This window comes from Microtus oregoni, unplaced genomic scaffold (assembly GCF_018167655.1).
Source record: "Microtus oregoni isolate MIOR12 unplaced genomic scaffold, Mior012 000003F_ref0000135, whole genome shotgun sequence".
NCBI lineage: Eukaryota > Metazoa > Chordata > Mammalia > Rodentia > Cricetidae > Microtus > Microtus oregoni.
Genome location: NW_024543062.1, coordinates 50,020,925 through 50,164,591, shown reverse-complemented (window position 1 = coordinate 50,164,591; position 143,667 = coordinate 50,020,925). Strand labels below are relative to the sequence as shown.

Sequence of the window (143,667 nt, the reverse complement as noted above, 5' to 3'; positions counted from 1 at the left end):
CAGACATCAGATTACAGCAAAAGCTGGAAACAAAACAACCAGAGAAAAGGAATTGAGAGGAAACAGATCAGACAGGGAGCAGAAGGAACCTGAACAAAAACAACCCCAGGGAGATCACAAGGAGTCAGGAAAGATAACATCTACAAGAGATACAGGATGCTGCCAATTGGGAGCATCCAGAGGACAAGAAAGAGGGCAGAGAAACAAATCTACGATTTCCAAGATAAACATTCAGTAGAAGAGTTGGAAGATAAAGGCAAGAAATGCCCGGAAAGCAGAAGCCAACAGAACCACAGGAGGCAGAGCGGGAACTTAGAATAAGGGAGACTGTACCCGTGGCTACAGAGCTTCCACAGAGAGTGAAGCCAGGGCAGAAGGGAAGGTCTAAGAGGTAACGCAGGTCCAAGGACATGGTCTGTCAGATGGCTCAGAGTTGCACCCTAAGGACCTATATGGTGGAGGAGGGGATCAACTCCTGCTAGTTGCCCTCTGTCTCTCCATACACATGTCATAACACACACACTCATGCACACACACACACACACATTAAATACATTATTAACACTAAACAAAAAAAAAAGAGAGGGAGTGAGGGAGGATAGGAGAGAGGGAGGGAGGGAGGGAGGAAGGGAGGGAAAGAAGGACAACTGTCCTATAACTGTAGCCTTGAGGAGGGTTGTATGCTCAAGGTCAACTTGAGTTAGATAGTGAGTTCCTATCTCAAAACAAAACTGCAAGAAAAAGAAATGGAGACCTGCTTCTGGAGAAGACAGGGTAATAGAATAGGGCAGGAGAGGGCAGGGGAGGGCAGGGGAGGGCAGGGGAGGATATGGGAGGACAGGGGAGAAGAGGGGAGGGCAGGGAAGGGCAGGGGAGGGAAGCTGTATCATAGTAACAGTTGTGACAGTTGAAAACACAAAAACATCTCTCATTTTTACTTAATGTTTTTGTGGTGTGGGGCCCAAGCTCAGGGCTTCCAGAATGCTAGGCAGGACTGTACCATTGAGATACATCTCTAACCCTGGCATTTTTGAAACCAGTCTTTAGACAACATCTCTCTCTAATTGCTTTTCAAAATCTTAGGTATACATTCCTGGAGAAATGAGCTCTGTCAGTAAAAATACTCCTGTACAAGCAGGCGAACCTGAGTTCATACCCCAGCACCACAGGGAACTGGAGAGATGGCTCAGCGGTTCAGAGCATTTGCTGTTCTTGCAGAGGACCTGAGTTCAGTTCCCAGCACACACACATAGTGACTCACAACTGTTTGTAACTCCAGTTCAAGAAGACCTGATACCCACCAGTTCTGATCTCTGTGGACACCGGGTATGCATATGGTTCACATACACACACAAAAGCAAACACTCATAACATACAATAGAAGCAAATATATCTTTAAAAGAACTGGACATGGTACTAGGTGTCTTAGCATGGAAGAGAAGGGAAGCAGATACGGGGGCATCCCTGGACTTCACTGTCTCTCCTGTCTAGTCAATCAGTCTGCTCTGGTTCAGGGAGAGACCTACTCAACAGATAAGCTGGAGAGTGGCAGTGGAAGACACTTGACATAAACCTTTGACTTCTGCATACATGAGTGCACGCACACACCACAGACACCAGACATACACACACACCAGAATACACACACCAGACATAACACACCAGACATACACACACACCAGACATACACACAAGTAGACACACCCTGCACACACCAGACACACACACACACACACACACACACCACAAGACATATACATGCTCAGACACACACACTACACACAAATACACACAAAATTCAGGTTGACAAAGCATGTAAGAGCTTAGGGGTTTCCTTTGTATTTAATGATTTGGAAAATAATACTGCAAGCTTTTTCAGAGGATTTGGAAGAATTAGTAAAAAATAATCTAACCAGCTACCTCCCTGCTGGTCTAATGGAGAGCCAAGACCCTAGCACATGGAGATTTAGACAAGCAGAAGAGTCAGATGAGGTAGAGACGCTTATTAAGTACACGAAGGAGGGAGAGGAGCTGGAGAGACTTAGTGGTTAAGATTACTTGCTGCTTTTTTAGAGAGTCCAGCTCCCAGCACCCAGATGGTTGGCTCACAACTGCCTGAAAGTCCCCTTCCAGGCAATCTGATGCCCTCTTCTGGCCTCCATAGGCATTATACTCAGACACACACACAGGTACATACAAATAATTAGAAAATATTTATAGGCACCAGGGGAAGCCAAATGCAGCTAGTGGTTGGGGAACATGATTCTCTCTGTAAACTCTGAGTCACTCACATCTGTATCAAACAATGATAATGTACAGATAAAATATGACTCCAGGAAAAAAGTTAAATAAATAGAAAACAAAATAATTGCATGCCACCTGGCTCAGCAGTAAACAGTATTTTCTCAGTTCTGATAATGTACACACTGAATATGTAAATGAATATGTGGGCTTGAGCGACAGCTATGAAAACTGGGAATATAAGTGTGGATGTGGAGTTTTGTATCTTTTCCATCAGAAGGCAAAAATAATATCTCAGATGGACAGATTAAGGAAGAGTGGTATGTTGTTTAGAAATGTAAGAATGGGGGTCGGGAAGATAGTTCCATTGATAAGATGCTTGCCTTGCAGGCATAGGGGCCTGAGTTCAACTCCCAGAACTTGAAAAACAGTTGTGTGAGGTGAAGCATGCTTGTAATCCCAGCACTGGGGAGGTGGAGGTGAAGCACACTTGTAATCCCAGTATTGGGAAGGTGGGGACAGGCAGAGTCCTGGAGCCTGAGCACCCGTTCACCTAGCACTTGGAAAGTTCAACACCCATCTTCCTGGTGGATGGATTCCAAGACATGATGCCTGGGTTGTCCACTGGGATGCACACACATGCCCCCTCTCAAGTGCCCCTCCTCCCACGAAGGGAGAAACATGAGAATAAATGTTAGGAGGAACCATCAACAGAACTGAAGAGCAGGGCTGGGGAGTGTGGCCCCAATGTAGAGCATCTGTGTAGTACGCAGGAGACCCTGTCCCAGTCCCGAACACTGTTACATCTCTTACTTGACTGAAGTCCTGGGGGTGACGGGGTTGGCAATCTGGTGTCAGTAACCTTTATGTTGATTTAGTGAATATAAATGGAGACACCATCTCCTGTAGCTCAGACTGGCCTTGAACTCACCGTGTGGCTAAGAGAGTGGCCTCGTATTTGTGATCCTGGGATTACAGGTGTATACCACCAACCAGGCCGATTCATGAACAGAAGGCAAGTGCTCTACCAACTGACCACACCCCCAGCCTTAATCCCTGTATTTTTGTGAGTTTGGAGCACAAAGAACAGCTTAATGTTGAGTCAATAATGGTCCTGATCTTACAGATTTCTCAAACTCTGACAGTTTAGAGCTATGGAGCTCAGTGAGCTGCCTTCCAAATCAGGGGCAGTCAAGGCAAGTCCCTGGTCCTCATGGGATTACCCGCCTATGCAGATACCTGCATGGTCCTGCAAGCCTCTGCTGGTCAAGGGTCATGGGCTAAACAGGCCGAAATTCTGGAGCAGGAGGGCACAGTGTGTTTTGCCAGCCTTCTTGCTGGTCTGATGGAGAGAAGAGACTCTAGCCTGTAGAGATTTAGACAAACAGAAACACCAGAAGAAGGCTTCCCTTGCAGGGACACTTCATAGGTAAAGGCACCAGGCAGAAACCAAATGAAACTGGGAACCACTCCCAGGAACCTTATTCGACTTAGAACCTTGAGGTTACTTATTGTGTGCTAAATCAAAATAATGAATGGGTAGATAGATAGGTGGGTGGACGGACAGATGGATGGTTAGATAGATGTATGGAGAGGTGTGTGGATGTGTGACTATGTGGATAGGTGTATTGTGTAGTATGGGAGGGTGGGTATATACTGTGTTCATAAGTAGGTAGCTGGATGGATAGACAGATAGATATTGGTGCCTAGTGACAGAGTGGATGGGTGGATGTTTGTTATTGTCTGGTAACCCTGAATCCACCCTTGTCTACAGTGTGAGTTGAGTATATACATCCCATCTCTGAGCTTAAGTCTCTGAATGACTTCTGGAGGTTGGTGAATTGATTAAGTGACCAGTGTAAAGCACCAAGCCACCACCTGGAATAAGTGTTCTAGAAATGGGAGTTATTTCCCTTGGCCAGAAAGAAGAGGAGGAAAATATGCAGTGGGGCCTTTGCACAACTGGCTGGCTGTCATGTTCTCTGTCCTAGAAACTAAATCCTTAGCATCCTTTGGAAACCAGGTGGTTTGAGTGGCCTATGGCCATGGTGCACTCAGTTCTCTTAGAGCCCTGTGGTCATCTCAGTCACATGGGTGAGAGTCATGTGACTCAACCAGAATGAACTGCAGAGCAGTTCAGAGAAGGGTGGGGCGACTGTGTGTGTGTGTGTGTGTGTGTGTGTGTGTGTGTGTGTATGTGTGTGTGCATGCGCGCAAGCAGAGGTCCCTTGTCTTTGTGTTATGGGAGCCTGGTAGTGAGAACCAGGCATCCCACAAAGCTCCTGGTGGTAACATGGAAAACAGTGTGAATAAAGCCACTGTTACAAATGGCAGTGTAATAGCAGAAGGAAAAACATTTAACGCCTGTATTCAGCTTGGTGTGAAGTTGATGGTTTATGTACTCATCAGTTATGTGAGCTGGCCTGTTCCCTTCCTGCTGAAGTTTGTCTGAGCCATGTCTCCTGAGCTCAAACATAAAGAGGACACAAGCATGAATTATCTGTGTAAGATGAGACCAGTGCTGGGCAGAATAAAATTGGAAAAAGCTCAGGATGCTCAGCATTCTGTTGACACTAAATTACAGCTCTGATTTCACATTTGGAAGGCAAAAAAAAAAACAAAAAACAAAAACAAAAAAACCCCGAGGTTAGAGGGTAACCATCCAGCAATTTGCCAAAGATTACTTAAGTTAGTTCAATGCGGGTCTGGGAGCAGACACTAAATCCCTGGTTTCTTTCTGTACATACTCTACAGGTTGGATGAATGGGTGAACAGATGAAGGAGAGGATACATGGGTTAGTGGTTGGGTAGATAGGGGGATGAATGGATGAGAAGGTAGGAGATGCATGAGTGGATGGGTGGATAGATGGATGGATGGATGGATGAGTCTGTGGATGGTGGGTGGGTGTGTGAATGGGTGGATAGATACATGAGTGGGTAGGTGGGTATGGATGTGTGGGTAGATAGATGGTGGATGGTTTGGTGAACAGATTGATGGGTGGATGAATGGAGCTGCAACTAGAAACCAAGTCCTCCTGGCTCTCAATTTAGCGTCCTTTCCTGCAAACCACACACGCACAGCACCCATGGACAGACATACCCCATCCGAGGAGCACAAAGGCCTGCAGACACTTCCTCTCTGAGAAGAAGGAGATGGCGAGGAGCGTGTGAAGGTAGAGGCCTTCCACCAGCAGCCACGCATAGTTGGCCATGATGCAGTATTGGAAGAAGATCATGACCAGCTTACAACCCACCTGGAAGAGATAGGCGCATGAGCCGGGGGTGGGTGGCTGAGCCTCCCTTGGGTAACTACTCCCAAAGAAAACAGCACTGCCTGGTAGGAGGCAGGTCTAGAGGAGTGAAACTCAAGGGGTGCAACTGTCTTCACAGGGCTCTGGAGATGCTCATGGGGTGAAGGGTTTGCTGCACAGCCATGAGGACCTGAGTTTGATTCCCAGAACCCACATTTTTAAAAGGCAGATAGTACAAGCTTGAAATCCCAACACTAGGGAGGTGGAGACAGGCAGATCCTGGGGCTCACTGGCCAGCCAAACTAGCAGACTGGGGAGCTCTGGGCTGGTAATGGACCCAGTCTCAAAGAATAAAAGAGGCAGAGGCTGCGGAAGGCTATCTGAGTTTGACCTTGCATCTCTGCATGTATGGACACACTCATGCACAAGCATGTGTACACACAGGAATGAACACACTCAAGGGTTCTCCTGAAGCTTTCCTTGGTCAGGAGACCAGGCCCACAGTGTTCTCTAGAGACTGCAAGCCCCCAGGTCCAGGGAGGATGACCTAGGATCTGCCAGAAATCAGGAAGTAGATTCCAATTATGAACTGGCCCTGATCCTTGCATTCCTTCAGAGAAAACCCCCCAGTGCTGACCAACACCTTCATTTTCCAAGAAGGACATTATCTCCTAGGGAGAGAGTGGGGTGATAAGTCAAAATTAACAAAACTACTTTCCTTCTTCTGAGTGTGCGTGTTTGCATGTGTGTGTGCGCACATGCGTGTACTTTCCGGGAGATAAATAAAAAAGCAAAATCTCTCAAAATGAAAATAAACTATTTAATCTGCAGCCTTCTTCCTTGCCCAGAATATGGACGTGAAATTTGGAGGTGCAGCACCCATATTGTAACCCTGAGGTGAAAGCCTGAGGTTGAAGGCCCACATCCGGGCAGGACAGACAGAGGGCAAAACTTTGAGTCACTAGGAGTCTTCATCAGTGAGGAGCTTATGATGAGCGGTCAGGGATGCCGGGTGACACGCAGAGAGAGTGCAGTGGCTTAAGCGGCATCTAGACAGTGGGTGGAAGAAAATCACTTAGGGAAATGATGTTTTTCTAGAAGCCTGGGTATGCAGATGTTCAGGCACTTTCCCCCTCCAGACTTTGCCATTTCGGGAGCTGGCAGGAGTCCAGGGAAGTCTGACCACAGTTCTAGTTCCCAGGGTGGCTGGCCCACTCCTGAGCACTGGGAATTAACGGGGCCTCCACTGATTCCCCACACACATGACTGACATTGTGTCTCCATGGCTGCGGAACCCTATGGAACCTTCCGGAACCTCCTGGAACCTCCATGTCCTGCAAAACACCACCTTTTCCCTGGATCATCTGTGTGATCTTAATGGATGCTTGCAGGGAGGATGACAAGCTACGGGGTTTGGTCTTCTCCAAGGTCAGTCTAGGACACTTAGGCACATTACCCTACGGGCATCACAGTAGGTGACGTCATCCGAGGGGAAGAGTACTGCATCCTTGATGAAGTTGGACAGGGCTCGCAGGATGAAGGACACAAACAGGTGCATGTGGATGTAGTTGCGGGTGCAGTGCAGCCTCCTGTCAGAGAGAATGTGGGGCTGCAAGACCATGGAGAGGGGCTGGTGTTCTGACAGGTCCACCTGCCCTGCTCCTCCCCTGGCATGAGGAAACCAAAGCCCCGCCACAGCCCTCAGGTCCTAGCGCTCTGTTAACAGAACCTGCATGAGGGCATAGGTCTCTAGGTGCCCGATGCACCCTGTACTGTACTGAAGTCACAAAGGAAAAGATAACCAGGCATAGTGGTGCATGCCTGTCAACCTAGCACTTTGGCAGTGGAAGCAGATGGATCATCTCAAGTTCTAGGCTAGTAGGGACTTCATGGTGAGACCGTGACTCAAAATAGAATAGACCAGAGCAGAACAGATAACACGATCACGAGTTTTGTAACAGCAGCCCGTCTTCGGCCCTGACCAGCCACTGCCACCAGTTTCTGAATTTTCTTCTGTGCTCTAGGGGCTGGAGGTTTGTTGCTGGTCCTCCCTGCCATTGTCTCATTTTGAGATAGGATCTTATGCACCTTGGTCTGGCTTCCCCTTACCTATGTAGTCAAGGAGGATTATGACTTTCTGATCCTCCCACCTCCAGCTGGGGTGGCCACAGGGATGTGTCACCCTGGCCAGCTGATAGAGAGCAGGGGATCCAATCCAGGGCCTTGGGTTTGCTAGGCAGGCACTTTACCAACTGAACCACACCCCTCGACCCTCAAGGAAGCTTAAACAGGGTGTGTCCAACCTTTCAGCTTCTCTGGACTGCACTGAACAAAGAATTGTCTTAGTGTGCACAGTAAATCCAGGGCTCCAACTGCAGCCTTCTGGATTGGAGGACTTACATATGTTTACATACATTCATTTTGTATGACGTTGTATCAGCGCATTGTCATCTACAAATTTGCTGCTTTTTTGAGTTGTAAAAAATACATTTTAAGTTTCTGATTTTGTGTTGAGTCACATTTATAGCTGTCCTGAGCTTCACAAGATGGCCAGGCAGCCCACCAAGACCTCCCTCTTTCCATCCCGAGTAGTTAGGAAGACTTGAAGGCTGGGGGACTCACCGGAAAGTGCATAGGATGCTGAGGGCGACCAAGAGCATGGCCAAGGAGGAGCTGTAGCCTACCGTGTACATGACCTTGAGCTTCAGCAGGTACGCATGCTGCAGAGAGAGGCACAGGTCAGCCCTACCTGCCCATCCGGCCATAGCCAGCCCTTCTGTGTCCCAGGGTACCGGCTTGAGGCAGCATTGATCCTGACAATCTTGACTGCTATTCTGATGCCTGTTAGTAGGTCCCTTTACCAGCACTATGAATGCAAGACTTTACTGGATTACTTCCAGAGACAAGCTCCTCACAACTTTTGGAGGAAGGCATTTGGCATACAACAATGCAAAATACTGGAATTTTGTTTGTTTGCTTTTTGAGACAGGGTTTCTCTGTGTAGCTTTGGTACCTATCCTAGGACTAGCTCTTGTAGACCAGGCTGGCCTCGAACTTAGAGAGATCTGCCTGCCTCTGCCTCCCAAGTGCTGGGATTACAGGCGTGCACCGCCACTGCCCATACTTGGCATAATTTTTTTTTTTTTTGAGAAAGGGTTTCATGTATCTCAGGCTAGCCTCAAACTTTCTACGAGGCCATGGATGACCTTGAACTCTGGCTGTGACTGTGGAGGGTGACTCAGGTTTTTAGAATTAACTCCTGCTGCCATGCCTGGTTTGTATGGTGCTGGGAATCAAACACATAGCTCTATGCATACAAGGCAAGCATTCTTTCAACTTAACTACACCTCCAGCTCTTGTTTTGTTCTGAGAAAGGGTCTCTCATATTCCAGGCTGGCCTTGAACACCATATAACTGAAGATGACCTTGAACTCCCGATCCTTCTGCCTATACCTTCTAAGTGCATGCATTGAAGGTGTGTGATATCAGTCCCCTCCAGAATCTTGGTCTTGTTATTGTTTTAAAAGGCAAGGTTTCTCTGTGTATTCCTGGCTGTCCTTGTCCTCAGACAAGGCTGGCCTCTAACTCAGAGATTCCCCCTCTGCCTCCTAGTGCTGGGATTAAAGGTGTGCACCACCAAACCTAGCTCCGAATCCTTTTAAGTAGCCCTGAAGGTAGCTAGCTTTTGTGGTCCACCTATTAGTCCTTCTTCCCTTCCTTCCTTCCTTCCTTCCTTCCTTCCTTCCTTTCTTTTTTTCTTTCTTTCTAGAACTACCTATTCAATTAGTCTTCTAGATGAAGGTGTTGTCTTTAGGAAAGTTGTAATTGCATGCAATGCCTTGCCAGTTTCAAATAAAACTCCTCTTCCCACCGTCCCTCTACAGCCTGCTCTGCATCCCTTGCCTATTTCTCGCCTCTTTCCACACCTGTCACCATTTCATTCACTTCATTAAAACGGCGAGGTTTGTTGCTGCTCGGTGTGCTGGAGCAGTGACTCAACGCTCAAGAGAGCTTGCTTCTCTTTAGAAGGCCCAAGTTTGGTTCCCATATCTCCGTCAAGCAGCTCACAACCACCTGTAAGTAATTCCAGTTCCTGGAGAGCAGACACACACATCTGACCTCCAGGGGCACCTACACATATGCACATATATGTGCAATACACATAAATAAAAATAAAATATCTCTAAATGGCAAAAAGAAGCACTTTACTATACAGCGCTACAAGGAAGAAGCAGAGGAGCGTCACCTCGACCTATGCCCTACACTACCAGTGGTGTGACATTTACCCAGTCACCGCCTCCTCACACTGATGCAAAAATATTGCAGTAGAAAGGAATACTGAACCAAAAAGAGGTAAGACCTGCATTTAGGTCCAGGTACAATAGTCAAGGTGGGTTGAAGAAATGTACATTAAAATGATGGTAATATTAACAACCAAAATTGAGAGATTTTAAAATTAATAATACTCTACAAAGATGAGGGTACAGTGGGAATGAAAACTGGTTCAATTTTCAAGGAAAGAATGTGGAGATACGCACTGAGGACCTTTGAGATGGGCGCTTCTTCTGGCCTCCCTTCTATCTTGTGACAGGGTCTCTCTTGTGGCTACCAAGCTGGCTTCAGACTTGCTCTGTAGTTGATGGTGACTTTGAACTACTAGATTTCTTAATGCTGCCTCCCAAGTGGTGTGTGCCCCCCTGCTAGGCTTTCACGGTGCCAGGGCTGGAAGCCAGGGCTTCCTGCACGCTAAACAAGCACTCTACCAACGGAGTCCCTGAACAACTCTCCAGGAGTTAATTCTAAAAACCTGAGTCACCCTCCACAGTCACAGGTTCTGTGTCTACATAGCCAATGAACCACAATTTTAAAATGTTGGGGATGGGGAGCTGTTTCTGGGCCGGTGAGGTGGCTTAGTGGAAAAGGGTATTTGTCATCAAGGTTGACCCTCTGAATTCTACCCCTGGGACCCCCATGGTGGAAGGAAAGAACCAGGTTGTAAGTTGTCCTCTGACCTCCACACATGTGCCATGACACATGCCCCCAACATGGGATAAATAAGTACAAAAATAAAAAACCAAGTTCTTTCTGTCCCAAGCATGTGCAGACACTGATCCTTGTTCTCATTCCCTAGAGACTCCAGTACCACTGTTCTAGAGCGCCCAGGGTACATTCCACACTAGAGGTGGATTTGAGTACATGGAAGGATGTGCATAAGTGCCATGTGGATATTATGCAATTTTATGTAAGAGATTTGAGTATCTTCAGATTTGGGTATACATAGGTTTCCCAGAACCAGTGCCATGAGGATACTGAGGCACAAAAATCCTCAGAAAAATATTTGTTTATAAAGACATTTTTAAGATTATATTTATTTTTTTCTGTGTTAACATCATCAAGCCTGGAAGAAGCCCTTTTCTCCATTGTGTTGTCCATAAAGATGTTCACTACAGAGCTACTGTGATAGAAGCTTCCAGCGCCCAACAGCAGAATGTTGTATGCTATCTTAACCTACATGTCTTTTTGTTTGGTTTTTCAAGACAGGGTTTCTCTATAGCTTTGGAGCCTGTCCTAGAACTAGCTCTTGTAGACCAGGCTGGCCTCAAACTCACTGACATCCACCTGCCTCTGCCTCCCGAGTGCTGGGATTAAAGTTGTGTGCCACCACCGCCTGGCTGACCTATGCTATCTCTAATGTTCTTCCAGGGTTAAAGTGATGCTTCCAGTGAGATTTTAAAGAAGTCAGGGCCTGTTCCCGGTGAACACAAAAACGGGAGACAGACTTGAAGCACTGTGTGATTTCAGCTATATGGACAGAAGGGTTGAATTATGATAGGTGGAAATTTTTGTGATCAGTGTGATTGGGTAGCTGGGGCTGGAGCTCGGTTTGCAGACTGCTTGTCTAGTATGGGAGAAGCCCTGGCTTCCATCCCCCACACTTCAGAAAGTGGGTTTGGGGGTGAACAAGCAGGTAGAGGTTGAGGGGTCAAAAGTTCAGGTTCTTCCTGGCCACGCAGAGATTAAAGCCATGTTTGACTACATGAAACCCTGACGGGAAAGGAATAAAGCAAGCCACTGGAATTCTCTATTTGGGCAAAACAGTTTTGTTTTTAAATTGAATATCACGTTCTGGGGGGTCTTGCCTGGGACCTGCACTTATATATCCTGTGATTAGGCCTTATAATCACTTTTTAAAAATCTATGGAGCTGTGTAACATAGTGAGTTTGAGGCTAGCCTATGGTACACAAGACCTTGTCTTGGGGGGAAAAGGTATCAGCCAATCTGTGGGGTTCAATTTCTTATCTTCATTAAAAACAAGCTTGCGGTGAGCTGGTAGGGTTGCTTGTCGAGGGAAGACACTTTCAGACAGACGGTGGAGCGAGTTCAGTGCTCAGTTCCATGTAATGGAAGGAGAGAACAGATCGCTGCAGAGCCAGCAGGTCCTCTGAGCCGGGGTACAGGAGCCAACCCCTCCCCCACAACACAAACAAAAAATGTGATCAAAATTTCCTTTAAAAAATGGTAAGGAGAGATGTGTCACATGGTAAGGAGACATGTCACGTGCCAGCAAGACCTTGGTCTCCTGGTTCTGAGCAGAGTTGTAAGTTCCTTCCGTTCTCTTCTGTGCTGGCATTTTCTACAGCTGATGAGTGCTGATTAGTAAGCGAATGAGAAGAGGAATTGCAGCTTTAAGGCACCAGATCTGTGCAGGGAGCCTTCCTGACTTAGCACATCTAGGGCTTGGGATGGGAACGGCCCACGTTCTGCAGCATCACACGGTAGACAGGAGGGAAACAAGCCGGGCTTCCAAACCCAAGAAGGCCAGCCCCTGAGCAAATGACTCAGATTCTTCATCGTCAAAGCGGAAATCAGATGTTCTCCCCTGCAGGCTTGTTGAAAATGAGAAGAAGCTACGAGATGGTCTGTGTCTACAATGCTTGGCATTCAGAAGCCCCTTGGCATGGGGTACTTCCCCCAGCGCCATCCACCCTTCAGCGTGAGTCAGCAGGGTCAGATGGTAGGAACTCTGAGGTATGAGTTAGCCTCCAAAAATAAAAATGGACTTATTTTCTCTTTCACTAATAGAATGCACTGAACAGGTGGCCATGTCATTGGGAAGTCATGAGTGCAAGCATGTTATTTTAGGAGGCAACTTAACGAATCTGGGTGCTTTGGGAAGACAACGATCGGTTGCCTCACCCGGAGTACACGGGAAAAGCCAAGTGTGTGGGGTGGTAGAGTGCTGACAGTTTAGGAGGAAAGTATCAGCATGATTGACAAGATAAAATGTAAGACTCCCTGCGTGAGCCCTAGTGCAGGAAGCTTGCGTGCGTGTAGATTTCCACTCAGAATAAACAGGGACATTTTGGCATCAGAAGACTCTCCATGTGAGGCCAACTGTGTGGGGTGGAGCCCCCCCTCCTTCAGCAACTGTCCCTGAAGTCAAAGGCCACCTCTCAGGGGTGATGAGAAGTATGAAGGCCTTAGATTAATGACCCCTAAAGTCTGGGACACCAAAGAACCCAGTAGGACTGGGACACGGCTGAGTTCCAGCCATATAAACTGGGCATGGTGCACACGTCTGTCATTCATCACAACGGAAGCAGGAGGATCAGATGTTCACAGTCACCTCAGCTACATAAGGAGTTTGAGGCCAACCTGGGTGGGGAATGGTTGTGACTGGCAACAGTTTGGGGGGCTGGAGAGGAGATGACTGGTTCAGTAGGGGTGGAGTGTCTCCTTCCTAAGATGACGGAGAGCTGATAGGATGCCTGCCTAGCAGGTTAAAAGCTGGGAGTTTGAGTCTTAGCACCACATACTTCAGGCACGGGGTAGTGAGCCTGTAATTCCAGTACTGTGGAGACCAGGGAGGAGGAAAAGGAGTTCTAGGCATTCTGGGCTATTTAGGGAGATTGAGGCCAGCCCGGACTGTCTGAGACTGCTTTTTAAAAAAATTAAGGAAAGAAAGAGATCTGTGGAATTTGACAAGTTCTTGGGTGCCTGGTGGTGTGCAATCCCAGCTCCCGAGGTTCATGCTCTTAACCACTACACCATGTTCTTCCTTCAGCCGCTACACCACGCTCTTTCCTTCAGTTTGAAACTTGGCACAGGGAGGCCCACACCACTGAGGGTGGCAGTCTGGTCTTGTGTTGCCCACACCAGTTCATGGGAGACCAAGAAGGCACATGCTGACTGTGTGAAGTGTCCTGGCAGAATAATTTCTCCTATTCAGTACTAAGTGACCTTGAGCCCTGATTTCATACGTGTGAGGTCTGACCCCAGCATGACCCTGATTCCCAGGAGTTCTCATGTGACCCTTGTTCCCTCAGCTTCTAACATCTGCAGCTGTGCCTTGGCCCTAGAGGGCTCAGAGTCCAGGAACACCCCTGCTCTCTGTCTTGGAACCTGGCAATGCCACCTGTTTGCTGTGCCCTTTACTCAGCTGACAGCAATCGTTTCCTATGAAGAGACAGTAAATAGTTTAGGGTCAAGGTGTCACACGGTCTCCCGCAACTACTCAGCCCTGTCCCTGTCACACAGAAGCAGCCTTGCGGTACTAATGAACTTGGCTCTGTACCAACAAATCTTCATTTGTGAAAGCTGCTCATGGCCCAAGGCCGCAGTCTGGCAATCTTTGTTGTGAGTAGATGCCCTAGACACTGTAGACACTTAAGGGGCATCTGTTACCTAGTCTTTCTATCAGTCTAAGCCTGACATTTGTCAATACTCTAGTAACACATGCCTGGAAAGAGGACGGGAAAAGAAAGAACGGAAGGAACGAAGGAAGGAGGGAGGGAGGGAAGGAAGGAAGAGAGGAAGGAGGGAAAGAAGGAAGAGAGGAAGGAGGGAAGGAAGGAGGGAGGGAGGGAGGGAGGGAAGGAAGAAAGGAAGGAAGGAAGAGAGGAAGGAGGGAAGGAAGGAAGAGAGGAAGGAGGGAAGGAAGGAAGGAAGGAGGGAAGAAAGGAGGGAACGAAGAGAGGGAGGGGGAAGGAAGGAAGGAAGGAAGGAAGGAAGGAAGGAAGGAGGAAAAGCCAAGCAGGACATGTCATCGTCAGCCGGAGGACAGAGGAGGGTTTTAACCAAAATAACAAAGTTTGAGCAGAGATGGGACTCAGCCCGTTGAGCGCTGCCTGCCCAGAGTGCACCAAGCCCTGGGCTCCATCCCCGCACCCTATGAACGAGATGCGACGGCACATTCTGATAATCCTGGCCTCAGGTCCTCTCTGACTTCCACGTCCTGTCTTCCTCATCCTGCATTCACCCATCTCGGGGGCCCGGGTGCCACATGACAGGCTTACCCGCTTCTCGTTAGAGGAGTCATTCATGTTGACGCCGCAGGCCAGGTCAGGCCTGGGGAAAGTTTCTGACCAGCCGTCCTGGGTGCAGTTCCTGAAGAGGGACCCTGAAGGTGACAAGTGTACGGCAGATGAGTAGGGGGGATCAGGCCATGGAACCATACAGTACAGTCTCTGGTGACATGAAAATATTACCACCATTTTACAGGTGGGCAAATTGAGGCATGCAGTAGTGACGTAACTTGCCTACATCATTATCTCAGTAAATGGAGAATCAGGGTTGGGTCTGCTCTTCACACCATGTACAGATCCCCATTCTTACTTGCACCCCAGTTCTACTGATGCAATAGAGGGGTCCTGAGACATCTGGGTGGATCGCAAGAACTCAGCTTCTGTTACAGTGAATCCTTGGGCCCTCACAGTTTTCACTGTCTGTCTGTCTCCCTCTCTGTCAGTCTCTCTCCTCCTCCCTCCCTCTGGTCTATCATCCCTCCCTCCCTCCCTCCCTTACCCCCATCTCTCTGTGAGGTCAGAGGTCAACCTTGGGTCCCATTCCTCAGATGCCATCCACCGGTGCTTTTTGAGACAGTCTCTTATGGACTTGGAATTTGCCAATTAGACTAATCCATCTGGTTAGAGAGTCCTGGGGATTCCCCTGCCTCTGCACACTGGCACTGGCATTACAAGTGCATATTTTAAAGGTTCTGCATCTTCACACTTGCCCACTGTGTCCTGCTCGTTTACCAGATGGAAACCATTAGACACCACCAAGGCAAAGTCTGTCAGGCAACCGCCCCTCGTGGAAGGAATTCCTTTGCTTGCAATTAAGGCTGCCTGTTGAGATAGTTGAAACTGTCTGTCCTCCATCCCTGCCTGGCACAACGCTGCACCCTGACTCCCCTGAACACTTGGGTAATGATTTCCTAGAATTAAGAGTGTGGCCCCGAATTCTTGGGCATCAACACTGGCTTGCTTCACAGGCAGAGTAAGGTGTGAGGTGGGCAGACCTGTGCCAAGCTCTTTTCATAGAGAACTGGGTTGAGTTTCCTTCTGCATGGGGTACACTAGGAAGGGAGAATTTCCCACTGTGGGAATACATGTGTGTGCTTGTATGTATATGCACATGTATGCTCTAGGGATTTCACCAAGACCTCCCGCGTGCTAGATACACATTCTAACACCTACCCTTTCCTGTCCCCCACCTGACTTTTCAAAGCCAGCATCCAAAGACAAAGGAAAGGAGCCACTGGCCAGGAAGGAACCACTGGCCAGGGCAGAGCCACTGGCCAGAGCGGAGTCACCAGCCAGGGAAGGCCTCCTGGAGGTTCCAGCAGACACTGCCCTCCCTGGTCTGAATGACCACCTGAATTTTCATCCCAGTCACCAAGGACCTGTGTCCTTCACAGACTGAGGGTGCCATCACCGATTCCATGGATGGGAATTCTGTCTAGTGGCCCCTTGACAATCATTGCTAGGCCTGACTTTCTCTCTCTTAGTGACCCCAGGGCCTAGATCATCATTTGCGGTTTGGGTCCAACAGGCTCTGAGCTGGAGAAACTCTGACAGCCTTTCTCAGACCAGTCCAGTTCTAAACTCTTTCTGTACAGATCCTGCTCTCATCCCACAGCCCAGTGAAGGTGCACTGGGAAGCAGTGCACAGCCAGGGTGCGTGCCAGCACTAGCTCCCTCCCGTCAGGGGCACTCCCTATCACTCCACGGTGGCCTCCAGTCTCAGAAGGCCATGTCTTTAGGGCCCTAGACATGTCCACCCTTACAAGGTTCAGGAGGCTGGAACTGCCAGCCTAGAATCGGCCGAATCACAGTTCTCTGCCCAGTGCAGTTTCTTGGTCTTAATGAGGCTTTACCCACATCACCCTCACCACAGAGTGATGTAAAGAAATGCCCAGGCTGGTGCCAGCCAGAAGCAGCCTTCCCACAAGAGGCAGGCATGAGCAGGACAGAGTCTTAGCGTTCAGGGGAGGGGTGAGAAAGTTTTGGAATGAAGTCGGGGAGTGACTGTGGCATGGGAAAGAATGGTGGTCAAATGTCCACTGACTGGATAGAAATGGCTCCAGAGCCAGAGGCTGTCCGCACAGGCTGACATGGCGGCTCTCTATGGGCCCAACCCAGCACAGCTGCCTGCCTGTCTAGGGCCCTCTATCCTCAGGGACCCAGTAGCATTCCCAAGATATCTGACTGTGACTCGGGGTTGGCTCCTGAGCCTTTCACAAGCCTATGTGGTGCCGATGGAGCATCTCTATAGAACAACAAAAGGGTGGGCTCTGTCCACCCCCTCTCTCCACTCACTTCTTCTGGGGTTCATCCCTAACAAGGACAGGGATTCCTTCCTAAGAGCCCCGAAAGCCTCAGTTTGCATGTCTGTATGCGCATGCATCGCAGTTCAGGGCAGAACTTGTTTAAAAGGCTGTATCAGCACCTGATCCAACCCAGAAACGTGTGTGTGTGTGTGTGTGTGTGTGTGTGTGTGTGTGTGTGTGATAGAGAGAGAGAGAGAGAGAGAGAGAGAGAGAGAGAGAGAGAGAGATTGTACATGTGCGGGGCTATGGGAGAAGAAAGGGAGAGAGAGATTGAGATTGAACCTAGGCCTGGGGCATGCTGGGCAAGAGCTTTCTCACTAAAATTTATCTCTAACACTTTTTTACTGTGTGTGTGTGTGTGTGTGTGTATGTGTGTGTGTGTGTGTGTGTGTGTGTACTGGGAGGTCAGATACTGACATAAAGTATCTTCCTTGACTACTCTTCGCCTTATTTTTTTGAGACAAGGTTTCTCACTGAACCTAGTCCGACCTAGTATTCTAAGCTGACTGGCCAGCCAGCTCCAGATCTTACTGCCCCTGCCTCCTCAGCACTGAGAGCACAGGCATGCCCCTCTGTGCCAAGCTTTTCCCTGGTCGGTAGGGATCAGGTCCTCGTGTTTGTGCCGCAAGCAAGCTTTACCAACTGAGCCGTCTCCCCAGCCCTTCCTTTTACTTTTTATTTTGGGACAGAGTCTCACTGAGTTGCTCAGAAAGGCCTCAAACTTGGGATCCTCTTGCCTCAGCCTCAGAAGAGGCTGGGATTACAGGCCTGGGGGATCATATCCTGCTAACTACATTTTAAACAAGAAACTTTGAAAATGCCAGTACCGTTTTCAAAGGAAAACAAATCAAAGGAATGTCTCAAGGACATTGAGACGGTCAAAGGAAGTTCTAAGGCTGGCATGAGAACTATCCGAGGCAGAAAGCAGCCTGCAGTTTTCCCAGCCACTCAGATGCCTGTCTGGGCCAGTATGGACTGCTGTGGTAAAGAACTACTTAGGAAATAACTCTAGAATGTGTTTTCCTTGTTCACAAAGAAGTTGCCCTGAATACTGACTGGTGTCCATGAGTACGTCTCTCTGGAGCTGGGGGACACACTACAGGGAACCTTCTTCTCTGGGGGGCCAGAGAGCAAATGTCTGATCAGATCCAAGATAAAGCCGTGGGAGAGAAAAATTCTTGGTGAACATCAGGCTCAGACAGGTCCTGACCCATGCTCTTGGGCCAGCCAACTCCCTGAGGCTAGGTATGAGTCCCTGGAATGAGCTGTTCCTCCCACCAACCCAGGAACCAGGCCACCACCTACAAGGCAGGGCCTCAGTATAAACCTGCGGCCCCACAGTGACACCATGTGGTAGGTAGGTGAAGCTGCAGCGTGGAAAACATTCAGAAGTCTTCCAGTTAATGGGGTGGGCTGGAATTTAAGCAGTTAACTGGGGAGGGGTGTGATCAGGCAAGCCTCTGGTCATCCTGGGTTTCTCCTAGCCACGCTGCAGAAGGATAGGTGTGCCGGCTCAGAGAAGGCTTTGAGGAGATGGTCCGTACACACAAGTCCTTTTCAACAGGAACCTGGCTGGCCACCTGGATGTTAGGGTCAGCACAGGGCTCCAAGCCAACCACAGAGGCATGAATGGCCTGAGTCCTAAGCTTCATGGACTCAAGTGCCTCATGTCAGGCACTGTGGGGTATCTGAAGCTGGTCACCGAGGAAACAGAAATATGGAGGAAGGGGAGAGGGTTCCTAAACTGGGGCCAAGGCTGCTGCCTCCACTTCCCCTCCTGCTCTTTCTCCTGTTCCTCCTCCTCTTCCTCCTATTCCTCTTCCTTTATTAAATTACTTTTTGGGACACCTGTACGGAGGTTAGAGAACAAGTTGTGGGAGTCAATTCTCTTCTTCCACTACGTGGGCCGTGGGGAGCAAACTCAGATCCACAGACTTGGCGGCAAGCCCCTGTAGCATGCTGAGCTATCTCACTGATCTCAGCATTCAGCCTTCCCTAAAGACACTGTCTCCCAGTTCCTTCCCGTGACCCTGAAAACTGCTCTCATACAGCACAGCATAGTCATGCAACAGTTCTGGTCTCCAGAGACCTCCCCTTATGGGTTCCCCCATGATGGAGGAGGGCCATCTTTCTATCTGTTGTTTCATTGGTTAAGTAATAAAGAAAATGCTTGGCCTCTGATAGGACAAAAAATTAGGTAGGCAGAGTAGACAGAACAAAATGCTGGGAGAAAGAAGCTGAGTCAAGGAGTCGCCATGATTCTCCCACCCAACACAGACGCAGGTTAAGATCTTCCCTGGTAAGCCACCTCGTGGGCTACACAGAATATTAGAAATGGGTTAGATCAATATGTAAGAGCTAGCCAATAAGAGGCTAGAACTAATGGGCCAGGCAGTGCTTAAAAGAATACAGTTTCCGTGTAATTATTTCGGGTAAAGCTAGCCGGGTGGCAGGAAGCGGCCCGCCGCCCTTATTACAACATCCCCACTGATTGTCCTCAAAGACCCCTACATTCTCATCCAGGAGCCATTGCAACCTCTGGCCAGGGCCCTTCAAGCCGCACGGTTACCATTTCTGCCCGTGAGCATCTGGAGGAACTTCGGACATTGCACTTCCACCGTCTGCGCTGGTGCTGAGGAGGGCCAGCAGCTCATGTTGTCCCACAGCCCTTCGCAGCCTGCAGAGAAGAGCCCAGCACTGGATTGGGATGGAGCATGGACCAAGGCTGCCAACCATCACCACCCTTTAAGCCCAGCTTATTATATGACTCCTTGAACTCCGCCTTTCCAGGGTTGAGATATGGATGAAAATCACAGTCTTGCATGCACTGGGCAAATGATTAACATGTGAGCCTATGAAGAACCTCTTGTAACTCCAGGGCCGGGGGTGTGGCTCAGCTGATAGAGCACTTACCCAGCATGCACAAGACCCTGGGTTTGGTCCTCGGGATCACAAAAACTAGGGATGGTAACACATGCCTATAATCCCAGTAGGGAGGAGGCAGGAGGATTAAAGGTTCTAGATAATCCTCAACTTCACAGCAAGATTGAGGCCAAATATAATTCTGTCTTAAGAAAACAAAACAAATACAATGCTATCCTTCTTCTTCTTCCAGATTCCTGCCATCCTTGTCCTGGGCTGTAGCCTGCCCTGTCCTTCACCCCACCTTCAAAGCCTCTCTCAGACCCACTGGGTGCTGGCGCTACTAACAGGGCAGAAACACACCACATGACTTACTTTCTTACATCCCCAGGCCTTTGTACCCTCTGCTGACCCTATTCATCCTGGCCAGGCCCATCCCTTGTGTACACACACACGCGCATGCACGCATACACACACACACACACACACACACACACACACACACACACTTCCTTGTGCCTCTTCATACTGGCCTCTGAGCCTGCCTGGTGTTAACCAATGTCTCAAGACAGGTCAGGGGGTTGGAGACTATGAACCGGCACCAAATGGCGAGCTAGGCAGACACATCTTCCCTCTGTGTTTCATGGCTGTGTCGACTCAGTAAACCATTCTCCCCTCTATTTCATGGCTTCTGTTTCACTGTAGTATAGGGGTTGAATCAGATGCCTTGGGTCCCCCCACAAACACCAAATCAAAGAGAGTGGAGGGCCAGGTGAAGACATGGAACTGAGAAGTTGCAGAGATGTCAAGGCCGAGCTTACAGGTAGAGGAGGCTGTGCCAGCATTGATTCATCTACTAGTTCATAGCCCATATCAAGTGCCTTTGCTATGCCAGGCCCACGAGAGGTCTAGGGACTCCCACTATAGGCAACCAGATAAGCTTCTGCTCTTGGGGACCCTCTGCTTGGTGGACAACAGTACCTGGAAGCTAAGTCAATGACTGCTTCTGTTGCTGGATGCTGGAAGCTGGGGTACTCTGTACCCACCGACCAGGGCATACCAGGGAAGACTGGAAGACTGAGCGGATTCTCCAAAGCCCTGATACACACAGAGCTGCATCTCTGGGGAGCTTATGAGAGGCCGTCTTCTGGGTCTGACCTCCCAATGGTTGAGTTAGAATTCAAAACCCACAGGTCTGTGTACTGAACATGCTTCCAGCTGCTTCTGATGTGAAGTAAGGACAGAGCTTTTATGGTGGGGCAGGTTACTATGGAAACTGTACTGAGAAACGATAATGATGCTTTGAGGACACATGACCAAAGGATGAGACATTAGTCCTTCAAGGAACCCAAGAGGTGAGCAACCCTTGAATGCTTCTGAATCTTCATCCAGAATCTCAGTGACCCCAGCAGGTAGAAAGCCCTGTGCATTTCTGGTTTGGAACTGCCACAGAGCACGGTGTCTGTCCCGTCACTCCAGAGGCTGATCTTCTGCCAGTCAGTCGTGAATGTTCGCTCCAGGCCTGAGAGGGATCTTCCTGGGTGTGAGTCAACGTTCACTGTTAACTTGATGGTATCTAGACTCACATAGGAGATAAACTTCTGGGCATGCCTGCGCAGGAGTTTCCAGATTGAGTTAACAGAGGTGGGAGGAGCCACCTTGACCGTGAGCAGCACCACTCCAAGGGCTGGGGTGAGCAGAAAAGGAGAAGATGAGCTGAGCGCCAGCCTTCACCTCTCTCTGCTTCCTGACTGTGGTGCCCTGTGAGCAGCTGCCCCATGCTCCGCTGCCAAGCCTTCCCACCGCGATGGGATGTGGGTGCAACGCCAGTTCCCTCAAGCCCCTGATGCTATGCCCGTCCTGCCATGAGGAACTGCACCCTCAGACTGTGAACCAAAGCCACTCTTCCTTTTCTTAGCTGCTTTTGTCCCAGCCATGACAAAAGGGATACAACGGTTGTGATTTGGCCCTGCCCGGATCCTTTCCTGAAGATGCTGCCCTCTCTTTCCACTACCTCGAGTCCCAGGAGGCCAAAGAGAAACCCGTGTCCCCTTCTTTAAGCACACATCTTCATGTGGCTACTGGACACAGTCTCCTTGTCTGCTCAGTGGGTCTGCAGTATTGGAGGCAGGTGACCAGAAAAAAGGAACTCAGAGCTGACTGGGGCTGACCCAGCCACCAAGCACTAGCCAAAGACTCCAGTAAATGTGGTAGATGACCTTGCCTGCCTGGCCAGACAGACTGAGGTGTCAGAGTGTCTGAGAACCTTCTGGAGGTCACGTTGGGCAGGGCCCACAGAACGGCCAACCTAGAGCTGGCTGAGGCCTGGTAAGAGTGCCTGAGGAAGGTAGGAATCCCTGCCAGCTGGCTTGGAGACACTCTTCATGCCAGCCAGGCCCTGGGCTGGGTGGAACCATGTCAGGTCTGAGCTATGTGTAGCCGGCATTCTGGAGCTGGTTATCCCAACAGCCCAGATGTAACGGGGTGTCAATTTCCCACGTTTCAAGGAAGAACAGAGGACTCTAGGGTGGTGTCAGAGTGGCAAAAGCAGAGGCACTGATAGCGTTGGGATCCCACACAGCATTCCGGTCTCCTCAGTCCAGGGAAGACTGACTTTGTCAGGACACTCCTCCACCGCAGCAGAACTGCCTCCTAACCCCACACTTGCTGAACACCCACAGATGCTTCTTCAGCCTCTGGGCAAAGAAGGCTAAGAGTAGACCTAGGAATTCCTGACAGGCAAAGAAACCACCCACACAGAGGCCCAGGCTTTTGGGTGGTACTTGTTTGAATAATTTTTATCTTACCAATTATATATTTTTATTATCTCTTCAAAAGATGAAAGAAGAATAACAGGGTGACAGGGGGGCTTTAGCTCTGGGGTTGGGGGAGGTGCTTGCCTGTCATGCACACAGCCCTGAATTCCAGCCTCAGCACCACATAAACCAAGCATAATGGTACAGACCTGTAATCTCAGCACTCAACAAGCAGATGCAGGAGGATCAGAAGTTCAAGGTCATCTTTTATCACCTAGTGAGTTTGAGGCCAGACTAGGCTACATGAGACCCAAGAAAGAAAGAAAGAAAGAAAGAAAGAAAGAAAGAAAGGAGGGAGGGAGGGAGGGAGGGAGGGAGGGAGGGAGGATGCGGAAGAAAGAGGAAAGGAGGGAAATAAAGAAGGGAGGGAGGGCCGGGCAGTGGTGGCGCACGCCTTTAATCCCAGCACTTGGGAGGCAGAGGCAGGCGGATCTCTGTGAGTTTGAGACCAGCCTGGTCTACAAGAGCTAGTTCCAGGACAGGCTCCAAAACCACAGAGAAACCCTGTCTCAAAAACCCAAAAAAAAAAAAAAAAAAAAGGGAGGGAGGGAGGGAGAAAGAGAGGGAGGGAGGGAGAAAGAGAGAGAGGGAGGGGAAGGGAAGGACGAAAGGGGGAGGGAGGGAGGGAGGGAAGGCACAAGACAAGCCATATAATTGAGTGGCAGATGGTTCAGAGGAGAATGGCTATGGAGATGAGACCACAGAGCCTTGCAGAGCGCACTTCCCGCCATGTGCAGAACAGCCCTGTGGCCAGGGCAGGGATCTGTTAGCTAAGGCCCACACAGAACAAAGTTTGAGGTGTTTCTCAGAAACACCAAGGCTTAAGAGTCAGCTTCACCAGGAGAATGGAGTTAAAATAAAAGCCACAATGAATAGATGAGGGTCTGTTGCCACCCTGGGAGGGGTACAGGCTTCTCTAGACTTGGGAAGATCCCCAAGGCAGACACCTAGTACCATGTGTGCCTGTGTCTTGCCTAGACACACCCCCAGAGGCAGGTATAGGATGAAGCTGGATGGTGAAAGAGGGAAGGCTGAGCTAGAGGGCAGAATGGGCCTTGGGTATGTATCTTCAGGGCCCCAGCCAGCTGGATTATAGCCAGCCAGCCCTCTGCCAACTTTCACTTTTTCCCGTGCTGACCCGCGAGGCCATCCTCGGGCCCTGGCTTATTTATAAATCAGCACAGATGGCCTGACGATAACCCGGGGCTATTTCTGGAGCATCTGACAGAGGACTTGGAGCAGTCCTGCTCAGGGCCCTGTACCTGCTGATGGAGGTCAGCAGGGAGCCCACAGTTCCTCCTTGCCTGATGAGAGCATTTTAGAACTTGATGCAAGTGGTTGCATAGTATGACCAATGGTAGAGGATTGTAAACCTCCAAGGGAATAATTTAATACAAATTTCATCTTGGCAGAAAAGTCCAAAGGTACCAGGCAGTGGTGGTGCACACCTTTAATCCCAGCACTCGGGAGGCAGAGGCACTCAGGTCTCAGTGAATTGGAGGCCAGCCTGGTCTACAGAGTGAGTTCCAGGACAGCCAAAGCTGTTAGACAGAGAAATCCTATCTCAAAAAAACAAAACCAAACAAACAAAAAAGTGCTTTCCCATTCATGCTGTGGGGAGATCACCCTGCCAGTGGAGACTAGAAGAAAGTGCTAGCATGCTCCCCTTGACAGAGAGGGCAGGGCACCAAGGTCCAGAGAGGTCACACAGGGGTCACACAGGCCTATGTGACAAAGCCGGATGGATGCCCACATCTGTTATGACGACAGAACCTGCAAATATCTGGCCACCATATTATTCTTCTGGAACACTCTTCTTGGAGAGAGAGCCAGAAACACCTCCCAGCCCACCCTGAGAGGGTGATGGCTTCTGTAAACCAAGAAATAAACATCCCAGGAGTGCGACAAGGGGCATGACCCTGAGACATTCCCACGGAGTGGACTTGGTCACCTAGCTCAGAAGAGCTGGAGAGTTAATTGTTTATTTGTGGTGAATGTGCCAGGCTTGGTGACACCTCCCCAGTGGCATTTCCTGTCATTTGTCTAGCTTTAAATATTAACCTCTACTCGGGAGAATCAACAGCTTAACCATTAACCCCGGCCCCCAGCAGAGTCCCCTGACTGCTCCCAAGAGCATGAGCCAAGACAGAACCTTGGGAGTGAAGCACAGGCTCACAGGGCAGGATGAGGAGCACCCCTCAGCCCCTCCCACCCAGGTCCTGCATCAGTCTCAGAGCACATGACACCTGCCTGGTTCTAAGGATAATCCTCAACGTGTGTGTGTGTGTGCAAATGCACACATGTGTGTATGTTCCTGTGGATTGTGTGTGCTTCTATGTATTCATGTAGAGTGTTTGTGTGTTCCTGTATATTCATGTGTATGATCCTGTGTACTTGTGTGTGCATGTGTATGTTCCAATGTATTCATGTGTGTGCATGTGTGTGCGTATGTGTATTTGTGTGTGTGAAAGTGTGTTCCTGTGTATTTGTGTGTGCATATGTGTATTATTGTGTATTTGTGTGTGTATTCATGTGAATGTGTATGTGTTCCTGTGTATTCATGTGGGGTATTTGTGTGTGTGTGTCTGCTCCAGTGTATTCATGTGTGTCTGTGTTCCTGTGTATTCATGTGTGTCTGTGTTCCTGTGTATTCATGTGTATGTGTTCCTGTGTATTCATGTGTGTGCATGTATGTGTGTGTTTTTGTGTATTCATGTGTGTGTGGGTTCATGTGGAAGTCAGAAGACAACCTGAATACCATCATCCTGTTTGTTGAGTCAGTGTCTCTCATTGGTCTGGAACTCGCCAACATGGCTAGTCTGGCTGTTCAGTGAGCCCCAAGAACCTGGTGCATGTCCCTCCAGTCCATCACGGGGATTGCAAGTATATGCCACATGCCTGGCTTTTTAAAATTGGGTCCTTGGGATCTGACTTAGGCCCTCGTGTCTCCAAGGCAAACACTTAACTGACTTAACCATCTCCCCAACCGCAGGTTCTTTTCTTAATGATACCCTCTTAGATGATAGACAGCAAAGAAGAGGATGGGAATACAATTAATACTCAAATACAAAACTTATATTAGTGGTGATTGATAATAATGGGAAGTATGTATTTACTGACTGGTAGATGGCCATGGTGCTATGGATTGAAAGGAGTGTTTTGCCTTGTGCCCACTTTACCACACTTATCATTATAACTCTGAAGCTGACATGGTTATCTCCATTCTAGAGAGCAGGAAACTGGGCCTCAGAAGGTTAAATAATTTGCTACAGTCCCACAACCAGTGAGTGCCGGTCAGCGCTCTCTAAACAAGGATGTGGGGGTGATTAGTGGTACCCTCTTTAGAAGCTGGGTGAAGAGGGTGCTATACACAGCCATATTTGCTAAGATGCTCCCTGGCAGGGCTGGAGAGATGACTCCGTGGGTATGAGACTTACTGACCCAGCAGAGGAGCCCAGTCAAGAACCAGCACCCAGACAGTGGCTCACAGCCCTCTGTAGCCTCTGCTCCGGGGATCCGATGTTGCTTTCCTCCCTCCTCAGGCCCCAGAAATGCATGGGTACACAAACTTGTGAGCAAAATCTCATACATGTAAAATAAAATAAATATTTCAAAATTTTTAAGAAGTTTAAAGATGCTTCTAAGCCCATATAGGGCTTCCAGAGAGGAATCATCAGGAGACATCCAGCAACCGGGGACACGTGTTTCTGTGTTGAGTGAAATCTCAGCACAGTGCTCCTAGCAGACTTCTGAGCGTCTGGCTCTGCACCGTCAACAGCAGATGTGTCCCCCCGCCCCCACTTCAGCCATTCTGACACCACCCTGCCCCTTCCGCCCTGCTCCTCAGCATCTCAAGGGTATGGATGAGAGAATTATGACCCCGTGAAACACTTCCCACCAAACCTCCGCTTTGGGTCGGGGAGGTGACTGAACAGCAAAAGTGATTGTTGTTACAAACATGAGGATCTGAGTTCAGAGTTCTAGACTTTACATAAAGCCAGGTGTAAAATCATACATACGTAATCCCAGCATTCCTGTGGGAGTAAGAACCAGAAAAGACCCTGGAAGCTCTCCAGTCAGCTAGCTAGCCTAGCACAGGCAGCAGTGTTGAGGCCTTGTCTCAAACAAGTACCATTTCTCCTCTGACACCTATGCTCTGGCATGTGTCCCCCCCCCCCCCCCGCCCAAACACAGAGGAGTACAAGTATCATACACACACTCCATACATGTGCACACACTCAAAGATTTATAAACTAGCAAAAAACAACAACAACAACGAAAAACTCACCTTGATAAACTGCGTGTGCAGAAGCAGATGGCGAGAAAGCGCTGGCTGTCCAGAGAAAGGAAGTATGAGGCTTCCAAGTCCACTGAGACCATGTACCCAATCTGACAGCAGATGGAGTGGACAAACCTGGACCTACCCTGGAAAGCCCACTTGGTCCTGAGGACAAGCCATTCCCCCAGACGACAGGATAGGACCCCGCTGTGGAGTGCCCCTGGAGTGAGGGAGGCCTCCTACCTGACACTGTCTCCAGGCCCAAATCTCCTGGCTTCTCTTTGGAGAGTTCCTGCACACACTGGGCCCGTTCCTCTTGCAGGACGCGCAGCACGTCACACAACCGGGGCAGAGCTCCGACCTGCAAGTGGGAACCCAAAGAGTACGCGGTTGATGGTGCTATTGATGGACCCTGCTTTCCTCAGGAAAGGGCAGGCAGACAAATGATGTGAGGGTGGGAGCTTCAGCCTCCACATCGTCTCCAATATCAGCTCCAACATTTCAGTGGGAATGAGCTCATTATCACCAGGACCCCCCCCCCCACCGCCTCCTATGACCATTACTCTGTCAGGAAGGGAACCCTTGCTACTTCTACGATGGTGTCAAAGTCATCTCTGTGGATGCCAGTCCTCCACCGTGGGGCTCAATTCCCCTCTTCACAGGTACATCTACGAGGACCAGGAGACCTCCCACCTGGTCCCCACTTAAAACCTCCACCGTCTCCCAACCGCACCAAGCTTGGGTAGTTCTTCAACACATGAAATCTGGGGAACATTCCAGATTCAATTTTTAGAAAAAAATAAATTTTTAAGTGTGATTCTAGCAAACATGCACAAACTTGTGAGATAAGAAGTATATGGTGTTGGCAGCTATGTCTGGGGACAGATGTGAGCGCAAGTGCCCATGGGCCTAAAGAGGGCACCAGACCCCTGGAGCTGGAGGTGCAGGCACTTATGGAGCCCCCTGGCTCTTTCTGAGAACCAAACTGTGCAGGAGTGTGGTACTCCTTCTTAGCCCCAACTCTCTAGCTCCAGCTCTCCAATGCTTAAACCAACACTACTCTTCTTGGATTATTGGGATATCCCAAACTTCCTATTAAGGAAGCTAACGATTTAGATGTTTTAAATTCTCCCTAGAAATATTTCTCGCCCCTGGATTCCGTACACTCCGTTCACATCACTTTCAGTGAAAGCAATGCTCAATGTTTATAATGGCCTCTCTCAACAATGAAACATTGTTAGCTGTTGAAGCCAGTTCCCATGAGGATTATGTGTCCTTGGGCATTTTGTCCCGTCCTTCTCCCCCAGGTCAATAATCGCTGGGTTTTTCGGTTCGATTACTTTCTGTGTACCTGTACCGACTTTCCCTTTCTCTCTCCCTGTTTTCCTAGAATCCCTGCTAGTTGGATGATGGCCATCGGAACCAACCCTCTAGCCTTTCATCTTTCTGAACTTTTTTCTACCATTTCCTCTTCGCAGTCGTCCTGTGAAAAAGTTTCTTTTTTTTTTTTTTTCCAAGGCAGATCCTTTATTAGCCAATGACCTTCCTCCATCATTTCCCCTTTTTTGGTTTAAACAAACAAACAAAAAAAAAAAGGCTTTTTTTTTTAAACAAAAAAAAAAAGGTTTTTTTTTAAACAAACAAAAAAGGCTTTGAAAAAGTTTCTTGGTGTTGTTTGCCGAAGCTCTGTGTTGTTCTCTTGTGAGAACACATATGCCAGGCTGGCCTTGAACTTCTGATCCTCCGGTCTCCATCCCACTCTACCCCCATGCCCAGTGCAAACAGCCTCTGGGGCTCGAACCCAGGCTGTTGTGCATGCTAGGCAAGCATTGCACCAACTGAACCACATACTTGGCTTTTTATTTTTTAATCTTATATATTTTAATCCAGTTTTGGAATCGTCAGGGTAACCCTGTACTAATGTCCTTTTTAAAAAAGATTTGTGTATTTTTATTTATATATATACACGGTGTGCATGCAGTTCCCGTAGAGGCCAGAGGAGGACTCTGATTCCATGAAACTGGAGTTAACAGGCAATTGTAAGCCCCATGTGGAAATTAAACCTGTGTCCTCTGAAAGACATTTTTAACCACTGAGCCATCTCTCCAGTTTCAGTGATTTCCTTTTTAAAGAACCTGTACTTGACTTGTTGTCTGTGTGAGTCTTTTCACATCCAACTGTGCCTTTGTGGAGAATGCCACCCTCTGTCTTAACACTTAATTATATTGGGCATGCTATTACACACAGCTCACACTTGCTGCTAAGTGGTCCTTTGGGCAAGCTATTACACACAAACGCGCACTTGCTGCTAAGCAGTCCTTTGACATCCACCATCTCTGTCTTAGGGATGTTTTCCAAACGGAAGACATGTTTTACGAACTCTTCTTCATCTGAGACCAAAAACTGTCCCCTGGGAGCAGCTCTGCAGCTCTGTGTTTGTTGTTGTGTGTCCCCATCTCACTGATTAACTCAAAGGAGAAAAAACTAAAACAAACAAACAAGCAAAACCCCACACAGTTTCCGACAATCTGCTCTTGGATCCATGGCCCTGCAATGGCGTGTCCTGTCAGTCTACCCGGTTCATCAAGATGATGGACTTGAAGCTCTGGGAAGCCATAGTCTGTCCTTGAGAAAGAATGGAAGAATCCAGTCCAGCATGGAGGTTGGAGTGGGGAGAGAGTAAAGCGAATATCAACAAAAGGAAAGAAAGATACAGTTATGTTAGCTGCTGTGAGTTTAATTCCAGACTCTCATATCTGAGGAGATAAAATGTAAGATGGCAGAATTTAAAACTATAAATTCTTGGAGGCATATAAGAGGACTTGATTGGTGAAACACCGTGCAAGCTTGAGGCCATGGGCTTGGACCCCCAGAACCCATGTAAAAAGCCGGGCATGATGGTTTGCTGTGGTAATCCCAAGGTTGATGAGGTGGAGACACAAGGATTGTCTTGCTTGCCAGCCAACCTCGCCGAATCGGCAAGCCCCTGCTGTCTTAAAAAACAAGGTGAGGGACTGTGGAGGTAACTCAGGAGACAAATGCTTGTTCCGCAACCATGAGGACCAACTGTGGGCTGACCACACCCCAGAACCCATGTGAATGCCTGGTAGGCTTGGTGGCCTGCCAGTAAACCCAGCACCCAGAAAGTGGTGGTAAAGGATCCCCAGGGCAAGCCATCTAGGTGAATAATGGTCAGGCTCTGGGTTGAGTGAGAGATCGCCTCAGATAGTAACACTACAGGGCTGCAAAGATGGCGTAGCAGTTAGGAGCAATGCCACTCCAGCAGCGGACCCAAGGCCAGTGACTAGTACCCATGTTGGGTAGCTAACAATCACTTTTAACTCCAGCTCCAGGGGACCCAACACCCTCTTCTGGCCTCCCCAGGAAGCTGCACTCATGTGATAAGGCTCCTATGTAGAAATGAATGCATACACATAAACAAAAATAAAATAAAATTTTAAAAAGAAAAAATTGTGGAGAGTGATTAAGGAAAATACCCAACATCAACCTCAGGCCTCTTTCCACACACACATACAAGGTATGCACTCACACACATATGAGCACACAGAAACACATGTGTTCACACTACATGCACATGCAAAGAAAAGAAATGAAAATAAGGTAGAGAGCTACTGAAGAGGGCACTCAGTGGAGAACTCTGGCTTCTACATGCACCATACTTGTATACACACACACGCACACACACACGCACACACACACGTGCACACACACGCAAACACATGCTCACACACACGTCTAAATGCAAAAGGCAGTGAAAAGATTCAGCATCATCCTACTCTTCACATCCCATAATGCCATTACCTGCCTGACAACCTGAGTGTGCAAATGAGTACTTTTGGTAGCAGGGCAATCATTTAGTGCATACAGTGAAAAACAAGAAGGAAACCCACTGTCATTTGATATGGGGTTACACTCTGTATGCTGTTTTACTGCCATTGGTTGATAAAGAAGCTGCTTTGGGCCAATGGCTTAACAGAATACAGCCAGACTGGAAAAGATATAGAGAGAGAGTAGACAGAGTCAATGAGAAGCCATGTAGCTGCTGCAGGAGACAGATGCCAGATGCTGGATGAAACCTTACCAGCAGGCCATAACCACACGATAATACGCAGATTAATAGAAATGGGTTAATTTAAGACATAAGAGCTAGTCAATAAGAAGCGTGAGCTAATGGGCCATGCAATGTTGTAATACTACAGTTTCTGTGTGATTATTTTAGGTCTGGGCCGCTGGGAAAAGAACAAGTGGCCTATGCCTACAGTCATTTGATGAGTTCAGAACATGGAACGTCATCGTCAAACATTGGTTGGCATGTCTATATGCCCAGCAGTCTGCTTACCTCTGAGGACACAAAGGGGAATGGGATATGACTTCCACTCTTGGGGTTCTTGGTCTTCAGTGGGTACAGAAAGGTCAGTGGCCAGAGTGTGTAGTATGTATGGGCTTTGAGGGAGGAGGTGCTGGATGGAGGATGGGGGTGGGCATGGGACAGCAGGAAAGGACAAGGCTTAACCTGAGTGCTGAGGCAAGAGTAGTGTGTCCAGATGGAGAGGTGCTCATTGTGCAGGGCCTCCAGGTGGGGACCACAGCTTGAGTGGGATGCTCTAAGTACATAGAGGTGAGGTGGATGGACAGATGGACGGGCAGACAGAGGGATGGATGGATGGATGGATGGATGGGTAGATGGATAACTGCAGCTGAAGCTCATTTGGTAACATCAACAAAGCAAGGGGACAAAGACGACTGGAATCTGTGATATGAAGGATCCTACAAGGCTGAGAAGATGCAGCATGAAGGAGCACGCAGAGGCAGATGGGAGGCAGGAGGATGGGAGCAGCAGAAGCTATGGGGCCAGAGTCAGGATGGAGCCCAAGCAGCACCGCATGCTTGCAGGAAGCTGTGCTCCTGTGTCCTCTGCCCAGATCAGCAGGGTGTGAGCCTCCTGACTTCATTTCTACATGGCTGTGTCCTTTCTCTCTCTCAGATGGTACGCTGTCAGGACTTGAATGGGTCACCAAGGTTCTCATGTTGGAAACTCAACTCAGTTCCCAGTGTAATCATGTTAAAAGGGGGAGCTCTGGACAGGAGATGAAGGTAATAGGGTAGCACCCATAAATGGATGAATGCTATTATCAAGATATATATTAATACAATTGTTATATAATAATATCATCATATAATATAATTATTATATTACACAATGTATGATTATATATAAATTAAATATATAATAGAACAAAATAATATATTAATATAATATAACTAACTCACAAGATATTTTATAGATATATATATGTATATATCTTGTGGCTTTATTATCCTTGGAGTAGACTATAAATAAAGGGATACTTGATCTCTCACACATGCACATACACACACATGCATACACACACATGCATACACACATGCATACACACACATGCATACACACACATGCATACACACACATGCATACACACATGCAAGCACACAGAGAGTCTCTTGTCCTTCTGCCTTCTATGATGACATGATGATGTTGCTTGAAGGCCCTAGTTAGAAACGTCTCCTCAGTATTGGATTTTTCATTATCTGAAACTGTACTAAATAACTCTGAGCTGGAGAGATCACTCCACTGGTAAAGTGCTTGCCACCCAGGCCTGAGGACCAGAGTTTGATTGCAAGAACCTGTGTTAAAAAACCAGACATGGCCATATGCTCTTGTGATTTCAGCCCTGGAGAAAACGACACGGGTGGACGCCAGGGTCTCACTGGCCCACCACCAAACCGAATCAGCAATTACAAGGCCAGATGAGAGACTTTGTCTTATAGAAACAAGGCAGGTAGCACTTGATGAATGACACCTAAAGTTAGCATCTGCCTCCATACACACACGAATCTCCGTATACATAAGCATACACACGCACACAGAGAAATCCCAGCCATGACTGACAGTGCACTTGAACTTTAAGGATATTATAAGCCAATCATAGAATAAAAAATTCTGTATAATCTCACTTCTATAGAATCAAAACAAGTCAGATGTGTAGAAAACACTTGCCTGGGATGAGTGAGGCTCTGAGTCAATTCCCAGCACACACACACTCCAAAAGATAAACAGATAAAATCCAGAAAAAAATGGTGATTACATGAAGCCAGGAGATGGAGGACAGGGGGAGAGATACTAAGAGAGATGATTTCAAGAGTTCTTCACACTCACACACATACACTCACACACTCACACACACACACACACACACATATACTCACACACTCACACACATACACTCATACACTCACACACATACACTCACACACTCACACACATACACTCACACACTCACACACATACACTCACACACTCACACACATACACTCACACACACACATACACTCACACACTCACACACACATAAACACACACACACAGGGGGTGGGAGCTCTATGAAAAGACTGACATAAATTTGCTTAACTTTGGCAATCATTTTATAATGTACATCAGCGCATTGAGTCCCCTTAAACACACGTGACTTTTAGTTGTGTGTGCATGTGTATGTATGTTCATGTATGTACAAGTGCGTGCACACATGAAAGTCAGAGGATAACTTCCGGTGTCATGCTCAAGAATACCGACTACCTCCTTTATACAAGGTCTCTCATTGGCTTGAGACTCACTAATTAGACTAGACTCTTGGGCCAGCAAGACCCAGGGGTTCTCCCGTCTCCGTCCCCCTAGTGCTGAGTTTATAATCATGGGTGGACCACCATGCTTGGTGCTTTGACATGGTTATAGAGATGGAACTCAGGTTCTCATAATTTCCAGGCAACATTTACCAACTAAGCCATTCCATCCTGAGCCAAAAACACATACAATTTTAAATATATTTTTTCAAAAATGTCTGGCAATTGTGGCTAAATGGAGGCCGCTGATAAGCCCGATTCTGTGGGCGTTGAGGAGTCAGGCTGCAGCATGAGAAGAGTGGAGAGCATAAGCCCAGACACAGCTTCCAAGAAGCTGGCCACCAGGGGGCAGAGATGGGACCGGGACTGAAGAGTCAAGACTCTTTACCAGCCCTCAAGGGACTGACCAAGGGGGCAGCTAAAGATAGGGAAATGCTCCAAGTGACCTCAGTTCTCAGTGGATGCTGAAGAAACCAGACATAGAAGCAGGGCTGGGACAGACCTCAGTGGTGGGTCACACAAGATTTTGTCACCCCAGGAAGGAAGTTCCTGAGGTGTGAGATGGTGCTGGGTTCGGATCTAGAATATTCCCCAAAGGCCTGTGTGTTAGAGGCTGTTCCTATCTTGGTGCTATTTGGCAGGAACTAGTAAAAGATAGGCCAGTGGGGGTTGTCTTAGTTTTGCTTCTGTTGCTATAATAAAATACTATGACAAAAACAAATTCAGGGAGAAAGGGATAATTCTAGCTCACGGTTCCATGAGACCGTCAGTCACGGCAGCAAGATTTTGAGAGAGCTGGTCACATGACATTCATGTCTAGTGAAAACACCAATGAACGCGTGCAACTAACGCCTTGCTTCTTTCTCTAGTCCCATACTGGGAGAAGGGCGACTCCCTCAACATCCTTCCACCTTAATTGACAAAATCCGAATAATCTCCAGAGATAGGCCGATAGCCAACTCAATCTAGACCACAAAATGGTACTCCATCTCCAGAGATGCAAAGCTAACCGTCCCAAGGTGTACCTTCGCAGGGGATTGTGGGATCCCAGTCCCTTCCTGTCTTATTTTGCTCTTTGTGAACTTGCGCCCTGATGCTGGCCTCATCGCAGTTCAGAGCAATAGGCTAATTCACAGTGCACTGAATCTCTGAAACTGAGCCCAAATCAGCCTTTCTCTTCAGAAGCTGATCGTCCCGTGTATTTGTTTTAGTGACAAAAAGCTGAACAACACAGGTAGGCAAGGTATATAAACTAGGCATGACAAGAGGCGGTACCCCTACCCCTCCTCAAATAGTGGCGTGAATTGAATGTTTATGTCTCCCCCAAATTCCCACACTGAAGCCCTCACACCCAGCATGAGTGTTTGGAGACGGAGCTGTCCAGAATGTAAGGGACGGCAGTAAGGTGGCGAGGGTAGAGGCTGGATGCTAAAGGATCCATGTTCTTGTAAGAGACAATATCCACCGGGCATGCTCCCTGGAAAGGTCACGTGAGGACAGAGTAGCCACCTAGAAGCCAGGAAGACTGCGGCTCCAGAACTGGGGAAAGGGAAAGGAAGCCTTCGTTGTTTGTGCTGGTCAGTCTGCAGAGTCTGTAAGTGTGTGTGTGTGTGTGTGTGTGTGTGTGTACCAGAGATCAACCTGCTGTATTACAAGTCTTCACATGCTGTCTACATTTTTTTGTTTTGTTTTGTTTTTCTTTATTTCTTTCGTTTTGTTTTGTTTTGAGACAGGGTCTCTCACTGGCTTGAAACTTAACAAGCAGGCTAGGCTGACTGTCCAGGGAGCCCTAAGGGACTCCAGTCTCCACCTTTCCACAGCTGGGATCATAAGAAGGAGTCATTACATCTGACTTTTTAAAACACGGGGATCTGGGAGTCAAACTCAGGCAAGCACTTCCCCACCAGAACCACCTCCCAGCTCTAGTATAGGGGTTTTGTTAGGGCAATGTGGCTGACCTAGATGAATAGCACAGAAGGGCGCAGAAGGTTCACTGTAGATACACCCTCCAGGAAGCTACAGCTCAGAGGAAGTCTGTGGAGGTAGTCTTGATTCTCTGGAAATGACAGGAGAATGCATCAGCTAGAAGGGAGAGTGTAAATCAGGAGGCCAAGAATTCAAAGAGATCACATGAGAGTGCCTCTGAGGGCTGTGGGTGGGGGCTCCAGATAGAGTCCTTGGGGTTAACTGAGGTTATGGGGCTAGGATCTGATGCTCACAGACTCATGTTCCTATAAGGGGCAGAGCAGGATGGTCTGGGCTGCAGGCACGGTTGAGCAGGTCTGTCTGTTCCCCTTGGAGTTCATCTGTCAGAGTGGTCTGTTGAGGCCAGCAGCCCCAGGATATTCTCATTTTTTCACGTCCTCCCAATGCTACACAGTCTTGTATTTATTATAAGCAAGGAGATAGGATCTGAGTGTTGTGGGTTTACCTGGGGCTGCCAGGTACCCTGGAGTCTGGTGAAGGTCAGTGTCCTTGACAGAAGAGAGACTGGGTCCAGGTAAGAGACACGGAAAGGGATCACCACGTCATCAGAACTCTAGCCCTGGAAAGTCACCTTTCAGACCAGCAGGGATGCTAGGAAGACAGTACAACTTCCTCTGTCAAGATCCAAAGTTGGAGAATTTCCATTTTGGAGCCATCAACTGAGAAGGGGGTGGGCAAGAAGGAGAAGATGCAGACGCAGGACAGTGAAGACAAAGAACGCATTCTCTGCAGTCTTTATCTGGCTTGGGACTAGGTTTTGATTATGTATTAGTTAGCATTCCACTGCTATGACGAAGAAGTACCAGACAAAATCAACTAAGGAGGCTACATTTATTTTATTGACTTGGAGTTCCACCTGGGCCCAGTTGTTTTGGGCCTGTGGCAGCAGAGTGAATCATGGGGACAGCATGTGGGAGAGGACCCTGCTCACTTCAGGGTAGCCAGGGAACAGAGAGAGGTAGAGGAAGGGCCAGGGTCGCAATATCTCCTAACTTCCTCTTATCAGTCTCTAAATTGTTCTGTGGACTGGGCATCGAGGCTTCCACACACCTTTGGAGAGTATGCAAGGTCTAAACTCTAGGGCTGGGGAGATGGCTCAGTTGGTAAAGTGACGGCATTCTAAGCACAACGATCTGAGTTCAGTTCCCCAGAACCCAGATAGGGCCAATGGGACCGAATAGAAGATTAATCCACACACCCATGAACGCCTGATTTTTGACAAAAAAAGCAAAAACATATAAAATGGAAAAAAGAAAGCGTATTTAATAAATGGTGCTGGCATAACTTGATATCAACATGTAAAAGAATTAAATAATCCATATCTATCACCATGCACAAAACTCAAGTCCAAATGGATCAAAGGCCTCAACATAAAGCCAGCCACACTGAACCTCATAGAAGAGAAAGTGGGAAGTACACTTCAACGCATTGGCACAGGAGACCACTTCCTAAATATAACCCCAGTAACACAGATACTGAGAGAAACAATTAATAAATGGAACTTCCTGAAACTGAAAAGCTTCTGTAAAGCAAAGGACATGGTCCACAAGACAAAATGACAGCCTACAGAATAGAAAAAGTTCTTCACCAACCCCACATCAGACAGAGGTCTGATCTTCAAAATATACAAAGAATTCAAGAAATTGGTCACCTAAAGAACAAATAACCCAATAAAATAATGGAGTACAGACCTAAACAGAGAACTCTCAACAGAGGAATCTAAAATGACTGAAAGACACCTAAGGAAATATTCAATATCCTTAGTCATCAGAGAAATGCAAATCAAAACAATTCTGAGATTACATCTGACACCTATAAGAATGGCCAAGATCAAAAACACTGATGACAACTTATGTTGGAGAGGTTGTGGGGTAAAGGAAACACTCCTGCATTGCTGGTGGGAGTGCAAACTGGTACAGCTCCTTTTGATGTCAGTGTGGCCATTTCTCAGAAAATTAGGAAAGGACCTTCCTCAAGACCCATCAATACCACTTTTGGGTATATATCCAAAGGATGCTCAATCATGCCACAAGTACATGTGCTCAACTATGTTCATAGCAGCATTGTTTGTCATAGCCAGAACCTGGAAACAACCTAAATGCCCCTCGACTGAAAAATGGATAAGGAAAATGTGGTACGTTTACACAATGGAGTACTACACAGCCGAAAAAAATAATGACATCTTGAAATTTGCAGTCAAATAGATGGATCTAGAAAACATCATTTTGAGTGAGGTAACCCAGACACAGAAAGACAATTATCACATGTACTCACTCATAGGTGGTTTTTAAACATAAAGCAAACAAAACCAGCTTACAAATCACAATTCCAGAGACCCTAGACAACAATGAGGACCCTTAGAGAAATATACTTGAATCTAATCTACATGGGAAGTAGTAAAAAACAAGATCTCCTGAGTAAACTGGAAGCATGGGGACTATGGGAGAGGGTTGGAGGGGAGGGGAGAGGATGGGAGGGGAGCAAAGAAAAATGTAGAGCTCAATAAAATCAATTAAAAAAAGCCAGGCACGGTGACACAGACTTAAACTTTCAGGGCTTGAAAAGAGAGACAGGTGGGTCCCTGGGGGTTTTGAGCCACTCAGTCTAGCCAAACCAGCAAGTTCGAAAACCCAGTGAGAGACCGTGTTCCCCAAAACCAAGATAGACAGGGTCCTGAGGAAGGACAGCTAAGGTTGCCCTGGCCTCCACACAAATTCACACACAGACAAGATCCAAAACCTAACAGCTTGTTTCCACCACTGCACTCAGTTTCTCTATCTTCAGTCTCAGCGCCTCCAACCCAACACGCAGCAAACACTCACTCTTAGTCCTGTTGATGCTCCCCTCGGAAACACAGCAGCCCTAAGACAGTAGCTGTCCCAGAAACACAGCAGCCCTAAGACTACAGCTGTCACACAGAGGCAACTTCCCTCCTTGCAGTCCTGCAGCACTTGGTGTCTGCAGACAGTCTGTTGTTGCAGTTTTGTTGAGGTTTCCCCTCTAGATGCTGCTGGAACTCATACAATACACAGAGCTGCTACGTCTGGTCCACATGTCAAAAAGTCGACGTTGGCCTGGGGATGTGGCTCAGCTGATAGAGTGCTTCCTGGTATGCCCAATGGAAGCCCTGGGTTCTAATCCCCCCTCCCCCAGCCCCTGCACACCATAAATGGCGGCACACATCTGTACTCAGTATATAGAGGCGGAGGATCAGAAGTTCAAGATCATCCTTAATTACATAGCTGGAAGCCATCCAGGACCACATGGGAATTGTCTCAGAAGGAAATTGTGTCAAAGCTCAGAAATCCTGCTTCAATCATGAAACACAAAGCTCGCAAAAGCCAGAAGTTACAGAAGCCTGCCATAAGGCAGTGTTTCCCGACATGCCAGGGCATTCGTGCACATGAATGCACGGGAACTGCAGCTGCCTAGACAAAGCGAGCCAGGCAATACATCAGCATAGACGAGGAGGGAACTGGAGACGCCACCTCTAGCTGAGGAGCTACTGGCAGTCAACTCTGATATGGGGCTAGGGATCAGGGATGTGGACCCCGGCAGGTTCCACAATCCCCTTGGATTGCCTCATACACATGAGTATCTGCACAGCACAAATCGGGGGGGGGGGGCGTAAATTTGGGAAGGGGTAGGGATGGATTTGGGAGGAGTTAAGAGAATAAGTAGGGGTGAATCAGGTCAAAATACACTGATAAAATATTACAATAAGAAAAAACAGAACTAGTACAAAGAGCACAATAATTTAAAAAAGTTCTTTTTAACATGTATGGGTATTTTGTCTGAATGTACGTCTGTGCACCAGGTGCATGCCTGGTGATTCTAATCTGTGGCAGGTTCACATTAAAACCAACCAAGCTAACCAGTACTAGGAAGCGGAGACAGGAACATCCCTGGGGCTCACTGACCAGTCAGCCTAACTTACTGGGTGAATCCTAGGCCAGTGAGAGACCTTGCCTCAAAAAACAAGGAGGACAGCACGTGAGGAATAAAAGACCAAAGTTTTCCTCTGGCTTCCACGTCCACACACATGCACCCCCCCCCCACACACACACACAAGCTACACACAAAAGATACTCTCCTGTGGATGCTGAAGTCATTTCCATCCACAGACATGACCACTGAATTCCCTCTTACACTATGTAGCAGGTCTTAAGGATAAAGGTGATGAAGCCAAGGTGTTCAAGGTACAACATGTGTCTGGTGGAACAGTGTGTGTGTGTGTGGGGGGTGTTATTGCAGGAGCTGTATGGAGCAAGGTAGTATAGACAAGGCCCTGTGCTCAGTGCCTTTTTATGGGAAAAGCAAAATAAAATGCGGTCCACTTCAGAGGTCATTACTTTTCAGCTTCTGCTTGCAAAGGACACTTCTGACACCTCCCCTGAAGGAAGGGGCAGAGGAGGGAGGCAGGAGCAAGTACTTCAGCCTCAGTGGTCTTTTCAGAAGGGGCCTATGATGTCCCTTTGAGAGAAATCCAAAAGGAAGAAAGAAATTTAAGATCCAGCATCTGACCACCCGGAGTCCAACAAGCAAAAGGAAAAAGTTGCAGAAGCTGGGAAACTGTCCAAATAAAGTAGGTCAATTCCACCCTCATTTATTAAAGGCATTTGCCGCTGCAAACCCTCAGAGATAGAACCACAGGTCAGGATAAGCCCATACAGTAGCCAGGAGCCCAGGTGAAGCCTTCTCCTAGAGATACACGTGCATACACACGGCCATGTGCATATGTAAATGACAAGCAAATACAAGGGGCGCAAGGGACAGAGCAAACCTCAGACTGGTGGTACCCTTCCTCCAGAAGTCAGGAATCTGGAGACCTGGGCGCTAGTCCCAGCCCTGCTCCCGACACGCTGATATGAAGCAAATCCCTCTCTGAGGGCTTTAGATTGTGTAAAATGAAAGGCTTGAACAGACTACGCAAAGCAACCTCCCAAGGTTCAGTGAAGATTTGAACCAAGCAAAGCCTCTGTTTCTCCATCTGTTTAACTCTGAGATAACCCGGAGCATTCCTTCCAGAACCCTCCCCCCCAAAAAAGTAAGCTACTCCTGTTCGTTCTTCACAGATGCCTCAGGAAACGGGAAACTAAGTCACTGACCTAGAAGAGAGTCTCAGGAGCTATGATTCCCTGTGGTTTCTTAGGATGCAGATCTTGGGGGAGGGGTGACATTTTGCCGAGCTTGTTGGGAGGAGTAACTCCGGAGTCCTTAACCCAGCAGCCTTGAACTTCTTCCCAGTTCTTTCCACCCTGCCAGTCTCAACCCAGCCTGTCTCTCCTGCAGATATCCCAGGGGAAGCCGCCCAAAGTTCCCAGGAGTTTCTATGGGAAAGAGTGGCAAACCATCCCTTGGCTTCTCTCTGCTCCAACTTTCTCCTTCTCCTGCCCCGAGTTTGTTGTGACCCGCGTTGCTCCCAGGAGCCCACAGGCACAGACTTTTGAAAAGCCAGTCCCTCCAGGCGGAGAGGGGGCGGAAGACACAACACTCGGGATTAAGAATGGTCCCGCCACGGACACTAAATCTCTTCGCACAACTTTCTCAATTTCCCATCTGCAACTGCTAGCTAGCCCGAAGAACTGGAGTTCTAACTCTTTTCCTGACGTGGGTCAAGCCTCTCCCGCCCCTTTTCTGAGCCTTGGTCTCCTTGCTTTTAAAGCCTGAGATCCCCGGGTCTAAAAGGGGAAGAGGGGGTTCTGATGAAGCGCTAGAAAGTGTCTAGCATATTTGATATCCTGGGGCTGCTGCAGAATCGTCTCCTGGAAAGAAGCTACTCAGTGGGCGGGAGCGGATGAATGAAGGGCAAGGGGACCGAGCCTAGATCTGCCTCAACTCGGACGCAGGGTTCAGGAAGGTTTTGTCTTTGGAGAAGGGAACTCCGAAGGGGGACGCCTAAGGGCACTCCGACAGAGTAAACGATATTATTGCTGCGGGAAGGGAGATCGGCTGCTCCCCATAATTTCTAAGACCCAGCAGAGCAAAGAGGGCTGGTCCCTCTGGTCGGCGTCCTGGAGAAGCGCGGTACTCACAGTGTAAGCTGCTCTGGCTAGCAGCAGCAGCAGAATCAGTGACCGTGGTCCCCACGATGACAGCCGGGACCTCATAGTTCTTGACATGCTCCCCCGATTATTTTTCCTCCTTTGCTTTCTGGCCACTCGGGAGCTCGGTGTCTATTTCGGTGACCCCCCCCCCCCCCCTCAGCGTCCAACACGGCGTCCAGGACCATGGGCGACCAAGAAGCCCAGAGAAACCATAGCTGAGTCTGTCCAATCTGATCAGATCCACAGGCAGGCTAGGGACTGCTGCTCCCTGAAGGAGGGTAGCTAACCTGCCGGTGCCTATTGATAAGGACTGGACACTGCTCACTGCTCGCGACTCCACCCGCTGGGAATAGTAGGGAGGGGATGGGGAAGCATGGGGCTGGCAGAGAGGAGAGAAGGGGAGGGACCCCAGTCACTAGCCCGGAGGCAGCTACCACCTCCGGCCTTCCCCTCCAATTCAGAAAGTACTCTCTCTGGAGTCTAAGGATCTAAGTCTTGTGTCTTGAGCAGTGACAAGGTAGACAAGACAACACTTTTTTTTTTTGAATCCTCTATTGAGGATTGAGACCTGGTCTCACTATACAGCCCAGGCTGGCTTTGAACTCACAAACCTCCTGCCTCAGTTTCCCCAGTACAGGGATTACAGATGTGGGTCAGCATACCTGGTCTAGGTCATCAGCTAATACTTCTCAGGTTGACATTTAAACAAACTGAGTCAATGTCTACTGCGTCCCAAAGGACAATTTGAAGTGGCATAAAATCTCTAGTTATTCAGCATCCACTACTGCAACAAATCAAGCAACTAATCCACACATAAAGAGAAAAAGGTTGATTTGCTCATAATCTGGAGGGTTCTGGTCCGTGACTGGCTGCCCCATGGCTTTGAGCCTGTGCCGGAGCAGCCCCCCACGCTCAGAGTGTTGAGAGGGCACAGTGGAGCTAAACTTCCTGGCTGAGGAGCCCTGGGGACAGAGAGAAAGAGGTCAGGGTCCAGTAGTCTCCTCTGAGATCCCATCCATTAGGACTAAAGACCTTTCACTATGTCCCACCTCCTAGAAGCCATCACCTTCCATAGTTCTACCCCAGGGACAAAAGCTTTAACCCAGGGCCCCTTGGGCAACATTTGACAACCCAAACTGTTAAAGATATTTTTTTTGAGGTAGAATCTCAGGTCCATCCTGGCCCCAAACTCATTAAGTAGCTGAAAATGACCTTGAACTTCTGACCACCCTGTCTCTACCTCCTGAATCCTAGGACTATGACCGCATGTCACTCAGTGACACCCACACACCCAGTGTATGTGGTACTGGATCGAAGTCTGGCTTCTAGAACGCTAGGAAAGCATCCTTGGTGTGAGCGTGGGGCGGTAGATTGATGGAGGAAGGTCATTGGTTAATTATAATAAAGAAACTGCTTGGCCCTCATAGGTTAAAACATAGGTGGGAGGAGTAAACAGAACAGAATGCTGGGAGGAAGAGGAAGTGAGCTCAGAGGCCATGCTCCCCTCTCCCGGCCAGACACGATGCAGCAAGCCGCCAGGTCAGACATGCTGAATCTTTCCCGGTAAGACTGGTGCTACACAGATTACTAAAAATGGGGTAGGCAAAATATGAGAATTAGCCCGTAAGAGGCTAGAGCTAGTGGGCCAAGCAGTGTTTAAAAGAATACAATTTGTGTGTTGTTATTTCTGGTGTAAAGCTAGCCGTGCGGGAGCCAGGCGGGACGAAAAGCAGGCCCGTAGCTCCTACTACAGTAGATACTGCAATGGCCACCATGGGGACATAAAGAACTGTGTATTCTCCAAACTCCAATGTCACCCTCCCTGAGAAAGAGAAGAACCATTCTTTTATGTCAACAGCCTCTTAATTCTTAGTTCTAACCCAGTTCCCCGGGTACGTTGTACCATAAAGAGGCTCATCTAAACCAAAGTCCCAACCGTCAGAACCCTGGAAATTCAATGTCCTCCCCACAGAGTCTTAGAGGTTACCCTGAGGACAGGAGAGTCTGTTCTTGATTTCAGGGTAAGATCTACAGATACTTCCAGTGTGTGTGTGTGTGCCTGTGCGGAGGTTTGTGTAGATGTGGGTGTCATCCTCAGTCACTCTCCCCTGACTTTTTGAGGCAGGGTCTCTCTCTCCGTGAACCTGAAGCTCATTATTTGGTTACACTGCTGGTCACTGAGCCCCAAGAGCCCCTGTCTGTACCTCCCCATTGTTGGATAGCAAGTGAATTCCATCGTCCCCGACTTTTTATAGGGTCTCAAGCTTGCATGGCAAGCACCTTGCAGATTGAGCTATCTCCCAAGCCCATTTGCAGGCACACCTAGAAACTCATGGAGGTAGGTTGTCAAGGTAAACGCAATCCTCGGGAAATGAAAATTTCCAAGAAAAATTTACCTAGTGCCAAAAGGGAAAGAAATCTTTCCTCTCCCCCCTTTCCTTCAGCATGTCCTGGAGTGATGTTTCATTTGCATTTTAGTAAATAAAGCTTGCCTGAAGTTCAGAGAGTAAACCTGTCACATTGATCAGCTTTACAGACCAGGCAGTGGTGACACACACCTTTAATCCCAGTAGCCACACTAGTTTGCAATTGAAACCGGGCGGTAGTGGCACACACCTTTAATCCCAGCACTAGAAAGGAATATAAGAGGGGAGGAGACAGCTCTCACACACAGTCTCATTCTGAGATTCCTGGGGGCAGGATCTCCATTTGGGACTAAGGTAGAGGTTAAGAGCCGGTGACTGACTGTTTTACTTTTCTGACCTTCAGGTTGAGCACCAATTTTTGTCTCTGGGTTTTTATTAATTGTGCCACAATTAATAAGGATACATTCTGTTTCTCCACTGTTTATACAAATCCTTAAAAATCTAAACAAAACTCTCGACAGTTCTGAATTGCAGCACCCCCTCCAACTCCTAACACTTGCTTTTTTGAGAGAGTGTCTCTAGCCCAGATTTACCTTTAATTCCCTATGATCCAGCTGAGGATGCCCTTGAGGTCTGGTCCTCCTACCTCCACCTCCCGAGTGCTGGGATTGCAGACCGGATCCACCACCCCTAGTTTTCCACAGTGCTGGGGCCCAACCCAGGGCTTTGTGAGTGTTAGGTCAGCATTCTGCCAGAGCTCAACTACTGCTTGGAGCTCTCAACTTGTCCAAACAGGTTGGGGAGTTTCCTCTTTTGTTCAACTAAACACAATCCTGTGGGCATAAGTGAAAATCCTTCCTGACCATCTCAAAGAGTGAGGCTTGTGTTGCTTTTGTAGAGAACCGGTCACAGCACATTCAGCCTGGCTCGATGCTGACTGAGTGCATCGGTCAGTCTTTTTGTTGCTGTGATAAAATACCTCGACAAGAGCAACTTGGGCTGAAAGGGTTTAGCTTGGCTCCTGGTTTGAGGGCACAGTCCGTCCTGATAGAGAAGGCATGGAGGCAGGAGCAGGACGCAGGAGCAGGAGGCAGCGGGTCACATCGCATCCACACTCCAGGAAGTGGAAAGAGATGGATGCTGGAGCTCAGCTCAGCTTCTCCTTCTTATTCAGTCCAGGACCCTGGCCCAAGGGATGGTGCTGCCCACCTTCAGGGTGGGTCTTTCCTTCTCTTTTAACCTAGTTTCCCTCACAGATATGCCCAGAGGTTTGTCTCCATGGTGATTTTAGAGCCTGCCCAACTGATTGCATTAACCATCACACTGAATTAGAAAAATTATCTTATTTTCTTTACTTTGTAAAGAGGATTCGCCGAACTGGCTGGAGGACCCTCCCTTTTTAAAAAAAAAATTATTTCAGCCGGGCGATGGTGGCGCACGCCTTTAATCCCAGCACTCAGGAGGCAGAGGCAGGCGGATCTCTGTGAGTTCGAGCCCAGCCTGGTCTACAAGAGCTAGTTCCAGGACAGGCTCCAAAGACACAGAGAAACCCTGTCTCGAAAAACCAAAAAAAAAAAATTATTTCTCCATTATGTCTTATATTGTTTTTCACCTCATAGCAAGGAAAAGACATGGTAGAGAATTAACATCATTGACAGATATTTACTGAGCCCCTGTCCTGCTCCAGGTGCTTTATGAGGGTGATGGGGACTGGGAAAATTGCCTTTGCCAACCTTGGTCCCATGTAGAGAGACAAACATGTTCTGGCCACAGCCATTCCAGGAGGCTAAAAAAGACAACTGAGGCTGCCATCTGTTTAAGAGTCCTGAGTCACCCCAAAATGAATAAGCTTCTTGGTTAGCAGTCATAAGCAACCGTAGGATCAATGGGTTTTTCCAGACTGCTGTAAATACTATGCACAGTATACAGCAACACAATAAAGATGGTTGGTTCTCTTGGTAAAGAAATTGTAGGATAAACATCAAAACCTGAGTTTGATCCCAGCACCCACATAAAAAGCCAGGCTTGGTGGTATATACCTGTAATCCTAGTTCAGAGGAGGTGGAGATGGGCAGATGGGGGTAGATTCTTGCTGGTCAGCCAAACTAGCTTTGTATGTGAGCCTTGAGTATCAGTAAGAGATCATGTTTCGAAAGAAGGAAGGAAAGAAAGAAAGAAAGAAAGAAAGGAAGGAAGAAAAGAAAGGGCATGCTGCCTGAAGATTCCTAAGACTGACTTCGGACCTTCACATATATAGTGTACACACACATACACACGCACACATGCATGCGCACACATACAACATATAGGAAGGTATCAGACAACCAAACCTAGTGAAATTGTACATCAACTAAGCCCTACCTGTCACCAGTCTCATAGGCCAAGCACATTTGAATATCCATATTTCATAAGGCCCAAGTCTGCAGTCGTGTATAGCTTTTCCTGGCACCCTCCACTCTTCTTTTTATTTATACAAACTTTTCTTGTCCACTTGCAGACCATGGACCTTGCTGGGCTTTCAGGAAGAGTAAGTAGCTCAAGTGTTATCACATGTCCCAAAAGAGAAGCGGCTTCTGCACTCATCAATCAAGTAACAGTGATTGGTTCTGAGACAGGCATGGGATTCATTCTGAGCAAGAGAAGTGATATCAACACATTCAATATGTGGGCACCATGATCAGACGAACAACAAGATGGCAGTCTTTTCCAGAGCATGGGACATCTTTGTTGAGAACGGAACCAGTTATAATGGAAGAGCCAGTGATGGAGAGAAGAGTGTCCTAGCATCTGTCATGTTGGGGCAGCCATCACTGAAGTCCTAGCTTGCTCTTCTTGGTTGTCAACTTGGCCACATCTGGAGTTAACTAAAACTCAAGCAGCTGTATACATCTGTGAGGGGTTTTTTTCTCCTTAATTAAATCATTTGAAGTGGGAAGACCCACTTCTAATCCGGATCTTGAGGTGCAAAGATCTACCCTTAATCTGGACCATACTTTTGGCAGCCTATACACAAAGGACCAGGAAGAAGGAAGCTTGCTCTCTTTGCCATCTTACTGTTGCTCTCACCCAGAAGTCCGTTCCTTCACTGGCATTAGAGTCTACTTCTTTGTGATTCAGTGTATATTATAGGCCAGTTGAGACATCCAGCCTTGGAAACTGAAAAACTAATGGTTTCTTGGACCTTCTATTGGTAGACAGACATCATTGTACCAGCTGGACCACAGCCTGTAAGCCATTCTAATAAGTCTCCTACTTAGAAAGAAAGAAAGGAAGAAAGAAAGAAAGAAAGAAAGAAAAGAAGGAAGTAAGAAAGGGAGGGAGGGAAGGAGGGAGGGAGGGAGGAAGGAAGGAAAGAAGGAAGGAAGGAAAGAAGGAAGACAGAATCATTCTGCTTCTCTAGAGAAACTTAACTAATACACTTGCCCTCCAGCAAGGCTTCCCTGAGGAAATAAGATTTGAGATTCAGTGGTCTGGAGGTTCTGCGAGGAGATAAAGAAGAAAAGAGGAAGAAATTGACTACTTCAGGTGTCTGAGTCCAAGGTCTCCACCAAATGTCTGCACCAGTTCAAAGAGAGCCATTGGAGGCAGGGAATCAGCCACATGGAGAGACCTGTGCCCTGAAGGGCGCTTTACTGACAGCAGAGCTAATGTTTTATCGATGAGCCGTAAATAATTGGACGAGAGTGGTTTCCTACTGAGCGCTGCACTACACAGTTTAACATCCCCATTCTAATGAGGTTTTCATGTCCAGCTCGGTGTTTGCTCTCTAGAAACACAGACTGCCGTTCCGGGGAAGCAGTCACTTCTTTGCCTTTTGTATTTTCCTCCACCACATGTCAGCATTCTTTTGAATTTTTATATGAAATATGAGATTTGAAGCAGATCAAATAAAAGAACAAATAAAGCCACATCTGAAAGAGTGTGGTCAGTGCTTTCAAGACTTTATCTTCCCTGGGTGGAAGGTCAGGAGCACCCAACCCTCCCAGAGAAACCCACAGGACAGCTGGTAAGAAAAACAGAACATCTGTGGGCTCGTGAGATGGCTCAGCAGGTAGAGGTGCTCACCCCCAAGTCTGATGCTCTGAGGTCAATCCCTGAATCCTATACCATGGGAGGAGAAAACTTACTTTCCTAAGTTGTTCTCTGACCTCCTTACATGCACTGCGGCGCGCATACATGCGTGCACACACACACCAAATGTATAAATAAATATTATTAATACGTTAAAAATTGGCAACAACCAAACATGGATTCAAATCCTGACTTAATCATCAATTAATACTAGGACCTTCTGGATACTGATAACGCACGCCTTTAATCCCAGCACTTGGGAGGCAGAGACAGGCAGATTGTGTCTGTGAGTTTGAGGCCAGCCTGGTCTACAGAGCAAGTTCCATGACAGGCTCCAAAGCTAAAGAGAAAGTCTGTCTCAAAAAACAAAAAGCAACAAACAAACAAACAAATAAAAAATACTAGGACCTTTGGCAAGTTGAATCTTGGCAACTTGGGTTTCTTCATCTATACAGGAAGGGGTAAATGCCCATCTTTTGGCATCACCATGTGGTAAAGGGTCTTTGTCTTCAGCCCTGGACCCCAGTGGGTAGCTCCAAAGCCCTGGTTAACTCAGCTAGTAATGAAACAAAAAGACAGAGGTGAGAGATGAGGGTTTTCAGGGAGGGAGACTAACCAGCTCCCAGGGTGGGGTTCAGAGAGAAACACATTATATATGAACTTATAAAATATGTAGTGAGTATATCCAGTGAGCTAGCTTAGCAAGTAAAGATACTCACCCCAGCCTGACCACCTATATTTAACCCTCAGGCTCCAGCGTGTAGGAGAGAACTGACCTCGTTGGTACCCTCTGGCTTCCACATGTGTGCATGACACACACTCACAAAACAAGTAAGATATAAAAAGAGGAGAATGTACCATATGCATGTATGAGGTTATCAAAGAATACATTTAGTAGGCTTTTCTTTTGCTTGTTTGGCTTTTGGTTTTGTCCTTTAAGAAAGAACAGAGTTGAGTGCTTGTAAACAGTTGACTGAAACAGGGTATCCAGGAAGAGTCCTGTTGGGGGACGGACCCAGCGCTGATGGTGGAGCAGAGACCAGCGGCCTCAAACCAGGCATTTGATTCTCTGTGATGAATGCCTGCAAGTAAAGATCTATGGGTGGAGGGGTTTACTGTGTGACACACTGTGTCACACTGCAGCTTCCAGGGTGAGATTTCCCTTCCTTCCTTCCTTCCTTCCTTCCTTCCTTCCTTCTTTTCTTCCTTTTTCTTCTTTAATTTTATTTTGTTTTATTTGGGGGGAATTTTCAGAGGCAGGGTGGATGCAAGGGTACAAGACATGGGTGGGATTGGGAGGCATGATGTGAAAGACACAGAGAATAAATAAAAAGAAAGTTAAAAAAAGAGAAAAATAGCTGTCTGAGAGCTTCGTTTAGATTCTCAGAAGCCAATATCAGTGTCCACCACCAAATGATGACATCGAAGGTCTGCCTCCAAGACTCCTGGCTTCAAACTGAAACTCTAACATCAGGGAGGAGTGACAAGCTTTCTCTACTGTGTCTTGCTTTATATATGTTTTGCTTTAGTGTTTGTATGTGTACCACATGCATGCCTGGAGCCTGTAGAAGTCAAACGAAGGCTTCAGATCCTTGGGAACTGAAGCTCCAGAAGGTGGTGAACCCCCATGTGGGGACTGGGAATTGAACCCAGGTTCTGTGCATGGGCAGCGTTTCTCCAGTCCCCTGCACGGTCCTATCTGAGTTCTTGTTTCAGGAAAACCATGGGAACAAGAATGAGAGAAATATCATAAAGGATTATAGAAGTTTGGAAGGATCATTTAAAAAAAGTCTTCAAGATAGTGGAACAGGGGTGGCACATGCCTTTAATTTTAGCACTTGGGAGGCAGAGGCAGGTGGATCTCTGTGAGTTCAAGGCCAGCCTGATCTACAGAGCAAGGTCCAGTACAGCTAGGGCTGTTATATAAAGAAACACTTTATGTAACAAAAAACAAAACAGAAAAAAAATCTTCAAAACAAGAGAGATTTCTAAGAGGTTAAAAGCACTGGCTGTTCTTCCAGAGGTTCTGAGTTCAATTCCCAGCAAGCACATGGTGGCTCAGAACCATCCATAATGAGATCTGGCGCCGTCTTCTGGTGTGCAGCCAGAACACTCACACATAATAAATAACGAAGTCTTAAAAAAAATCTTCAAAACAAAAATCATTAACAGTAAATTCGAACATCAAGTATGCCGATGAATAGTAATTGTCAACTTGACAGGATCTAGAATCACCTTGGAGACAAGCCTCAGGCACGCCTGTCAAAGATCATCCAGGTTAGGTTAGTCTCTAGAAATGACTAAGGAAATTATCTTGATCAGACTAACTGAGGTGATGCCACGGTGGGTGACACCATTCCCTGGCTGGTCCAGGACTGTATAAATGGAGCGGGCTAGGAGTTGATTAGGAGTCGATCATTTCCCATTTGAGTTTCAGTGTGAACATCTATCCCAAACCTCGTGTCTTGAAATAACCGCCATGCAATTCTATCTCACAAACTTTGGGATCTTAAATTCAAGTGGGGCTCAACTGGGCAGTGAAAACAGTCACAGATTTAAGATCCAAGAGGAGAGGACAGGGGCCAGCTTTTCGCGGGAGTAGAGTGGAGCAGTAGCCAGTTTAAGCCACCACATCTGGGCCACCACATCTGGAGTGGGAGATGGGCAAACAGAGCAGGTAGGAACTGGGTAGCAGCTGAGTCCTACCTATCCCTGAAAACATGTTTCAGGGATATTTTGAGTTTATTCCACATACAGTGTGAAGGCACCAGAGAGATTTAGACAAGGAAATCAATGGCTCTTCCTGTTTCATGGGAACTTGCGACAAGCTTCTCTGCCTGTTGTCATGCTCATCTCTCTTACTCTCCTGGGGCCTGGGGCACCTCGCTGTCTGGTCATTGTAAATGCTAACTGCAGCATGCATGTGAGCAGAGGAAGCAATTGACCGTCTAGAGCAGCCTTAATTGTAGGGCATCCACGGGATCCAGAATTCTAAACTTTAATGAGTTTACAGATATCCTGGTGGAATTTTATTAGAATGCAGTTTCTGATTCAGGAGGTCTCAGATAGCCTGACATTCTACATTCTTACCAAGCTCCATTGCCACAGCTTATGCAGATTGAACATCCAGGGTTCAGAAATCAGGTTGGGAGTGTGGCTCGGGGATATCTCAGTCAGTAAAGTGTTTGCCTCGCAAGCATCAGGACCTGAGCTTTTGATCCTCACAGCCTACATTTAAAAAACCAGGCATGGTTCCACCAGTTTGCAACCCTTCTCCTTGCTAGGGAAAGAGGGACAGGAAGATGCCTGGGACTTATTGATCACCCATCTGAACTGGTTTAGTTCCAGACCAGTGAGAGACTGTCTCAAAAAACAAGGTGAATGATAATTGAGGAATGACACCATAGATTGTGTTCTGGTCTTTACATGTACACATGCACGCACTTGCACACACGTGAATTCATGCACACGCACGCACATACACACACACGCACGCGCGCACCACTAGAAACCATTGTATGTCATGCATTTGAAGCAGTAAGAATAAGCTCATGGGCTGTAGGCACTCAACAAGCTGAGGTGAGATGGTGCAGGTTCTTCTCTCTGGTCTCCTATCCTCGTCATCCATTCCACTAAACACCCAGGTCCCTCGTGACTTCTAATGGCTGCTGCAGCTTCAGAAATTATTCTTGACACTGCAAAGCTCAGAAAGAGAAAGATACGGCAATGACTCAGATGGACGATTAGTCTAACAGTGTCTAGATTTACCCTGGAGCCAAATCTCTAGGCTTGTCGGCAAGGGAGTTTTCAGACTGGCTACACTGGGGTGGAAATACCCACCCTGAACGTGGGCAGCACCACACCATGGCCTGGGGTCCTAGACTGAAAAAAAAAAGGACCAGCATCTATTTCTCTCTGCTTCCCACTGAGGAATGTGACCAGCCTCCTCACGCTGCTATTGGGATGCTGCCCCCATGGCGGACTAAACTCTGGAACTAAGGCAGAATGAATCCATCGTCCTCACGTGGCTTTTCTCAGGCATTTTGTCACAGCTATGAGAAAAGTAACTAACGCAACATTGATATGCCCTTAGTGAACAGGACCCTGTGGTGCAGAGAGAAGTCTTTGTAGAGAGAAAGCCTCCTACAGACTTCTCCCAGAAGCTAGAGTCTCATAGCTAGAATTAGATGATGTGCCCAGCCCTAAATCGATCAGACATCCATGCTTGACCTGGATGCAGCAGGTTCTGCAGCTGGAACCTAGCCGCTGTGAGACAGTGGACAGTGACCACAGACCTGACCACATATGACAACAGGCACTGCGGCTTATGTGACCACATGCGTACTTTTTATATAGACTAGGAAATACGTTTTTACTGAAAAATGATAAACTTGCCTTTAAAATGGAGCACAATAGGCATTTACATATGTAAGTGTGTGGAAATACACATGCTGGGGTGTGTGGAAATACACATGCTGGGGTGTGTGGCGGGGGTGTGTGGAAATACACATGCTGGGGTGTGTGGCGGGGGTATGTGGAAATACACATGCTGGGGTGTGTGGCGGGGTGTGTGGAAATACACATGCTGGGGTGTGTGGCGGGGTGTGTGGAAATACACATGCTGGGGTGTGTGGCGGGGGTGTGTGGAAATACACATGCTGGGGTGTGTGGCGGGGGTGTGTGGAAATACACATGCTGGGGTGTGTGGCGGGGTTGCGGACTTGAGAGTACTAGAAGCTGGGACCCTGCCCGCTCCCCTGAAATCTTGTCCTGTTGGGGCCCAAAGCATAAAGAGCTACAGCAACCTGCTAGATCACCCAATGACGATTTTTGCTCTCTTGGCCAACAGTAACTGAGTAATCACTGTGGACAAAGAACTGTGTCAGGGGCTGTGGGAGATGGGAAGATTAGACACCAGGGCCTTCCCCTATGAACTCTGCTGTTTGAGACGTACACACACAGAGCTGGGAGCACAGCCCAGTTGACACAGTGCTGGCCTAGCATGCACGAAGCCCTCCAACCTCCTAGCCCCCGAAACACTGCACCTGGGCTGTACAGAGTGTGGTACACATTTGCAGTTCTAGCAAGGGAGGCAGAAGCAGGAGAGTCAGGAGTTCAAGGCCAACCTTGGCTACACAGCAAGTTTGAAGTCAGCCCAAGATGCACGACTCTGTCTCAAAACCAAAATTAAGGCACATGCATGACTAATGATGGGTGTAACACATAGAGAGAGAAAGAGGTCGAAACCCAGGTGGGTATGGTGGCACGCATCTGCAATCCCGACACAGAAGAGGAGAGGCAGGAGGATCAGGAGTGCAAAGTCATCAAATAGAGAATTCAGGCCATTCTAAATTAGATGAGACCTGGACTCGAGAAGGTGTGGGGAAAAGGTCTCTGAAAACCCAGAGAAGAAAAACAGTATCACTGGCGAGGAAAGTCATGTGGTGGCTGAAAGTGAACCTTACCTAGTGCCAATGTTGAAAGATATTATTTTAATTCTCTCCCCCCCCCCCTCTCTCTCTCTCTGTGTGTGTGTGTGTGTGTGTGTGTGTGTGTGTGTGTGTATGTGTGAGAGAGAGAGAGAGTGTGTGTATTTGCATGCACTCATGCCACAAAACACCTGTGCAGTTCAGAAGAGGACACTTGCAGGAGTCCCTTCTCCCCTTTCATCATATAGGTTTAAGGATCAGACTTAGGTCGTTTTGCTTGGAAGCAAGCAACCACTGAGCAATCCATCCAGTCCCAAGATGAGGTTTTTAATAGCTAGTAATGATGGTAAGGAGAGAGGGAAAAGTGGAACCAACAAACCAACAGACCTTCCCAGGTGGGGAAGGGCTGCATCCAACACAGCAGCTGCAGGAAGTAGACAGTACAGAGGAGTTAGTCTTCCGGAGCCTTTCTGCATATGGCTGTGAAGGCATCAAGTCATGCAGGGAGGGAGACCAGAGAGCGCATGGGAAGTGGGACTCCTGAGTGACCGGTTTAAACTTCCAGTGTTTTAGGATTAGGTTTGAAGCCTTCTCCACAAGTAGGAATTCAGGCCTGGTACTTGTCAGAAACTCGTGGCTGGTGAGGTCCCTGCTCTGTGGGAGAACCTACTGCTGTTTTGCTAAGTCAATTGTTGCCAAACTGCCTTCTAAATATTTTTTGCCTATTCCCACAGATTAGTGCAGCTCCCAGTCTTGGCCAGAGAAGCTGCCCTCTGCAGTGGGTGGTATTTCATGCAGAGATTCATAACTGGTCAGAGTGCTGACAATTACTGTCTGTTGAGTGTTCCACCTTACAGAACATCTCTGTCAACCCAACTTCTGATTCAATGCTCAAGGAAAATCACAGGAGGGTAGGGAGCATGTAAGAGCCGGAGGACGGGAGGAAGGCTGTGAATGCTGCCTTCTGGATAGGACGTGGCCATTGCACCCACCAACTCCCTGCAGCTGTGGCTATCTGCTCCAGACCTGCACAAGGTCAAGTCAACAAGATCAGTCAGCAGTCCAGCAGTCGGCACTAATTGAAGGCAGTGGTTAATAAACGAGGAAGTGGAGAGGGGAGCGGATGTATTGAGGGCTCTTAGTCCGGGCTGGGGGTGCATATGATCAAGATACATTGTTTGCTTGTATAAAATTGTCAACGAATAAATAAAAGATAAAGTGTTTGTAAAGAGTATGGATACAAAGGCATGTGGGAATTTCTTCAAAATAATAGAAAGTACGGACGAAATTTGATTGGCAGAGACTTGGTCATGATTGCAGTGGGGGAAACAGAACTTCTTTTTAGCTGTCTAAAAACTCTGCTAATGTATAAAGTTTCCATTAACGAAAGTGTGAAGCTGGGGCGGGGAGCGGGGAAGGGAGCAGAAGGTACAGTAGGAGGTCCCGCCCACTGGGCTGGGAAGCCCGGCCCCCATTTGTTCCTTCAGACTCCGTGGAGTCGCCAAACTTTCTCAGCTCCTCTAGGGAATCCATTGGTTTTCCACGTAGTAAGTGGCGCTCTCTAGCCTTTCTCGGGCTCTATACTCTGCTTAGAGCCCAAGAAATTCGCCCTTGCCCCAGAACAAAAGCCGCCAAGCTTCCCCCGTGTTTGGGGACTGTTTGGACGCGTCCCTTAGCGTATCCTGGGAGTGCGTCCACGTTGTCATGGCGACGCTCTGAGTAGGTTCCTGCACGCTGCCGAATCCCGCCCCGGAACTATCATCTGCAGGGTAAGAGGCCTCGGACCCGGGGCCCGAGTGTTCCTAGGTTCCCGCTGAGCTGCTAAAAGGGAGAGCTCCAGGTGGCTGTCCAAAAGGTGTTCATCTTGGGACTGGATCGGGGGAGGATTTGGGGGTCTAAAGAAATGATGGGAGGGAGAGTCTGCGTTCCACCCAACACTTAGCATGGGCTGGGGTTTAAGGAAGAGGGGATTAGGCAGGGTGAGGCCCTGCTCAACTTGAAAAAAAAAAAATGAATGTAGTGTCTGCCCTGGCAATGCTGAAGCATGCATGGTCAGCCCGTATATGGCGGTTCTGCTGAACTTGTCCATGTTGGGTTTCATGGTCTAAGTTGATGACCCACGAGGTTTCTTCCTCAAGAGGGCACCAGATCTCATTACAGATGGTTGTGAGCCACCACGTGGTTGCTGGGAATTGAACTCAAGACCTTTGGAAGAGCGGGAAGTGCTCTTAGCTGCTCAGTCATCTCTCTGCTCAGCTTGATCCTACCTGAAATACCGTGTAGGGCCAAGAGCAGGAGGGGTTGGAGGGTGAACTAGGGGCCCAGCATTGGAAGATGTGCAGGAGGAGGGTTGAAGTCGGTCCCATGGCTGTGCTGAGGAGCAAGCCGCCTTTGCTCCTGAAAGGGGTTGCAGGCAAGAGGTTAGACTAGCTAACTTATTTTTTAAATGACTGTTGGGCAGCTACTGTGTGCCTCACTGTATTCTGTGTTCTCTGGGGTCTTCTCCAATGCTGTGCGACTTCTCCAAGAAAGACGAAAGCAAAACTCATAAACATGCATTCTTGATTTTACATTCAATTTCAGGGGCTCCTCTGAGCGGCCCCATGGCCTCTGGTTAAGAGCTGTGTCTGACTGAGAAAATGTGGTGTTTGCGGCCAGTGAGATAGCTCAGTAGATAAATGTACTTGCTCTGCAAGCCCGATGACCTGAGTTCAAGCCCCAGAACACACATAAAAGTGGAAGAGAGAACCAATTCAGGTTTATCCTCTGATCGCCACATGAACATTGCTGCTACCCACCATGTATACACATAAAAGAATAATATTTTCAAAAATGTGGAGTTTCTAAAGTTCTGTTTCAAGGAAATACATTGTTAATGCCAAATGACTTATAAACTAGTAATTGAGAAAGGATGTTAGCAGGGGTTGGGAATCTGTGTTTATGAGGGAAGTAGAATTGCCGATGACTGTCAAGGACAGTAGGGACCCACAGAGTTCCCAGGCATGACAAGGTCTCTGAGACCTGGCCACCTGTGGGCTTCATTACCTCTCTGTCACCTCCTGTTAGCAGAGGGGGAAGGTGATTTAGGAATGCCTGTATCTTTTGAGTGGGAAATATTGAAGGGACCCTTGTTCACATATCTCTGTGGATGTGATGTGGAGACAGGAAGAAGAATTTTAATTATCAACTTGACACAGTATAGAATCATCTGTAAAGAGAATCTTAATAAGGAATTATCTAGATTAGATTTGCCTCTGGGTATCTTTGGATTGATTGTTAACTAATGTGAGAAGACTCAGCCCGTTGTGGGCAGCGCTATGCCCTAGGAAGGAGACTCAGTCCATTGTGGGCAGCACTGTGCCCTAGGCTAGGAGACTCAGCCCATTGTGGGCAGCACTGTGCCCTAGGCTAGAAGACTAAGCGTGTTGTGGGCAGCACTATGCCCTAGGCTAGGCCCTGCACTGTGTAAGAGTGAAGAAAGCTGGGAAGCAGCTAACGTGAGCGGATTCATTTCTTTCTGCTTTTGACTGTGGATGTTAATGTGACTATTTGTTTGAGTTCCTGCCTCAACTTCCCCTTGATGATCTGGAGTTGTAAGGCAAAATAAACCCTTTCCTCCCCTGCATTGCTTTTTATCAGAATGTCTTGTCATAGCAACAGAAAGGAAACTAGGAACTTTCCAAACTTATGAGGCTTTGAGACACCCCCCTCCTTGTGCCTGAGAGGCATCCCAGAAGCACCCTTCAGACAAGCCCTGAAGAGTCATGGGAGAGTTTGGAGCCCGTTGCCATATTGGGTTATGGTGTGTGAGTCAAGTGATTAATGAGACAGCAGTGTGTGGGAATGCAGCGTCCAGCAGATGAGAGCAGGGGGGCCAGAGCCGCAGCACACCACGCCGGGACAAGGGGTACATTTGTCAAAAGCTAAGAAGAAACATGTGTGTGCTTCCTCACGATGAGTCTACCACTCCCGTTTTTCTCCCCAGGAAATGACCTTTGACTCTAGAAGGACAACTCCAGTTTTCACGAGAAGATGGCAGTCGTGAAACCGGCCATGCAGGAACTAAAGAATGCAGAAGAGCCCATTGAAAAAGTGTCACCCATCCTCTTGAAGAGCCTGGTGGAGGAGCCCAAGAAAAGAGCAGAAGTGCCCAACCATCTCCTGGAGTCCAGTGAGTGCGCAGCCGCCACTTGTCTATGAATTATGTCTCCAGGGATCCAAAGTCCAGGAAGCTGGGACTGGGGGTGCTGGTTTAACTGTATCATCTTATAGGCTCATAATAGTTCTTCTTATTAAGAATGGTAGTTCTGTTTAAATCAAGCTGCTTAAATGGTAGATTTTAAAAAATTATTTTTATTTTCATTTATATACTTGTTTGCATGTGTGTGGGTGCCCACGGAGCCTCTAAGAGGGCACCAGGTCTCCTGGAGCTGCAGTCACAGGCAGTTGTGAGCCATCCACTGTGGAAGCTAGGAACCAAACTCAGCTTCCCTGGAAGAGCTGAAAGTGCTCTCAGCCACTGAGCAGTTTCTCCTGCCTCCCAACGATAGACTTCTGTGGTGTGAGTCAGTCACCAAGTTCACGTGCTGGAGCGTGAGGGGAGTGGGGTGAGGAGCAAGGCAAGGTTAGAACACGAGGCTGGGGAGAAAGTTTGGGGACTCAAGTGCCTGTCTTACAATCACGAGGACGTGAGTGGTGTGTGCTCATGACCCCAGCAGCACTGAGGAGGACCCCCGAGGACTGGGGGATCCCCAAGGCTCCCTGGCTGGCCATCCTAGCCTACACGGCTATTTCTGGACCAGTAAGAGACCCTCCCTTACAAAACAATGTGGACAGTGAACACTAATGTTGTCTTACAGCACACACACACACACACACACACACACACACACACACACGGTTAACATATGAATAAAAACCAATGTCAGAGAAAGCCTGGAATACTCTCCCACCAAGGCTGATGTGTAGTATAACATTTGCAGAACACATGAACGCTATGCAGATGTGCTGAAAGCCCGCCACACTGAGACGTGAGAATCCTGATATAGACCATCCACCATGGAACTCTGGCCTTCCTCCAGCCCTGTTCTACTTCGATTTCCTGAAGTGTTTTTCTTTCAATAAACTATTTCTGTTTCACCACCACTCCCATGTCCCTGATGCATGATGCAATTTCTTGCTCTGGGATGCAAGAACCTGGAATCCTCTAGAAGCACCCTCCAGTGTCTAATGTCTGCCTGGAGCACCACAGACAGCCACCATCCTCAGCAGGTCTTGGGACCACCTCACCCCTCACCTCAGACTCCTCCCTTTGACTTCCGTTCTAGAACCCCGAACACCCATCTCTATCCTGCTTGAATCCTCAAGGCTCTTAGTACACTGAATAAAGCGACAGTTCTTCTGCTCCGCATGAGGGGACAGACGGTCAACTGTCGCAGCCCAAGGAGTTCCCCTAATCTTTTTGGGACTGCACTCGAGCCAAGCCAGGATTCAGGATTCATTTCTTTGACACGGAAAAAAAAAAATACAGAACTAAGCAGTTTAGGAAGCAGAGTTGGGTTTTTTAGATATATTTTAACAAAAGCCTAATTCGGTGTAAGAGAAAAAGAGTTACTCAGCGACAGATGGGAAGATGCTGATGTGGGCTTCTCCGAGAAAATAGCCGGAAGTAACCCATACCCAAGTGTGGTGCAGGCTCCTGGAGCTGCTGTAACAAATGGCTTTCTTTTTAGACATATAGACCATCTTGGTGCCTCTCGGGTTACATTTCAAAAGATTGCTAAGAACCTCATTTCATTTCTTTCTCTCTTTCTCTCTCGATGAGATTTCAGGGCAACTCTGGCAATAACTCCGGAGTTAAAATCTAATAACGTAAGACAAGAAATCACTAGGTTTGCACAAGGGGTTTGCCACAGTCCCTTCCCTGTAAGGGGGGTTCTCTGATGGGGTTCTTAAAAGCATCCAGGCTTACAGCTGGGAGAAGAAAGGCCATAAGTAGCTGTTAATTGTGCTGGATTTTTGCTTGCCTGCTGGTGGGTGGCTTCAGCTGAATTCCCGGGTGAGGGGCTCCGCTCCTGTCTCATATCTCCCCAGTTTTCCCTGTCTCTCTCTCCCACCTCACCCTGAGCTGTTTGACCTGATACCTCGACCTGCAGGAGTGTCACCTGATGGCCGTACAACAACTTCCGGAAAACATCCTAGTTCTGCTTCCCTGCTGGAGCAGCCGGCATGTGGGGAAGTCCCCGGGGTTTACTGGAAGTGGACACCTTGTGAGGGAGGAGGTGACATTCAGCTGGTGAGGAGCCACACAGCTCTGCATCTCCACGTTTACTAACCCTATCTCGGTGTCACTTCCAAGGCTGTGGTGAAGTACCCTGACTAAGGCCACTTACAGGAGAAAGGGTCTAGTTCACAGTTCCAGGTCACAGTCCATCACAGCAAGGAATACAAGACATGAATTTGAAGCAGCTACTTACATCCACCCAAAGTCAAGAGCAGAGAGAGATAAATGTATGCTTGTCCTGTCTGATACAGTCCAGGACCCCTAAATCAGTGAATGGTGCCGACAGTTTTAGGCTGGGTCTTCCCACATCAAGACAGTCTCCCATAGACATGCCCACAGGCCAACTTGATCTCAAGTCTAGCTTCTAGACAGCTCTTCATTGAGACCCTCTTCCTAGGTGATTGTAGGTTGTGTCAAGTTGACAATTAAAACTGACCACACCCTCAGCCTGTATAAGCCTCACCTTAAACCTTAGAAATGCATTTGCTCCCTAAGACTCTGTTGTCACCTTAAGACTGTCACGTGCACGTTGGTGTACTTAACCATTTCTGGGCAGGAGCACAGCATGCTGCTTTGGGACCCCAAACTAAAAAAGTTTTAGCATTAAAAAAAAATTGCCGAAATGGATGAGCCCTGCCTAAGATGCATGAGGCCCTGACTTTCATCTCCAGCACCACATAAAGGAATGTGATTGGGCATGTCTGTAACTCCACACTCAGGAGGAACTGTCCAAGGGCATGTCTGACACGTGCTTGTGATCCCAGCATTAGGAGACAGAATCAGGCAGCTTCCTGGGGCTTGCTGGCCAGTCGGCCACTACTATCTAAGTTCCAGGCCTGAGCAATGTCTTGTTCCAAAAATCAAAAATGAACAAAAGTGGACAACACCCAAAGAATGACCCCGGAAGTTGTTCTTTGACCTCCACAAATACACACACATATGCATGCATGACCTACTTGGAGGGCAAATCAATAAATAGTAAGCATGTATGAGCAAAGATGAAGCGGGGGCTGGAGACAAGGCCAGTCCGTCAAGGGCCCTGGCTGCCCTGAAGGCCTAAGTTCGGTTCCCACCACTCATATCAAGCTCTAAGCCTGGAACTCCAGTTCTAAGGGGATCTGAGATCTTCTGGCTTCTACAAGCAGGTGCACGCAAACACACACACAGAAAGAGAGAGAGATACACACATTTACTCGTACACACATATACACACAAATAAAATAAAAATAAGTCTTTTTTTAAAAATAGAAAAGCAGACACAGTCCAGTTTATTTGGGACTCATAATCCATCTTGTTGACAGCTGTATCCATTGTCTGGACATTGCCTGTGCTTACAGTGCCCTAAACTAAAGACTGCCCACACCAAGAAGAGCATCTTCAATGTAGTATTCTTTATAGCTCACGATGGACTTGTCTTTCTTTTGTAGAGGTTTATGCCAAGCTTCTGAACAATAAGGCCATCCAGGCCAGACCAGGCATAGTCCATTTTGGAGGCTATGAGATAGAGAAGCAGCACCAACAGATCCTGGTACGTACATTTTTGTTCCTAATTCAGATAGAGAGCAGGGGCCAGGGAGATGGCTCAAGGGAATAGTGCTTGTTACACCAGCATGGGCACCTTGTCACAAAGCTGGGTTTGTTGGCGTGGTCTGGTGAGCGAGATGCAGATCACAGGGCTTATGGCCAACAAGACTAGATGAATTGAGCGCCAGGTAAAAGTGAGAGTCGTTGTTTCAAACATGGTGGTGGTATGCAGTAAAATGACTCTGTGGGCAAAGGCGCTTACCAACAGGCTTCACAACCAAAGTTCAAGCCGTGGACACCACACGGTAGAGGGAGGAAATTAGCTCCTACAACTTTTCCTCTGACCTCTGTAAGCATCTATGACACACACCACCGCCCATAAGGAAATAAACACAATAAAAATTTGAAGGTAGGGCCCAACAAGATAGATCAGCCAGTTAAAGGGCTTGGTGCCAACCCTGACAGCCTGAGTTCGAGCCCCAGGATCCCCACGGCAGAGTGAGGGAAGTCGTCTGACTCCATCCGTGTGTCATGGCAACGCTCACCCTCCAAATAAATAAAATTGACGAGATAATGACTAAGAAAGTCACCCAACATTGTCCTCTGGCCTCCACACACACATGCACACGTGTGTACAGGTGCTTGGACACACACAAATACACACAGAGAAAGAGAAGGGGCAAGGGGAGAGGGAGGGACTGGCTTAGTCAAAAAGGCGGTTCCTTGAAGAGAAACTAGAAAGGAGCATCACTGTCCTGGAACATACTAACATCACTCTCTCCAAAATATGTCCCTCCTATGCCATGTGGGGACCAGCGTCTGGACTTCCCAGTAGCCCTGTGTACGGGCATCTAGAGAAACACAGTTCCCAAAGTGGAAACTCCTCTTTCCAGTACACAGGATACTGAGTGAGGGGCACGGAACTGCATTCTGCACTGTCTTCCTCCAGACCAGTGTGGAGGGAGGAGGATGCAGACAGGGCTGCCTCTGACCTGCTCTGGCCAGGTGCCAGGCCTGCCCAGAGAAGATGCCTAGGTCTGGGAGGAGGTGGTGGTCACTCCAGCGCATGTGTTCTCTCTGCCAGAATGACTGAGTGAGGCGTGGCACCTCTTTGCTGTCCCTTTTCACCCTGTGGGTGGGGATTCAGATATTAACATGAGCAACATGAGTGGGCAGGAGCGATGACTTAACAGTTAAACAAGCATACTACTTGTTTTGTTGTTGTTGTTTTGTTTTTTACAAAAAATTATTTCCAATCTAACCAATTTTCCCAAACATTAAGAACAAGTTAGTTATTAAAAATATGTTAATCATTAAGAACACGTGGTTAAGGATGATGGAGCCAAACGCACCCAAGCGTCAGTCCCTTCTCCTCTGCGGTACTCTGAACTAGCTGCTTAATCTATTCCACACCCATAAACTATGTCAATATCTATTAGATTAAGCTAGTGCATACTACTTGTAGGAGGACCTGACTTTGGTTCCCAGCACCCATGTTGGGCAGTTCACAACTACCTGTAACTCCAGCTCCCCGCCTTCACAGGCCAACATGTACGTGTACAAACACAAAGGCATCCATGTCTGCATAATTAAAGATAAGCTCTGAAGTCTCAACTGTGCTTCACCCTGTCGGAGGGCAGCCACACACCTGTCTCTTTTCATAATGCGACTTCCTCAGAGCCCAGCACATGCTTGACACACAGAAGATACCCAATAAACACTTGGAAAGGAAAGACTCGGAGTTGGGAGTTCACGCACGTGGTAAGGACAGTGTTGTGTAAAACATCACATTGATTTTATCAGACATTAAAACAAACAAGAAGATAAAAGGACAGCGTTGTGTAAAACATCACATTGATTTTATCAGACATTAAAACAAACAAGAAGATAAAAGTACAACATGATTTCATCTTAATAGCATTCAGAGAGACCCTGGGAAAGCCAACTTCCTGTTCCTGTCAGTAAAACTAAACTGAAGCCCAAAGCAATTACCTTAAGATTCTTATCAAAAGCATTCAGACCTGTTAGAAGTGCTGGGAATAGTGCCTGTCTGGGCTCAGTCGCAGAAAAGACGTCTACTCGGACCTGCTTCCTCACCCACAATGCTCAGGGAATTAATGAAGGGAGGACAGGGAGAATGTAAGAGCCAGACGACAGGAAGAGTGCCGTGAAATGCAGCCTTCTGGACACTACCTGGCTGTGCACAGGAGCTACGCACCTACGGCTGCCTGCACAAAACCTGCACAAGAACCAGCCGGGCAAAGTGCCAGCAAGACTTGGGGAAAGACTACTGAGGTCCACCCCTAGCTGATGAGCTATTGGCAATTGATGGCCACCATTGGGGGGGGGGGGTCATTTTCTTCTGCGGTGTGTTAACTGCAGGGTGCTTATGCCCAGTGGGGGGGGGTGGTCATTTTCTTCTGCGGTGTGTTAACTGCAGGGTGCTTATGCCCAGTTGGGGGGGGGGTCATTTTCTTCTACGCTGTGTTAACTGCAGGGTGCTGATGCCCAGTGCGGGGGGAGGGGGAGCCAGTTTCTTCTGCGCTGTGTTAACTGCAGGGTGCTGATGCCCAGTGGGCCTCATACTCATACACATATGGGCCGCCCTAATTTCAAAAAGATTCTTGCCAAACAAGGGAAGAGTTCTTAACTGTCTGTCTTACTGGGGTTTCCTCTCTAACCCCAAATCAACAGAAGTCTTTTATCATGCCAAAAAAAAAAAATGATACTAAATCATTCTCATGTTCCGGGACTCTACAGTGGGGAACCTAAAGTCGCCATCATCAGCCTCCTGCATGGTTTCTTTTTCAGAAACACAGACAGCATCTAAAACCTTTCTCACACCCTTGCTTGTGACTGCCGTGGCTTGCTGAGTCCAAGCAGCTGAGCTCAAAACAAGTGTGGTATCAAGTCCTTCAAGGATTAACTCTGGGCTTGATGTCCTGAACTTGCAATAGCTGTGCTGTCCCAAACCCTGCAGTTCAACCCTGGACACTTTGTTCTGATTGATGATGTTGGTGGGGACGGAGGCACCAGCTTGGACACACTCAGAACTCTTCTTGAAATGGAAGCAGGGTCTAACAGCCTTGGACTTGTTCTGGGCCAAGCTACAGATGGTTCAGGTAGTAGCCAGCTCCTGTTGGTTTCCTGTCCTGTTCAACTGCGGTCTCCTTTGCTTTCCAAGGAGAGTGAGCCCCACCTTGACACCATTGACATCTCTCAGGATGGTTCACAGTAATTGCACCTTCTCAGAGTGAGGTAGACATTTCCTGGAACGTGGGTCATCTGAGATGGTCTTCATTCTTGTAGTAGGTGGGACAAAGGCTTGATTAGGTTTTGGCACAGGAAACTATGCAAATTGCCCACAGGTGGAATGACTAGGTGTCCGCTCATTTGCACTGAGGTCACGTGACTCTAAAGGGTTTGAAGCCTTCTGTTTGCATGCATATTAATATCAGTGCTTCAGTCTACGGGGAAATTTTAAACAATGATCTTTGTTTGGTTTTAATTTTTCAAAACCCAAGACCCCTTACATTTTTTTTCTTGTTTAGGGAAACACAAATTATATTTATTAATAAATAAGCCCTCACTTCTCCTAAGAGATAGCCAGTGTGGTTGTGGGCCCAGACCTGTACGAAGCAATGCCCTCTGACTTTCTGTAACAGCTACTGAGGAAGGACTGTACCCTTCTAAGATGTTGATTCTCAAAGTTTAGGGCCAGGACTAGCAATGTCTTCTCTTCAGGACTTAGGGATGTGGAACCTTAACACCACAGTGTGGGCGCAGTGCATCCTACCCAAGCATTAGCGTGGTTTATTTATTCACTATAGTCATCAGTGGGTCGTGAATTCAGGAATTAGGTAAAAATCAACAAAATCATTTGATTGTCTATTTTATTCATATATATGAAAATGGTCTATGTGCATGTATGACACATACGTGTGGGTTCCCTCAGGAAGCCAGAAGAGGGCTTGGTAGGCTCTGGAGCTGCAGTTACAGGCTACACCGTACATGTGTGTTGTGTGCGTGCATGTGAGTGCTAGTGCCTGTGGAGTCTGCTGGATCTGGGCTTAGAGGTGTTGTAAGCCTCCTGGTGTGAGTGCTGGCAACTGAAACCCTCTCTAAGAGCAGAAGGCACCCTTAACTGCAGAGTTCTCTCTGCAGTCCTAACAAAACCATTTTGTGGTAATCAGTTGACAATTTAGAACTTGAAATTAAAAGCATCACATGTCTTTTTTAAGTTGTGTGCTATTGATCATATAAACATTATATTACATATAAACATATGTACATAAATGCACATATACTTATAACACATGTACTAAGAAGAAAGGAAAAACCAATTGTTTTCTAATTCTTATTCTCTGTTTTCTCTCTCTCATTCTTTCTCCTCTGTGTTTGCATGCATATGTGTGTACGTGTGTGTGTGTATTAATATGTGTATGTGAGTGCATGTATCCTTATGTGTGCATCATGCGCACAAGGAAACCAGAAGAGGGCATGGGTGTCTTCTTCAACCACTTTCTATCATATTTTTTGAGACAGAGTCTCTTCCTGAACCTGAGCTAATCCTTCCTTCCAGACTTGCTGGTCAAGGAGCCCTAAGGAGTCTCCCTCCATCTCCTCCCTAGCATTGAGGTTCACTGATAAAAACTGCTGTCGCCATACCCAGATTTTTACATGGGCTTCTGGGGATCTAAACTCAGTTCCTCATAGTTGCCCAGCAAGAAAATCACTGGCTGAGTCATCTCCTATCCCATATCTCATGTCTTTAAAAAACTTAATATAATGTGCCCTCGAATCTTCTTTGTAATAAAGATAAGGTATAAGCAATGAAAAATAATGACTATGTAAATAATCAAATTCAAACTCACCTTTTTCTCCCCCAGTACATTGCCAATATTTCCGATGAAGACACACACCTTCATATCTTACCACCACAGACCAAGTACTTCAGGATCGCATATGAGAAGAAGGTACTGTCCCTGGGTCCCCTTCCCTGCTGAGGAGCTGTGGGATGAGCTGTGGCTTCTGCCCCAGGCCTGCTAGGACACGAGTGTGCGCATCCTTCATCCCACCCCACTATAGTGCTGCTGTCTGCCAGCTCTGGGGCCAGCTCCAACCCAGCCTACCTGCCTTCCAGGAGCATCGCCTCATCCCGGGCTTGTCCCTCATGGTCACGGTTACGTTTTCTCCCGACGAGTGGCGTTACTATTACGACTGCATCCGCATTCACTGTAAGGTGAGTTTCTGGAAGGACTGGGGATGTGGGGCATGTGTGAAGAAAGATATAGGGGGTACTTCATATCCTGAAGGAAGATGAAGGAGAGCAAGAAGAACCTGTAGTTTCTCAGTGTTGTAGGAACTAGATGGCTCACAGTTGTAGCTTCTGCCCTGCTGGGAAAGGATTTGGACAGGGCAAGCCTTGGCAGGCTCCCGAAACATCCTGCTGGTCTCTGCTAGTGTCTGATACTTAACACATCATAGTCTGGAAAGAACTCTCTGAGTGGTGGGTGAGGTTGTAGGCTCAGGGCCTCAGACGTTAGGCCTCAGAGAACCTGGGAAAATTCCCTGGACACTGCACTGCCGTTCTCCAATGCCCGGGCCAAACCATTTATCCTGTGCTGCTTGGGCTCTGGGGAAGCTGTGTCCAGTAACATTTATGTGCTCCTTTAAGCTCCTATATATATACACAATAAAACTAAAAAACAAGGAAATAAATGCATAAAAGCTGAATATTCTAGCATAATACAATCTAAAGAAACAAATTTGATACATACCAAGGAGAAAAAAGAAGACGGCATCAGTGGCAAGAAGAAAGAGAATAAAAACAAAGTCTGCATTTTCCATAATTAAAGCATTATGTCCCTATAAGAACAGAATTATTTCACATGTACAACTCAAAAACTTGACAAATAATAGCATGCAGTAGTCTTAAATCTGAGCCAAAGTGTCTCAGTCACTGTTGACTGTCATCGTTCAAGCTCACAGCATGCGTGATGCAAGTGTACATGTGAGGTCACACTCAGTATGCATGATGCAAGTGTACATGTGAGCTCACAGCATGCATGATGCAAGTGTACATGTGAGCTCACAGCATGCATGATGCAACTGTACATGTGAGGTCAAAGAATGCATGATGCAAGTGTACACGTGAGCTCACAGCATGCATGATGCAAGTGTACATGTGAGGTCACACTCAGTATGCATGATGCAAGTGTACATGTGAGCTCACAGCATGGGTGGTGCAAGTGCACATGTCCCGCATTCAGAACCAAGGCTACAGTGACATCAAGCAATGAACCATGGGTGAGTATCACTAGAAACATCTCAGATTCATCATGCATTTGATTTTTAAATTAATTTTTGTCATTGCACATTTAGAAGCCTTTAATATTACCAAATATCTTTAAACTCCTTATTGAGTTATGTGACCTCGGACAGAGTCAAGAAGCTGGGGTGTAGAGGCCAAGAGCACAATTCATAAGGCAAATAAAGACATTCCATGTTGATGTGGTAATTTTTACATCTAAAACTGTAGCTGACTTTGATTTTTAAATATATCCTCCTCAAGGGCAAGTATGACTATATCTACTTTGTTTAGGACCAAACGAACCTGGAGAAATCAAAGGCCTTGTTCAAGATCACCACCAAACTAGAATGAACTAGAACTGGTCTTTGTGCTCTCTTCCCGCTGAATGACTTTCCACTCTGCCTTGCAATTCTCCTGGCCCCCTAAATAATATCTTCCCTTAGAACTTCTCCAGGTGGAAGCAGATAGCACAGCATCTTTGTATTTACTTGGGGGTGATTAGTAGTTTTAGCTTTCACGGGTAACAGAAAGCATCGTTCCAGTAAGGTAGACTGAAGCGTCTTTTGTGTTTTGTTTCTGGTTTAAAAATGTAAGTTTTCAGCATTGAGAGATGGCTCAGTCAGTAAAGGACCTACCATGCAAGCATGAGGACCTGAGCTTGATCCATAGAACACACTTTTTGAAAATGCTAGCCTTGGTGGTATGGGCTTGTCATCTCATTGCAGGGGTGGGGTACAGACAAGAGGATTCCTGGGCTCTCTTGCTAGCTATCCTAGAATATTTGGTTAAGTTCCAGGCCAGCAAGAGACCTTGTCTACATAATAAAAGGTGGATGTCACCTAAACAGCGATATCCAAAGTTTTGGCTTCTGTATGCATGCACACACCCATGCAAATGCGTCTACAGACATGGCCACACACATATACTCCCAAAAGAAACCCAGTATTTCTAATGTTTTCCTGAAAGTGATGAGGTCTCCTAAGAAAATTCTTTGACGATTAAAAATGTTTTTCTTTCAAAATGATAGTTTTCCAAACGCTAAATTTAACCCCTTTCCCAATTTCAGGGAGATGACACCTTGCTTGTTCCCATTCATGCCTACCCTGTCTTGAATAACCTGGACTTCCCCACGTTCATAAATCTATCCGATGTCCTCCTTGGAGAGAGGTAAGTTCCCAGCGTGACCCAGTAAAACGTCACAGGATGTGAAAGATTAAGAAACCGGGGACTGGTGGATGGCTCAGCAGTTGAGAACACTTTCTGCTCTTGCAGAGAACCAGAGTTCAGTTCCCAGCACCCATGTCAAGTGGCTTACAACCACCTTAACTCCAGCTGCAGGGGATCTGACCCCATCTTTTCACCCCTGCAGGTACCCATGCACAAACACACATAGACATGCTGCACACAAGCACAGAAAGTTTTTTAAATTAAGAAACTTACAAATAGGGCAGGGGAGATGGCTAAGGGAGTAAGAGTGATTGACACACAATCATGAGGATCTGATTGGGATCAAATCCCAAGTGTATAAAAAGATAGCTAGGTGTGGTGTGGTAGTTTGAATGTAGTTGGCCCCATAATCTCATAGGGAGTGGCACTGTTAGGAGGTGTGGCTTTGTCGAAGTGTGTGTGGCCTTGTTGGAGGAAGTGTGTCACTGTGGGATGTCATAGCAACATTCCTATGCTCAGAATACTGCCTAGTGTGTTAGCCAACTTCCTTTTGCCGGCAAGATATAGGACTCTCAGTTCCAGCACCACTCCGCCTGCCCACAACCATGCTCGCTGCCATGGTAATAATGGACTGAACCTCTGAAACTGTAAGCCGCCACCCTAACTGACTGTTTTCCTCGTGTGAGTTGCCATGGTTGTGGTGTCTCTTCTCAGCAGTAACACTAAGACATGCGGTCACATGCACTTGTAACGCAAGTATTGGAGTTGGTGGAGACAAAGAGAATCACAGGGTCTTCCCGGCTAGCCAGCCTAGCAGAAAAATGACAAGCTTGAGGTTGCTGGTGGGTTTTGTTGTTGTTGTTGTCAACTTGATACAAGCTATCTGGGAAGTAGGACCAGCAGTTGAGAAAACACCTCCATCAGACTGGCTTGTAGGCAAGCCTGGGGGCATTTTCTTGATTAATGATGGATGTGGGAGGGCCCAGCCCACTGTGGGTCATGTCACCCTAGACAGATAGTCCTGGATTGTCTAGGAAAGCAAGCTGAGGAAACATGGAGAGCGAGGCAGGAAACATTCTTCCATCCAGGCTCCTGCCTTGGCTTCCCTCAGTGATCTACTGTAAGATGTAAGCTGAAATAAACCCTTTCCTTCCCAAGTTGCTTTGGGCATGGTATTTATCACAGGAAGAAAACCAGGACACTCAAGGCTCAGTGAGATGCTGTCTGCAGGAATAAGGTGACAGGTGACAGGAAAAGTCCCCTGGCATGCTTCTCTGGCTTCCACACAGAAGCACATGGGGGGCAGTGTGTGTGCCTCTACACACACACACACACAACACACACACACAAACACCTTCACAGGAGAAAATGGAGACTTGTGGTTTTTCTTTAGGTCCAGTTAATTTTTGCACCTCAGTTAGACAGGGTTTATAGCAGCGGAAGACAAAACAACATGGTTCAAACAATCCAACCAAACCAGGTCAGAATGCCATTAAGAAAGAAGGGGGATGTATTGGCTTACTTGAACTCTCCTGGTAGGGCTGGATCCAGAATCAGATGGAACACCCTGGTTCTTCCCATGTCCTCTTTCTGCTGCCTGAGCTGTCCTTCATAGAACCCTCTCACAGCAGGCAAGACAGTGGCCCACGATAGCCTGGAATAGAGGTGACAGGAGGGGCTCAAGAAGTAGGCCAGAACTTATGACTGTGTCTATAGGACCAGCTTGGATCGTATGATTTTTTTCATCACCCGGTCTTGTTTAGAAGAAAGGAAAGCAAATGAGACCAGATCTCAGAGTCTGTTCTTCCTGTTGAGCAAATGGCTACTTATTCCAATTGTGGTTCAGTTTATATCTCATCCTCGTGTATGTATGTGTGTGTCTGTCTGTCTGTGTCTGTATGTCTGTGTCTGTGTGTGTGTCTGTGTGTCTGTCTATGTGTCTGTGTAAGTTTGTATCTGTGGTGGGTGCCGGAAGGTAACCTCAGATGTTGCTCCTCAGGTGCCAAATCACTTTTTGTTTATGTTTATTGACTCTTTTGAGACAGGGCCTTTCATTGGTTTGGAACTTGCCCAGTAGTCTAGACTACCTGGCCCATGAGCCCCAAGGATCTGCCTGTCTCCACCTCCCCGGCACTGGGATTACAAGTGCACACACTACGGTGCCCGGCTTTCTCATACGTGGGTTCTGGGGATCAGACTTAGGTCCCCATACTTTTACCAACCTATCTCCCAACCCTGCGTATCTCACTCTTCCAGCAAATACTAAATGCCTACCAGCAGGCACAGTGCCATCTGCCCCAGAGATGTCAAGGAGATGCTAATGGACTGCTTGCTGTACATACAGAGAGGCCATGTTGGCTCTTCAGAGCTTGAAATACTGAGCTTAGGTTACATAGAGAACTGGTCTCTAAACAAAAAGTATTGAAATCCTTTTTCCAATCAGAGAGATGACTCAGTGGGAAGATGCACTTGCTTCTGAGCCAGACAACCTGAGTTCAGTTCCTGGAAGGAACCCACATGGTCAAAGGAGAGAGCCCACTCCTACAGGTTATCTTATGACCAGGACACACATGTGTGACACTCTCAATGAATGATAAAAATTGGTTTTTTCAAAACAGGGTTTCTCTGTGTAGCCCTGGCTGTGCTGGAACTCCCTCTGTAGACCAGGCTGCCTCAAATTCAGGCATCTGCCTGCCTCTGCCTCTTAAGTGCTGGGATTAAAGGCATGCACCTTTTATTTTATTTTATTTCTTTGTTTGGATAAATCTGTCCACTCTTAGGAAATCCCTATTGCCCTGAATTCCATGTCCCCAGCACAGGTGCCCGGCCCTCCCCTGGCCACCTCCCCTCTCCAGTTCTGATCAAATACCCTGACAAAAATGGCTGAAAGCGGAACAGGGTTACGTTGAACTACAGTTGAGAGAAATAGAGTCCTCAAGGTGGGGAAGACATGACTCCAGGCAGGAAGGGGTGGCCATAGGAGCAGGAAGCTGGCTGGTCACATTTTCATCCATACACAGAAGAGAGAGAACTGCCAGTGGGGTGAGGCCTGAAGCCTCCCCCATCCCCTGGGACTTCCGGCCTCCAGCAAGGCCCCTACCTCCTAAGGGCTCTGCAGCCCTCCCGGATCTCAGCAGCAGCAAATGTTCCAGCATCTGCACCAACAGGGGAGGCTTCACGTTCAAACCCCAGCACCCCCCGAGCATCCCCCAGCACCCGGCTTGTCCGTTTTTGGCCCCATGCCTTCCTCCCCCTTTCTCCAAAACCATTCTGACTGAACTACGTACCAGTACCTCTCCTTCTCCGTCATCTCAAGCTCTAAATGTCAACTGGCTGCACTTGGGAAGTAAGTAGCTGATCCCTGTAGGTGGGCAACGTGGACATTTTATCAAAGCCGGTGCGCCAGGGAGCAGGAACTCCCTGAGTCTCAAGTTCCTCTTGCCGTCTGGAAACCGCCTCTTATTTGGGCCACAAACAAGGCTATGGGCTGAGGGGGAAACGGAGTAAAAAAGTGGTGCAAACAGCAAGGCCTTGTACTGTGGTCATCAGTCACAGGCCCAGGAAGCAGATGTCCACCCTCCCAGGGCCTCCCCCAAGCTATTTTCCACATAATGTGCCTCATTTGTATTCAGAATGAAAAATTCAGCTAAACAATTTACTTAATTGAGTTACTGTTTATAATGGTATAATATATTTTTTAAAAATCTCTTAAAAGATAAACACGCTATTTTTCTCCTGCAGACATCCTGGCAGCAGGCAGTACCTTCCCAAGTCTCTGGCTCTCAGTCCTTTTCGCGGCATTTGGCCACCCAGACCCTTCCTTGCTTCATTTGGTCCAAGCCGTGCCCTAGCAGAATGATGTATCTGAACAGGCATTTCCCGAAAGCGTTCCGTATGAACCCCCGGCCACCTTAGTGGTCCAGTGCATCGTTTGGATGGGTTCTTTATCCAGCATCCATTCCATTCATTCATTCATCTCTCAAATGCCTGATGTGTTAGGTACGGTCCCAGTCCACTGTTTGTTGCTATAATAAAATACCTGAGACTCGGTGAGTTATAAAGAAGAGCACAATTCAGCTCTTCGTTTTGGAGGCCGGGAAGAGCATGGTGCAGCACCCTCAGCTTCTAGGCAGAACCTAAAGGAGATAAAGCAGGTAAAAGAGACAAGACGGGGCCCTTTATCAGTTACATCACTGCCGTGACAGTGAGGAAGGGAGGGAAGGTGGGTTGTGGCTCACAGCTGGAGAATGCAGTCCATCTCAGCAGGAGAGTGAGGCAGGCATGTGACGACAGTCAGGACACAGAAAGAGGTGAACGAAACTTGTGCCCTGCTTCCTTTTCTTTTTAGTGAGTCTAGGACCCCAGCCCATGAGATAGCGCTGCCCACATTCAGGGCAGGTCGTCTTTTCTTCTCTCTCTCTCTCTCTCTCTCTCTCTCTCTCTCTCTCTTTCTCTCTCTCTCTCTCTCTCTTTGGTTTTTCAAGACAGGGTTTCTCTGTAGCTTTAGAGCCTCTCCTGGAACTAGCTCTTGTAGACCAGGGAGGCCTCGAACTCACAGAGATCCGCCTGCCTCTGCCTCCCAAGTGCTGGGATTAAAGGCATGCGCCACCACCGCCCGGCTTCTTCTCTTTCTTATGTGAATTGTTGGTATTAGAGTCTGGTCCTCACACTTGGAGGCAAGCACTTTACCAACTGAGCCATCTCCCCAGGGCCGTATGTGTTTTCTTAAAATGTCTCAGTAAGAAAACCATTTCTTCTACCAAAGAAGAACCCCTGGGCATTATGAAGTGGAAAAGCAGAAGGATCTAAATCCATCGATGGGCAGGGATCTGGTTTCGTTCTCTTTCTGTGGCAAATACTCTGATCGGAAGCACCTTAGGGGAAGGGTTTCTATTGGCTTAGGAGTCCAGTCATAACCGATCACTGAAGGAAGTCAAGGCAGGAACTTGGAGGCAGGGACTGTTTGCTTCTTATGTGTAGCATTTCCTCCAGATAAGGAGCTCGCCTCACAGCCAAGAAGTCCAGCAGGAACCCTGTAGGGTGCTGGGTGCTGGACTGGCTCAAAGGCTGGCTTATGCTTAGCTAGCTTTCCTATCCAGTCCAGGACCACCTTCCTAGGAATGGTGCCACCCACAGTGGGCTGGGCCTCTCGTATCTGTTAACAATGAAAACAGCCACCAACAGATATGCCGGTCAGCCAACCTGATCCAGACAGTTGCCACATTGAGGTGTCTCCTCTCTGATGACTTTAGGCTATGTCAAGCTGGCGGCCAAAGCCATGAGTCTATGACAGGACACATGGACTCAAGATGTCTGTTCTGCCCTTCGCACACAAAAGAATGTGGATGAAATTGTCAGAAGTTGAGGACTTGTGTTGAAGTCACTCGTGTGGCTTTCTTTGTGTGGGGTGCTTTCTTACTGTGGATTGCTTTTTTACCGTGGGGTACTTCTGGGGAGGAGCAACCCCAACCTGACCAAAGCTGCTCTGAAATCTGGGCCGTGTCTCCATCCATCTTCCTCTAGTTGCGAATTGGCCTTGTTCACATTCATCATCTACATTTTTTGGTGGCTGGATCTGACCATTGTTAAGTTTCCCTTTCCGAGATAAAATGCCACGGGGATGCTTGCCAGCTAGCCATAAATAACTTTGGTGGCTTAAGATCTTCTGAAATGCTTCCTGACAGCCTCTGTAAATAGGAACGGTGCGTTCCAGTGTCCTTCCAGCTTCCCTAAACCAAACAGTGTCGCTGGGTGCAGAGGAACCGCGGTTCTCTGTCCTTCCACAGGCTCACTTTATCATTTGCAACTAGATAAATTCAACTGTGCATGGGGCTGGAGGAGTGGCTCTGTGTGCAAGAGCTAGCCGCACAAGCATGAGGGTCTGAGTGTGGATGCCAGCACACAGAAAAGCCAGGTGTGTACCTGTGTCCCTGACACCAGGCAAGTGAAGATGAGGGGGTCCCTGGAGCGTACTGGCTGGCCAGTTAGCCAAACCAGTGAACTCCAGGCTCAGTAAGAGACGCTCAGAAAAGAAAGTGGCGAACAATAGAGGAAGACACCCAATGTCGACCCCTAGGCTCCATACACGTGTTTGTACACACGCACGTCCACAAGAACACATGCTTCCCCCACACACAATTTGAAGATCACTTGACATCTCTGAGGATATTGTAGTTACAATGGAATCTTATTCTCCCTATATACAAAATAAATAGCATGCGTGTGTTAGATACAGACTTTATAGCGTTCAGCTCTCCCGGTTCTGAGAGGGCTTGCGCCAGCTCATCTTCCTCTGCAGTTTTCGCAGCACCGTGTTTCTGCCTGGCTGTAATGACGTACACCTGGACTCCACACTCAGCAGACAGAGGCAGAGAGATCAAGTTTAAGGTCGTCCTCAGCGGCACAGTGAACTGAAGGTCAGCCTGGGCTCCTAGAGACTGTCTCAAAAAAAAAAAACAAGTGTCTCTCTGGTACCTCATAGCCAGCTAGAGCTGGAGCCACTCCACAGACCTTGTTCTCCCATCATTCCTTCTTCCTGGCACCAAGCAACCATGGACGGCCAACCAGCTACTGAGTTATAAATAACTTCTGACGGTTCATCTTGATTGTCAACCGATAAGACTTAGAATCACCGTATAACACCTCTGGGCGTGTCTGTTAGGGAATTTCTAGATTTGGATAACTGAGGTAGCAAGTCCCACCTGGAACGTGGGCCACACCATCCCACAGGCTGGGGTCCTGGGCTGAGCACCAGCATCCATCTCTGCTTCCCGACTGTGGATGCCATGTGAGCATCAGCATCCATCTCTGCTTCCCGACTGTGGATGCCATGTGAGCATCAGCATCCATCTCTGCTTCCCGACTGTGGATGCCATGTGAGCATCAGCATCCATCTCTGCTTCTTGACTGTGGATGCCGTGTGAGCATCAGCATCCCTCTCTGCTTCCCGACTGTGGATGTCATGTGAGCATCAGCATCCATCTCTGCTTCTTGACTGTGGATGCCGTGGGACCAGCTGATTCCAGCTTCTGTCATCATGCCTTCCCTGCCATAATGACCTTGTCCTCAAACCATGAGGTGAAGCAAACCATTTCTTACGGTGGTTTTGTCACAACAATGACACAAGTAACTAATACAGGTGTTGGGCCTCTTGGCTCATTTCTGTGTGGGAATGGCCAAAGTCAGAATGGTATGTTCTGCCCCTGGCTTTTAAAGCCTCCGGGCTGCATGGGAATGTGTATTCTTCAACCAGCGCTGACAGGAAAGATTGATGACACAGACAACAGCAAAACCCGGCTTGCTCTGTGTGGACTCTGAGGCCTTGTGGGAGGCTCTGAGGAGCAGCTGCAGCAGGTCACAGCAAACACACTGGGAGAAGGGAAAAGATCCATCTTCAGAAGAGATTTGAAGAAGAGAAAAATTATTCTTCATCATAATCAGGACTCTGTGAATGTGTCTCAGGCTCAACATAGAGTTAAAGAAATAGTGTTTTAGTAAAGTGTCCACATGTTGGCAAAGGTAACAGCATATTGAAGTCTAAAGAAAAAGAAGCAGTTTTTAATGTACAATTTTGCAGGAAGAGTTGCCAGCATAGAGACAAGGCAAAATGACTGGCACACCGATTTGATACAGCACAGTGGTTTTCTCATACAAAAACAGACAATAGCAAAATGGATGATGACTTGACCTTGGAGAAATGCTTCTTTATTTCAGCTTCTACCTGGGTCTCCGGGACAGCAGCTAGTGTACATCTCAAAATCAGTATTTGGGTGAAAGCATAGGCCGTGGGCTGAAGAGATGGCGCCACTTTAAACCGCCTGCCTCACAAGAATGAGAACTGAGTCCAGTCCCTAGAAGCCACGTAAAAAAGTTGGCTTGGTTTTGGTGGACTGAATGGGAATGACCCCCATGGGCTCACATGTTTCAGTACTTGGTTCCAGATGGGATATCTGTTTGGGAAGGTTTAGGAGGTGTGGCCTTGTTGGAAGAGGTGTGTCATTGGGGGAGGGCTCTGACATTTCAAAAGACTGTTAAGCATCCCCAGGGTGCCGCTCTCTGCCTCCTGCTTATACATCAAGATGTGAGCTCTCCCTTGTTCGTGCCACCGTGTCTTTGCTCCACCACCATGGCTCTACGGCTCTGCAACTATGCACCCAGTAGTTACACACTTTTTTTATTTTTATTTTTTTTATAATTTGGTCTTTTCGAGACAGGGTTTCTCTGTAGTTTTGGAGCCTGTCCTGGAACTAGCTCTTGTAGACCAGGCTGGTCTCGAACTCACAGAGATCCGCCTGCCTCTGCCTCCCAAGTGCTGGATTTAAAAGATGCGCCACTGCCGCCCAGCTACATACTTTCTTTTACAAGTTGCTTTGGTCATGGTGTTTTGTCACAGAAACAGAAAGGAAACAAATACAGTAGTGTGCTCTTAAATTCTCAGTGCTGGGCAGGTAGAGACAGGAGAATCTCTGGGGCTCTCTGGACAACCAGCCTACCCTATGGGTGAGCTCCAGGCCAGTGAGAGACCCTGTCTCAAAACACAAGGAGGGTGAAGAGCAATAGCCAGGGTTGACCTCTAGCTGCTACTCCCGTGTTTGTTCTCTCTCTCTCTCTCTCTCTCTCTCTCTCTCTCTCTCTCTCTCCCTCTCTCCCCCTCCCCCGCCACTTGACAAGCACCTGTGTTTTTGTTATCTGAACATTTTTCTCTTCTGTAGTTAGAATTTCTTTGATTTAAAGTGCTCTGACTGTACACTTATCTATCTAGCTGTTCTTGGGCCAGTCTCCTTTTCTGACTCTCAGGAGGAAAGAAAACCTTTCCCACTCTGAACTCTAGGGATCTCTCTGACCAATAAAGCAAGTACTGAAGAGCTGCCTCTTCACTCAGCAGAAGTGGATGCCAACTTCAGGTGCCAACAGAGGGGACTTCCACTGGAGGACCTGAGTTAACAATTATTTTTAATCTTTCTCCAACATTCTGGACGTCGGGATCTGGGAGAAAGCAAAGGAAAACCTAGCTTTAAGACTCTAACCCGCTCTTCTCCCATAGCCTTGCGCTTACCGTCCAGGTGGTTTGTGTGGTGGGTAAAGTAACCTAAACCTATGATAGGCTCCAAAGGCAAACAGATGTGTGCATGGGGAGCAGTTAAAGGTAGAATAGTCATCCAGTCTACAATTCATGCGTTCAGTACCCATGCATAAACAGCCAAGCTAGCATCGCATACTAAGTCCTGACGATCATTACTGTCAGAGAAAGTCTTCAGGATGTCTGCAGAGGTGGCTCAGTCCAGTGAGTACTTGCCAGGAAGCATGAGGACCTGAGTTCAGATCCCCAAAATCTGGGCATGGTAGCAATACATGCTTATGATCCCAGCAATGGGAAAGTGGAGACAGGGAGATCCTTAGGGCTTGCACACATGTGTGCATGTGTGCGCATACACACACATACACACAGAGGCACTGATACATACAAAGTATTCTTGGATAAATTGCTGTGCCTAACATTTAAGAATATAACATAAAGAATGGCAGCGTCTACCTAAAGTGCATCCTTCATGGAGCGAAGGGAACTATGGATGGGCTCCAGGGCTTGAGCATCAGTGCCCTGACCTTCAGAGTGTCTGGATACACCCCTTCCTATTTGGTTCATGTGGCTGCTGTTCCCTACACGAACTCCAGCAGTCAGTTACATCCCAGATCTATAGTACTGCATATATGACATGCCATACATGTACACAGGCCCACATGAATGCACATAAACACACATGTGCATGCGTTAAATGTGCTTTTTACAATATGATGAGTGTTTGTCAGACAGTCAGGATTCCATCCTTTCCTCTTTCTGTCCTTTTTTCTTTGTCACCATGTAGCCCAGGCTAGCTTCAAGCTCCCTATCCAGCCCTGAGATTACAGATGTGTGCCTCCATGCCTGCTTTGTATGTGTCAAGTGAGCTACATCCCAGCCACAGCTGTAATTTCATGAACAGCTGTCTTCTCTGAGACATGGCCCCGATATCTGAGCCCAGTTCTTAGACACAGCAGCATCAAAACCAGAAGTATCTGAGTTTCATTTGTTTTATTTTAAAAGGAATCAATTTCCTTTCCCTAGGGCAAGAGCACACCAGCTGATGGCCCAAAACCAACTGGTCAGCCCTGAAGACATACAGACCCATAACCTCACACAATCTGAGCAGGTTGTGTCTGTGTATTTATGAACACACACACAGCAGCAGCAGCAACAATTAAAGAAAAGAGGCCCTGGATTTGAAAGAGAGTCGGAGGTGGGGTGTATGAAGGGTTTGGAAAGAGGACAGGGAAAAATGATGTCATTATATTATACTCCCAAAATGTCATTATATTATAATTATAAAATTATAATATTATAAAAAGAAATTCTATTTTAAATAAATGAAAGAAACACATTACTTATTCCAACAAAGAATGACCCTTTCTTTTTGATAGCTGCAGGTAGATAGGCCACCAGGACAAGCAGGCTGACAGAGGGTGCCCTGCTGGTAATGTCAGTCAAACACTATTTATAGGCTCTTTGGCTGGGAGGAACTGGTTTGAATAAAGTCAGCATGTGGTCATGGTCGCTTCTACCCCTTAGTCTAAAGGAAGCGGCTCTTCACAGGTTTAAGTGCCTCTTCATGTCTTCCTGATAACGCGAAAGCCAGTGCCTGCAGGAGGCCGTTCATTTTCCTTCTACCCAGCTGGTCCTCCCCCTGTAACCCTCAGCCCCCTTCCTGGATGCAGTCGCCAGCTCTCCCTCTTCTCTAGGCTCCAGACATAGACCCAGCTTCCTCCCAGGGAGTCACCCTGAATTTCACTCTTTATCCCCCACTAGCCCGTGTTACCTATACCTGTGGGAACTGCAAAGCCCTGTTTGCTATCGAATATGTCGTTTCCATTAAGAATTATGTGTTGAGTGAATTTAGCATTTAGTTTTCTCGTGTGTGTGTTTAGCTGTGTGTTTGTGTTCATATACTGGAAGGGGGTGTCTGATACACATTTGCACATGCTTGTGGAGCCGGAAGGCAACCTTGGTGTCATTCCCTGTAGCAAGTTATCTTGTTTCTAAGACAGGTTCTGTCACTGGGGACCTGCGGTTCCGTGGTTCCACAAGGCTGGTTGGTCAGCAAGCCTCAGCAAAATGCCTGCTTCTGCCTCTTCAGCATCAGCATTAAAACTGCAAAACCCACTACAGCCAACTTTTTACATGGGTGTGGGATCTGAACGCAAGTCCCTAAGCTTGTATAACTAGTGGTTTACCACTGAGCTAGCTCCCAGCCCCCTTTATGTGCAGTTTGTAAAGGCATTTTATTCTGTAAGGCTCTAGTCATATGAAGAACCTACGGTCATTACATTCCTGGGGACGGAGCTAGCTGTAGCTGCCAGCGGCTGGCGATGGTGAAATGTGAATTAGTGCATAATGGGGACGGGTTTACATAAAGAGAAAGGGTCCTGTGTGTGCCTGAAGGTGGCATGGCAGTGTGGTGTGTTTAATGCCACCGAATGGCATGCTTAAAATGTTTAAATAGTAAATGTTATCACCACATTTTTTTTAAAGAGTGGGGTTTGGGGTTTGGTGCTGGGATTTGAATCCAGAACCTCATGCATGCTAAGCAGGTGCTCTACCATTGAGCTGTAGCCCATATCTGAAGGTGTTTACAAAATGTGAATAAGCTGTATAGTATCCCTATAGGTGACAGACACATGTCTCCTTTGTCTTTTCTGTATGTAGTGTGTGTAGGCACACACACACACACACATGCACGTTCATGTGTGCTAAAGGTTGATATTAAGAGATTTTCCTCTCCTACTCTTTACCTTAATCTTTTAGACGGTGTTTCTCTGGATCTGAAGGCTGCTGTAATCCCAGATGGGCTTGTCTCCACTCTCCCACAGCTGGGGTTCCAGCTACACCCAGCCATACCTGGCTTCCACTGATCCTGGGAATCAGAACCTAAGTCCTTATGCTTGTCCAGCAAGACTACATACTGAGCCATCCCCCCAGCCCCTGGCCCCTTCTTTTTCTAAATTCAATTCAATTAATGTCCCCAAAAAAGAGCATTTTTTATCAAGTCTGGAGCGACAAGCTCACTGAATCCAGTCTGCTCCCTGGTGTCTTAAACTGATGGTCATAATTGCACACGTGGGTTGTAAAAGCTTTGGCAACAGAAAAAGACTTCCAAATGTACATCAACCAACAATTTATTCAAAGTCAAATGTGTTATGAATCTCAGGTGTTTGGGCTGCGCTTGCCTCTGTTGCACAGACACCATGTGTGCTCACTGAAGCCTCTGGACATAGAGCATGTGCATTTTGCACGCGGTCATACAGCATGACCCTGCTCAGATCAGAGACTGTTGTATTCTATCAATGGAGCATACCAAGTGCTTCGCTCTAATAGAAACATAATAGACTCTGCCATAGAGGAATCGTATCCTGTGTGTATTGCTGCTTCATTCACTGTAGCAGAGTCCTGGTCACCCAGCTGTCCATCAACAGATGAATGGATAGTGCAAAAAAAAAAACCCACATACACACATACATATGAGCATACACACACACACACACACACACACATATATATGAATACTATTCAGCTTTGAAAATGAATTTTAAATTTTTCCGGAAATGAATAGATTTAGGAAGTATAATACTAAGCAAGGTCACATAATCTCAAAAATGAAAACGTCTCCATGTTCCCTTTCACACGTGGAATCTAGTCAATAACATATGTGCACATGTGAGCAATTGCACAAGTGGCTGGAGATTAACACGAAGAAGCTAGAGCAAGAAAGGCCAAGTGTGAGAGGATCGGGGACTGAGTGCAGGCAGCAGACACACATGGAAGAGGAGATAAAGCTGGTTGTTTTTCTAGTTGGAATTCCGCCGTGGATTTTCTGGTGTGGGCACTAATTTTAACTGTAGAGAAGTTCACTGAGTTGTGTAGATTTTGGGACTGCCCAATTTTGGTGTGTGATATTTTTATTTATTTGCAAGTTTTTCTGTAATAAAGTTTGTAAAATTAAAAAATCAATGATTTACTTATAGAAAATCAAGACTTTAATATTAAATATTAACATTAATATTTTAATATCTTCCTAATTTAAGCATGTAAGCGTGAAGTCAGTATCTTTGGATATAACAACATTTCTCACAGTTCTGGGGCCCAAGCTCATGGCGCCAGTGCGATCCGGTTGTAGTGAAGGTTCTCTTGTGCATTTCCATTTGAAAGTGCATTAGTTCTACATGCCCAAGGTCCAGTGTGCAAGATGGAGGTGGGATCTATGTACTAGGTGTACGTAAGGTCATGTAAGTAGACCCCCAATTCGGGCAGTGTATGTGTGTGTGCAGGCATGTATGTGTGCATGTGTGTGTAGTGTGCATTCTTATGTGTGTACATGTGTGTGGTATGCATTCCTCTGTGTATGTGTATGTGTGTGTGGTGTGTATTCTTCTCTGTGTGTGTACATTCATGTGTGTGGTGTGCATTCCTGTATATGGGGTGTGTGTGTGCAAGCGTGTGGTGGGTGTGTGTGCAAGCGTGTGGTGGGTGTGTGTGCATGCGTGTGTGGTGTGTGTATGTGTGCATGTGTGTGGGGTATGTGTGCATGAGTATGTGTGGTATGCATTCCTCTGTGTGTGTGTACGTGTGTGGTATGTATTCCTCTGTGTGTGTGCACATGCGTATGTGTGGTATGCATTCCTCTGTGTGTGTGTGCATCCATGTTGTGGTGTGTGTGTGCATGTGTGTGTGGTATGCATTTCCGCATGTGGGATTGTGTGTGCCTACCTGTGTATGCATTCTTGCTCTGCCCAGCTTTTATGTGGGTTGTGAGATCTAACTGAGGCTCTCACACTTGGAAGGCAGGTCCCTTGCCAGCTCCATTTCCACAGGCCTTGCCCTAAAGTTTTATAAAACATAATAACTAACAGTTAGATTGGCATGGCTGCCGAGTCCAGCCACCGTGGAACAGCACACATCTGTCATGCTTATTGTCCCTTGCCCTTCATTCTCTAGCAAAGGAGACAAATCCTATTATGGTAAAGTGTTCAGGACTCTCTCCAGACACCCAGAGTTTTAAGTAGTTTATTTGATTTTAAGTCATCTCCAATAAGTTCACTCTTATTGAAAGCAGAGATGGGATGAGAGAACTTTGAATTTATTCTCTGTCTCTGTCTCTCTCTCCTTTCTTTTCATCATCCCCTTTCCCTTCCTCCCTCTTTCTCTTCCTTCCAACAGGGTCCCACATAGCCCAGGCTAACCTCAAACTCACAGTGTAGCTGAGGACGGCCTTGATCTTTCTGCCTTACCCTGCGGAATGCTAGGATCACAGGCCTGCACCACCACGCTGGGTTTCTGGTGCTGTGGAGGAACCCAGGGCTTCAGGCTCTCTAGGCGGGCACTCTGCCGATGGAGCCACTCCCCCAGGCTCCCCTCTCTCTCATATTCACTTTCTATAAGTTAAATTTTGTGCTCTCTTCTGAGGATGATGAAATTTTCACAGAATACAAATGCTTAGTATTTAAAGGGTTTATGTTGCAATTTGTTTTAAAACATTAAGTGATTCTTTTATTCTTTTAAAGTATTTAGTGTGCTTTTGTATGCAGTCCTAACAAGGTTGATGAAATGATTAAATAATAAAGCAAGGGCGTGAAGGTGAAGGTCTCCTCCCGGAGCAGTGGCTCCCATCTGCTTTTCTGTTTTTAGTTTCCCAATATTTGTGAACCAAAGAACTCTGCTTTAAGGTTCTGTTTGCTTCTGAGAAACAACAAGAGCGAAGTACTTTTCTTCACTGTAGGTCAGTTTTAGTGGATTTATCAATAGGGATTTCGCTTGGAGTTGTGTGTGTTGATGTGTGTGTGTGTGTGTGTGTGTGTGTTTGTGTGTGTTGCTGAGTATGTGTGCACACGCTCAGGCAGAAGCCAAAGGAGACTATCAGGTTTCCAGCTCTACCGTTTAACGCCTCATTTCCCTGAGTCTGGGTCTCTCCCTGACCCTGCAACTCGGCTGGCGGCCGGCAAGCCCCAGCACCCTTGGGCCCCTCTTCACTCTCGCAGCACAGGGTTGTAGGTATGCTGAGGCCTCGTGTTTGAGCTCAGGCCATCATGCTTGCTCAGGAAACACCCTTCCCTACCTAAACCATGTCTCCAGTGCTGAGAAGGTTTATTCGTTTATTTGAGGTGCTGTCTCAAGAAAGTTGTCAGGCTGGCTTTGAACTTCTGACCCTCCTGCACCTGCCTCCCAAATGCTGGGCTTACAGACTTGCATGGCCATGCTCAGCGAGCCCCAAACAATGTCAGTCTGCTTTTTTCTAGTGCTGGGTTTGAACCCAGGACCTCACACCTATTAAGTGTCTTGGATCCCTTTCCTGTCGCTGTTACAAAGCGCCCTAATCAAAGCGACTTAAGGGGAAAGGGGCTTAGTTGGCTCACAGCTCCAAGTGCTCGGCTTGCTTTCTCCATGTTTGTTTGCTTCTTTTCTGCTCAGAATCCCACTCACCCACCCTCACCCTCTGCCAAGGGAACCTTCTGACGCCTTCCTTCCTTAATTAGTATAAATAAAATAATCCCACCCAGCAGGGGCATTGTGGTGAATTGTACCACTGTGGTGGCAAAGGCAGGCCTATCTGTGAGTTCAAGGCCAGCCTCTGAGGTGATTCTAGAGCGTGTCACTTTGGCAATTAAAGTTAACTGTCACATAGGGAGTGGAAAGATGGCTCATTGATTAAGAGTGCACACAGTAGAGGACCTGAGTTCATTTTCCAGCACCCACATCTGTCCGCTCCCCTGTAACTCCATCTCCACACACACACACACACACACACACACACACACACACACACACACGAGGCTGGAGGGCTAGCTCAGAGGTTAGGAGCATTTGCTGCTATTGCAGAAAAGCAAGGCTCAGTTCCAGCATCCATATGGTGCACATACACACATGCGGGGCTTTAACACATACACAAATGCGCGAACTCCACTGCAACCTGGGTGGCTTGCATCAGTCACGCGCCTTCTGAGTCACAGGGACTGGAATTTTGTTCCCTTAAGGAACTGTTTATTTTTCCAGGTTGGCAAGTGCATGAGGAACCTGGCTCCTGGTAATCATCGCTAAACAAATACCTCAACACCTTTTCTGAGAATTGTCAGAGCTTAGGCGTTCATTGAAAATGGGCCATTTATCACCAATGGGAAGAACCCATGAGAGTTTGGGGGAACTGTTTCATTCTGAAACATTTAGCCATGTGGCATTTGTCAGAAGAGCCTTGAACATCAGACAGGGCCTTGCTGGGGCATCTCTGAGCTGACACCTGCAGGTGCCCATGGGAGTCATAGCTCCCTGCCTTATCCCCAGAAATCGCGTGTGGACTATACACCATTGCCTACAGCCTGCTCCCGTCTTTGTGAGTGGATTTCAGCCCCCGATGCTGTAACAAAGGCTGTCAGTCAGTCTGACCATTTTGGGTGGAGTGGCTGACACCACGCAGTGCCGAGTGCCTGCTAGGCTCACGGGGCTTGTGTATTAGATAAGACCGGAGCCTGCGGGGTGGGATGGCCTCAGGTGGCCCTGCGGTCTCAGGACTTTTCTAGATGCTGTGACAAACCAACAACAAAACTGACAAAAGCAACTGAAAAAGTGGTTCATTTGGGTTCAGAGTTCTGGGGTTCAGTCCGTCATGGCTGTGTGGGTGGGAGGCAGCTGGTCACGTGACATCTGTACATACATACATACATACATACACACACACAGGAGGTGCATGCTGCTGCTCAGCTCCCTTCCTCCTTTCACTCAGTCGAGGATCCCAGCCTGTGGGATGGTGCTATCCACACTTAGGTAGGTCTTCCCACCCCAGCCAATCCAACCTAGGAAGTTCCTCACAGACCTGCCCCGAAGTCTCTGTTCATGGAAACTCTAATTCCCATCAGGTAGATGGCCTAGATTGACCATCACAGCTTGGAGTGCACCCACCATTGCTTACTGGTCTTCAGAGTTCTGGTTGGCTGTACGCCTCTAGTGGAAGCTGAGGTGGAATAGGATGTATAGGTTGGGCAGAAAATCCTGTAAACCGGGATGAAGAAAGGAGCCCATGTGACCATTACTCAGGATTTATGGGGCAGCCTTGTCTTCTGTGGGGACTCAAGTGTTTCCAGTATACCTACCCTAGTATTACAGACCATCACAGCGAAGGAAGAACATTTAAAACAGCTGTTTCATGGGAGCCCCTGTGTGACAGCTAATCTTTTCTTATTCTTAGAGAATTTCATTCATGAATATGATACATCCCCAATCCTCCTTCCAGCTCCTCCCGTGCACCCCCATCCAGGCTCTCCTTGCCTCTTCATGTCCTGTCTTAGTTCCTAAATATATACCCTACTGGGTCCATGGTATTGCCTGTGTGCACACGGGTGTAGAGCCGGCTCCTAGAGCATGGGCCACCTACCCAGGGCCGTGTCCCTGAAGAAAACTGGCGGTCTTTCCCAGCAGCGCCTGACCAGGAGTGGACTTTGTCCGCCCTTCTTCTATCCATGCTGGAATCAACTGGTTTCCCTTCTGCAGCTCTCGGGACGGTAGCCACAACGGTTGGGAGCGCTTGAGTGCATCGGGAATTTGACTTTTTGAAGCCACCTAGAAAACACACACTGGTGTGCCTGTCAGGGTATTTCCAAAGAAATTTAACTGAGCTGGGAAGACACACCCTGCATGTGGGTGGTGCCATACTATCAGGTAGTGTTCCAGATTAATAAAAAGGAGAGAGCACGCTGAAGAGCAGCGCTCGTCACTGTCTGCCTCCCTGACTGTAGACACGATGTGACCAGCCACCTCCTCCTTCTGCGTCACTGTCTGCCTCCCTGACTCTAGACATGATGTGACCAGCCACCTCCTCCTCCTGCGTCACTGTCTGCCTCCCTGACTGGAGGCGTGATGCGACCAGCCACCTACTCCTCCTGCGTCACTGTCTGCCTCCCTGACTGACTGTTGATGTGATGTTACCAGCCACCTCCTTCTCCTCCTGCGTCACTGTAGCTGTGATGTGACCAGCCACCTCCTCCTCCTGCGTCACTGTAGCTGTGATGTGACCAGCCACCTCCTCCTCCTGCAGCCACTTTCCCAAGCATATGCTGTGATGTTATTAAACATGTAGAAATTTTAAACAGAAGATCCCCAATAAGGGTCACCCCCACAAAGGAGGAAGTAGCAGAGATAGACAAGGACTGTCAATCGGTGGTGCTTTGTTTCTCTGGAAACAGTTTATAGTTCTTAGGAAGGAATAGAGAAATCTTAATTGTTCAAAATTACTATTCCAGATATTCCACAGATTTTTAAAAGAAAATTAATTTCAAAAAGGCTTGGATATGCTTTTAAAAGCCACATTTATAGTTTCTTAAATAGTTACTGGAAACCAAATATTTATTGAACAGTGTGTGAGTGTGTGTGTGTGTGTGTGTGTGTGTGTGTGTGTGTGTGTGTGAATCTGGGATAGCACTGAGATTCTTGCACACATGACTCCACCTTATAGGCCTTCAAATCCAGGGAAGCCTTGCTGGCAGGTAAGGCCCATGTGTTGTGGGGATCTCCACAGGTGAGTAGGTCAGGTGGGTACTTCCCAAGAAAGCAGATCTCCCCAACCTGGCAGCTGCACTCACAGTGAGTGCAATGGAGCTCTCCCAAGAGTGTAAACAAGGGATGGAGCTCAGCTGGTAGTGTGTTTGCCCACTGTGCGCCCAAAGCCCCGGGTTCTAACCTCAGCACTGTGTGTTTAGCCCATGGTGGAGCACGCCTGTAATCCCAGCACTATGAGCTAGAGAAAAGAGGACCAGAAACTCAACATCATCCTTGGTGACAGTCTAGAGACACCAGAGAAGAGGCTCTCAGTGAGGATTATCTAGATCACGTTGCCCTGTGGGTATGTCTATAAGGAATTGTCTTGATTACATTAACCGATATGAGAAGACCTGTTCACTATGGGGGGCATCATTCCTTAGGCATGGGATCCTGAACTATGTAAAAAGGAGCAAGTGAGCCGAGCACAAGCAAGCACGCGTGACTTCACTGCTCTCTGTCTTTGACTATGGGTGTAGCTGCTTCAAGATCCTGCTGCCTCAGTTTCTCTACAATGATGCCAGGCTGTAACCTGGCATTGAGAGATGCACAAACCCATTCTCCCTTAAGTTGCTTCTGTCAGGGTATTTTCTGGAAGCAGAACCCAGACACTTGGCTACGTAGCAGGTTTGATGCTAGCCTAGGCTACATGAGAGCCTATTTCAAAAATAAATCTTTTTGTCAGTGTGGGACAGGAAGTGCCAGTTGATGTTGGGTGTCACTTCCTGCTGCTTGATGTGCTTCCCGAGTCTCTGCTCCTCTCTAGGTTAGTTAGAAGAAAGCCGGAGAGAAAAATGATGTGCTCCGTTTCCTTCTGTGCTTGTTTTGCAGCAAAAGTTGTGTGATCCCCTTGCAGTGCAGCTGCCCCGTGGATTTCGAGTTCCATATCACTTTGCTGCGGTCTCATCAGGCCTTCACTATTGAGCCAAAGTCAGGTGAGGACGGTGTGACGTCACACACTCAGTCGTCCCGGCATCTCAGGTCAGAGGCAGGGCTTGAAATATCGGTCGCTTTCCTTGTTGCTGTGGCAAAAACAGTGTGAGGAAGGAAGGGTTTGTCTGTCCCAGAATCTAAAGGGATGGTCCACCATGGTGGGGAAGGCATGGCAGCAGGAGCATGAGGAAGCTGGTCACGTGGCATCCACAGTCAAGAAGCAGAGAGAGAGGAACGCTGGTGCTCAACCCGCATTCTTTTCATTCAGTCCAGAATCCAAGCTCACGCGGCGGTGCTGAGCACATCCAGGACAGGTCTTCTTACCCCGGCTAGACATTTCTAGAAGCATACTCATGGACACTCAGAGCCATGTTTACATGATGCCTCTAAGTCCAGTCCAGATGGCAATAAACATTAGCCAGCATGCTTGGGGAACACATACATACAAACACGCATACACATAAATGCATGCCACGGACACATTCGCTCTTCCAAATAGCTTGGTAGTAACTGAGCCCAACATAAGTAACCACTTGCTTGTGTGGCCTGAAGACTGGAAAGTTCAGTCTGCGGATGGATGTTATGCACTGGCGCTTATCCCAGACCCACAGATCAGTGCATCCTTGTCCCATTTTACAGAAGAGAAAACCAAGCCTCAGTTAAGGTATTCAAGCTGAGTTGCAGAGTTTCTGAGTGACCAAAGAGAATTGTGATGGAGGCCCAGTGATCCTTGGGGCCGTTCTATTATCCCAGGCTATGGGCAATAGCAGTGGTCCATGACTAGCCTCTGCTAGGCAGAGGAGGGCCCTGCCTTCTCGGTGCCTTCCCCCACAGCGCCAGTGCGAGAACTTATCGTCAGTTTGTCCGTAGATGACCTTTATACCATGCATCTGTTAACTGAGTCTTACAGAGGTTAGCTTACCTCAAACCCCACAGGCAGTGGGACCCTAAATCTTAGAAGGTTAAAGCATAAGAAGACTCCAAGCATGAGACTTAGATAGCTCTATGACAATTCCTGGGGAATAATCTGTATTTCTGAGCTGCTGGGAGGAAATTTAAAGCTTATGATATTGCAGCTGGTCTCATTTACATGTGTGGAATCTCAAAATTCTGGTCTCATAGGTCGTAACTTAGTTGGCAGAGTGCTTGCCTGGCACGCAAGGGGCTGTGGGCTCCACCCTCAGCCCAGCGTAACTGTAACCTGCAATTCCAGTGCTTGAGAGAGAGAACCAGGGTGACCCATGGTCATCTTCAGCACAGAAACGGAAGGCCTGGGACACAGAAGACCCCGTCTCCATTTCTTATTTTGGACCAGGTGTGCTGATGCATGTCTCTAATCCCAGCACTCGGGAGGGAGATGAAGGTGGATCTCTGTAAGTTCCTGGCCAGCCTGGTCTACATAGGGAGCTTCAGGAGGGAGATGAAGGTGAATCTCTGTAAGTTCCAGGCCAGCCTGGTCTACATACAGAGCTTCAGGACAGCCAGAACCACACAGAGACAAACAAACAAACATTTTTTGAAAATTGTTTCATGGAAACAGAGACTAGACCAGTCGTTACCAAAGGCTGGGGCCAAGAGGTGCAGCAGGTTCCCGTTAACAGGAGTAAATGTGCAGTAGAGAAACCGAGGCCGATAACAGAGTTCAGAAGGACGCAGAGCAGGGCTGAAGAGAGGCCAGACAGTGAAGTGCTTGTCACAATGGACAACTTCAGACTGCAGCACCCACGTAAAAGTCAGGCGTGAAGGTGCTTGCCTACAATCCCAGCACTAGGGATACAGTGGCTGGAGCCCTGGCACTTGCTGGCTGGATAACATCCAACCAGTGAGCTCTGTGTTCAATGAGAGGCCGTGTCTCCAAGTGCAAGGTGGCTGTGGTGGCTGGAATCCGAATGCCCCCATAGACTCCTGTGCGTGAATGCTGGGCCACAGGAAGTGTGCCACTGTTAGCGTGTGTGGCTTTGTTGAAGTAGGCATGTCCCTGTGGAGGTGGGCATTGAGATCTCATATGTTCAGGCTATGCCCAGCATCCAGCTTGCCTGTGGACCAAGATCACTCCTTTTCCATCACCAAGTCTGCCTGCACACCACCATGTCCCACTAAGATGATAGAGGACTGAACCTCTGAGCTGTAAGCCACCCAATTAAGTGTTTTTCTTTCTGAGAGCATCCATGGCCATGGTGTCTCTTCACAGCAATAGAAACACTAATTAAGACAGTATGGATGATTTTTAGAAGTTTTCCCTGTCTGGGCCTTACTGCCCTAAAAAATAATGCACTTTTGGTTTTTTCATCTTCTTTTAGTTACTGCCCATGCGTCTTATATTTTCTATTAGTTTATTTATACACTTAATATGTCCCTGTATATGTTTGTATTACTTTATTTACATATTTAAGTACACCCTTGTTTGCTTTATATTAGTGTCACCTAGGAAATGACACAGCATTGTTTCCTGACGGTGACTTCACTGTTAAGTGTTGTTGTGTGTTCTTCATAACCCTTACACTGATAAACTACGGCCTTCTTTATATTTTTATTTGGGTGTGTGTCTGTGTGTATGTATGCCACCTGCATGTGGTATTTATGGAGGTCGGAAGCTGGCATTAGATCCCCTGCAGCTGCCTGATGTTGGTGCTGGAAACCAAACCCAAGCCATCAACCAAAGCAGCAAATGCTCTTAACCACTGAGCCATCTTTGCAGCCAGGACTTTCTTGGCTTTGAACTTTCTGCTGTTGCTATTATTCGTTTCTGTTTGCTATTGTTTGTCTTGCTGGGTAGCGCAGAGCAGCCTGGACCTGGAGATGCTTCTATGATGATCTCCGGAGCCCTGGGATACATCACCCAGCTTCCTGCCCTGTGATTTAACATTATTCCTGGTTGTGCTGAAGGTAGTGATCTGTAACTGACCCAAGAATAGTGGTCTGGGCTTTACGTTTCTTGTTACCTCTTCGTGTATTTCTTTCATGTACTTGTGTGTGCATGTGTTTGTATTGTGAGCAGAGGACAGCTTTATAGTTTGTTCTTTCCTTCAACCATGAGGGTCTGGGGGTCAAGCTCAGGTTGTCAGGCTTGGCAGCACTCACCTTTACTTCACTGCCTGCTGCACAGACACGCTTGTTTGCAGGGTGGCCTAGAAGTCACGATGTAGCCAAGGATAACCTTGAACTTCTGATTTTGCTGCCTCTACTCCTGAGTGTTGGCACCACTAACACTGTTTTGTGTGGGACTGGGGATCTTCGTACATGCAGGACAAGCACCCTACAGACCGAGCCATGCCCCCAGCCCCGAGGTAGACTTTTTCAAATGAGGTTAAATATTAAGAATAGCTTTCTCACTTATAAAACATAGGGCACCACCTCTCCTTTGTGCCACCGTAAATTTTGGCCAAGCAGTAGCTGTCAAAACTTGGCACATATTCTACAACTGTCAACATTGCACAGCCTGCCACCACTGTGTTCAAGTGACAGAGCTGCACTAACAGAAAAACAAAACAAAACAAAAAGCAGCTTACTGTGGTTGCCTGGGCTACATCTCCACAGCGGGCTTTATGTATTGTCTAGGCGGGGAGCACTTAAAAAAATAAATCTCCCAGGTCAAGGTAAGCATTATTCCTCACCCCAGAGCTTATCCTTGTGTTTTTAAGTTAACAAGCTGGAGTAGAGCAGTGGGATGCTCCGGACTTCAAATCCCGGATAATCTGCAGGTCCCACAGAGTGATGCTCTGACCAAGTGGCAGTCAAGGTACTAAAGTCTCTTCTTCTGGGATTTCTACCCAAATGACCTGTTGTTGGCTTGCAGACCCATTGTATCTGGTGACTCTTTCTACCTGGCCCTGGGCTTAAGATGCAATAGTGGCTATCACTTAACAATTTTGACCTCCATCCATGCTCAGGAAATTAACAAATGTGCACATTCTGTGTGTGTGCATATGTGCGTGTGTGTGCTGCATGCATGCATTTCCTCTGTGGGTGTACGCATGCACACACACATTGAGATGTCTACCTTAAGGGTCTCTCGCTGTCTCTGCTAGGCTGGCCTGTGGGCTCCAGGCATCCACCTGTCTCCACTCCTCCCAGTGCTAGGGTTACAGATGAGTTTGCTTTGTCAGGTTTTCCACGGGTGCTGGGGACCCCAGCTCAGATCCTACACTTGTGCAGCAAGCACTTTGCTCACTGAGCCACCTCCCCAGTCTTCCATGTTATTTATGTGATATCATGGCTTGTGACGGTGTTTTCACACATGTATGTAATGCGTTTTGGTCACATTCACCCCCACTACGCTCCTCTGTCCCCCCACCTTTCCCATTGATCTTGCTCTTCCCAGCTACTTCCATGTCTGTGTGTCCCAGTGCGTTTCACAAGGGTTCTTACAGGAGCATGGACACCTTGCCAGGGGCTCCACCACTAGGAAGACTGTCTCCCCCTCTCTTAGAAACTATTAACTGACTATAGGAAGCGTTCAGGTAGATAAAATAGCTGGGAGCTGGTGTCCGTCTTGGGAGTTTACAATTTCCCTGGAAGGTAACAAACAGGTAAGACCCACACAACCTGTCAGGTCATCTTTCAGGGATCCTGGCATAATGATGGGTCAGTGATGGACAGAACCAAACTTTGGCCAGGACAGCTTAGCTATGCACACACCTCTGGCCTTCTGTTTAAATCTGAACCTCGTGTGAGGACCCCATGGGTGGACTTGGGGGTCATTGGACCTCTTGATTCTCCTTCCCAATGTAGACACACTGGCTGAATCTCTTCCTTCTGTTTTTCACTATTAGCTTGTCTCTTTAATGACTTATTGAGGATGAATGGTACAGCCTGACTGGTTAGAATGTGAAGGCCCAGGCTGTGACCCTGACAACCCCAGGACATATAGTGGTCTAAGCCCAATTGGCACCAGGGATACAAAGAAGTAAGATGGCAAGGTGTGCTGTTTGACAGTAGAAGGAATACCAGTTCATCTGAAAGATTTGAAAGGAGGAGGTTTGGGGTGTAGTTTTGTGGTAGAGCACTTGCCAAGCCTGGATAAGGCCTTGGGCTCCAGCCCCAACACTAAAGAAAGGGAGGGAAGGAGGGAGGGAGGGAAGAATAAAGCTACAGGAAAACACAGAGAACTGAACGATCTGAACCAAAACCCCTAGGTATGTGTTCCTAGTTTTCCATGTTGCTTACTGCATTGACACTGCACGCTGCTCACTTGCTCTAGGGTTAATATTCTGGGAATTTACATTTGAGCCACTAATGCAGATGGATGTGACCATATCTGTGTAACTACACAATCAGATAACTGTTGGAAAGGATTTGTGTCGTCACTGGTAAACAAGGTCTGAGCCAGCACTCAGAAGCTGAGTTGTGTGCACCTAATGAAGAGCCCATAGAGCGAGCAGAGGCACAGCTATGCTGCGCTGGGAAGGTGGGGCTGGTGTTGCCTCTGCAGCTTACTTGGTGAGCAGAGCAGATACCTCTGTGATGGTTGATCTTGCCTGGCAATGCTGGCGGGAGGGAGGGACTTCTGGGCAGGGCATGGGTGGATCCATCAAAGTGGGCAGCCGCATTCCACTGGCTGGGGTCTCAGGCAGAATAAAAAGGAGAAAGGGAACTGAGCACAGTGCTCATCTCTCTGCGTCCTGACTGTGGGTGCCATGTGACCAGGTGTCTCATGCTCCTGCCACTGTGCCTTTCCACCATGATGGACTGTACCCTCAAACTCTGAGTCAAAATCAACCCCTCCTATGGAGGTTTACTTTGGGGCTAAGCCTATTAAACCTCTCAGGGTCCAGAAAGATTCACTATGGCAGCTGAAAACCTGGCTAATTGGATCTGAGGGTAAACGAAATAAATTAACTCATGTGTGTTACCACTACGTGGTCTTTATCCCTGGAAACGAAGAAGCGAAGCAGCCGCATAAGGGGCCATCTCCACACAGCTTTCTGTTTATGCGGGCATAAAGACCAGTCAGCAATCCCATAAGCGCTAGCAATAGTATCAAGTGTGCTTTTTACAGAGTCACGAAAGCTGGTGGGTCTGGCAAGAGGGGGCGTGGCTGTGGAAGCTCCCTGGCAGCTGGGAACACCTTGTTGTAGCTATACTAACCTGCAGGCTTGATTTGATCAGTGGCTAGCTGGTTGAGTTAAAAGGAATCTCTTCTGGGGAGCTTGATTGCTTTTGACTCCAGCAGGGTGCCCAAGTGAGAATTTTTCTCTCTGAAGATAGTTTTAGCGACTCGGGCCTTTTTCCTGTATAGACAGTTAATTCCCTAGGCTGTGACCTTATGTTAGTTGAAACCAAGGTGAGGAGTGAACCCAGAGTATTAGTAGCTTGTTAGGTGAGATCAGGGGCCAGTAGATGGCACCTTCCAGAGTCTGCTGTTAGAGCAGACATATCGCCTCCTCTATCGGGCGCCTGTCTTACCAGCGAGTGCTGGCAATAGAGTCTGAGGGAGCAGAGTTTGGCTGTGGGAACAAAGGTTTGACTGAGGGAATCCTTTTCACACCATGGTTTCATGCTGTCAGGGGAGGGGGTGGGGGGTGAGGGGTAGGGGGTATCCGGTTGCCCTTACAGGAGAAGTCAGCTTTATTCTGCTGAGAGAAATGCCATGATTTCACAGGATTTCTACAGACTTGACAGTGACTTAGCCAAAAGCCAGGTGTCCCCGTAGTTCTGCAAAAACGGGTTACTCCGAGTGGGTGTGTACGTGTACCCTTCCTGTGGACTGGTCCCCCCGATATCAGCTGCACCTTTGCTGTGTAATTCTGTGGGCTCACCACACCCCCCACCCTAAACTGCGTCTGTTGCATATTTCCTCAGCAATAAGGAAAGTAGTAACCGACACAATTCCTCCCTCCACCCTCTCTCCCTCTCTCTCCCTCCCCCTCTCTCTCTCCTCACAGGAATAATCCCTGCTAACGGGAAGGCGAAGGTAACCGTGAAGTTCACGCCCATCCAGTACGGGATGGCGCAAATAAAAATTCAGCTCTGGATCTCGCAGTTCAACTCGCAGCCATACGAGTGTGTCTTCACTGGAAGCTGCCACCCCAACATGGCCTTACCGTACGGCTTCTCCATCATGTTTCTGTCTACTCATATAGCCCAGGCTGACCCCAGACACGCTAAGGAACCAAGATAACTCTGCCATTCTGCCTGCCTCCACCTCCGGAGCTGGGGTTACAGACATGCACCCCACACCCAGTGCGTATGGTGCTAGGGATAGGATCCAGGGCTCCGGGCATTCTAGACAAGCACTCTACCGACTGAGTTGTAGCCACAGCCCAGATGTTGTTTTTCCTTCACACTCGCTTCATGAAAACTCCAATCCAATGCAGTTATGGGCATTGCGGTGCACACTTGGGATTCCATCACTGACGAGGCTGAGGCAGGAAGAGCATGAGGTCAAAGTGCGGCTGAACTACATAGCAAGAACCTGCCTTTGAAAAAATAAGAAAAGTCCAAATTCTCTCTTTCCTTGTAACCCCCTCAGAAATTTGTTTTGAAAGCTGGGCGTGCAGGTCAGTCATTGGCTCCTTGCCTGGCAATTGTGCAGCCCCAGGTTCAACCCAGCACCACAAGCTTATATTTATATTTACATTTATAACATTTATATTACAAGATGAGTCTACATAAAAGGCTTTAAAGCGTAGGGGCGGGTGTTCTGCTGACCCAGCTAGAGCCCCACCCTGTTTTTTTTTTTTTCTGCTTTCAAAGAGCGTGATTGTTCATTCACTAGGAAGGTAAGTCACGATTTCTAAAGTAATCAGCCTTAGCTGTTGAAGAGCTACAAGCTAGGAAGATTCTGCTAGACCACCAGAGCATCCCCTAGCCTGCTGTGTTTCCACTTCCCATACTCATGAGGAGTGCAAAGGGGCGATGGCTCAGCAGGGAAGGGACGGTGCTTGCTGCCAGTGCTCACGGCTCGAGCTCCTTCCCTGGGACCTACATGGCAGAAGAGTATGTTGTCCTCTGACCTCCGCATTCATGCCATGGCGTGTGCACGCACACATGTACACACACATACACACGTGCACACACACATGTACACAAACGTATTTTTTAAGAATGGGAGGGAAGGCAACCACTGCTGTTTGTATGTGTGCATACATAAGTAAATACACATATGTATGCTGTTATATGTCAATATACTGATATGAAATTTGTTTCCAAAGAGTCCTTTTGACACACACACTTACTTTTAATTTAGCTATAATATTGATCCACAGGTGATAGTTTCATCAGAAAGAACACAAAAACAAACACTTTGAGCTGGGGTGGTGCAGGGATGGGTTAAGAGTGGTTAAGAATACCGGCTGCTCTTTCAGAGGACCCAGGGGTTGGGTTCCCAGCACCCACATGGCTGCTCACAACCGTCTGTAACTCCAGTTCCATGAAATCAGGTGTAGTCTTTTTGATCTGATCAAGTACACAGGCAACAATCATGAACTAAAAATAATTCAATAAAACAAACCCCAAACTGTTGGATTATACACTAATTTATCATGTTTTAAACTCCAGATTAGAAGAGTTCCAAAGATTAAATACTCATTCTAAGAAAGTAAATGTTCCTCCAGAAAAAACAGCGTATATACAATTTTACCCAACTCCTACAAATGCAAGGCCTCAGAAGATGAAGGTAAGTGGGTGGGGTCACCCCCCCCCCCAGTGGAATGAAAAGGCAGGGAGAAAAGAACTCATTGTCCTCCGATTTGGTCCTCAGGAAATCGAATACCAAGACCTGCGGTTTCCAACAGATCTGTCGAATCCATTCGCCGTGGCAACTGTCCTCAACCAAGAAGCGGGAAAGTTGAAGATTAAGGAATTAAAACAAGGTGACAGCTATTGGTCTGCCATAAACCAGTCCCTGGGGCAAAATAAGAAAGAAATGTGTCCAGTCGCATTTATTATTTATGACCAAAACTCAGTTACATGTCTGTTAGGTGGCATGGTTAGAAACTTGTGTTTGTCTGGGGAATGACTGATCTGATTACGGCCTTGGTCTCTGCCCATTCCTGCCTCCAGTCCTGGACCAGGGTGATGAAGTCTCCAAAACCAGACAGATGAAGGAGGCACTCTTCGAACAGAAAGTCAGACAGAACGTCCTGGAGGAGAGCGAGAACCATCTTAAGTGGTAAATATTGAGGGATAATGTGCACCAGGTGACAGAGTGGCTGCTTTTAGGGGATGGCCTTTGACGCAGGGGACACAACAACTTGCAATTATTGATAAACTCCCTTGGTGAATTCAATTATGCCGTCTCCTCAGCCGGTGTTTCTAGCTCAGAATGGGTGGCTATTAGAAATAAATTATTGTAATTAAGACATGTTGTTTCCCACACATAGCCAACAGGGCAGGACAGCAGTGGACTGTGCCGGGCTTGGCCCCTCCTCCCTGCCAGCTGGGGCTGCCTGCCACCCAGCTCCTATTTCCAGACTGACCTGGGGTGAGCTCCATGCAGTGGGAGCGGCTGGGGACAGTCCTGGCAGAAGTCTTCTTGTGCTTCTTGGAGCAAATGGACTTTTCTGTTTGCGTTACTTTAAACTAGAGAACCCCAGGAGCCAGGCTTCGTGTTCAGTTTCTGTAAGAGCCAGTTCAAATGCACACGCTCCATTGTTTTTTCCTAGACACACATTTGATTTCTTAAATCATGCAGTTAAACTTAAACATTTGTTTGTTCGTTTACTGTGGGCGTGGACCGTACATACTGTGGGACGCCATGGAGGCCAGAGGACGACTGGAAGAGTTGCTTTTCTCCTTTCACCATGTGGGTTCCGGAGATTGAACTCGGGGTGTCAGGCTTGGTGGCAAGCCCCTCTGCCTGCCAAGCCGTCTCACCTGTCATATTTAATCTTTAATCTCCTCTAATTTACAGTTTGAAATAGATATTAAATTAATGCACTAGCCAACGGTGCAAGGTTTAGTCACAGGCTTCTGTCACTCAACACATTTTTATGGTTTGTCCGCATCTCAGCATTTACGGCTAGTTCGCCTTCTGTAACTGTGTGATATTCCACTGTGCAGTCCACCACGTGTCAGCCAGAGGCTGTTTTACACCCTCATCAGCAACACTGGGGAGTTGCGGGTCTTCTACCTCTGCAACACCTGCCGATTTGTATGGCTTAGATCTGCATCTCCCTGACCACTAGTGATGCTGAACATTTGGGGTACACGTGAGAGAAAGTGACCATGTGTGAGTGTGAGAGAGTGAGTGTGTAAGTGTATTTGTGTGTGAGACCGATGTGTGTGTGATAGTGTGTGAGTGTGTGTCCATGTGATAATGTGAGTGAATTGTGTGTGTGTACACGTGACAGTGTGAGTGAATTGTGTGTGTGCACGTGACAGAGTGTGAGTGAATTGTGTGTGTGCACGTGACAGAGTGTGAGTGAATTGTGTGAGTGTGTGTGTGCACGTGACAGAGTGTGAGTGAATTGTGTGAGTGTGTGTACACGTGACAGAGTGTGAGCGAATTGTGTGAGTGTGTGTGCACGTGACAGAGTGTGAGTGAATTGTGTGAGTGTGTGTGCACGTGACAGATTGTGAGTGAATTGTGTGAATGTGTGTGCACGTGACAGAGTGTGAGCGAATTGTGCGAGTTTTGTGTGAATGTAAGTGTGAGAGAAAGAGTATGCGAGTGTGTGAGTGTGTTTGTGTGAGAGACAGAATGTGTATTAGGTTGTGTGAACGTGTGTAAGAAGGAGAGGGAGAGTGAAGGAGTGTGCTTGTGGAAGCTGGAAGTCGACCACTGGTGTGGCTCCTCAGGTGTCATCCACCTTATATTGTTTATTTTAAAGATTTGTTTATTTTAGGTCGGGGGTGGTGGTACAGAGGCAGGTGGATCTCAGTGGGTTTGAGGCCAACTTGATCGCCAGGACAGCCAGAGCTACATAGAGAAACTCTGTCTTGAAAAACCAAAACCAAAAAGAAGGAGGAGGAGGAGAAGAAATGAAGCTTATCTTCTAGTGATTCTTGCTGAAGTATCTATAAATTAACACAACAGTGGTGTGAGAGACGGTTCATTCAGTGAAGTGTTTGCTTTCAAGCGTGAGGACCTGAGTTCAACCGTAGGACCCTTGGACAAAAAGCAGGAGTGGTGGTATGCTTGTTATCTCAGTACTGTGGAGGTGCACATAGCCCCAGGACAGCCGGTCTGCTTGGTGAGCTTCAGGCTAACCAGAACTTTGTAAACCAGGCTGGCCTTGAACTCAGAGATCTGCCTGCCTCTGCTGCCCAAGTGCTGGGATTAAAGGCCTGTGCCACCACCGCCCTGTGATAAGCTTCATCTCCTGAGACATGTTGTTCACCCCGGAGCTGGCTCCTTCCAGTTTTTCCCCATTCCTCCTTGGTTATAAAATAGGGCTAAAACACATATTTGCTAATGGCTTCTAGAAGTAGGTTTTTTCTTTTGCAGGCAGGTGCACCTTGGCAAAGATCACACATCTTTTAGGTATAGAAAGGAGCACTGTGAGGAGCAGCAGAAAGCACACGAGCAGTACAAGGTCAGAATGGCTGCTTATTCCATATCATTCATTTCACTATGTCTTTTAAACTCCTATTGTAAGCAAGACGCAGAATCAGGAGCAAGAAATGCATACAGAACCGAGAGTCTCACTGGGTGTCAGAGCACCTCCCTGCAGGTGTGAGGCCCTGGGCTCGAGAGAGTGCGAGAGAGAGAGAGAGAGAGAGAGAGAGAGAGAGAGAGAGAGAGAAGGGGAGGAGAGAAGATGAGAGGAGGGAAGGGGAGGGGAGGAGGAAAGGGGAGGGGAGGAGAGGAGAGGAGAGGAGAGGAGAGGAGAGGAGAGGAGAGGAGAGGAGAGGAGAGGAGAGGAGAGGAGAGGAGAGGAGAGGGAGAAAGGCAGGGCTGATCATTCACACACTGCTAATTATAAATCAAGGGTGTCTATAGATGATACCAGAGACCTCTTCTGGGTCTGCTGGGCACAGTCCCAAGCCGGAGCAAGACAGAAAGTTCTATCTAAAAAGAAAGCAAGAATTATCTGAGAGAACAAAGACCTTCAGACAGAGGAGATGACCCAGACTCAGGCCGTGGTCTGGATGTAAGGCACCTGTCCTGTGGTCTGCAGAACATGAAGATGAGAGTCCCCAAACCGCTGTCAGGAGCCACCCCAGAGTTGGATGCCAAGTATAGTCATGTGCTAAGGTGCTAGGGGTGGAGGCAATGGCATGACCTATGGGGGATCCAGTTCACCCCCCCCCAAAAAAAAAAACCCAGCAAAGCTTAGTGTGAACTTCAGGGTCTCAGCGAATAGGAAGGAGAGGCATGGTCAATTATTATTTTAAAAAACATATTTTATTTCTAATTATATGTACATTTGTGTGTGAGTATGCACCTACGAGTGGGATGCCGGTAGGGTCGGAAGAGGGCACCTGCTCCCCTGGAGTTGGAGTTCTAGGCAGTTGTGAGCCACTCCACACAATGGTAGGCTCCTCTGAGAGCCCAGTAGCCACTCTTAACTATTAAGCCACCTCTCCAGGCCCTGTGGCCAGCCTTTAGGGCATTACAAACTTTTAGACATTACCGCATCTTAGGCATTACCACCTTCTGGGCATCCCCGCCTTTTGGGCATTACCACCTTTCGGGCATCACTGTCTTTCGGGCATCACTGTCTTTTGGGCATTACCCCATTACCGCCTTTTGGGCATCATTGCCTTTCGGACATTACTGTATGCTGTCATAAACAGAGTTCATACAGGAGGACCTGCAATCAAGTTACCAAAAAAGAAAAAAGTCCCATGTTTTGTGAGGGCCTGATTCCTAGCTAGGGGGGAGGGGGATGCTCTGTGAAGTAGAGGCAGGAAGAAAGAAGTTGAGGTCATCCTCAGAGACCGTCACTTGTTCCTATTAAAGCTCCCATGTCTGAACTGTAAGAACAGTGAACACTTTAACTTGCCAGCTCTCCATGGCACGGCATAGGGGACCCAGTGCACAGCAGGTTTCTACAAGCTTTATTTTTTTGTTTTTGTTTTGTTTTTTGTTTGGTTGTTTTGGGTTGCGTGTGTATGTGTGGGAGGGGTAGTTTTGGGTTTAGGGTTTTTTCTTTCTTTCTTTTTTCTTTCTTTTTTTTGATTTTGTTTGTTTTTCAAGATATGGTTTTTCTTTTCTCTGTGTATCCCTGGCTGTCTGGAACTCACTCTGTTGACCAGGCTGGCCCTGAACTCACAGAGATCCTCCTGCCTCTGCCTCCCAAGTGCTGGGATTAAAGAGGTACACCACCACCACCTGGCTTTCTACAAGCCTTAAAGATAAAATGTTACGTATTTGTCTTTGACTTTAATATGTCTCCTCATATAAAACTCTAGCAAACCCGGGGTGACCCTGTGATAGAGGAAGAGCTTCAACGAATCCAGACTGAACGGTTCAACAAGCGGATCGTCCGTGACCTGGAGGATGTAAGCAACTCTCTTCCCTTGGGATCTAATCAAGCCGGTTCATCTCTAAAGACACCAATGAGTTTTATAGAGATCCCTTCACCAGGAGGGAACAATTGTTTTTAGTGTGCTTATATTTCCAGGACACAGGGTGCAGTCATCCTGTGTGTCTTGGTTTCCCTTTTGGCCAAGAGTAACTTAAGGAGCCTAGAGAGGTGGCTGTGTGGGCCAGAGGGCAATGCTGTGCTCTCCAAGGACCCGAGTTCGGTTCACAACATTCATGTCAGGCGGCTCAAAACCTCCTGGAACTCCAGCTCTAGTGGATCTGGCACCCCCTTCTGGACTCCACTGGTACCTCACACACAGGAGCACAGGCACATAATTTAAAATAGAATAAAGTTTTATACCAAAAAACAACTTAGGGGAGCAAAGGTTTATTTGGCTCAGAACTGTGAATCACAGTCTATTGTTGAGAGCACTCAAGCAGGAGCTCCCAGGCAGGCCTGCGTGGTGCTCCAGAAACTTACTTCACAGACAAAGAAGTACCCAGAACCTATGGAGGACACTTGCTAAGCTGGCTCACACGCAGGCTTACACTCAACTTTTTTAAATAATTCAGGACCACCTACTCAGGCATTGTGCTGCCTAGGGTGGGCTGGGCCCTCGTACCACTTAACAATCAAAACAAGCCCCGGGACCCCCCAACACCACCCCTAACCTGCCCACGGGGCAGTCGGATCCAGGTGACTCCTCCACCAGCCTCTCTCAGATGTCTCTAGACAATGACAGGCTAAAGAGAACTAGGGTACCGTGACATATTTGCAACTAAAATGTTCAAACTTACGATTATGGTCTGGGGAGATGACCAGTTGGTAAAATGTGTGCCACACAAGCTTGAAGACCTGAGTTCAATCCCAGCACCCACACAGAAAGCCAGATACGGTTACGTGTGCCTGTAACCCCGCACTGGGGTACAGAGCCAATCTGTTCAAATTAGTGAGCTCCACTTTCAGCAAGAGACTCCATCGAAAGAAAGAAAGAAAGAAAGAAAGAAAGAAAGAAAGAAAGAAAGAGGTGGCTGGAGAGATGGCTCAGTGGTAAGAGCGCTGGCTGTTCTCCAGAAGACCAAGGTTGAATTCCCAGCACCAACATGGCAGTTCCGGAGATTGAGGATTGAGCTCAGGTCATCAGGCTTGGTGGCAAGCACCTGTAGTCTCTGAGCCGCCTTGCTGCCCCCTGTTTCTGCTTGTTCTGCTAAGTAGGCCAGACTCGCCTCCAATCCACGATGCTCCTGCCTCAGCCTCCTGAATCCTGGCATTCCAGGCATGTAGTATCACACCCAGCCAGAGATCACACTCTAAAACGTTTATTAAATGCTCACGCCGAAGAGTTTATGTTTGAATGTAAGATGTTCCTATGCTTTTGTCTTCACAGAAAGTCCAGAAATTCCATCCTAAATTTGATCCACTGGTTAACAACATGTGGCTCATGAGATTCCGGGCACAAAGACGGTTCCAGCAAATAGCGCGCAAGGTAACTATCAGCTCTGGATTGCCATCTTCAGGTTTTGATTTGTCTAGTTGTCAGCAGGGGAATCGAAGGACAGCCTCTTAGGAATAACACGTTAGAGATGCAGTTCTCGCGGTATAAACGTCGTCACCTCTCAAAGTGTCCCACTGAGACGCATCCCACCTCCCTTTTTGTTGCTGCCATACAGCTCTCTCGCCAAAAGCAAGTTGGAAGAGGAAGGGGTTGATTTGGCGGACACCTCCAGGCCACAGTCCATCCTGAAGGGAGTCAGGGCAGGAACCGAAAGCAGAAGCCACAGATCAACGCTGTGTGCCGACCTGCTGAGGCTCGCACTTGGTCGCGGGCTGGGTCCTCATCAGTTAACCACCAACACAGTCTTCCACAAATGGTCTGATCTGGGAAATCCCGACGATTCCCTTCTCAGCTAGGACGGAGTTAAAGCTAACCAGGAGAGGAAGGTTTTAGTGTGGTCACATGTTCAGACGGTCATCATTGCTGTGTGATAGTTACTTCTTTGTTTATTTGATCAGGGTTTATGCCCCAGGGGAACCTTGAACTCACTAGTAGCCAAGGACCTCCTTCCTGATCCTCCTGTCTCCCTTCCCTGACTGTTGGGATTACAAGTGTTTGCCACCACACCAGGTTTATGCTACAGATGGAACCGGGGGCCTTGTGCAGTCCAGGCAAGCCCTCTGCAGACCGAGCTACCCCCCCTGCCCGCTACACTGTTTCAGAATATTTTTATTACCCAGAAAGGAGCAGTCCCTACCGGTTCCCTTCTTCCCCAGGCTCCTGGCAGCCACTAAATTTACATTCTCTCCCCATGGACTTGGCTTTTCTGGACATTTCGGGTAAACGCAATCACACAGTATGGCTTTTTGTGGCTGCCTCCTTTCACATCTGTCTTCAGTGGTGTCGTAATGGGCACGTCACTCTTTTTTGTCACTGTGTAATATCCCACTGTTGGGGTAGACCAGGTTTCCTTTATCTGCCCATGCGCTATGGGCATCCCAGCAGTTCTCACCACTTGGTACTCTGAGCGATGCTGCTGTAAACGTTCACACCCAAGCTAGAGGACGCGGGGTTTTTCACTCTCCAAGGTATACACACCTAGGAGACTAATTGCTGGAGTTATACAATGACCCTAAAGCAATGGTTGGGCTAACTGTTTCAGTGGAGATTGGGGAATTTCAGAGGTGTCACTGGGCTCACTGCTTGCTGCTCAGAGACACCTGTGGTAGCTCCCTTCAGGCTATCTTCCACCAAGCGCATGAGCGGGCTCCAGGACTTCCTGCTGTCGGGATGAATGAAGCATCTGGTGGGGCTGGCGGATGGTTCAGCCAGAAAATCACTTAGCATGTAAGCATGAGGACCAGAATCCTCCTTAGCCACTGTGTAAAAAGCCGAACATGGTGGCCCATGCCTGCAATCCTGAGATTAGGGCTGCTGAGACAGGACTTCACTGGCCTAGTCAAATCGGAGAGATCTGGGTTCTGTGAAAGACCCTTCTCAAAAATAAGGTGGAGACACAATTGAGGATATTACCCAGTACTCTGGCCTCCATAAACACATGTATTGCACACATATGTACATACACACATTCATGGACACACACATACACCACACCATGAAAAACAGGACAGTGGGACAGAAGAATAAAAGCTTCTGGAGCTCTATACAGTGCAGGTGTGAGGAGCCGTGTCTGGCTGCGTCCACACCTCTGCCCTTCACACTACCCCCATCCTCTCAAGAATACCATCCCCTGCTGTGGACCTGTGTTTCCAGTCCCCCTCTCTGAAACACTTCCCTGCCTCCCTCCTCTCACCCCTGTCCTTTGAACCAACTGGTCTACCTGGCCTCAAAAGGGCAGTCCTACTGGTCTTTGACACACAGGATGTGCTGAGCCTCTCTGGCATCTTATGCTGTCTGCAGACTTCTTGTCTCTTCCTCTTGAGTGTGGCTAGGGGACAAAGCTATCCTCGAGCAAGGGGGCACAACGATTAAGATGTGGTGTGTTATTCAGCTTTATGCTAACAAATGCCTGAAGTAATCAATGTATAACAAAAGAAGGCATGTGTTGGCTCCATTCCGGAGGTTCCATTCCATTGCACTGGGGCCTGCGGCAGGGCAGAGCATCATAGTGGAGCATGTCTGCTGGGTTCGCCTCGTAACAGCCAAGAGAAGCATGTATCAGCTCCTAACGTGAAGTCATTCTTTCCGATTCCAGGTCATGCGCGAACTAAGGTTGTCCACTATGCTGGGGGCTATCCGTGAAATGGACAAAGAAGACATAATGAGAAAGATTGTCAAGATCAAGGGGACACTGATACAAGGTAGGAGAACTGAGTGATGCTGAGAATCATGGCCTTTTAAAGGTCTCGTCTCAGTGAACTCGACTCTGTCAGGGCCAAATCTCATCATAAATCCTATTCGCCAGTTTCCATCTGCCTCTAAAATAAACCGACACCGACTTTGTGGCTTAAAATTACACAGATTCAGAGATGGGGCGATGACAGTGTCAGGACCTGAGTTTGACCCCTGCAAACTACATAAATGGCGGGTCTGATCATCCTAGTGGCAGTGAGTTGGGAGGCAGGGACAACAAGGTCCCTAAGCTCCCTGGCCACCTAGTGAACCTTCAGTGAAGTTCCAGGTCCACAAACAAAAGGTAGAAAGCAGCTGAGGACTGACAGTCATGGGCGTCCTCCAACCTCCACACAGTGTGCACAAACATACACGTGTTTGCACACACACGAACACGCAAATATCACAGCTTCTGGAGAAGTAACAATTAAATCTTTTAAAAATAAAACTAAATTTTAAGAGAACTGTAACTAAGTAAGCAAAAAAAAAAAAAATAGACCCTAAAACTAACATGAGCCGGATGTGGCACACACCTTTAATGCCAGCACTCCGGGGACAGAGACAGGTGAATGCCTGAGTTCAAGGCCAGCCTGGTCTACAGAGTGAGTTCCAGGACAGCCCAGGGCCTCACAGAGAAACTCTGTCTCAAAGCATCAGAAACAAACAAACAAATGAAAAGGGAACAAGGACTGCGAATGTTGCTCAGTTAGTAGAGCATAGGCCTAACATCATTCAGTTCATTCCTAGCACCCCATAAATATAGCTTGGTGACACACACCTGTAATCCCAGCCTGTAGGAGGTGGAGACAGGAGGATCAAAAGTTCAAGGTCATCCCTAGCTACGTAGTAAAAGGCCAGGTGGGGCTGTAGGAGACCCTGTCTCCAAATGAGAGGGAAAGAGAATGAATACAAGGAAATTAACAATGTACATATGTATTATACGTGTATGTATGCAGACTTGCTTGAGTGTACATAAATCTGAATATTCCTTCTAAAGTCTATAAAGCATTTATTATTTATCCAAAAAATGTTCAGTATGATATTTTATGCATGTATATGTCTTTTAATCATTTTCTCCCCATAGCCATATTTTTCTCCTTTCTCCCCCACTCCTGTAGATCTCCTCCTTTCTAACTAATCCCTCTTCTGCCTTTGTGTGTGTGTGTATGTCTGTGTGTACATGTGTGTATGTATGTATGTGTTTGTATGCTGTGTGTTTATGTGTGAGAGTGGTATGTGCTGTGTGTGGTATGTATTTTATGTATTGTGTGTGCTGTGAGTGGTATGTGTTTTAAGTATTGTGTGTGTTCATGTATCACTGTGGGGAGTATTGTACATGTATGTATGTGTATGTGTGCTGTGTATGTTGTGTGTAGGGTGTGTATGTTGTTTGCCTATGTCTATGTGTGTATGGTATGTGTGTTGTGTGTGTGTTGCGTGTGGTGGGTGGGTGTGTCTGCATGTATGTGTGTGTATATGTGGGTGTGCTGTGTTTGAAAGGATACATCAGTATTGTATGTGTATGTGTGTGGCATGTGTTGTGTATGTTGTATGTGTATATGATATATTGTGTGTCTATGTTATCTGTGTATGTGTTGGTATATGTTGTGTGTGTTGCGTATGTTATGAGGGGTGTGTGTGTGTGTGTGTGTGTGTGTGTGTGTGTTTGGTGACCCAATACATTTAACTAGAACTGTTTACAGAAGCATGGCATGTCAGTCGCCATACCACTGAAGAAAATAAACACGAATGCTCTGTTGCAAATGGTACTTGGTAGGTGCACAGCTAAAGATGCTCGTTTCACGTGGAAATCCCTTCTTCCAGAACCCCCCTAAAGACGTCTGACTTTCCCTAGGTGAGAACCCCTACCGATCCCTGAGGGCCCTAATGAGTCAGGATGAGTACTCCTGGCGCTACTCTCTGCACCCTGAGGATGTGCTGCCCTTCGCCTTCCCGTCGGACTCTCAGAGCTACAATGAGCTGGTGGGTGTCTTTCCTTTGTGGGGGAGCAGACAGCATCACATGGTGTGGGTAGGTCGCCAGACAAGCCAGCACTCAGTCCCTCCACCTCCCTCTGAGAGGCTATGAAGGAGACCTGTGCCTCAGGAATTATAGGCAGTAGGAAATGAGGGAATATCCACTGTCATCTGCCCCATGCCTACTATACCCATGGGTACCATTTGCACCATGCCTACTATATCCATGGGTACCATCATCTCCCATGCCTACTATATCCATGGTGCCATCTGCCCTATGCCTACTGTACCCATGGGTACCATCATCTCCCATGCCTACTGTATCCATGGTGCTATCTGCACCATGCCTACTGTATCCATGGTGCCATCTGCCCCATGCCTACTGTATCCATGGTGCCATCAGCCCCATGCCTACTGTACCCATGGGTACCATCTGCCCCATGCCTACTGTATCCATGGTGCCATCAGCCTCATGCCTACTGTACCCATGGGTACCATCTGCCCATGCCTACTGTATCCATGGTGTCATCTGCACCATGCCTACTGTATCCATGGATACCATCTGCACCATGTCTATTGTATCCATGGGTACCATCTCCCCATGCCTACTGTATCCATGGTGCCATCAGCCCCATGCCTACTGTGCCCATGGGTACCATCATCTCTTCATGCCTACTGTATCCATGGATACCATCTGCACCATGTCTATTGTATCCATGGGTACCATCTACCCCATGCCTACTGTATCCATGGGTATCATCTGCCCATGCCTACTGTATTCGTGGGTACCATCTACCCCTGCCTACTGTATCCATGGGTACCATCTGCCCCACGCCTACTGTGCCCATGGGTACCATCATCTTCCTATGCCTACTGTATCCATGGGTACCATCTGCCCCATGCCCACTATATCAGTGGGTACCATCTGCCCCGTGCCTACTGTATCAGTGGGTACCATCTGCCCCATGCCTACTGTATCCGTGGGTACCATCTGCCCCATGCCAACTGTAACCATGGGTACCTGGAGGAGCTTCCTGACTTGAACTAATTTCCAGTCTTGAAGCCCAGCATGGGCAGAAGGCATCGGCCTGCTTCTCTGGGAACTGGGCCTGAGAGCCGATGTGAAGATAGAAGCAGAATGCCTACCTGGCCTGTGCTCAAATGAGTCTCCTGGCCTGGCAAATGGAAGGCCAAGAAAACAAAGGCTCTTAGCTTAGGTCCCAATCTGCTAAGGACAACATGTGGCCCCAGAATCAGACAATCTAACCAATGAGACTGGAATCCCACATCTCCACCCCATCTCTCTCGGGGTTTGATACCCTCCTCCTCTTCCTTTATGGTCATGGTTGTTCATTATAAAAAAAAAATGTAGTTAATTAGTCTGGTAACATACCTCAGTTAAACACAAAGTTGGTCTCCAGAACTCAGGTTTTAAAAAACTCAAGCATGGTAGCATGTGTGATCGCAGTGTTGATCATGGAGAGGCAGATCCTGGTGCTCACTGCTCAGCCAGTGCAGCTGATCATGGAGAGGCAGATCCTGGGGCTCACTGCTCAGCCAGTGCAGCTGAATGGTGAGTCCAGGTGAAGGGAAAGACCTTGTGTCAAAAAACAAAGCAGAGGGTGGAGAGATGTCTCAGCAGTAAAGAGCACTAGCTGCCCTTCCAGAGGATCCTGGTTGGTTCCCAGCACCCAAGCACGGTAGCTCACAACTGCCTTTAACTCCAGTTCTGAGGAATCCAGTGTCCTCCTGGGGACTCAGAGAGCACACACACACATGTTACACACTCACGCAGGCACACAGTAAAATTAAAAATAAACCTTTTGAGAAGCATAAACTGGTTTTGAGGAACCATCCAGGCAAGGCAGTTTTTCTGTTCTTCACAGGCATGTGTACACAAATACACATGTACCTGCACATCCATGAACCTGCACACGTATAGGCACACACATACACACATAATAATAATAATAAGTAATAGTAATAATAATAACAGTTAACCCTTACATGTCTTAAGGGCTTTGGCTACCAGACTTCATCAATCCTAACATGCCCATTTTTTAAAAAAAGATTCAGCAAGTTTAAAATTGAGACATCTCTTTAAATGATGGCACATTAGCAATCCACCACATTAGGGTCATGCTGGGCCTAGCTGGGCAAGGTAGAGAATGGCATCTGACATTTGCCTGGTGCTGGAAGGCACCCAGGGATCCTGGGTGCCCGAAGCAAATGGCTGTGCAGGAAGCTCTCTAGGGACCAGCACCTTTAGAAGGCCAGCAAGGAGGTGGGGCCTGACCAGCGAAGTGGGACCACAGTGCTTCTTGGCAAAGGACTCAGCTGAGCCCATGAGGAGCTCTCCCACAGGTTGAAAAGAGATAACCTTTGAATGTTGACTTCAAACTGTCCTAAGAGGTAGACCAGAAGGTTGTGAGGTACTCCCTCAGACAAAGCGACCCCTGAGGAGGGCTAACTTCACCAGTTGCTAACTCCCAAGAGCTCATGAGCTAAGTCCTTCAAGCCTGAGGGAATGATGGATCTGATAGAATGAATATAAACTGAGAGAATATTTATTAGATTTATCTACACAATATGAGCCGGTAGTCTAACAGTGGCTATCTTATACTAGAGGGGCTGAGAACCTGGTACTGCCTGATCCACAGGTTTATGTGGCAGCAGTCCCAACCTGTCCCAGAAGAGTAGAGGATTCCTGGAGAGCCACTGGTTCCCAATCCACAGTGGAAACTCCAAGAATCGGAGTTCTGATCTCAGTAAAGGAATATAGCAGCAGCAGCAACAGAGTAGATGAACTTACTGGTGAGATGGTCAGACAATGAGGCAAAACTCAAAGCTTTTCCCTCAGACCACCTTCTGCTTGGCTGACATTGAATGGAGCCACCCACATTTAGGGAAGGATTCCCCACTCCACATAACCTGATGGAGCAAAGCCCTCACAGATGTGTCCAATAGCTTCTCTCTTAGTCAGTTCCAGACCCAGTCAAGCTGACAGCCAGGATTAGCCGCCACAGAAGGACCTGTTGCAGCCTCCATGAGAGCCCATAAGATTCACACACAAAGAGACATGCGGGAGGAGTTGCCTTTGTGCCCACAGCTCAGATAGCAACTATGGCCACAGGAAGAGCAGTTTGAAGCATAGAATTATTCGGGTAATATTACAAAACAAGATGGAAAACACACACAGCTGTTTATGCTCACAGATGTTTACCTATCCTTCTATGTTTTTCTTTTCATTTTCCCATGTAGGCTATTGATAGCCTTGGACCAGTCCCAATTAAAAATTCAGAAGTTCAAATCAAGCACAATTATTCCTACTTCACTTTAAAGGTGAGAGCTACGCATGACATAAATTATTCTGGTTGCTTATGGCTGTCTTCTATCACCTATCTGCCTGTCCGTCTATCACGTATCTGTCATTGGGAAGGCACACATGCCACAGTGCCTGTATGAAAGTCAGGGAACAACTTTTGGGGGTTACTTCTGTCCTAGAAATTGAATCTGGTCATCAATCCTGATGACAAGTACCTTAACACACCGAGCCATCTAGCTGGCCCTCAGGTTCCTTACAAAGAGAGCAAATATGCTTAAATTTGAATTACACTATTTTGTTAGTATTACTCAGTTCTAGCTTATATATAATGGCACATTGTATTTGCTCTCTTATTTGAAGGTGTGTTGAGCACACCTCAGGTTCTTTTTTCTAATGTGAATATGTACATTCTTGTGGGGACAGTATATATTGTGCATGTAGGAAACAGTGGCTCAGCAGCTGTTAGAAACCATAGGAGGCAAGTTAGTCAGCCTTTCTTTTCCTTTTTTTTTTCTTTTCTTTCTTTTGTGGTCTTAAGACAGGATTTCTCTGTGTCGCCCTGGCTGCCCTTTAACTCACTTTGTAAAACAGGCTGGCCTTGAACTCGGAAATCCACCCGCCTCTGGCTCCCAAGAGCTGGGATTTATGGCATGAGCCACCACAGCCTGGCTAGTCAGCCTTCCTTGAAGTCTAAGACCACTGGTGCTTTTGAAAGTAAACATACGTTTATGTATGTCACCAATGAAGTTATTTGTCATGAGAAAATAAATGCTGACTTGTGCTAGGACTCAGAACGAGGCTCAGGACTGGTCCTGTTAGGCAACAATCATTAAGACATTAATCCTACCAAACAGCAATGGGTTCTTGTGGGAACTACCAATGTCTGTTCACCCTAGATAAGGCACTGATGTCAGACCAAAGAAATTATTTCCCCAGTCTAGTTTAATGATCCAGAATGTTTATTGGAATTGCTTACAGGTGCATAGGTGAGGGGATCCACATAGGAACATGGATGATTCAAAGCCAGCTGCATCACTGAAACCCCACAATGTCATGGGTGAGGATTCACTAAAGTTGCATCTCTGAAGCACCCTGGACAATTTGCAGGCAGCTCAGTTAATCAGAGAGTCTCCTATCCCCAGTAACTGTTCACCTTGGAGAGGAGATTTTTGTGAATCTTGTAAGTTTCAGGGACTTCTTGAGACTTGTGAGTTTCATTTACTACCTGAACCTCAGTGAGACTTCCTCCAGGATAGCTATACAAAGCAGGCTTTTAAGTGTCACCAATTTGTTGTCTTCTTTCATTTTCAGGTTCCTCAGATATACAAAGTCAAGGGATATGAACCATTTTCTGTCAACAAGTCCTCAACAAATTACAGAATTCAGAAACTTGCTCGACCTCTGAAACAAGGTGCTGAGGTAATGCATTGGCAACTTCACGAACTCCTCTCACGACTCATGTCCTACCATTAAGAATGACAGGTCATTGAATTGGAGGGATGACTAAGTAGTTAAGAGCAGTTTTTGCTCTTGAAGAGAACTCAGGTTCAATTTTCACCACTGAGCCATCTATAATCCCAGTTCCATAGGATCTAACAGGCATGCACATGGCGCGTGTACACCAGGCAAACATTCATGCACATAAAGCAAAATAAGTACTCTTTAAGAAGGAAGTAAGACTAGCAAGCCACTCTTGGTCTTTACACAGGATGAAGTTACCACCATCATCACTCTACCCAAGCAGGACACCACACTGCTCTCAGCCAAGCCTTCCATCTTGAGTATGAAGGCTCCAGAGGGCTTAGCCATGTCTGTGGAATACGACCCGCTGTATATTTTTGTAAGTACCAGTTGGCAGACGCCTGTGCTCTGCGTCCCTTATTTCAGCAATTGCCCTACATGAAAACGGAACCATGACTTGAAAATATGGTCTTTTTTGTTTTAGTTTTTGTATGTAGATGGAGCGGCAGGCCGCTTCCTGCCACCCAGCTCCTGGCCGCCTGGTTAGCTTATGCCCTGAAATAACAACACACAAACTGTATTCATTTAAACACTGCCTGGCCCATTAGTTCTAGCCTTTTATTGGCTAATTCTCACATCTTGATTAACCCGTTTCTAATAATCTGTGTAGCACCACGAAGATTCAGCATGTCTGACCTGGCGGCTGGCTCCATTACATCTGACCCAGAGAGGAGAGGCATGGTGATTGCCTCACTTCCTCCCAGCATTCTGTTCTGTCTACTCCACCCACCTAAGGGCTGGCCTATCAAATGGGCCAAGGCAGTTTCTTTATTAACCAATGAAAGTAACTCCTCCATCATTTGTAATTAAATTTTTCTTTACTAAATATTTATGTTTACTTTTTTATTTATCTGTATGTGTGCCAGGGGGTGGGGAAAAGAGAGAGTATCAGATTCCTTGGACCTGGAGTTCCAGTGATTGTGAGTCATCAAACATGGATGCTGGGATTTGAACTCCAGTCTTCATGATAAAGCAAGAAGCACTCTTAACCCCTGAGTCTTTTCTCAAGCCCCATTTCTTTTTTTTGGGGGGGGGGGGGCTCTTGGGTTTTTTTCTTTCTTCTTTATTTTATTGATTTTTATTGAGTTCTACATTTTTCTCTGCTCTCCTTCCTGCCTCTCCCCTCCCCTTCAACCCTCTCCCAAGGCCCCATGCTCCCAGTTTACTCAGGAGATCTTGTCTTATTCTACTTCCCATGTAGATTAGATCTATGTATGTTACCCAGACACAGAAAGACAATTATCACATGTACTCACTCATACGTGGTTTCTAAACACAAAGCAAAGAAATCCAGCCCCATTTTTTAAAAACAGTGTCTCCTAGCCCAGGACGGTGTCAAACTCACTATGCAGCCAAGAATGACCTTGAATTTGTAACTCTCCTGCCTCTACTGGTACTAGGATTGCTGGTACACTATACCGCATCCATTTTTATGTGGTGCTGGGGATTGAACCAAGCAAGTCCTGGGCTAACAGCTACATCCCCAGCCCTGGGATGCTTTCTCTTCGGCATTTCAGGTTAGTGGAGCATTCCCCACCCTCTGCCTTCTGATTCTGGATGCTATGACAGCAACTGCTTGAGCCCCCTCCATGCCAGCTTCCCCACCATGGCAGACTGGGAGCCAGAACCCTCTCTTACCTAAGCTGCTTTGCCGGAGTATTTTATCACAGGAGGAAAAGAAACTGAGGCAGACTCAGAAATGGATTTGCTCTTTAAACCCAGTTTGCTTATTTAATAACCCCTCATTGATCGTGACTAGAAGCAGTTCCAAACTGTGATTCCAGTGACATTTTCTTCCTCATGAAGTCAGCAGATCTAAATGGCATCTAATGAAGCCTTTAAGGTAGAAAATGCATACATGAAGATGGGGATGTTGGAAAGATGGGCCAACCTGAGGCTCTGCCCCTGTGCCCAGTTTGCTAGAAGAGCTGACATGCATCCCCATTGTTAGTGCTAATGGGAGCCACAGAGAGCGCTGCTGACGCCTATCCCAAGCCTGATATGGAAGCACCATTAATCTGGTCTCCTTCTCGTCCACAGAATCCCAGCCCAGGAATGTTTTCCGTGAAGCATCCTCTGACCTATGCAGAAACGCTGATAGATTACCATCTGTGCTCTCACCCCAAGTACAAGTTCACCCATGAGTCCCACAGAGGGTCCAGCATTCCTCTCACTCAAAAGCAGTTTCTCCATCATACGGTAATGTCAGCCTCGGCAGAGCTGGCCTTGGACTGTGGGGACGGGCAGGGGCCAGGGAGAGTGGGCACAGTGGGAACTGAGAGAAAGAAGACTGGGCTTTGAGTGAGTAAAGGTGCCTGCTACCAAGTCTGAGGATCTGAGTTCAAACCCTGGGACCCACATGGTAGAAAGAGACCAAGGAGAGTGCTGACTTGTGCATGTAGCCCTCTGACAACTTGTGTGCACACACGAAAGCACACACACAGATATACAGGCACAGAACACAAACATGCACATGCATACACAAGCACACGCACACGCACACTCACACATTCATGCACACACATGCAAATAAACACGTGTACCCATGTGCACACGCATACACATATGTATGTACACAAATGTTCAAAATAAATAGATGCAATTTAAACAAGGAAAAGAAAGCTTATAGCCTTAGCCATGGACCAAGAATGGAGACCACAGTCCTCACACTCTAACTGTGGAGGAGACAGGCCTATTCTCAGTTCTGCCATTGTCCCTCTCCATCCGCCTTCTGCTGTCTGCTGCCCTTTTGCCAACACCTCACTCATTTTGACTTAGAGAGGGAAATGATCACTTGTTAATATTTTGGCCATAAGAAAATAGTTGTGTGGTACTATGGCTCCAGGCTCTGGTCTCCTCTTAAGTCTGGACCCCCAAGTCTATAAATGTCAACCACTTGCCCTTTTGTTCCAGGCACAGAACTCACACAGTCCTTGATCTCCCAACTCAGAAACGTCCCCTTATGCCACCAGCCTCATTCTTCCCCTCCTATTCCTGCCGTGATTCACTACTGCCACAGCCTCCAGGATGCCACAGAAAATTCCGATCCAACTTGGAACACCTCAGTAGGTCAGGGAGCTATGGAGATGGCTAAGCCTCATGAGCATGAGGACCTGAGTTCAAATCTCCAGCACCCACATAAATCCTGGCATAATGCCACAGACATGTAATCCCCACGCCAGGGATATGAAAGCAGGCGACCCCTGGAGATTATTGGCTAGCCAGTCTTGCAGAAACTGCAAGCTCCAGGTTCCATGAGCAATGCTGTCTCTTGATTGAGGAAGACAGGGACATTGGCCTCGGGCATCACGCATGCACACATGCACACACACACACATCCTCAGTGTGTATCCATTACCCACAGAGCGGCTCCACTTAGCTGAACTACTGGTGACCTAATGGTTCCATTATATTGCATTCCGCTGCACTGTTCTCCCTGCCAGAGTGCTACCCATCCTCCTTGAATGTTGCTTTAGCATCACTTCTGGCCATCCAGACGGACTGGAAGACCCCATCTGCCCTCGGCCACCATCACACACCCTGTAACTGCAGCAGCTGTCTTGGCTTTAGGGGAAGTCAGTCGGGCTTAATGAAATGATACACTGGACCTAACTTGTGGAACTTAGAAACGGTCAGCTGAATGAATGGAGGCTCTCTAAGACATCTTCCCACTATGTTACTATGCTTTCTTGGTCCTCTAACAAAAGGTGGCAAAAGCAACTCAATGAAGGGAGGCTTGGTGGCAGGAGATGAGGCAGCTGGTTCCCATGGCACCACAGCCAGGAAGCAGAGAGATGACGCTGTGCTCAGCTCACTTTCTCCTTTTTGTTCAGTCTGGGACTCCAGCCCATGGGATGGTGTCGCCCACAGTCAGCATGGGCTAATGCAGTGTTTAAAAATCCTCAGAGACTAGTCGGGCAGTGGTGGCACACGCCTTTAATCCCAGCACTCAGGAGGCAGAGGCAGGCATATTTCTGTGAGTCTGGTCTACAAGAGCTAGTTTCCAGGACAAGCTTCAAAGCTACCGAGAAACCCTGTCTTGAAAAATCAAAAAAAAAAAAAAAATCCTCAGAGACAGTGGCAGAGGTTTGTCTCTTCAGTGACTCTAGATGCTGTCAAGTCAACAGCTGGCATCAACTCTCCCAGCCACCTAACCTTTTCTCTTCATGCCCTGCCCCTGTGCCAACTTTCATCACAGGATATAATTCCTGGAATCATGAACTGGAAGAGGTTCCAGCCCCTGGTGTTCTCCTCCTTGTCTGACTCTTCGAGGACTGAAAACACTCAAAAGTAAGCTGGGGACTGCTGGCCTCCCTGGGGTTTGCACTGCAGATCCCAGAGGCTGGGGGACTGCTGGCCTCTCAGGGGGAAGGGGGTACACTGCAGATTCCAGAGGCTGGGGGACTGCTGGCCTCCCGGGGATTTGCACTGCAGATCCCAGAGGCTGGGGACTGCTGGCCTCCCAGCGGGGAGGGGTACACTTCAGATTCCAGAGGCTGGGAGACTGCTGGCCTCCTGAGGGTTTGCACTTTCAAGTTGTACTTTCAAAACACGACGGAGGGCTTGCCTGTCATGGAGCTATGATGATGGACAGCTGGTTTTCAGAGTTTGACTTTATCTTAATCAAGACACACTTTGTAGCTGGGCAGTGGTGGCACATGCCCTTGATCCCAGCACTCAGGAGGCAGAGGCAGGTGGATCTCTGTGAGTTCGAGGCCAGCCTGGTCTATAGAGCAAGTTCCAGGACAGCCAGGGATACATAGAGAAACCCTGTCTTGGAAAAAACAAAACAAAACCAAAACCACACACTTTTTAAAAGCAATGCAGTCTAGCTAATCAGCGGTGTTTCAGCACAGGAGAACTAACTGATCATATAATTCTGCTGAAATAGTCATGGTCTGTTTTTTTCTTTTTGAAGAATCTTTCTTTTTGAAATATTCATGGTGCATGAGAGCATGTGCAAGTGTGTGTGCATGTGCGCGTGCATGCGTGCATGTAAGTGTGTGTATGTGTGTACCTGTGTGCAGGTACACACGTCCATGTGTGCACATGCTTATGGAGGCCAGAAGACAATCTTGAGTGTTCTTCATCAGAAACTCCAAGGTTTTTCTTTCATTAGCACTGGAGATAGCTGATATCACTAAGCTAGCCAGCCATGAGGCCGAGGGAGCCTCCTGTGTCTGCTTCTTCCTCTTGGGATTACAGGTGTTCCCACCAAACCCAGCTTTCTTTAGTGTGTTCTGGGCTAGAACTCAGGTTTGGGGATCAAATTTGGGTCCATAAACTTTCTCAGCAAGCACTTTGAGTCATCCCTCCCCCAGCCCTGATGTAGCATCTTCCTCAGGGACCATGACGACAGCGTCACTGGGCTGTTGAAATGGTTGTATGAGGAAGTATTTAGAATCTGTCTGGTAGCTGGGCGGTGGTGGCACACGCCTTTAATCCCAGCACTTGGGAGGCAGAGGCAGGCGGATCTCTGTGAGTTCGAAACCAAAAAAAAAGAATCTGTCTGGTGCTTGCTTTTGGTAACTTCTTTCTACCAGGTTCATAAAACTGCAATCAACTCTCACCACTAGATGGCAGCATCAGCCGCCACCGGCCCCCCCCCCCCCCCCAACTCATTTTGCAGGAAGACTGGGAATTTTCAAATTGACCCATTGTTTTGGTTTCATTCCTGTTGCTGTGATAGAATACCCCAACAAAATGCAGCGTAGAGAAGAAAGGGTTTGTTTGGCTCACAGTCCCAGCTTGTAGTCTGTCATCACAGGGAAGTCATGGCAGACACTTGAGCGTCAATCACTTCTGCAGCAACAGAATCCCCGCTTGCCTGTTCTCAGCTAGCTTTCTCCTCTGACACAGTTCAGTACCTGCTGCCCGTGGAATGGTGCTACCCCCAAGGGGCTGGGTCTTCCTACATCAGTCAACAACCAAGTACTCCTCCCATGCACGCCCAGGAAGGGCTGACAAACCTCGTTCAGTAGCTGGGACATAACTCAGGAGTAAAGTTCTTGCCCGGCACCTCGCTCCTACCGTGGGGGAAAATGGCACATGAGATCAGTAAAAGAGACTCTGCTGGGCCTGGGTTGTGTTCGGACTCCAGCGCACCCACTTTTAACGCGCATAGACTCCAAGTGTTAAAAATTAGCCAGTTCATTTTTCCAAAGTGACGTCCTTGGAAACATCGCCCAGGGCTGTTCTGTTAGTGGAAAGTCAGGAGGGGTTGTCTTGGTCCCGAATAGCCATGCAGTAAACATAAAGGCTATATCAATGAAAACCTCCCGCCATGACTTTTTGCCTTCAGTTTCTGTGTCTCAATGCTCTGTCGGGCAAGTTTGTTCCAACGCAAACAGCCACTGCCTAACAGCTCAAAACCCAGGAGCAGAGCTGAGCGGGGTGCACCGCACCGGTGGAGTACAGGTGTAACCACACAAAGCCTTGGGCTCCGTCCCCAGCAGTGTAGAAACCGGACCAGGTGGTGCACCTCTGTAATCTCAGCACCGGGAAGTGGAAGCAGGAGAATCAGGAGTTCTACATCATTCTCAGCTACACAGGCCTGGGCTACCTGAGAACCTGTCTCAAAAGAAAAAAAAAAAATCTTTATTTTCCTATTTCGGGTTTATACCAGTTGTTGGATTGAAGATCAGGCTGTTGTTTCTGAAAGCAGTTACAAATAATAACGGTAATTCTCTTCTGTATTAACCTGCTCAGGGGGCTACAGCTAAAGGCTATAAACAGTGTGCATATTTCTCCTAAGTCAAGGCACCATGCAGATTGTGTGTCTAGTAGGGATGACTTTCTGGTTCACAGACAGGGTCTTCTTCTTTATTTTATGTACATGTGTGTGTGAGTACGGGTGCATTCAGGCCATGTCTGTTCTCTCTTCCCGCCATGCGGGTCCCAGGAACCAAGCTTATGACATCAGGCTTAGTGGCAGAGCCGTCTTGCTTGCCTGTGTCCACATGTGGATGGAGGCGCAAGCTGGCACTCCTTTCCTTTGCCTGATCCTAGTGAGGCTTTGCTCTTCTTTGTCTTTCTTTCCTTTTCTTTCCTTTCCCTTTCTTTCCTTTTTTTTAAGACAGGGTCTCTCTGTGTAGCTCTGACTGTCCTGGAACTTGCTCTTGTAGACCAGGCTGGCCTCAAACTCACAGAGATCCGCCTGCCTCTGCCTCCAGAGTGCTCGGATTAAAGGCATGAGCCACCACCACCCGGCCTGGATTTTACATTTTTATTCCATGAAAGTCTCTTGTTTGCTACCATTTCATCATCTCAGACCAGTGTAGATGCTGGAAAGTGGTCCAGTTCCCACATCTCCATCCCTTTCTGGACAAGAATCGCTCTGATTACACAGGTTCTACTGTTTGGGTGGAATTTTCCACTTGGCTTGGAGGTTAAGGGCCGGATCTGCTCTTCCAGAGGACACGAGTTCGGTTCCCAACATCTATGCCACTAACTCCAGCTCCAGGAGTTCCATGCTGCCTTCTAGTCTCCATGGATGCTGTACTCGTGTGCACACACACACTCACACAAAAAGTAAAAATAGCCACCCCCACAGGAAAGGACCTGGGATCTTTGTCAGAAGCCGGTAGCAGGATTAACCTCTGGGAGGAGGAGGCCAGCGTGTCTCAAGTGGGGGAGGGGTGTGCAAGTGTACAAATGGCTGCTGTAGAGGAGGTGGTATCAGAAACTATCAAACAGACAAAGCTGCAGAACACACGAAACATGCTTGCTGTATGAAGATACACATAGGCACATAGAAACACACCTGAGTTGGTGTATAGATCTTAGAAGTAACAACTTCACTCCGATGCTTTGCGATCCCAGTCCACAAGTTATGCTTGCTCTCTGCCCTTTCATATTTTGTGTGTTTGTGTTCACATGTGTGCATGTGCCTGTGGACATCAAAGGTTGACGTCTCCTGTCTTCCTCAATCTATCTCCACGTATATTTTAAGATAGGGTGCCTCACTGAACTTGGAATTCCCTGACTGGACTACATTGGCTGGCTTGTGAGCCCCCAGGGTTCTTTTTTCTCCATGGGTCTACAGGCTCATGTCCAGGTTTTTAGGTGGGTACTGGGAATCCGAACTCGGGTCCTCATGCTTACATGATAAACACTTTACTGGCCGAATAATTGCTTCAACTACTAAAGAAACTTTTTAGCAATTTGACTGTGTATGTGTGGAGAGAGAGAGAGAGAGAGAGAGAGAGAGAGAGAGAGAGGAAGAAGGAGAAGAAGAAGAAGAAGAAGAAGAAGAAGAAGAAGAAGAAGAAGAGGAGGAGGAGGAGGAAGAGGAAGAGGAGGAGGAGGAAAAGGAGGAGGAGGAAAAGGAGGAGGAGGAGGAGTTGGGTACTTTTCTGTTGCTATGACCAAAAGTAATCTAGAAGAGAACAGCACACCTGAACGGTCTCAGAACTGCCTCGTGCATAAGCATGCTGATGCTGATGAGCAAAGAATAAAGCCAGAGGCACTTGGAGTTTCCTATTGCTCTCACCCCGCCCAAGTCTGTGCTGTGTGGGCAGCGTCACACTCCACGTGCCCTACTGGTGGGCAGCGTCACACGCCACGTGCATTACTGGGTTGTTTTGTTGTCTTTCTCTCCCCTTCTCCCCACTTCTTTTTTTTAAAAAAAGATTTGTTTTGTTTGATTATATGTACATGTGCTTGTCTGTGTGGGGAATGTGCCTACAGTATCCAGAAGAGGGTGTCAGATTCCCTGGAACTGGAGCTATAGGCAGTTGTGAGTCACCCATCTTGGGTGCTGGGATCTGAATTCAGGTCCTCTGGAAGGACTCTTAACCACTAATCTCTCTGCAGTCCTTCTTTTTCTTCCTCCCTCTCTACTGTGATTATGAAATTAACTGTTTCAGTTTCATAATTTCCCTTTCTTACTGACTTAATGTTATTTTCAATATGCAGATTACCCATGTGTATTCCAAACTCAAAACCTTTTTAAATTCTCCTTTTCACAACTATTTTAACATCCTCCATACTCAAGGCCTTTTAAATAATGTTATTTTTCTAGAGGCTGGGAAGATGGCTCACGGGGTAAGGTGTTTGTCATGCAAATATCAGGACAAGAGTTCAGATCTCCAGCACCCATGAAAATGCTCAGCAAGATAGTGTGTGCCTGTAATCCCAGCAACTTGGGAGGCTGAGGCAGGGATTCCCCCAAGGAAACTGGCTAGCTAGGCTAGTCAGATCAGTGAGCGCTGGGTTCAGTGAGATCCTGCCTGAGTCTATAAGGTAGAGGGTGGCAAAAGATGGCACAGAAATCAACCCCTGGGCTCCACATGCATGCAGATCCACACCCACGCATGCAAACATGCATATACATATGCAGACACTGCACACCATGATATATAACACACATAATATGAATATATATAAATTCTAGGGGCTGGGGATGTGGCTCAGTTGGTCGAGTGCTTGCCTAACATGCACAAATCCCTGGCCTCCATCCCCAACACAGCATAAACCAGGCATAGTACCACGCCACACACCTGTAATCCCAGAACTGGAGAGGTAGAGGCAAAAGTTCATCAGGTCAAGGTCGCCCTCAGCTAAGTGGCAAGTCTGAGAGCCTGTGTCACACAAAGCCCGTGGGAGCTGATGCGTCTGTAGTGCTCACTGTTTGTGTCCTCTCCCACAGGAGTGACTGGTACGGCACCGGGATGCTGCCTATCAATGTCCCTGCCCCACTGGATGGCTTGCCAGAGGAAGACAGACTGGAAACCACGGAGAGGTATCTTCCAGCTTTATCTTCGGGGCTTTGGGTGAGGTGTTGTATTCCATGTGAGGTGCCGTGAGGGATTGTGGAAACACACATGGCCCTGAGGGTCTCCCCTAAAGGATCAGGTAAGGCTGGTGCCCAACTGTGCCACTGGGGAGCGTGACACTTGGCTCAGAGTGCAGAAGAGCCCACCCTGAATGCCTAAAGATGTGAGGAGTGGGGAAGGTGCTAGCTAGCCATGTACTCGCCACCCACGCGTAAAGACCAACTTCAGATCCTCAGCACACACACAAAGCCAGACGTGGGGCTGGAGCGGTAACTCCGAGGTTAAGGGCACTGGTTGCTCTTGCAGGTTTGATTCCCAGCACCCGCATGGCAACTCTCAACCTTCCCCTGGCCTCTGTGGGCACCACACACACACAGTGCACATCGGACACACAAGCAAATACTCTTAACTTAAAAAAAAAAATTAAGCCAGCTGTGGGCTTAATTAGCACACACCTGTAACCCCAGGCTGAGGCTGAGGTCAAGGAGGCAGGTAGATCCTTGATACTTACAGGGCAGGCAGTCAGCTGAATCAGGGCGCTCCAGGTTCAGTGAAGGAGCCTGTCTCAAAAGAGACAGAGAGAGAGAGAGAGAGAGAGAGAGAGAGAGAGAGAGAGAGAGAGAAATGGAGGAAAACTTCAGGCAGTGACCTCTGAGCTCCGTACATACACACAGACACATCTACACGTGGATACATATATCACATGCACACACACTCACATGCATACAAGAAATATAAGCTAGAAGCAAGGCACTTGCATTTCCTTTTATTAATTGGCATCTAACATGTGTCCTTAAGTTGAGCTAGAGAGCCAGCAGCAAACGTGAGAACAGGAGATGTGAACGAGGCAGGGCCCAGGCTAAGGCCCAGAGCATCTTCTGTGACGCCCAAATACTTGGAGCATGTGTGCTTCAGCCATTCCACCTGCCACTGCCCACTCTGTCATCACTGTCTCCACATACTTGCATGTGTGCATGCTTACATGCATGCATGTGTCTGCACACGCATGTGGAGGCCAGAGGTCAACCTCTGATGTTGGCTGTTGTTGGAAACAGAATCTCTCACTGGCCTGGCGCTGACCAACTGTGCCAGGCTGGCTGGCCAGCAAGCCCAAGAGCCTGCCTGACTCTGTCTCCCCAGAGCCAGCATCATAATCGTTCACTACTCCACCCTGGTTTCTGGGGATCAAACTCAGGTCCTCCTGCTTATGCAGTGAGCTCTTTATCCACTGAGTCATCTCCCCAGCCCCCATGTTCATTCTTAAAACTTTCCTGTTCTGATTTATACCATAAGCTAGGATGAAGCAAAGAAATCCTGATAACCCCAGCACTGATGACCATCCATGAGCGCCATAGACCAGGGCCCATGCCAGCCTGTGTGCAGAGCAGAAGGAATGGTTTGTCCTTGCAGGAGCAGGATCTCATACCCAGTACACACTCAGAAATAATTACCTGTGACAAACCCGATTTCTTTCTCTTATCAACAACACGATATTGATAGTTTCGGCACATTTCCATGCAAAATAATCAACTAGTGAAATCCTAGATGTCCGAGGTGGGTGGCTAGTTCCTCTGATACCTGCCCACGTGCTCTGAAAGTTGAGATCCTTGGGCATGCATGCTTGGAAGCAAGATCTGCACGGAAGATTAAAAAATTTACCCGGAGCACTATGCAAGGCCCTTTCTTTTTAATTTTTTGAAATAGTATTTGTTTGTTTAATAGTGTGTGTGTGTGTGTGTGTGTGTGTGTGTGTGTGTGTATGTGTGTGTGTGTGTGTGTGTGTGTGTGTGTGTGTAGCCTCACACTTGCCCCAGGTGGTCATGAGGCAGTCAGAGGACAACTTGCAGGAGTCAGTTCTCTCCTTCCACCACGTGGGTCCCAGGGATCAAATGCACCTTTACCTGCTGAGCCATCTCTCCAGCCCTCTCTTGAGAGTGATGCAGGCATGGTGGGATGCTTCCTATCTGCTTCAGGCCCCGCCCACTCACGGAGGTGGCAAACCGGAGCAGAAACACCCCCTCCTTTGCTCATCACTGCTGCGATGCAGTTTCCTTGTCTCTGCATTGGTACCCACGTAGTGGGAGTAGAGGAACTAAAGGAGACAATGTGATGCTGGGGAGGAAGCCAGCAATAATCAGAAGATAACGTTTTCCGGGTGTTAAATGCACACCAGGCAGTGCTTGGCAAGAGGCATCAAACATGGCCAACACTGATGTCTCATTGTTATGCGCCACGTGGTGAGGAGGAAGATGACGATGACGATGATGATAACAATAATAATAATAGTAGTAAAAGTGCCAATGTTTGCAGAATCACCAGGTAGTAAATGCTTATTCCCAACTACATGGGACTACAGCAGCTTTTTGCAGTTTTCAAGGATATTTTGTGGGGGAAGGGTGGCATGTTCACATGTCAGGAATAGACAAGAGTACATAGGTATATGTGCGGAGACCAGAGGTCAGCCTGAAGTGTGGTTCCTGGATCTGTATCTACCTGGTTTTTTCAGACAGGGTCTCTCACTTAAACTGGAACTCCCAAGCAGACTAGGCTAGCTGGCCAGCTAGGTCCAACGATCCTCCTGCCTCTGCCTCCCCAGCACAGGTGCAGAGGATGGAACTCGAGTCCCCATGTTTTCCTGGCAAGTACTTTCTCAACTCCACCATCTCCCCAGTCCTCAAAGCCACTCCCTCTGCCAGGCGCCTCTCTTTGTGTGTGGTGGCTGGGTAAGCTGTTCCTATTGAAGGTCCAAGGCTTGACGCTGTCGTTGCCTGTACTGCCCTTGGAGGCATTTCTCTTTGATGTGGTAGAAATGACTGTTTCCCAACATGTCATTTGCCTCTTCTCCTACACTGAGTATTTGAAACCAGAGGCAAATTTCCCAGCCTCCTTTGCAGTCATGTCCCGTACTTGACGAGGCCTTTCCAAATGGAATGTCAGCAGGTAATGTGTGGGCCACTCATGCAGCTGAAACACAAGCAGTCAGTGGCCCGGTTTAACCAGCCAACAAGAGGTCACAGGTCAGCCAGCAACAGCCCATGTACAAACCTGGCCTGCACCTGTGTGTAAATAAAGCTTTGCTGAAACCAACCACACCTCTTCATTCACACATTTCACAAGGCTTCCTAAGATGGTTAGCCTTGGCTTTAAACTTAGAGAACCTGGAATTATAAAAGAGCCAAACCTCTGGGCACAGCTGTCTGGGATTTTTCCAGACTGTTGATTGAGGTAGAACCCTAACTATGGATGGCATCTTCCAATGGCCTGGAGTCCCCGGCCGAATGAAAGGAAAGAGCAAGCTGAGCATGCCAGTTCACTTCTCCCCGCATCCTGAGTGCAGATGCCACGTGACCGGATGTGACTGCCACCTCAAGCTCCTCCCACTGCCACTACACCACCGCGCTGAACTGTGTCCTTGAACTGTGCACCGAAACAAACCCTGCCTGCCGCAGTTGCTTTTGTCAGGTATTTTGCTGTAGCGGTGCTTTAGTTCCTAGTAAAGTCCTTGCGTGCCGCGTGGCAACGCTGAGTAGAGACCCCAGACCCACAAAGCCCTCAGTGAAAACATCTGCCGCTCTCACGGTACTCAGTCTCCCCGTGCTGTAGCAAAACACCCAGCAGGAGCACCTTCAAAGACATAGGGTTGGCTCAACTCGCGGCTTCGGAGGTCCATGGTTGGTTGGCTGGATTCCTTTCTCTGTGCCTGAGACAAGACAGAAACCTCATTGAGGCAGGAGCCTGAGGCTCAGAGGCCAGAAAGACGAGAGAGGAGAAACAGGAAGTGTCTGGGGGTTGTACATCCTTTATAGGTCTGCCACCTGTGATCAGCTTCATCTAGCCAGCTCCCACCACCCGTGAATACTGTCCAAACAGGAATCATCAAGGGATTAACCCACTGATTAGGTCAGAGCCCCTTATGAAGCAACACTTCAAAAAGCCCACCTCTCGATTCCACTGCACGGGAACCAAACCCTCAGCACGAGCCCTTTGGGGAGACACTTCATAGCTGAGCATTAACCCGAACTATAACAAAAGCAGTTGAAAGATACTTTCTTTTCACCTAGTCCCCTTCCATAAACTGGGTCAGACTGGGGCAAGAGCCCCATAGGTAAGCGATTGCCGCACAGCATGATGGTCTGAGTCCAGGTCCCCCAGACGCTGGGCGCAGGAGTACATGTCTGAAATTGTAGCATCCCTGACATGTGACATGCCACCCCTCCCACTCGAAATACCCTTGAAAACTGCAAAAAGCTGCTATAGTCCCGTGTAGTTGGGAGTGAGCATTTACTACACCGGTGATTCTGCTGACATTGGCCTCTATTATCAACTCCCTTATCTCCAATGTGCAGGGTGGAGACAGGAAAATCACTGGACTCTCATTGGCCAACTAGCCTGGGGTGCACAGCAGAAAACAGCAAGAGACCTGCCTCAGACAACATAGAAGGCAAGGTTGTGACCTTCACATACATCCAATGACACTCACATCACACACACACACAAGCACACTCGTGTGCGCATACACACACACCCACACACAGAAAGAGAGAGACTAAGTAATAAATAAAATAGATCCTTCAAATTTCTTTCACGAAAGGCTATTTAGAAATAGACTGTTCACAAGGTGACCCAAACTCAGAAAGATAAAAATGTTTCCTGTCGCATTCAGGTCCTAACCTAGAGGGTACACATATGTACGTGTAAGCAGCTGTGAGTGGGCAAAGCCTGAGAATCTAGGGAGGAGACGGAGAGGGTGATAATAGGGGATGAGGAAGGAGGGGGAACAGGTGGAAAGACACATGGGACATGGAAGAGTGGGGAGGCTATCAGGGTGACAGGGGTGGCAGGAGGTGGGGGAGACAGGGAAAGAGAGTCACAAAAGCACCCTTTGCTCTAAAATGTCATAATTGAACTTAACGCATTATATGTTGATTTTTAAAAATAAAATTTTCAAAAGAAATATGCTGTTTGATTTCACAGCAGCTGTGAACTTCCTAGTTATCCGTAGCTTTGGTTCTATTTTAATCCCATTGTGTCCTGAGTACATCATCGAATAGATCTAATCTCTTGAAATCCTTTGGGCTTCATTACAGTGGTGACATGGGCCCTCTGATAAATGTTCCAGGTGCACTTGAAAGGGGCCTGAAACCTGTGACCCCCTTTTGAAAAACAGCTTTTTATTCCTTGGTTATAAATATCTCCCCCAGCACCGTTGGCTGGCGGAGGCAGTGTGTCTGTCTGTCCTCTGCTTCTCTGCAGCACTGTGAGCTGGAGGAGGCAGTGTGTCTGTCTGTCCTCTGCTTCTCTGTAACACTGTGGGCTGGAGGAGGCAGTGTGTCTGTCTGTCCTCTGCTTCTCTGCAGCACTGTGGGCTGGCGAGGCAGTATGTCTGTCCTCTGCTTCTCTGCAGCACTGTGGGCTGGAGGAGGCAGTATGTCTGTCCTCTGCTTCTCTGTAACACTGTGGACTGGAGGAGGCAGTGTGTCTGTCTGTCCTCTGCTTCTCTGCAGCACTGTGGGCTGGAGGAGGCAGTATGTCTGTCCTCTGCTTCTCTGTAACACTGTGGGCTGGCGGAGGCAGTGTGTCTGTCTGTCCTCTGCTTCCCTGCACGTGAACTCAGCAGAAGTAGCTGCAACTAACACTGGAAAGCGCCGGCACAGCAAAGCTCCCAAATACTCTGCCTTCCATCCTATGTTTATGCTGAGAAGAAAGAACTGTTCCCACTCAATGTCTTATTCCTTTCCAGAGACCTCTGTGAGCAGAGCATAGAAATCATGCTGACTCCAGAAATGATCCAAGTGGAATTCCCCATGCTCAACCACAAGGAAGCCAAGAAGGAGAAGTAAGTGGGTGTCTTTACCTGGAATAAGATTCATCCTAGGTGAAGGCCAGAGCTGTCATAATGTCTGAATCTCAGTATCGCAAGCATTGAAAGGGGCGTATCTCCAATGTTTCAAATATTTAAATGTGTCAGCATGTATACACTATCATCTCCTTCAAATGCTTTAGCAAGAAGCCTTTAAAAATTGAATCCATGGGGCTAGAGAGATGATTAAGTGATTAAGACTGCATACTGCTCACCCAGAGGACCTGAGCTCAATCCCCAGCACTCACATCAGCTCAGACCTGCCTGTAACTCCAGCTCCTGGAGAGCCAGTTCCCTCTTCCAGCCCTTTGGGCACCGTATGCATGTGCACAAACCCACACGCATACATATACACATAATTCTTTAAAATAACAATAAAATGTTGTTAAAACTTGAATCCAGACATGGGGAGGATCAGTCTGTAAGTGTGTGCTCAGCCAGCGTGAGAACCTGAATTCGATCCCCTAAAACCTGTGGTTTGGTTTGTTCTTTAAAGAGGCAAATTGGACGAGGTGGAACATGACTTTAATCCCAGCACTTGAGAGGTAGAGGATCTCTGTGAGTTCAAGGCCACCCTGATCTACTTAGTGAATATCAGACCAGCCAGGGCTACATAGAAAGACCCTGTCTCGGAAAAAAAAAAAAAAGATATGATAGTTGATAGTGTATGCCTGTGATCTCAGCACAGGGAAGACAGAGACAGAAAGATTGCTGGGGCTGGTTGGCTAGCTTAGTGAGCTCCAAGTTCAGTGAGAGACCCTGTCTCAAAATAAAGCAAAGAACCCCAAGGAAGATACCCAACGCGTTCTTTTACGTTCAGTGCAATTGCTGCACCTAAGCAACGGCTGTCCCAACCAGCAATTGCAACCCTGCTGCTACCACAGCTGCACAGACTGCAGCCAGGTGGGAAGTGTTCCTCTGCTATCACTGCCGCTAAGGGAAACTTTATCTAAATCTCTATCCTTCTACAGAACTCAGGATTCAAAGGTTGAGAGGAAATCCTGTTCACTCAGAGAGGCTGAGTAGCAAGCAGCTAACCTCCCCTGGCTTGCGTCTCCCCAAAAAGGGGGTGTCCTTCTGCTCAGCCCCCACATAAAAACCCCAGCTACACTTAGTTCCTCCCTAGCACTTCCTGTCAGCTACTTGCTGACTCAGCCTCCTGACCCAGGTTAGTTTTATTTAATCAATTAAATGTAACACGCCTCTGTATCATTAACAAAAACAGCAGAAAAAGAATGTTACACACCTTTACAAAGTTAAAATAATTTTCCACAACACCAATGTGAGCCTCTGGCCTACACACACACACACACACACACACACACACACACACACACACACGCACACATGTCTGCACTCACATATCCAAGGATGCAAACCCAGCTATTGCTATCTGAGCATTGAGATCCTGTAGCATCTGTATGACTGGTTTCTCATTTCACCTTCACGGTGGTCAGAGTGACAGGGGTGAGCAGAATGGGAGGTGGAAACCATAAGAAACTATGTAGCTGAGACCCAAATCCAGTTAGAGGCACTTGGGGGCTGAAGGTTCTTACTGGTTACTAAATTACTGCCAAATATAATCTAAACCTTCTTTCTGTATTAAAGCAGAACTTCCAAATCTTCATGGGACATCAGGATAATTCACATGGTTTTTTGAAGTTTGTTTACTTGGTATATGTGTATGTATGTTGTGTGTGTGTGTTCTCTCCTTCCATGATGTGGGTCCAGGGAATCAGACTCATGTCTCAAGACAGGGCAGCAAGTACCTTTACCCCACTTCTAAATTCTTTTAAATAACATTTATTGATTGAATTTATATATTCTCATGTGAATATATATGTATATATGAATATATGTATGGGCCTGTATGGGCCATGGTAAGCACACAGTGGAGGCCAGAGGACACTTGTCTCTCTCCTTCTACTCTGTGCGTCTCAAGGATGGATCTCAGGTCATCAGCCTTGGGGCCGTTGCCTTTACTAAGGAGCCATCTGGTCTGCTTGACTTGCATGTTTTAATAAGTGGTTTAGTGTATCTTTGTTGTGTTTCCGATATTCAGGGATGCCAAAGACTCAGCCCAGCCTCCAGAGAAGGTGGGAGAGAAGGTGCTGGAGGAAATGAAGAATCTCCGGACCAAAGCTCTCAACACATACTTGATTCTAGACTAAGCATCACCGTTGTGTCTATTACCCCTCTTTGCCCTCGAAAGCCACTGAGGTCCTCTGAGTTCATTTACATTCAAGCCATTTTTAGAATTAAAGTTTCTAGAGGCAGGAATTGAAATGTGGATGCCTTGGTTTTAAACTATATTTTTTCTTGCTGGAAATAAAAATGTCATTGCTATGATGGCAACGCTGAGAGACTCTTGGTACAAGACTAAGCTGGACAAAGGCGAGAGTCACCATGACAAGGGACTAAGGGCCAGGGGCCGGGAGAGGGGTCACTCAGTAAAGTGCTTGTCTCAAGCATGAAGACCTGAATTTTATCCCAAGAACCCATGTAAAATGCTGCGTACAAAGGTACACGCTTCTAATCCCAATGATGGTGAACAAGAGGTTGGGGATGGGAGAAGATCCCTGGGACTCAAAGGCCAGCCTGTCTAGCCTGCTTGGCGAATTCTGGGCTAGTAAGAGACCCTGGACTTTTTTGTTTATTTTTTGTTTTTTTTTTGTTGTTGTTGTTGTTTTGTTTTGTTTTTTTCAAGACAGGGTTTCTCTGTGTAACAGCTCTGGTTGTCCTGGAACTCCCTTTGTATACCAGGCTGACCTTGTGCTGGGATTAAAGGAGTGTACCACCACAGTCCTGCAAAAGAGACCCTGCTTTAAAAATCAATGTGGAAAACATCCTGAGGAATTGTGTCTGGGGTTGACCTCTGGTCTCCACACACACATTCACATGCACCCAGACTTGTCTCACACACACACACACACACACACACACACACACACACATGCCAAGAGACTAAGAGCCAGGCACTCCTACAGCTGTTTCTGGGAGTTGTTTGTGGCAGTTCGAGGACCTGGGAGGGATCTGACTTCCCACCTCTACTGGGAACCTCTCAAGGACCTTGACCTTAGTGGCCACTCCCAAGAACATCATGAGGGCAGGAACACTGGCCCTGGAGTAGCTGTGCTGGGGGCAGAGCTTGGCTAGGACTGGCTCTGGGGTGGACATAGTGAGACAATTAGAATTTGCACTCACTTGGGAATTGGACAGCACCCCTCTGGGAACTCCCAGAAGCACCTGGGGCAGGAAGTCAATGCAAAATGCCAGGAATTCTGGTAACCAGTTCTTTTAATTGTGTTTGTCGACAGGGCTCCATTCACAGGCACAGGCCAGGAAGGTTGATGGTGTCTGGGTTCCATCACACTCATAATTATCCAAGTGCGTTTGGAAGTATGTTCCCTTCTCTGTTCCTGTATGTATGTATATGTGTATGTATGTGTGTGTATTATGCATGTATGTATGTGTGTATATTATGAGTGTGTGTATGTATGTATGCATGTGTGTATATGTATGTATGTATATGTGTGTATGTGTCTATGTATGTATGTAATTACTTGTCTTGTCGATGCAACAAAATATCCAACAAAAGTGACTTAATGAAAGGTTTTATTCTGGCCCATGGTTCCAAGGAATAAAGCCTATCATGGCAGGAAAGTCAAACCATCAGGTGAGGAAGGCACCATGGCAGGAGCTCGAGACAGCTGGTCACATGGTATTCACAGCCAGGAAGTACTCAGCTCACTTCCCCTTTTTCCTCAGTCTGGGACCCCAGACCATGGACAGTGATGTCCACATGTAAGATGGGTCTCTCCAACTCCACCTAACCCAGATAATCCCTGTATAAAGAACCAGGTATAACAGACATCGCAGAGATTTATTTCCAAGGTGATTCTAGATCCCAAATTAATGATCAAGATTAGCAATCAACAGTATATAATCTTAAATTGTCAGAACCTGACTCTCTTTCTCACATACACACACACACACACACACACACACACAGAGAGAGAGAGAGAGAGAGAGAGAGAGAGAGAGAGAGAGAGAGAGAGAGACTCCAGTACTCACCCTTTGGACAGGACAGCAGCTGACTGCCAGGAACCCACCAGAGACCACTGGCGCTCAGGAGCCCTTTGGCTACCCATCATTCGCAGGGCAACCCCTCATTTCTCAGTCCGTGGGTCAGCGGCCTATTCATCTGAGTCTGCTCGGGAGAGAACATTGGCTTCTGCTGTGTTGAGGATGTGGCTCGGCTGCTGGAGAGTTTGTTGAGAATGTGTGAAGTCCAAGTTCCAACCCCAGCTCTGTGCAAGCTGGGCCCTGCACTGAATACGTCTGCTTGGCCTCTGGCACCACACAGACAAGTCCAGACTGTGCTTCTGTAGGACCTGATTCCTCCAAGTTCAGGTTTGGCACTCATCTGCTTCACCCCACAGCTCCAGCCATCGGTTCCTAAGCCTCTGGCTGGTTCTCCTCCTCGCCCCCTTCCTTCCAGGTACTCAACATTGCGTTCATAACTGCATTAGTCATTTTTTCATTGCTGTGACAAAAGAAACTTAGGGACAAGTTTGTTGTGGGTTATGGTCCCAGGATACTGTCATCACGGAGGCAGGAGTGTGCAGCTGCCGCTTGTGTTGCATCCACGGTGAGGAAGCAGAGAGAGACGGATGCTGGTGCTCAGTCCAACCCGGGATCTCAGCCCATGGAGCTGTGTCAGTCACAGTCATGGGGGTCTTTCCACCTCTGTTAGCCTGGCCTGGAAATTCCCTTACAGACATGGATCCCGTCAAGTGGAACCTCAAGATTAACCTCACAGTGACTCTCTGGCTCAGGCTTTGTTCTACGAACTTGAATCTGTTCACATATCAGTGTATGTTTGTGTCTGCCTCAGTTTACCCACCTATAAGTAAGCACCAATTTCCCAGCTTTTCTGACCTAAAGCTTAAAGCGGTAGGAATGGTTGCATTTAGCTGTGTGAGGGTTTCTGTGCCCTCTAGCGGATGTTACAAGAAATACATCTCTTGAATGTTCTAACCTCAGTTCCTAGGTGAACCAGATCACCTTTCAGATGGTTCAAAGAGCTTTTCCCCTCCTTCAGATCTCCTGTGGATGAAAAGAGGTAGGGAAACGTCACATGTGTTATCCTGAAATCCATACAATGGTAAAAGTTCCTTCAGGGCACTCATTGTGGTGTTCAGAGTTCTCCAGGATCCGTCGGCCAGTTTTGTGGGGACAGTGGGTAGAACAAGATTGGTATCATAACTGAATGACTGGGAATCTCGGGTGCAACACTTGCTTCCGGAGATCTGGCGGCTCTCTTTCTCTTGCGCTTACTAACATTATCACACCTTTCCTGTTAGATTTAAACTAGGGGCTAATCAGGCCACACTAACCCGTACGGTAGGGAGAGTCTGTTTGTGAATCTGTACCGGGCAGCCAGTGTCCAGTACCAGGACTCCAGAGAAGAAAAGCTAAGTTCCAGACCAGATGTTGTTCAAGTTAAGCACATCTGGAGCCTCCTGTGCCCATGCCCATCCTCATAGTTGATTCAGGATCCCTGCTGCTACAGAGAGATACAGCCACCCTTCTCAGAGCCTGTGAGTCTGTAGACAGACTCCTCAGGTGCCAAGAGTCCTGAGAACGACAGGCACCCAGGAGACTCACAGAGCTCAGGTTGCCAGACTCAGGCATGAGGGAGGCTAGATGTTAAGGAAGAGCATCCATCCTCCATATCTCCCCATCACCTAGTTACACATTAGCAAGAGTACTTCCTTCTCATGAGACACTCCTTGCCCTTTCCCCCAAAGCCTAGATAGACTCCTTGACTCCCTGGGCAGTCCAAAATCCTTTGCTCACTGTCTCTTGTGACCTCAAGAGATAAACACCATCGGTGTGTGCTGTTGAACTCGGGACCTTATAGTTTTCTAAGACTCGGTGTAATGGTAAAAATAAAATGGTGCTGTTCCATGAGTGGCAGCAGTGGCAGCAGCGGGCAGCGGGTCATCAGGGGCAGCAGTGGCAGCAGCGGGCAGCGGGCCATCAGGGGCAGCAGTGGCAGCAGCGGGCAGCGGGCCATCAGGGGCAGCAGTGGCAGCAGCGGGCAGCAGGCCATGAATGGCAGCAGTGGCAGCAGCGGGCAGCGGGCCATCAGGGGCAGCAGGTCCCCACATGGCAGGTGAGAGACAGAGACAGATAGGCACACTATGCAGAGAAAGTGGATATTTATTTAGTGGGTTATGGAGGGGAAAGGGGAAAGGGAGAAGGGGAAGAGCAGAGAGAGGCAGAGATAGAAAGAGAGAGAAACAGAGAGAGAGAGAGAGAGAGAGAGAGAGAGGAGAGGGAAAGAGGAGAGGAGAAGCTACCTCTTCAGGAGAGAAATGGAAAGGGAAGAGCTCAGGCTGAAAGAAGAAGGAAGATCTGCTTGCCTTGGCAGACCAGGGAGGGGGTGGGCAGGGCATGTCTCTTAAAGGGACAGGACAGACCATTACACTCAGGAGCTAGAGAACTGAAGATCTCAAGAGTAACCTCTCTCCTTTCAGTTTAGTTATAGCTCAAGGACTTTTAGTTGGTGAAGTATTTTTTACAAAACTTTGCAAAACTTGGGGATCACTGCCTGTGCCCCCACGAACCAGGTCTGGCCACTATCAACAGAACATCAGCTCTCTCATCAAAGTAATAAAACTATTATGTCCAGATCACAGAGTCCCCCCAAAACCAACTAGGAGACCAAGTCCTGTATGTAAAAGCAAAGAGCCTTTATTCTCACACAAGTTTGCAAACTTGGAATCTCCATGTGTCCATCATATTGCAGTGGTCGGAGAGTTCCAAGCTCAGTTAGGGTTGAGTTTTTATAGAGGCAAAGGTGGAGGTGAGGAATTTCTAAGGTTCAGGACCCCTGATTGGCTGACATTTGTCTAGGGGTGTCCTGTGGAAAAAAGATGGGTGTGTTCTGGCAGGAGATCCTATTAACAATGGTTGGAACCTTAGGAATTTCCCCTGGGTGATACCTGGGTGGTCTCAGTTTGTGGTCTTTCTTGGAACTAGGTAATTCCTTAGGGTAAACTACTGAGACTCAGGCCTCTATTGAGCTTGTCAGGGCTGGGTCCTACAAAAACACAGATTATTCTGGAGCCAAAAACATGTGTCTATGGCCTGGAAACACAAATATAGATCTCCCACATATCACATCATATGAGTCTATTCTTTCAAATAAAGTCTTTGAAGGGTCTTCCTCCCCTAACTTAGGGTTAGTGGCTGATTGGTACACAATAGCTATCTAAACATACTCTGATCTGCTTTGAACTTCTTGAAGGAGCAGGTGAGTCCAACTAGTTGGGGGGGGGGGGGGCATATAATGGTGAAAACAAAACGCTGCAGTTCCCTGAGGGGTGCAGTGGCAGAAACGCTGCAGGTTCCCAAGTGGCAGCAGCAGGCAGTGGGCCACAAGACCACAGTGGGCCATGAAGGCAGCCAGGTCCCAGGCAGGAAGCTGTGCAGCAGATGAGAGACAGAAACCTGTCCCACGAGGACCCGTGGTAGGTGAGAGACCTAGACAGATAGGCACACCATGCAGAATGAGGTTGGATATTTATTTAGTGGGTTATGAAGGGCAAAGAGAAAGGAAAGGGTAGGAGGGAGAAGAGCAGAGAGGGAGGCAGAGAGAGAGAGAAACAGAGAGAAGAGGGAAGGGGAGAAGTGGGGAGAAAGGAGAGAAACAGAAGCTGCCCCTTTGGGAGAGGAAAGGAAAGAAATGGATTCAGGCTGTAAGCAGAAGGAAGATCTGCCTGCCTTGGTGGTGGACAGGGGAGGGAGTAGTCAGGGCTTGTCTGTTAAAGGGACAGAGCATACCATTACATTCCCATCTCTTTTTTTATAATAAAAAGGTGGGAGGCCAGACACATCAGGTTAAAGGAATTAGAGCTGCAGATTCTCAAGACTGCTCCCTGCTTATTTGTGGGCATTGTCTGGGAGGAGAAACCTGAGAAAGCTGGGTGCTGGTCACATCCTGGAGTAGCTGGACTCTTTGTTCCTGCCCAGTGTTTGTAGTATAGAAATGTCTGGTGTCTCTTACACCTGTTTAAGGTATTGGCAAAACAGAGAACAAAGTTAAGTTCAGGAAAAATGTTTTTAGGACCAGAGAGTTGAGAGGGGTGTATCTGATCTGTTTAAGGTGGATTATTCAATTCAGCTCCCTGGAACTCACAAAAATTTTTGATTTTATTAAAACATAAGTTTTAAACATATGCATTTTATAAACAGTAGCAACTTATGTCAGAATGACTGTGACAGATATTTTGCATAATGGAAGTATTTTTAAGATTATGAAAGGCAGCATGAGAGAAAAATTTGATAGCATGAACTTGTCCTCACACCTTTATAAATTGCAGGTACACACCTTAATAACTTGTATTTGTATTTTGCTGAAATTTCTTTGGTGATGTTATCCTTTTAAACTAACAAAACCTCTCAGGTGTCAAACTGCATCAGAGATCTCTGAGAAGAATAAATTTTTACTTGAGTTTTTGATTTAAAAAGACAGAGAACTTGGTTGGCACCTAGAGCTACTCCTCAGGGTCCTCCATGGTGGCTGAGGGTCATATTTGCCTTTTGCTGTTTAGCACAGGGCCTGCCAGGCTCCAGATCCTGTGGGCTAAGAAATCGGTAGGAAGACAAGCCTGCCTTGACCTGAGCATCTAGGCTGTGGATTCCAGCGATTCTGTCCACATCTGGAGATCTTCAGTTTAGATGAAAGGCAGTTTTGCCCAGTGGTCAGCATTTGGTAGTTGAAACAAATTGCAGATGGATGTTGTTCTGTGCCCATTTGTCTTCCATGACAGGTACAAAGAAGGCTTTTCAAAACAAACTGGCTTGCTAGAGCACCCGACTGGTAAACTCTAGATTCGGTAGCAGACCTTGCCTCAGTAAATAATGTAGGGAGTGACTGAGGAAGACACATGACATCAGCCTTAATCCTCGACATGCCTGTATGCACACATACACATACACATGCACATCTACACACATAAACATGCATATACACGTGTGCACACCACACACGTACAAAAATCTTAAAAATCAAACCTTGAGATGCATATGGAAAGTAGTCAGAGGATCCTACCCCCAGTAACCAACATTGTACACCTTACACAGAGTGATGGACCACACTGCCTCCATCTTAGGCTTGAAAGCTCTCCTAGAGTAAAGACAAACTAGGCTTATTCCTGTTTATGATTAAATCTGTTTCTCAAAGATAGGGCTATGCCCCAACTGTAACCTTCACTACAAATGGTTCTGTACTGCCTGTTCCAGGAAATGGAAGCCATGCCTTTGTTTCAAAGGGCTATTATGACCCCCTTGTGATGACTGCCTTGTGACCATCTTGCAAGCATGTCTCCGCTTCAGGTTGTTATGGCCAACTTGTTATGCGATGTTCTGCCTCTGTCACCTCACTTACTTGCCTGCCAAGTCCCCCAATCAAAAAGCCCCTACTCCTGAACTATAAAAATCCTTATCTTGCTAGGCATGGTGGCACAAACCGTTAATCCCAGTACTCAGGAGGCAGAGGCAAGTGGATCTTTGAGTTTGAGGCCAGTCTGCTCTACAGAGTGAGTTCCAGGACAGCAAGACTACACAGAGAAACCCTGTCTCAAAAAAATTAAAATAAACAAACAAACAAAAAAGAACCAACTCAGTTCAATCCAAGTATGGTTTGAGATGTCTCGGGGAATTTGATCAATTAAAGATGAAAATAATGAGATATAAATAAGGAAGATATTTTGTAAGGCTTGTGGGCTGATTGAAAGTTGGCCATAAACCAAGTAGAATATCTTAATACAAAAAAAATTCCTGGGTGTGTTAAGGTAATATTTATAAACTATGAGACAGTTAAACATATTATTCTAACCTACAGAATAGTAATTAAAGCTCTAGTAATACTGAGTATTATTTTCACACCCCAAAGCACCCTCAGGATTGTTTTTTAGAAAACTCGTCAAACTATTAATGAGATGGCTCAATTGGTAAAGCGCTTACTACAAAAGCATGAGGGCCTGGACTCAACCCCAGCATCCACTAAGAAGCTGGGGTGTTGGTGCATGCTTTTAATCCCAGCACAGGGGAGGCAGAAGCAGGCGGATTCCTGGGGTCTACAGGCCAGGCAGGCTAGTTTAAGTGCTGAACCCCAGGTGACAGTGAGAGACCCTGGGCGGCTGGTTTCTGGGGAACATCCCAGGCTGACCGCTAGTCTTCACACGAATGGATGCACACGTACTATCCACACATCCACAATTTGCTGGGTGTGCCTTCCAGTATGTATTTTTTGCTTAACTCTAATCTTGTCAATACCCCACTTCTTGCAAGCTTCACAGGCCACTTGACTTTTGGAATGCAGGGGTCATTAGCAGGAAATTCCAGACCTTCCCGGCCTTGTTTTTCTCACTAAGCTTGGCTCTTCTTCCAGCGTACTGCGCAAATACTTATTCTGCTCTGACAGAGAAATCAGGACCAGATGACCAGACCGTCGTCTCTATCTTAGCTCCGATAGGTCCGCGACACGTGAACGGGATGACAAAGTCGCTGGGCGGCTCCTCCACCGCCGGGACTGCAAGCTTAGCTCAGAGTGGGGAAAGGCTCCGCCAGATCCGGAGCACAGGCGGGACTGTAAGCCCCGCCCACCAAGCCCCGCCCCGGCCAGAACGCCCCACCTCCGAAGGCTGTAGACCGGCGTGCTTTGCGCCCGCTGGGTCCGGCGCGGGAGTCTCGCTTTCCAATGGCTTCTGCAGAGGTGAGCGCTCGCGGGTAGCACTGAGAGGGACGTTCTTCTGCTTCCGGTTGCTGTCGGGTTCCGGCTGCAGGAAGCCTGTGGGTCAGGGCGGAGGGGTGTGGGGGACCCTTCTAAAGCCAGAATCCTCCATCCACTGCTGGGCCCGCCGCGGAGCTCACAGACTGACCCCGGCGAGTTTGTTGGCCGTCTCTGCAGGACCCCGCCTTAACTAGCCTCAGTTTCCTCTGGGAAAGAGTGGCTTAAATGGTGTGACTCAGAACCCTGCCTTCTGTTTGCAGCAGTACATTGCTTACCAAACGCTCTGTGTGGATAGGAATACAATGACATTTTATCCAAAGAGAAATAGAATGATAATTAGTGGCATAGTATAGTCACAGACGAAATAAAGTGCCCGGAATGTTCAAAAGTGCGCCTGTGAGACCCTGTCCCAAAAAAAAAAAAAAAAAAACAAAAACCAGCAAAACAGTATTGACTATGTATGATGGTAAGTCAGGTTGATGGACCGTTTTGGTCTATTCGTGTACATGCAAGAATACAGTTTTTTTTTAAGTGAATCACCTGCTGTGGTTCCCAAGCAGCCTGTGATCAAATATTGAGCCTGTACTATCAGTGGCTAACATGCCGCACAAAGTACTACACAATGCATGTCCTGGCTGACAGGAGTTTATTTTCCTTTAATTCGAGATGCTGAAGGTCCAAGACAATAAACCTGACCCAACGACACTTATTTTCACAGCTGGAAATCAACCTTTGTGGTATAGGTTCCTGTGTTGTGAGTGTTTTCCTTTGTATCGAGTCCACCAGCTGCAAATCACATGTGTTTGGGGGAAGTTTCCATCGGTACTGAGCATGGCTTTTTTCCCCTAAGCAATGCAGCGCCACAACAACACATGTAGCATTTGCGTTGTAATAGGTACTGTAAGTGATCTAGAGTTGACATAGAATATAGGTAATGGCCTGCTTGTTAATCCCAGCACTTGGAAGGCAGAGATGGGAGGATAGATCTCTGTGAGTTTGAGGCCAACCAGATCTACAGAGAGAGTTCCAGGACAGACTCCAAAGTTACAGTGTAACATGAAGGGGCCTGGCTTGTTTGTTGTTTGTTTCGCCCTTTACCCCACAACTGTTTAGCCCCAAAGAAAATCACACATAGGTCTCCATAAATTATACGCTGATTGGCCCATTAACTCTAGCCTCTCGCTACAGAGAAACCCTGTCTCAAAAAACTAAAAGGAAATATATATATATATATATATATATATATAATAAGTTACATATATATGTAATTTACAAATACTAAATTGTTTTTGTGAGAGATGAGCGTCTGAAGATCTTGGAGTCTGGGGGGCCTTGAATCTAATCCCCTAAGGATATGCATATGTAGTGTGTGTTTATGTATAATTTTTTAAAACTTCCTTATTTCTTAGTATTACAGGTATTTCCTAGTACAGTTAGCCTTCCGTGTCCATGGGTGCATATTCAGTCAACCAAGGATTAAAAACATACAAGGCAGACTGTGCCCACTGAGCTTGCGGACATTTAGTTCAGAGTCTAACTGTATATGTAGTGTTATGTTGTATTTGGTATTATAAGTAGTATCGAGATGATCTAAAGTATATGGGAGATGTGTGCAGGCTGTACACAGCCCATATGCTGTGTATGGTATGCTCTCAGAACTGTATCTAGCATATAGTAAGTACCCGTGAATTATGCATAACGGTTTGTTCTTAGTTAGAGATGTACCGTGGGCCGAGTGCCAGCTAGAGTGAGGCTGTGCAGTGGTTAGTGCTGTGTCCAGCCATGGCGATAAAACTAGTACAGCCTTTGCCAGACACCGCGAGACCCTGAAATGTTTTCTGTTTGTTACCACAGCCACCGCGGCCGCCGTCACACACCTGCCTGGCAGATGGAGAACTGATTCCGTGAAGCCCCCAGGTGGTCTGGCTCTGGAGCCCAGACTCTAAGAACCGTGTGGCCCCAGAGGCTGCTCAGTCTGTAACCTGACAGAATCACCGGCTGACTTCTCTTATTCTTGGCCACATTATCTGCAGAAGCAGTACTCATGGCTGGTCCTCTGTGGAGGGCCGCAGCCTTTATACAGAGACACAGGTCAGGCCTCTTGGTGGGTTCCTGTGTGGGCCTGTTTGGGGTTCAAATCTCATTTCACCTCTTCTCAGATCCCATAGTCCGATGGCTCTACCAGTACTGGCCTCAGGGCCAGCCGGCTCCTCTTTCCCCTCAGCTCCAGAAGCTCTTCCAAGAGGTGCTACAGGACATGGGTGTCCCCTCAGGTCACTGCTTCAAGCCTTTCACTGCCTTCACTTTCCAGCCCGTGAGTGCTGGCTTCCCAAGATTTCCTACTGGGGCCATGGTGGGAATCCCTGCCATCTTCCTGGATGGCTCTGTGACCGCCATTGACCATACTGTGATCATACATGGGCAAAGAGTGGATTGGCAGAGCCCAGCAGGCACCAGGCTGAGAGACGCCCTGACCCTGTCTCATAATGCTCAGAAGTTTGCCTTAGCCAAAGAGGTAATATACCTGGAGAGCAATGCTGCTGCCCTGCAGAGCCTGCCAGCCCCGGCTTGCCTCGCAGGAACCTGGGTACTAAGTGTAGGTGTCAAGCATGCCCTGGGGCTCTATAGAGGCCCCATGAGCCTTCGAGCTGCCTTCAATTTGGTGGCAATAGTGGCAAGCTTCGTGTCCTACACTTTTTCCAAGGACTCCCTCACTGTCGCCCTGGAAGGCTGGCTGGACCGCCGTACAGCCTCTCTGTCTGCAGCCTATGCCCAGGGTGGAGTGGAATTCTATGAGAAGATCCTGTCGGGCAACCTGGCCCTCCGAAGTCTCCTGGGCAGACAAGGGGAGAAGCTGTACACACCAAGTGGAAACATCGTTCCCAGACACTGGTTCTGCATTAGACATTTACCCTACACCACCCGCCGGGACTGTCTACTACAGATGTGGAGGGGGGCACTCAACCCAGGGCGCTCCTGAGAAGCCAGGCAACAGAGCACCCCTGGTTCACATAGGCACCACCCTGTGATGAATTCTGGGGGAGTCTCTTGATATGGTTGCTTCCACAGCCCAAGGTCAGAACAGTGACCATCTTTGGAGTTAAAGAGCTCAATTCTGCCCTCACCATGAATGAATGTGGTATCTGTGGGGTGAGTCCCTAAATGAATCTGAGTCATGTTTGCCTCAGCTGGGAAGTGGGAAGGGTTGATTGGAGGATTACATGAGATTGTGAGCCCAAGGGGCTGGTGGCAGAGAGAGAGCAGCAGAAATAAATGGTAAATGGGGTGCTCATCCTTCTCGGTCTCTGAATCCCATGGAAGTCACCCATGAGTCCCCGCCAGACATGCTTCTACATGTTCTACAAACACCACTAAAATGAAAATTAAAAACAGAACAAGGTGGAGAGTGGTAGACCAGGACACCTGACATCTTCCTCTGGCCTCAGTGTGCACACATGGGTGTGCACCGCACTTGTACACACAGAGTAGAGATGGTCTTTTCCAACAGTTACCCTAATCCTATAGCAGTGAAGAATGGCCAGTGTTCCTGAGCTGTGATAAAAGTGATGCAAGCATATACTCTTGGTGACAGTTGACTCTTTGACCCAGTAACTGAAAACACTTGAATTTGTGCTAGGAGTATAACACACAGGCTTAAGTAGTAGATGTCTGAACATATATAAGAACGTGCATATGCTGTAAGTAGTTTTAAAAATAGAAGTAGTGGGAATGTTGAATAGCAATTACTTAGAAAACCATGAATGTTGTTTAGGTACAAATGGTATTCAGAAGGCTGAGGATGGGGCTCAGTTGACAGGGTGGTTGCCTAGCAGCACAAAGACCTGAGTTTGATTCTCAGCACCAGGCATGGCGATGCAAATCCCAGCATTCAGGAAGGAGAGAGGCCATCGGTTCACAGCTATCCTTGGCTATATGAATTTGAGACTAGCCTGGAATACATGAAACCCATCTCAAGAAAAGAAACTAACCATGAGAACTAGTAGTCAGAATATGTGTCAGAATATTGGTTATCTCTCTCTCTCTCTCTCTCTCTCTCTCTCTCTCTCACACACACACACACACACACACACACATTGATAGTCAAAAGGAATTTTAAAAAAAACAAGACTTGTGTATGACAGCCACAATAATGAAAACATGTAAGACCTGGGAGAAAACTCGTGTGTGTAAAATAATATTTAAAGGAGCCTGAACTTTACACCCTCTTTCTGCCTCAAGGTGACAGACCCTGGCATCCCTGCTTCTGGCCCTACATTATTGGGGTGTGGCCAACCATCTCTCTGTCAGTAGTTGTGGAAACCATGAAAGCTCCTCACCTGCTGTGGGAGCAGATTTCACTGGCAGCTCCAGTTGTTTTTGTAGATCAAGAAGCTGTGCATGGAAAGGGTGACAGTGCCCCCTGCTGGCAGCTCCTCTCCAGTGGCTCTTAGACTCCTCATGGCTCCAGGAAGCCTTTCGGAGAACTCCGGTGTCTGGGGCTCTTCCTCTGCCCTCTCCTGTGATAGGAGGATTTTTTGGAGCTAGAGAGATAGCTCGGTCAGTAGAGAGCTTACTTTGCAAGCATGGGGAATGAAGTTAGATCCCCAAAACCTACATTCTTAAAAAAGCCATGCTTGTAACTCAGGAGGCAGAGACAAATAGATTCCTGAGGCTC

At 47.6% G+C, this 143,667-nt stretch overlaps 3 protein-coding genes across 7 annotated transcripts in view; 2 read left to right on the top strand and 1 right to left on the bottom strand.

Annotated features, from left to right (window-relative positions):
• Sctr (secretin receptor) overlaps positions 1–41,876 on the bottom strand; it is a 52,780-nt gene extending 10,904 nt beyond the window's left edge. For 2 of the 5 annotated variants that reach the window (XM_041648961.1, XM_041648962.1), the window contains exons 1-8: positions 41,761–41,876; positions 27,305–27,422; positions 27,071–27,115; positions 19,674–19,781; positions 14,790–14,893; positions 8,115–8,212; positions 6,949–7,081; positions 5,342–5,495 (exon numbers count right to left, since the gene is read on the bottom strand). In XM_041648961.1, coding sequence (XP_041504895.1) covers positions 5,342–5,495; positions 6,949–7,081; positions 8,115–8,212; positions 14,790–14,893; positions 19,674–19,781; positions 27,071–27,115; positions 27,305–27,422; positions 41,761–41,847 — 847 coding nt within the window. In that variant the 5' untranslated portion in view covers positions 41,848–41,876. The remainder of the gene's footprint in view (positions 1–5,341; positions 5,496–6,948; positions 7,082–8,114; positions 8,213–14,789; positions 14,894–19,673; positions 19,782–27,070; positions 27,116–27,304; positions 27,423–41,760) is intronic. The other 3 variants (XM_041648963.1, XM_041648964.1, XM_041648965.1) reach the window with 2 other exon arrangements.
• Positions 41,877–55,178: 13,302 nt separating this feature from the next.
• Positions 55,179–130,356, top strand: Cfap221 (cilia and flagella associated protein 221). Its single transcript, XM_041649211.1, has 24 exons — positions 55,179–55,407; positions 57,624–57,809; positions 61,349–61,449; positions 66,335–66,421; positions 66,589–66,687; positions 68,825–68,925; positions 88,364–88,467; positions 95,350–95,509; positions 96,965–97,082; positions 97,167–97,278; positions 97,469–97,577; positions 99,855–99,942; positions 101,765–101,854; positions 103,268–103,366; positions 105,591–105,696; positions 107,583–107,710; positions 110,965–111,045; positions 112,340–112,447; positions 112,737–112,868; positions 114,590–114,748; positions 116,748–116,839; positions 122,199–122,291; positions 128,066–128,161; positions 130,248–130,356. Exons 2-24 carry the CDS (start codon positions 57,671–57,673, stop codon positions 130,354–130,356), a joined length of 2,511 nt encoding a protein of 836 aa, XP_041505145.1. The 5' UTR covers positions 55,179–55,407; positions 57,624–57,670.
• An 8,562-nt stretch (positions 130,357–138,918) lies between these two features.
• On the top strand, positions 138,919–142,284 carry Tmem177 (transmembrane protein 177). Its single transcript, XM_041648756.1, has 2 exons — positions 138,919–138,974; positions 140,847–142,284. Exon 2 carries the CDS (start codon positions 141,037–141,039, stop codon positions 141,970–141,972), a length of 936 nt encoding a protein of 311 aa, XP_041504690.1. The 5' UTR covers positions 138,919–138,974; positions 140,847–141,036; the 3' UTR covers positions 141,973–142,284.
• Positions 142,285–143,667: the final 1,383 nt, after the last annotated feature.

What these genes read in the sequence shown, in the direction of transcription:
- Cfap221 (XM_041649211.1), top strand. Translation starts at nt 57,671, where the DNA reads ATGGCAGTCGTGAAACCGGCCATGCAGGAACTAAAGAATGCAGAAGAG. An exon ending in CACTATTGAGCCAAAGTCAG is followed by an intron (nt 88,468 to 95,349) that starts GTGAGGACGGTG and finishes CTCTCCTCACAG; the next exon opens with GAATAATCCCTGCTAACGGG. An exon ending in CAAGGCCTCAGAAGATGAAG is followed by an intron (nt 97,083 to 97,166) that starts GTAAGTGGGTGG and finishes TTTGGTCCTCAG; the next exon opens with GAAATCGAATACCAAGACCT.
- Tmem177 (XM_041648756.1), top strand. Translation starts at nt 141,037, where the DNA reads ATGGCTGGTCCTCTGTGGAGGGCCGCAGCCTTTATACAGAGACACAGG.